This window comes from Trifolium pratense, linkage group LG5 (genome assembly GCF_020283565.1).
Source record: "Trifolium pratense cultivar HEN17-A07 linkage group LG5, ARS_RC_1.1, whole genome shotgun sequence".
Lineage (NCBI taxonomy): Eukaryota > Viridiplantae > Streptophyta > Magnoliopsida > Fabales > Fabaceae > Trifolium > Trifolium pratense.
In genome coordinates, this window is record NC_060063.1 from 35,761,892 (window position 1) to 35,906,070 (window position 144,179).

General features: G+C 33.8%; 9 protein-coding genes, 4 long non-coding RNA genes, 1 other non-coding gene and 2 pseudogenes across 15 annotated transcripts in view; 6 read left to right on the forward strand and 10 right to left on the reverse strand.

Annotated features, from left to right (window-relative positions):
• The first annotated feature begins 9,634 nt into the window (after positions 1 to 9,634).
• Positions 9,635 to 10,211, forward strand: LOC123886524. The gene is made up of 3 exons (XM_045935836.1): positions 9,635 to 9,850; positions 9,925 to 9,994; positions 10,074 to 10,211. Exons 1-3 carry the CDS (start codon positions 9,735 to 9,737, stop codon positions 10,209 to 10,211), a joined length of 324 nt encoding a protein of 107 aa, XP_045791792.1. The 5' UTR covers positions 9,635 to 9,734.
• Positions 10,212 to 20,384: 10,173 nt separating this feature from the next.
• Positions 20,385 to 21,637, forward strand: LOC123886525 (protein FAR1-RELATED SEQUENCE 5-like). Its single transcript, XM_045935837.1, has 3 exons — positions 20,385 to 20,510; positions 20,664 to 21,539; positions 21,604 to 21,637. The coding sequence occupies exons 1-3, from the start codon at positions 20,452 to 20,454 to the stop codon at positions 21,635 to 21,637; spliced, it is 969 nt and encodes a 322-aa protein (XP_045791793.1). The 5' UTR covers positions 20,385 to 20,451.
• Positions 21,638 to 21,646: 9 nt separating this feature from the next.
• On the forward strand, positions 21,647 to 23,606 carry LOC123885317 (protein FAR-RED IMPAIRED RESPONSE 1-like). The gene is made up of 4 exons (XM_045934592.1): positions 21,647 to 22,806; positions 22,901 to 22,987; positions 23,082 to 23,174; positions 23,264 to 23,606. Exons 1-2 carry the CDS (start codon positions 21,676 to 21,678, stop codon positions 22,952 to 22,954), a joined length of 1,185 nt encoding a protein of 394 aa, XP_045790548.1. The 5' UTR covers positions 21,647 to 21,675; the 3' UTR covers positions 22,955 to 22,987; positions 23,082 to 23,174; positions 23,264 to 23,606.
• A 6,991-nt stretch (positions 23,607 to 30,597) lies between these two features.
• LOC123887004 lies at positions 30,598 to 50,046 on the reverse strand. Its single transcript, XR_006801312.1, has 6 exons — positions 49,940 to 50,046; positions 32,603 to 32,714; positions 31,836 to 31,896; positions 31,695 to 31,769; positions 31,037 to 31,215; positions 30,598 to 30,665 (listed from the first exon to the last, which is right to left on the reverse strand). It is a non-coding gene; the product is annotated as an uncharacterized LOC123887004 (long non-coding RNA).
• LOC123886526 lies at positions 50,046 to 55,536 on the reverse strand (annotated as a pseudogene).
• Positions 53,896 to 53,967, forward strand: TRNAW-CCA. Its single transcript has one exon. It is a non-coding gene; the product is annotated as a tRNA-Trp (tRNA).
• Positions 55,537 to 60,913: 5,377 nt separating the features above from the next.
• Positions 60,914 to 67,718, forward strand: LOC123887129. Of its 2 annotated transcripts, none has more exons than XM_045936421.1 (11): positions 60,914 to 61,266; positions 64,571 to 64,668; positions 64,772 to 64,858; positions 64,957 to 65,113; positions 65,251 to 65,460; positions 65,908 to 66,026; positions 66,117 to 66,314; positions 66,443 to 66,533; positions 66,624 to 66,789; positions 67,122 to 67,229; positions 67,330 to 67,718. In XM_045936421.1, the coding sequence occupies exons 1-11, from the start codon at positions 61,228 to 61,230 to the stop codon at positions 67,437 to 67,439; spliced, it is 1,383 nt and encodes a 460-aa protein (XP_045792377.1). In that variant the 5' UTR covers positions 60,914 to 61,227; the 3' UTR covers positions 67,440 to 67,718. The 2 variants fall into 2 exon arrangements, with proteins under 2 accessions (XP_045792377.1, XP_045792376.1); XM_045936420.1 differs by lacking the exon at positions 60,914 to 61,266 and adding an exon at positions 62,930 to 63,495.
• Positions 67,719 to 68,819: 1,101 nt separating this feature from the next.
• Positions 68,820 to 78,246, forward strand: LOC123886528. Its single transcript, XM_045935839.1, has 10 exons — positions 68,820 to 68,839; positions 69,094 to 69,382; positions 75,524 to 75,621; positions 75,725 to 75,811; positions 75,909 to 76,065; positions 76,238 to 76,723; positions 76,994 to 77,136; positions 77,257 to 77,419; positions 77,577 to 77,667; positions 78,160 to 78,246. The coding sequence occupies exons 1-8, from the start codon at positions 68,820 to 68,822 to the stop codon at positions 77,399 to 77,401; spliced, it is 1,425 nt and encodes a 474-aa protein (XP_045791795.1). The 3' UTR covers positions 77,402 to 77,419; positions 77,577 to 77,667; positions 78,160 to 78,246.
• Positions 78,247 to 85,356: 7,110 nt separating this feature from the next.
• Positions 85,357 to 87,722, reverse strand: LOC123885691. Its single transcript, XR_006801223.1, has 3 exons — positions 87,243 to 87,722; positions 86,937 to 87,056; positions 85,357 to 85,776 (listed from the first exon to the last, which is right to left on the reverse strand). It is a non-coding gene; the product is annotated as an uncharacterized LOC123885691 (long non-coding RNA).
• Positions 87,723 to 97,987: 10,265 nt separating this feature from the next.
• On the reverse strand, positions 97,988 to 99,967 carry LOC123887476. Its single transcript, XM_045936790.1, has one exon. It carries the CDS (start codon positions 99,740 to 99,742, stop codon positions 98,561 to 98,563), a length of 1,182 nt encoding a protein of 393 aa, XP_045792746.1. The 5' UTR covers positions 99,743 to 99,967; the 3' UTR covers positions 97,988 to 98,560.
• A 4,491-nt stretch (positions 99,968 to 104,458) lies between these two features.
• LOC123887140 lies at positions 104,459 to 105,111 on the reverse strand. The gene is made up of 3 exons (XR_006801368.1): positions 105,015 to 105,111; positions 104,653 to 104,742; positions 104,459 to 104,548 (listed from the first exon to the last, which is right to left on the reverse strand). It is a non-coding gene; the product is annotated as an uncharacterized LOC123887140 (long non-coding RNA).
• Positions 105,112 to 105,633: 522 nt separating this feature from the next.
• LOC123886529 lies at positions 105,634 to 111,332 on the reverse strand (annotated as a pseudogene).
• A 19,932-nt stretch (positions 111,333 to 131,264) lies between these two features.
• Positions 131,265 to 132,641, reverse strand: LOC123886530. Its single transcript, XM_045935840.1, has 3 exons — positions 132,050 to 132,641; positions 131,599 to 131,955; positions 131,265 to 131,507 (listed from the first exon to the last, which is right to left on the reverse strand). Exons 1-3 carry the CDS (start codon positions 132,137 to 132,139, stop codon positions 131,265 to 131,267), a joined length of 690 nt encoding a protein of 229 aa, XP_045791796.1. The 5' UTR covers positions 132,140 to 132,641.
• Positions 132,642 to 132,793: 152 nt separating this feature from the next.
• Positions 132,794 to 135,585, reverse strand: LOC123886531 (replication factor A protein 1-like). The gene is made up of 10 exons (XM_045935841.1): positions 135,150 to 135,585; positions 134,963 to 135,062; positions 134,734 to 134,855; positions 134,517 to 134,622; positions 134,267 to 134,402; positions 134,017 to 134,171; positions 133,804 to 133,924; positions 133,514 to 133,720; positions 133,342 to 133,419; positions 132,794 to 133,174 (listed from the first exon to the last, which is right to left on the reverse strand). Exons 1-10 carry the CDS (start codon positions 135,583 to 135,585, stop codon positions 132,794 to 132,796), a joined length of 1,842 nt encoding a protein of 613 aa, XP_045791797.1.
• LOC123883804 lies at positions 133,142 to 133,634 on the reverse strand. Its single transcript, XR_006800463.1, has 3 exons — positions 133,514 to 133,634; positions 133,342 to 133,419; positions 133,142 to 133,174 (listed from the first exon to the last, which is right to left on the reverse strand). It is a non-coding gene; the product is annotated as an uncharacterized LOC123883804 (long non-coding RNA).
• Positions 135,586 to 144,116: 8,531 nt separating the features above from the next.
• LOC123883801 overlaps positions 144,117 to 144,179 on the reverse strand; it is a 1,656-nt gene continuing 1,593 nt past the window's right edge. Inside the window, exon 1 of the mRNA XM_045932737.1 lies at positions 144,117 to 144,179. This exon is cut by the window's right edge and continues 1,593 nt beyond it. The gene's annotated coding sequence lies outside the window, so the exon portion shown is untranslated.

Here is a 144,179-nt window from a genome sequence, read left to right on the forward strand (position 1 = left end):
TAGAACTCCTCAACAAAATGGGGTTGTAGAAAGGAAGAATAGAACTCTGCAAGAAATGGCCAGAACCATGATGCATGAAACAAATGTAGCAAAGTTTTTATGGGCAGAAGCTGTAAACACAGCATGTTATGTTCAAAATAGAATCTATATCAGATCTAAGTTGAACAAAACTGCTTATGAATTGTTCAAAGGAAGAAAACCTGATATTTCTTATTTCCATCAGTTTGGATGTACATGTTACATCTTAAATAACAAAGTCCATCTAAAGAAATTTGATGCTAGAGGTTATAAGGGTATCTTTATAGGATATTCTGAACGCTCAAAAGCATACAGACTGTATATTTCTGAAACACACACTGTGGAAGAAAGTATGCATGTCAAATTTGATGACAAAGAGCCTGACCAAGTGTCAGAGCTTGTGGAAGGTTTGTCTAGATTTCAGGTATCAGAGGATCAATATTCAGATATTCCAAACTACTCAGAACATCCATTCTCTGAAGTACCTCTGAGCACAATAGTTCCTACAGACTCTGAACAACCAAGAACTGAAGCATCTGCTGAACCTGATGTTGATGAGTCTGAAGATGATGAGCCCCCAAGAAATACCTTCAAATACAAATCATCACATCCAGAGGAACTGATCTTAGGCAACAAGGATAGTCCAAGGAAGACAAGATCTCAACTGAGAAATGAGGAATCTTTAGTTGGTCTTATCTCAATGATGGAACCATCAAAGATTGATGAAGCTCTGAAAGATGATGCTTGGATTGTAGCAATGCAAGAAGAGCTGAATCAATTTCAAAGGAATGATGTGTGGACTCTAGTGCCTAAGCCTTCACACAAGAACATTATTGGAACAAAATGGGTATTCAGAAACAAGCTGAATGAACAAGGTGAAGTGGTAAGAAACAAGGCTAGATTGGTTGCACAAGGTTATAGTCAACAAGAGGGGATTGACTATACGGAAACCTTTGCACCAGTTGCTAGACTTGAAGCAATCAGGTTACTTCTATCTTATGCTGTTAATCATGGAATAACCTTATATCAGATGGATGTTAAAAGTGCCTTCTTAAATGGTTTCATTTCTGAAGAAGTGTATGTTAAGCAACCTCCTGGTTTTGAAGATGTCTCAAACCCAGAACATGTTTTTAAATTGAAGAAATCACTGTATGGTCTGAAACAAGCTCCAAGAGCTTGGTATGATAGACTCAGTAATTTCCTTCTTGAAAAAGGTTTTGAAAAAGGAAAGGTTGACTGCACACTCTTTAGAAAAACAACCAAAGAAGATATTTTAATCATTCAAATTTATGTTGATGATATTATTTTTGGTTCAACTAATGCTGCTTTGTGCAAGAATTTTTCTAAGATAATGCAGGATGAATTTGAAATGAGCATGATGGGAGAGTTGAAGTTCTTTCTTGGAATTCAAATCAATCAGAAGAAGGAAGGAACTTATGTTCATCAATCAAAATACACCAAAGAACTTCTGAAGAAATTCAATCTAGAAGACTGCAAAATAATGAATACTCCTATGCATCCAACTACCAACATGGGCAAGTCAGATGATGAAGGAAAGGTAGATCAAAAGGTCTACAGAGGTATGATTGGTTCCTTACTCTATCTGACAGCCTCTAGACCAGATATTTTATTCAGTGTTTGCTTATGTGCAAGATTCCAGTCAGATCCTAGAGAATCTCATCTTACAGCTGTAAAGAGAATCTTTAGGTATCTGAAAGGAACAACTAATCTTGGACTTCTCTATAAGAAATCCAATGATTATGTGCTAAATGGATTCTGTGATGCTGACTATGCTGGAGATAAAATTGAAAGAAAATCCACAAGTGGCAATTGTCAATTTGTTGGTGAAAACCTTATCTCCTGGGCTAGTAAGAGACAAACTACTATAGCTTTGTCTACAGCAGAAGCAGAATACATTTCAGCAGCTAAGTGTTGCACACAACTACTCTGGTTAAAATATCAGTTAGAAGATTACCAGGTAAGCAGTAACAATATTCCTTTATATTGTGATAATACTGCAGCCATTCATTTATCTAAAAATCCTATTCTACACTCTAGAGCCAAACATATTGAAATTAAACACCATTTTATCAGAGATTATGTTCAGAGAGGCATTATAGATATTAAGTTTGTTGATACTGAAAATCAATGGGCTGACATATTTACTAAAGCCTTATCTGTTGAAAGATTTGATTTTATAAAGAAACATCTGAACATGTTTTCAATCTCTGAATGAAAATTTTTTCTGGCAATTAAAGTGTAAGAGGTTATGTATATCAGAACTTATGATTCAGAACATCTGAAACACAAGCTCTGAAGTACTTAACTCTGATAGAGAATTTTAAATAACTCAGAGGCTCTGAACTATTTAAGTGGGAAACGTTTAGTATTCACTGCTGAACAGTTGTCCATTAAAATAGCAGTTACCGAGTAAATTTCTGCACGTGGTCTACGTGTGTCAGGTAGTGGGTGGTTAATGATGATTTTTGGTATTCAACTTTCTGTCAATTAGCGTGACTTCCCAAATTTGCTATTTTCGTGTTAACTGTGTGCATTTAAATAAAACTTACACAATACACTTGCACACTATTCACTTTCACAACCTACACTTTCATATTCTTTCTAAACCTCCAACAAACTTTCTTTCTCTCTCGTTAGTTTTCCAAACCTTACCCTAATCTCCAACAATGGCTGGTGCTTCGTCTTCTTCGTCAAAAAGGATTCCACCGTTTATTTTCAAAAATCTTCAGATCGTTGGGAACGAGATGGAGTTTCCAGAATCTGAACTTACTTTTCTTTCAGAGAAGATGGTTGATTTCGATGGTCTACAAGCTAATGGGTTTGATGTTAAAAAGTACTTTATCACTCAGGGATGGGATAAGTACTTCGACATGCTTAATGGTCCCATTTATCCAGATTTGTTGAAGAAATTTTGGATGAAAGCAAAGGTATTTGATAAGCATGAAGCTAAGAAGGAAGAGCTTGCAGCAATAGAAAGGAATCCTAGTCTGAAGGGTAAAACTAGGAAGGAAATGGGTTTGCTGGATTATACAGGTGTACAAATTAGGTCAAATATCTGTGGGATGAACATGGCACTCTCGCCTATCCATTTCAATGCTCTTCTTGGTCTACCTAACTCTGGGATAGAGTTAGATGTGTTTGAAAAGGATACAAGATACAGGGATGATCTTCTGCATCTCATTTGCACAGATTTCTCCTTAAAAGGGAAAGTAAAGGGTTTGACTGATGAATGTAGAGTTCTTTTCAAGATCATCCTAGCAGCTATCAGTCCAAGGGTTGGTGGGACTGATACAATCTCCTGGACTCATCGTCATCTGCTGTATTTCCTTCTGACTGGAAAGAAGGTTAATCTTGGAGATTACTTTTTTGAACGTATTTGTGAAGCCATTTTTGCAAGTAAATCTCAGAGGAAAACTACTATAGTTTATCCTAGGCTGTTGTCAGACCTTCTGCATCAAGGTCATGTTGTTCAGAACTTGAGGAAATTCCACCCTGAATTGGTTGAGAAGAGGTTCTATCCAGAAATTCTGAACGCTAACTTTCTGTCCAAGATGCGTTTGATTGCATCTAAGCCTGTTGCTCCCCCACAAGAGTTCACTGTTAGGCTTGAGGATCGTCTGTATGTCGCAGGCTACCCAGTTATATCTGAAGCTGATGCTGAGCATGTAATTCAGGATTACTTGGAAGTGCTCAGACAAGAAGGTTTTGTTGTTGATAGGAGTATGGTTCCTCCTGCTCCTGTCAATCTGTATAACCCTAAGAGGAAACCAAAGAGAAAGGCTGAAGCTCAAGCTGATCTTCCTAAGCCAGATCTTCTGGTTCAGAAGAAGATTAAGGTAGAAAAAGCTTTGGTTGAGCAAAGGACTAAGAGGAAGCATGAAGAATCTGCTACCAAGGCTGCTGAAGGAGCTTCAAAAGAGCCTATTGTTATTGAGGAAGATAGTTCAGACAGTTCATCTGAAGGATCTACGTCAGAAGATGAGACTGAATCTGATGAGGAGACTCTTGCTGCTCGTTTGAGGAAAAGACCTGCTCCTATTTCCAAAGATAAAGGTAAGTCTACTCAGTTCATCTTTAATGAAAATGAGATTGGATTAGGTTACACCAATCCTCTCATAACTGTTTTACCAACCTCTGATATTCCAACCTCTGATAACCCCCTATCTGAACTAGAAAAACATCTTAGTCCAGACCCTCTTAACAATCAAACTTTCACCCAGAAGTCTTCATCACCTCCTAAACCTAAATCACCTCAACCTCAACCTCAATTTGAAATTTCACCATCTGAACCTCAACCAGATATTCCTGTTACTGAACCAATCTCTCCCACAAAACAACCTTCTCCACAAAAATCTCCTAACCCAACGTCTGAACAAATTGCTCTTGAACCATTCCCTGAACCTAAATCTCCTGAACCAACAGCTGAACATAAAACTCCTGAACCATCTCCGGAACATATTTACCCTGAATCAACTTCTGACATTTCATCATCTGAACCAACCCCTGAACACCATCCTAACCCGAGTGCTGAACATGCTTCTCCTGAGCGTATTCACACTTGTGCTCCCAAGCCTTCAGAGGCAGAAGTTGTGGTTATTAACAACCCTGCTACTGAAACACCTACTCTCTCTACCATTCCCAATCCTTCACCCTCATCATCCAACCCTTTTAGTAATCTATCCACTCAATTTCATGAAGATTTGCTTAGATTATCTACAATAAAGGACAGGTTCTTAGTTTGTCCGTCTGATGTGGACCTAGAAGTTTCAAGCATTAAGGCAAGGATTTGCAATGCTTTGGATGTTGCTGCTGCAAAGATTAAGGCTGTTGTTAGTAGAAGGGATCTGGATGGTATAAGCTTCATGAGGAACAGTTTGGCTAGGGCTGAGTTGAAAAGGTTAACGCCGTTCAATCATGAAGAGCATGAGCGTGCTAAGCTTGCTGCTATAGCTGGTGCTGTGAGGCGTCTGTCTGCATTCAAGGATTGCTGGGTTGATTCTACTCTTTTGCAAAGTCTTGAGGATCAACGGATTGAGTATGAACGACTTGCTGAAGCTGCTGCCAGGCTTGCTGAAGAAACTTCTGAGTTAAACCAAGAGGATGCTACAGATGATGTGCTTGCTTCTCAGGATCAAGAGGATGTGCTGATGATAGACTATCCAGAGGAAGGTGAACCCTCTGATAAAGGAAAGGCACCTTTGGTTGAAAAGCAAGCGCCTGTGATTGAAGATCAAGCTCCTGTTATGGCGGATCAGTTGCAAATATTTCAAGAAGCCCTGAGGGAACAGCAAGAAGGTTTAGAACGTCAAAGAGCTGCTCAAGAAACATTGGAAACCAAGGTGGATGGTTTAGTTTCCAATGTGGGATCCTTGAATGATAAATTCGACCAACTCTTAGCCTTTCTTAAGAAACCCTAGGATTCTATGCACATGTTTTATGCTTTCTTTTTATTCTCTGTTTATCCTCTGAACAATTTTCTTTTTAAGCTATTTGTTATGTGGTTTGGTTTATGTTTTGTTTGTTTTGCTTGTGCTAATTTTTTGATAAATAAGAACATAAGAACACAAGATGCTTTTAAACGAAAATTTTTTATTAATGCTCTAACCATGTTGAGTACATTGGTAAAAAGAAAAAGAAAAAGACAACCTAATCCTAATCAGATGGATAAAACTCAGAAGAAATCTCTGATTTCTCCTCAGCATCCTCTGATGAAATTTCTATGGGATCTGGGTTTTGTTCTTGTTCTTCTTCTTCTTGTTCCTCCTCTGGAACATAGCTAGCCAAGAACTCAACATAGTCAGCATCATCTTCATTCTCTTCAGCTTCAGAATCTGATGAGATGATTATTATCTCAGCATCTTGTGGTATCTTGTTGTCTTCTTTATCCTTCTCTTCGTCTTCGCGTTTCTCCTCGTTTTTCTTTCTCTTAAACTCTGCGATGCGTAAACTAAATCTTTTCATTATTCCTACCTTCTCTTGCTTCACTTGCTTATTCTTGTTTTTACGAAGAAGGAATGTTAACTCTTTTCCCTTTTTATAAAACCTTGAGCGCGTTGGTTTTCGTTTTTGACATTAATTCACCTTTGTAACAACCTCTCTTCTTTCTTTGACTGTCTTGGTTTTATCAAATTTTTTTTTCCTTTTTGATAATGACAAAAGGGGGAGTAGTTACGCATTAATTGATAAGTTCCAAAACTGAAACCACGCCTTTTATCTCGCTTTTATCTGTTATGTTAAAAGTTGTTACGTTTAAGTTGTTTTACGTATTTCAAGGTGGAGACTAAGTTAGTTGAAACTAAAATAAATTTCATAAGTAAGGATAAGTTAAGAGTGCAATTTTAACTTAGCCTTATGAGACTTAGGGGGAGAGCTTGCAAACCTCTCACTCTGAAGAAAGATATGAAACTTATTTTATTTCAAAATTATCTTAATCTTATACTAAATTAATATATCATGGATAAAACATAAAGTTCAGACTTTATGGAGTATCAATCTTAGGGGGAGCTTGCAAACCTCATAAACCTAAGAGAAACATGATAAGTTAATTTAACAACATTTGTCAATTAATACTGATGTTTGTCATCATCAAAAAGGGGGAGATTGTTGGAACAAAATTGATTTAAAAATGTTTGCCCCTAAATCTATAAAGGTTTTGATGATAACAAAGTATTAATTAACAATTGGAAGGACTAAAAATTTATTTTAAGTGTGCAGATATAAGCATCATATAAGCTCTGAGTGAAGTTCAGAGGATGTGAATTCAGAAGTTCACAAGCGCTCAGAAGATGTTAGACTTCAGAAGTTACAACATTCAGAGGATGAAGACTTCAGAACTTCTTGTCTGTCTACAAGCTTCATCAACCTCTGAAGATCTCTTTGAAAGCTGTAAAGATTCCCTTTGCTAGTCAACTCTTCTACCAATGGAGAAAAGGACCTTTCAAGCCTGATCAGTTCAGCTACCTCTGTTTTGTCTGTCCTAACCTGAGAACGTGGGTCTTCAGTTTTGTTAGCTGAATAAGGAAAGTCTTCTCTGCAGTAGTCAAAGTAACTGAAACTCTTTCTTAGTTTTGGATACAACCAAACTGCATCAAGACAGACTGCTTGAAGACAAAAGGTTATCAACTCCAACGGCTCCTTTTGCAACGACTCTTTTCTAGTGGTATATATACTAGAAGGATCAGCTGCAACTTATAGACAATTATCAAGAATTGAACGTGCGCTGAACAAACTCTGAACTCTGTGATATACAAGCTCTGAACCTTTCTCAAGTGTTTTTGCACTTTAGCCAAATACTCTGTAATATTTGTATTTGCTCTCTTTAGGTTCATCTAAGAGCACTTGTATATTTTTATATACTTTACTATTTACTTGAGGAAACTTAAGCTTGTGTGCTTAAGTGTGTAACTTAAGCTTGTGTGCTTAAGTGTGAAGTCTCTTGCTTGTGTGCTTGAGCATTGTTGAGAAGTCTCTTGCTTGTGTGCTTGAGCAGGTGTAATCTTGTGTGATTATAGTGAACTCCCTTGGAAGTGCAAGGGGACTGGACTACTCTCGTTTTGTGAGAGGAACCAGTATAAACTGCTTGTGTGTTTTTCTCTCTCTCTCTCTTGTTATTATTTGTGTTATTTATCCGCTGCGAACGTAGCTGAGTTAAGAACTTGAAAAAGTTTTAACTTAGCTAAAACACAATTCAACCCCCCCCTTCTTGTGTTTTCACACCTTCATGAACAAACTCTGAATTCTGTGTATACAAGCTCTGAACCTCTTATCAAGTGTTTTTGCACTTTAGTCAAATACTCTGTACTCTTTGTATTTGCTCTCTTTAGGTTCTTCTAAGAGCATCTGTATATTTTCATATACTTTACTATTACTTGAGGAAACTTAAGCTTGTGTGCTTAAGTGTGAAGTCTTAAGCTTGTGTGCTTGAGCATTGTTGAGAAGTCTCTTGCTTGTGTGCTTGAGCAGGTGTAATCTTGTGTGATTATAGTGAAATCCCTTGGAAGTGCAAGGGGACTGGACTACTCTCGTTTTGTGAGAGGAACCAGTATAAATTGCTTGTGTGATCTCTCTCTCTCTCTTAACTTGTTTATTGTGTTATTTATCCGCTGCCGTTGTAGTTAAGTTAAGAACTTGAAAAAGTTTTAAACTTGACTAAAACACAATTCAACCCCCCCTTCTTGTGTTTTCACACCTTCAAACCATACTCCAAACCGCGGCGCAGAACAACGCAAAGGAAGTCTCAGGAACAGGAAAAAAGAAAAGGAAGGCTAAGGAGGTAATGAAACCAGAAGAAGAGGCAGGGAACAATGGAAGCAAACTGTTCGGAGCGCCAGCTAATTGCAAAAAAAACAGAGGGCCCGTAAAGGCAACATGCACGCGAACTGGGTTTAACATAAACCCGTCAAAAAAGCATGGCAATGTCATCTCTTTCGGGAAAACCCATGTGCCCCCAGTAAGTCAACAACTTGTAGCTGAAACTATTGTGCTCATAGTAAGTCAACAATGCGTAACTAATTGTGCCAATGTTTTTTATACAGTGGTTGGGTAATACATTTAAGCTGACCAACGACATGTACCTGACCGAGGAAGAGACCCAAATAGCAACCTACATGTTCCACCGAAGAAAAAGCCAACACATTAGCGAGTGAGTGATGTTTTTGAACGACCGAATGGAAATATTCATTTTGAATTTAATTTAAATGGGATCGAATTATTGTTTCATATTCATTAGTAACATAACATACGTTTGCTATACAGGAATGATGTTTTTATCAGTCCCGAGAATGGGTACTGTCAAGCAACCACGCAAAAGATGAACTGTTTGATCCCCAAGCAACTGGTTGATGACGAGGTAATATTATTAACTAAATGTCATTACCGAGAATATTATTATTATTATTATTATTATTATTATTATTTGTTCAGATTCTAACCGAGAATATTATGCTGCAGATCATCAGTCTGGCAGCGTGCATGATGACGCACACGGCCAGACAATCAATGTCAAATGCAAATTGCTGGTATCTCCCAACAATGTTTTCGGTATACTACTAACATTCTCAGTAACACTTATAAATTAGATTTTAAAAGCAAAATATAGCTTTTGTTTTGCTTTTCAGGTTAGTTTATCGGTGCTGTCCACTTTATATTGCCTGGATGTTTCCTGGTATTTCTATTGTGGTCTTTCTATACTCGTACATTAATGCCCTTTTTAATAATTTTTTTGCTGATTTTAAAAAATAACTGTAATGCGTCACAGCAATATATTCTGTCCTGGGAGCGCTCCCACACAACAGTGGCCAAGAAGCACTTTAAGGCATTCATGGGAAAGGCCGACAAACTGTCAAAGGTAATACACTAACACACAAACTTACAAAGAGCATTTGTATGGGATAATACCCATCAATTCATCGTTGTTTTTTATAATATGTTTTGTATTTATTATAAAGGTTTTCATACCTTTCCACGACTTAACGTGTGGCCCACACTGGATGCTGTTAGTCATTGATTTTGAGAAGGAGAAATTGACCTACCTTGACTCTTTCCCCATGACAAAGTCTTCCCACAACATAACGCGGAGCATAAAAACTCTGGTGAAATTCGGTCACTTGTCTCCAACTGTATATTAGTACTATGATAATATACGAATTATACAAATTAATAGTGTTATAAGAAATTATTTTGGCCAGGCGCTGTTTATGGAGGGAATGCTGCAAAGTGGCATATTTTACGACAATCCGAGCACACCTAGGCCACTGGTGTCGCATTTTCACATGTCTTTCCCCAGTGCCGCTGGTTCACAGGGCATTAACTCGTAAGCAGTTATATAAACTACATTTTTATAAAAGTACATCCATTCAAGACTCTAAATACGAAGATATATTGTAGGAATGACTGTGCAGTCTTCGTCATCCTTTGGATGACATCTGCAAAGGAGGAGGAAGGATACAAAGTGGAGGTACGAAACATTACACAGTAGATTCTGAATTTAGAGTTTTGTATATTGTAGAGTTTTAAGTTTTTATCGGTTTGTATAGGTGGACAATGGATCCAGACTGCAGATTGCGATTGATTTGGTGTTGGCGCCGTATAATAAACACAAGCCAATCGTAATGCAGAATGCTGAAGATTTCAATGCGCGCAAGAAAAGATCATCATTGCGTAAAGGGGTGTAATTTGTATGATTTGTACAATGTATGATTTGGACAATGGTCGGATTATGTATTATGGGACAACTTGAAAGGTTATGTTTTTTGGTATGTATTATGGTACAATTTATGGTACTGATTTTGCAGTGGGTTAGCTGTGGGTTTTGTATGATTTGGACAATGGTCGGATTATGTATTATGGTACAATTTATGGTACTGATGTTGCAGTGGGTTAGCTGTGGGTTTTGGTACTGATGTTGCTGCTGTATTATTTATTATGGTACAATTTGAATCTCTATGTATTATGGTACAATTAGAATGTTCTAATTTTATGGTTACAATTTGAATGTTATATTTTGCTGGTTAGTTGTGGGTTCTGGTACTGATGTGTGGTGTCTAGTGTATACTTGCTTCTATGCGATATATATAAGCCTCTGGGAGCGACAGTTTTGCCTCTGAAGTCCCTATTCTCCATGTTCTATGGTAATGGAGTGGTGGGATCGTGCGTGTGGTTCTTTTTTTCCGCCAATATTTATAAATTTGAAAATGTATTATATTGTATCTTAATTGTGTAATTTTATAAAATTTTTGTTTTCATGAGCCCGGGTAGCAGGCAGATAATGTTGTCCCTTACTGGGCTTTATGCAAGTAGGGCCTTTACTTTATCCCCCGATAAGCAACGGTGAAATTGTTTTCAAAACAAAGTCAGGTTGAGCGCAATTATCAACTCCTAATCATTAAGCATCTGAAATTCAATTTGGAAAAGCTTCCTAATTATTTTCAGTCTTGCTTAATGTATTAGCACATCTTAGCATATATAAAAAATAAACAGGTGTACATGGCAGCATGTTTCTATGTATATTCGCGTGTATTAAAACTTATTCAACAACTATAATGATTAGAACTAGACCCTATAATTGCATTTTAGCTAAGACTTTAAAATGGCCTTATAAAATAATAACTACATGTACCTGGTATTTTGACGATTGCCCTACTCATTCTCTAAAGCTCTACGCTGGCACAACCTGTGAAAATAGAAATACACAAGCCATGATGGTAACTACCACACAGTATGCATAAGTATATAGAAGGAACCAAAAAACCAGGTAAAATGAATGACAGCAACTGCCGATTGAAAATAAAAAGAATAGTTTTAAGGGATTGCAAATAGAGGGAGTAATACACAAATCATGTCAAAGTGAACTTAATTAAAATATTAAATCCAATGTGAACTTAACCACCTTACATCAAAGTGAACATAACCAGGTAAAGTCAACAACACCCTTCAAAAACGGGCTGAATGAACGACAAAAACCAGGTAAAATGAACGACAGCAACTGCAGATTGAAAATAAAAAAGAACAGTTTTAAGGGATTGCAAACAGAGGGAGTAATACACAAATCATGTCAAAGTGAACTTAATTAAAATATTAAATCCAATGTGAACTTAACCACCTTACATCAAAGTGAATTAAGCTACCAGTGCCCACGACCCCAACATAATATTCTTGTACAAATTTAGTGCGGTTTTAAGGGATTGGCTTAACGACCTTAAAATTCATGTAACCTGTACGAGACACTTTGTTCTTTGGTTTTAGGTTGACTGACAGGGCATATTACATAAGATTGAAGGTGTGTTGGGATAAAAATAAGATTGAAATATTTAAAATAAATTAACATAAATCTTTAAAATAAATTAACATAAAAATAAGACTGAAGATTAATAATAAATTATTGTAAATTACATAAGGTGGCCAAAAGTCCTAAGCTTATCCCACGCTTCCTGTAATCGCAAGTACTTGTGGTGCATGATTTCTTCTAGTTTACTAATTTTAAGCTTGTAAACTTACAGGTCATCCATCTTCCCTTCAAAACGGCCTAAGATGCAACTTCGGTCTTGAAGTCTTACCAAAGCATCTGCAATAGCCCCTTGGACTTCTGCCATCCGTTTCTTAAGAGGATGCAATTGATTCATCACATCCCGTATATCATTGTCCAAATTCCTCTCCTCTATTTCTTTTCCAAAGAGAGGACAACTTTTCCAAAATTTGTTCAGATTTTTATCAAGTGACCGCTCCTCTTCGCGGTAAACTTTGTACGTGGAACTCCACACTTTGACATTCTCCCAGGCAGTCTTTGTTTTGTCGATCAAAATAAGCCACTCGTTTTGGATTTCATCATTTTCAGACCAAACAGGAAGGAACAAAGGTTTATCGGAAGCAAGCAGAGAATAAAACATCTCTGCCATGTGCAAGAAAGATTTTTGATCTGTTGATAGATCAGTAATCTCTTTAATTTCACTAATTAAAGAGCGGAAGCGATCGGTCATACCTGGGGTTTCTAAAAGAAACAAGAAATCCTCTTCAACTAGCAAACTTTTCATGGACAAGGAGAAGAATGAGAAGAAGGAGAAGAATGAGAAGAAGAACCCATGATATTAAAATGAGAGTAAGGTAGGATATAGTAGAATAAAAGAAAGAAAGATTTTTTCGCGTAAACAAGAATGAGTGAAATTAGCCTAAATGTATGTGGGTTTTATATACGCATGAAATGAATTTGAAAGTTTGTCAACAATAACTTCTCACTGACCAGTATTTCCTTCCCACTAATTTTTTTTCACTTCCCAGTTCCCACTAGTATTTACTTCCCTTAAACCTCTCAAGTTCCCACTAACTGGTTTTTAATTTACACTAACCTCTCAAGTGCACCGTTTATTGTCTTGGTGCATATTTATTCCCCACTCAACCATATTAATCGGATTTGAACAACAATCGACCACAAATTATTCAGGAAAATTATATGTAGAAAATTTCGTTTTTAAACACGCGACTTTTTAAATAATTCGTTTTTAATCTATTCATAGTGTAATCTTTCATTTGAACTCACCAAATATCTCCACTATTACGATAAAGTAAAACGGCACAAGTGCGGAAAATCAAACCCAAACTAACAAATTATATAGAGATATTGCAGAAATTACTCTTATAGATAGATCCGTAACAGTGAAACAAATAAAACAAACCTGTAATAGCGAGAGATCCGTAACCGAGGAACCGAGCTCGAAAATGCTGGGGTTGAAGAAGAAGCAGATCCACGAAGCTGGGTTTGAATTTGAAGAAGAAGAACTAACAGATTCACGAAGTTGGGTTTGAATTTGAAGAACTTTTGATTGTGTCGTGAAGGAGATGAGCAAAGTCGAAACAGATCCACGAAGCAAGCTCCTATTTTTTTTTGTAAATAAATTAGAGGGAAGGTGATAATTGAAGGGGAGGTGATTAATTAGAGGGAAGGTTAATCAGAAGTTGCAAAGTAAGTAAGGGGGCGTTTTGGTAAACTCCACCCAAGGCTCATTGGTGGGGTCGAAAGGCATAAAAGCAACACATCCACATGGCAATTTGTCATTTGTGCGTACCGGTGCAGCAAAAAACCCATCCTGCACCGGAGAATTTGCCAAAATATTAATAGTCAAAGTTATACATCGGTATGCGTGAAACAATAAACTGTGCACTCATTATGGGACGGAAGGAGTACAAAATACTAGTAACCTTCTAAATTTAGTCCTTATTTAATTTTTGTTAACTTTTTAGTCCTTGAAAAATTATCTGCACTGAATTTTGATCCTTCCTATCAAGGCAGTGTGTATTTTTTTGCATGTATGTTTAAAATATAATAAAAAAATGCTTAAAAAAAAACGAGCTCAAAATTTGATTTTTAGGTCATAATTTTTGTTACTTTTATCTTTTAAAATATTCATATTTAATTCGTCTCATGTTAAAAAATTCTAAATTTTAATAAATAAATTTTATATGATAATTTAAACATGGCTATAAAAAATCATTCAAAATTTTAAGAGTTTAATGCTAATTAAACAAATTTAGTGTTAGTATGGACTAAAACTATGTGCAATAAATAAAAATTAGTTGAACGATTAGATTAGTCCAATTAAGAGAGGTTCAACGATTTGATTGAATTTTTTTGAATTCTTTAATCGTAGTCGGCATAATTAGTGGGGCAAGACAATCATTTCCTAGAAACTAAGTTTCGTAAGTCGCAATTAGTCCAACCAGGTGAGATTGAATCGTCAGATTGTTGAAGTTTGATTTTCTAAGTGATTATTAGTCCAATTAGATAAGGATGACTGATTTGAAAATATGAATTCCTTATACATATAACATAGTTATGAAAGTTAGGTGAAGCCGATTTTATTGTCAAGTAAGCCTAATTCATAATTAGAAATTTCAACCTAATGCAATGTCCTGCCAACTGAGCTAAACTCACGGGACGGTGAGACCGAAAATTCTTTCATAGAAACTATGTTTTCTAGGACATAGTCAGTTTAACTCGATGAAATTGAATCGTCTGATTGTCAAATTTTTAAGTGATTGCTGGTCCAATTAGATGAAGTAATGTTCTTAGTTAATTATTTTTATATGATCCATTAAGTGCTGCTTTAGTTTTTAAATATTTATCAATACATTACTCCTATTTTTCATCTATAACAATAATAAAGGGAAAACATCTCTTTTTGTGTAGCCTTTTTTTGAAAATCTCAAAATACCCTTATCAATTTTTTTTTATCCACACTCTTCTTTACTAACTTCCAAAACCAACTCTCTTCTAACTTCCAAAACCAACTACTCTTCATTTCTTCTTCATCTTCATATTCATTCCTCTTTTCTTTTCTCAATTTTTTTTAAACTTAAATATTTGTCAATCATTTTATATCACTTGAATATAACATTTCAACATCGAATAATGTGTGTCACTTTCATTAATTCATAACTCTATTCTTCTAATTGTTTGTACATATTTCATTTTTATTCATTTTCTCAATGGTTTTTTTTTCTTCTAATATAACAATATATAAAGGGAAAACATTGTTTTGGTGTAGTCTATTTTTTTTCTTCCGCATATAATTTAGTAATTTGTGTATGGAATAACCACTTAAAAGGAAGGGGTAATTGTTCCCTTCACCAAAACTACAAAACTAACTTCCACGAAGTATAAAAATCATATGAAAGGGAAGATCATAGAACTGCTGCGACAATGGTATTTAAGGCCATATGGGGTTGGTTTTCATTTATAACGTAATTAATAATGCACAATGTTTTTTTTTTACAAAATAATACACAATGTTAATATTGATATTTTGGGTATTTCTGTCTATTATAGTTCATTTTGTTTTTTACCACACAATTTACAAGTAGAAAATTATGTGTATTTAATCATATGAAATGAAACTAATTGTGGTATGTAGTTGTTTATAGTTTTCATTTAATATCAAATTGCTATTTTTTTATTTTTCTTTATTGTGTGACTTTTAATTTTGGGTGTTTGATTATTGATGAATTTGTGTTACTTTTATGCTACTGTAACTTCAAAAATACATGTAAGAGGCATCATGTTCATGAGGCAATAAATAAGATAAAGACTTGGACGAGAGAGACATGAGAAAAGGAAAAGGACATTGTTAGATGGTGGTATCCTTGACCACCGTTAAAAAGCAGCGACATAGTGGAGTGACCTCGGGCAGCGGCAACATCCGCATTAACACTAGCAACATTCTGCAGTCATGGTGGTACAGACTTCCTTTTCTATTTGCTTCCTTTTATGTTATGCTCATTTCTTCAATCGTTATTTTGCTACTTAATTCTATTTTTTATGAATATTTAATCATAATTCTTTGTTTTGCTTTTTCTTCAAATGTAAGATTGGTTCATAACTTATCAAAACAGTAAGTTTTTGTTTGGCATTCACAAAAGCACGAAACTATTAAAGGAGGATTCACGCAAGGCCTAAAGATAAAGTGAAGATTTATTTTTCATCCGCTTAGTTTATTCTTTTTCTTATTAGTTTTTCGGTTTTCATTATTGGGGTATACATATATTGAAATTTCTAAAAAAATTTGAACACAATTGAATTTTCAGTTATAAAACTTTATATATTGGTAATGTGATTCCAAATTTTAATCAAGAATAGGGGAGAAATATTGATGCTTTTGTTGCGTTTTATATTTCAGGAATGGTGGAATATAAGAAAATATTTGGGTGTTGATATGGCTTGAATGAAAAGCTTTATATTGACGAGTGGGTCAACAATTTCTAATATGGGCAAGGAAGGACGGACACCAAATAAAGATTCTTATAATTTATACTCCTATATACCTTTCTTTCTTCTTTTTTTTCTTTGAACGAATTGTTCTTAGTAGTGTATAGAATATCCTTCTTTTTTTTTATATAAAGTTCTAAGGAATGAATCTATAATCTAATTTTTATTTTCATAAGACAATACTACTCTCAAGTTAGCAGAATAAAAAGTGTGGATGGACGGGCACATGATATTCTGTCTGCATTTTCTATTATATCTCAATTAATAGTGCAAGATAGTCCATCTAAAAAGATGTCCGCATTTTCACTTAATGATTTTTACATATAATTCACCGTTTCTATGTGATTTAATTTGTTGTTTTATAAAACCCAACTATTCAAAAAAAGAAATAGATGTATAAAAAATTTAAAATAACTTTAACATAAGTTAGAAGAATAGAAAATACAGACCACACAAACGGGCACGGAACGTACCCGTTTGGCCACTAGTATTAAATAAAGTAAAGTAGAATAGAATTATATTTTATCTACTTCTAATACAATTTTTATTTTTTTTTGAGAAACTAATATAATAAAATTGATACGTAGTTTTAATAAAACAAATTTATTAAATTAACAAGTTTTACAAGAAAGAACTCAATAGTTTTACTTATATTTTATAACAAAATTTTAAATATTTTATTCTTATTCTAAATAATTAATTTTTTTGCATTAGATGAGATATGTTTTGATATTTTAATCGATCATTTTATAAAAATAATTGAAATGTAAGGACCAAGGGGTACAAATTTGTTCTGGTGAACACTCAAAGGGGGTTGTACTTTTGATATTGGATTAAATAAATTACATAGCTTAGACTCAAAATAGGTCCATATGCCTGTTTTTTGTAAAAAAAAATGGAATCTCCTTTTACAATGAATGATGGATGCTATTTATAGAGTCTCCTTCCTTCTTCTCCAAACTCCATTACCCTGTTTTTCGGCCACCTCCTTCTTCCTCCGTGAATAGCGCTGCTAGGGGTGGTTATTCTCCTCCTTACCATCCATTCCGATGGATCATGGGGGGTGGTTGTTATCCTCTTCCTCAAGAGTCATTGGAGTGGGAGATCATGGAGGAGATATTTTTCCTCGTTTGGCGCCATGACTTTTAGCTATTGGCGCCTTCACGATTTGTCCCGCCTTACCTTATTAAAAATTGTGGGCTTGATCATTATTGGGCCACTTCTTATTGGGCCTATGCCAAATTTTCCTATCCACACCCGGTCCAAAATTGTTTCCTTATTACACGAGCTTAATTTAGTTCTTCCCAGTTCACACCATAAGAAATTACTCTCTTTTCTAAGATCAAATCTTTCTTAAAAATTTGATTGAACTTTTAAAGATAATTAAGTCGTGGGACATAAGATTATAGTCTCAATTGCTTTACTTTTTACACGGGCTTAATTTAGTTCTCCACACCGTAACAAATTACACTCTTCTATTAGATGAAATCTTTTTTGATATTGTAATTAAGCTTTTTACAAAAATAATTAAGATGTGAGGCATAAGGATATGGTCTCATTTGTTTAACTTTTTACACGAACTTTATTTAGTTCTTCACACCGTAAGAAATTACTCTTTTTTATCGGATCAAATCTTAATTGAGATTTTAATTGAACTTTTTACAAAAAATAAATAAGATGTTAGACTTAAAAATATGGTCTCAATTGTTTTACTTTTTACACGAACTTTATTTATTCTCACCGTAAGAGATCACCATCTTCCGATTGACCAAATCTCTTTTAAAATTTTAATTGGACATTTTACACTGGCTTGATTTTATTGAAACTTTTTTACATTCATTTTACAATGAACTTAAAAAGCAAAACTTCTCTTATATATAGACTAGAGGGAGTAAGATACAAAGTTTAAAGTTAGATGATCTTGCCGTAAAAAAAAAAAGGTTAGATGATCTTGCTGAGTTCTTCACCCATAAGAGATTACCCATTAACAAACCCCTCTTTATAAATTAATTGAATTTTTCATCCAAAAAAAAAAATACAAATATGTGTATATTAAAATCTAAAATTATTATTTCTAACAAATAAAGTTTAAAATTATTATATTTTTATGAATGCAAGCTAAACTTCAATTTTCACTTCTAAAATTTTAATTACTTCCAAAATAGAATTAGGTGTTTATAAGACGAGCATTTTTAAAATTTATAAAAAAAAAAATGAGACGGCAAGGATATCCATACTAGTAAAAAAATAATTCACTGTGTTTTTATGCTTAACTATTTTTTATTTAATTTTTTTCTTTTGCATAAAAAAATAAAAATTTACGAACTCTAAAGATCTTCATCTTCTCCTCTTTCCATCTCATGTTCAACCTGTTAAAATCTGGGTTTTCAGAAAAATCTGTCTTTATTTTATTTTCCCATTTCTCTTCAAAATATTAATAAAAGGGTCTTGCTAACGAGTGCCCCCGGGGCACTCTTTAAGCATTATATTTAAAGAAACTTTTTATTCAAAAAGTTAAACACTACAATTTCCAATGCGTTGACTTTACGCATTCCGATAAAAATTCTATAAAAAGTTTACTATTTATGGGCTTAAAGAGTGCCCCGGGGGCACTATTTAGCATTTGCCTTAATAAAAAAATGTTATCTTCAAACACCATTACACCAACCACACCAGATTGTAGGGAATGGATTTGTTGGGTTTTTGTATATTGGCTACATTTTGCAAAAACATATTTTAGCCAAGTGTTGAGACAAGTGTGCTGACCCCAAGTGTTGTGACAAATGTTGTGACACTTTGGAACAACACCTGACTCTGTTCTGCGCGCGCCAGCTGGATGTTTTTATTTTCTACTCAATCTTTTGAAGATCTGTTTGAAGAATTATGTCAAGGTTTCTTACAGAAGAAGGCGCACGTGTTTAATGTGTTTCATGAGGCAGCTAAACCCTAGTTTTATTTTCCAAAAGAATTATATTTTTGGAAAATATATTTTTGCGGTTTCAAAAATATAACTATTATTTTCAAAAATATATCACTGCTGCCGCAATTCTAGAAGCCCTAATTTTGTCTTGAAGCCCAAGTCATTCTACTACTATAAATACGAAGGCAAGCATATGGTTTCAAGCATCTAAAATCGTGTTTTTACAAAGCGTGTGTTTTAGGGATTTTAGAGTGTTAATTGTGAGCCTTTCTTGTGTCTCATTGATACAAGCTTAGGACCTGAGTGTTATTGAGTTGTAAGTGTGAACTTCTCCTAAGCTTTGAAGTACGGAGATTGTTCTATTGTGTTGTGTGGTTTACTCGCAAGCTTTTAAGCAAGAGTGAATCCTAGTTTCTTAGGAGTGTGTCTCCACCTGTTGTGTTTGTGAAATTGAATAGCAGCGCTGTCTGTGTTGCTAAGGTGGGAATTGGGACGGGGTCTCATATCTAGGAGTTCCTAGGTAGAAGGGTCATTGGGTAGTGATTAAGTGAGAAGTTGTAAACGGGTGAGTTTAGCTTCGAAGTAATACTGCTGATAGTGGACTTCATTCCTGGATTGGTATCCCCCAGAGTAGGCTTTAGGCTGAACTGGGTTAACAACTCTTGTGTGTTATTTACTTTACTGTTTGTATTGTTTTATGTTATTTGCTCTGTTTATAGACAAGTGTTGGCGCACCAGTAACAACATATGTCTACAACAGACAAGTGTTGCTACACCTTGAGCAACACCTGTCCACTGTGTGCCAGGAATTTCAGGATTGTCTCCCGTGGAGGCAAAACTGGAGAGAATAATGTGACTTAATCACAGCCATTCATTTCTTAAAGTGAAAAATCCATGGATAAAATTAAAACACAAAAATAACTTGTCGTTTTGGCTCTTTCCTTTCCCTCTTTTCTTTCCCTCCCTTTTCACTTTTCACGTTGAAACCCTTTATCTTCTTCAATAACAACAATCAACTCGGTGACACCATCTTCCTCCTGTGCTGACTATTTGACATCATCATTACAAGCTAGTTGGTTGACCTCGCCGTTGGCTCCGTTTATCGTTATCGTGTCCTCTAGTTTATTGGATAACGTCGTTGTTGTCGTCTTCGCCGTTGCCGTCGTCTCCGACACGATTGGTTAATGTTAGTCTCTCTGTTACGACATCCATTCATTGTCTCTGTTATTCCATTTCTAGGATGAATATTGAGTCGTCTATCCATCGTCCATGGTTGGAAGAACAATTTCAAGCTAACAGGTAAAAACTTGTTTATGTATAATGAACTTGGTTACATTAGTTTGGTGATAGTAGACTTGGTAATAGTACTGAAATTATTCTAGTTACTTAGTTAATAATGAACTTGTTTTATAGTATTGATTTTAATTAGTTCTTTCCATTTCAATTAATTAGGTTGCCAATGGATTCTGTGGTTCCACAAGAAACCATGTCTATGGATAACGAACTTGAGTGGCAACCTCAATTAGGTAAACTATTCAATACTTGGGAAGAGGCATGGGAATTTTGGAAGGATTATGGGGGAAAAATTGGATTTAATGTTCGAAGGCAATATTTTAATCCAGACAAACATGGAATGGTTTTGTCTGCAAGATATGTGTGTAGTAAAGAAGGTGTTCGTAAGCCAGATAAAAGAGATCGCTTAACAAGTAATCGTCGATTTCAAACAAGAACTGGATGCCCTGTTAAGATGGGAATTAAATACTTGAAAGATATTGCCAAGTATAAAATTCATGATTTTTTTGATAAGCATAATCATGAGTTGCACCTTCCTGAGACGACTCACATGCTTGCATCTCAACGTAATTTATCTAAAATTCAAGCTCATGAGATAGACTTGGAAGATGATGCAGGAATCAAGCAAAGGGCTTTATTTGAGCTAATGAGCAGGCAAGTTGGTGGCAGAGAGAACCTTGGTTACACACGTGTGGATCAAAAGAATTATCTTCGCATCAAACGATTGAAAAACATGGCATACGGGGAGGCTGGCAGTTTATTACAACACTTTCAACAAAAGTGTATAGAAAATCCATCATTTTACCATGGAATCCAATTAGACATTGATGAACAAATAACAAATATTTTTTGGGCTGATGCGAGAATGATAATGGATTATGAATACTTTGGTGATGTAGTCACTCTTGACACTACATATAGTACTAACAATGCATATAGACCATTGGCTATATTTGCAGGATTTAATCACTTTAGAGGAGTGGTCATTTTTGGTGCTGCGCTTCTTTATGATGAAACTGCAGAATCATTTGAATGGTTGTTTAGGGAGTTTTTGAAGGCTCGTAAAAGTAAGAAGCCTCAAACTGTTTTCACGGATCAGGACCACGCAATGGCTAAAGCTTTACGTGAGGTAATGCCTGAAACATACCATGGTTTATGTACTTGGCATTTGATGCAAAATGTCTTAAAACATCTTGGTCATTTGATGAAGAATGGTTCTAATTTGTTGAGAGACATTAAGTTTTGTATGTACAAATATCTAGAAGCAGCTGATTTTGAAAGAGCATGGGATAAAATGGTTGATGATTATAAACTTGATGTAATTGACTGGACATCAAGTTTGTATAAAATAAAAGAGAAGTGGGCTAAATGCTACATGAAAAATGCTATGAGTATTGGCATGCGAAGCACACAACTCAGTGAAAGCTTCAATGCAGACTTGAAAACTTGTTTGAACCTAGACTTGGACATCATCCAGTTTTTCAAACACTTTGATAGAGTGGTCAATGATAAAAGATATAATGAGTTGCAATGTGAATTTGAATCTAGGCAAAAATTACCAAGGTTGAAAATGGAGTATTCACCTTTATTGCAACAAGCTGCACACACATATACATTACAATTGTTTGATCTTTTTCAAAAAGAATATGACAAATACTCTGCAGCTTATATAAAAGAAAGAAAAGAAGGTGAAATTACTCTGGAATTCTTGATTGGTATGTGTAATGAGGATGAAGAGTTTAAGGTTTTGTTTGGTCCTTCCGCTGGCACAATTTCATGTAGTTGTAGAAAGTTTGAGACTTTTGGCATTTTGTGTTGTCATGCAATCAAGGTTCTTGACGTGAATGATATCAAGTCAATACTTAATCAATATATTTTGAAAAGGTGGACAAGGGAAGCAAAGATTGGATGTGTGAAAGATACACATGGAAGAAATGTCCAGGAAGATGTTAACCTTGATAGTGCACAATGGTATAGAGAGGTTTGTCCTAAGTTAGTGAGAATAGCTACAAGTGCATCTGATTGTAAGGAAGCACGTATCTTTGTGGAAAACGCTATAAGGGAGTTGAGTAAGCAAGTTTACGATATTTGTGGCAAGAATTTGGAATTGGTAAACGACGAGGCTGATGCTAGTCCTACTTTATGTGTCCCAAATACCAATCAGCAAAATCTACAAGGCAAAGGCTTAAAAAGAAGGACTGGTGTGAAAATTTTTAGAAAGCGTCCAAAGAGTCGTATTGAAAGGCAATCAAAGAAGAAAAGAGGGGGTCAAATGTCCAATACTTCACAAAATAGGGGGAAGGTAAATTTATTTGCAACATGTATGCTTTTAATGTGTTATACTTATATTTAGCAATTTGTGATTTAATTTCTCAAGTTAAATTGTTTTGACATAGGAAAACGTTGATTCAAATGGCATGTTTGGTGTGTCAAGTTCACAACCCCTTTAGTTTGTTTCAAATATTCATGCTTATGGAGGGAATGTAAGTGTATTTGCAACAAGTATGTTTTTAATATGTTATACTTTTATTAAGCAATTGGTGACTTAATTTCTCAAGTTAAATTGTTTTGACATAGGAAAAAGTTGTTTCAAACGGCATGTTTGGTGTGTCAAGTTCACAACCCCTTCAATTTGTTTCAAACTCTCATGGTTTTACTACATTATTAATGGTAAGTTTTCCTTTTTCATTGTTGTACTTTAACATTATATCATTTTTAGAATAATTTTAATCGTTGTTTATATTTTGTCAATGATACAGGAACCACAAAATGATTCTTATCTTCTTCATCCATTAAGTGTTGACTTTCACCAAGTTTCAAATCACATGTCAGAATGGCTTCCTCAACCACATCGAGAGAGTTGATCACAACCCCTACATAATTTGAGTTTTTGAAGCAGAGTATTGTGTATTTGGGTCTGCTTGCATGATTCACTAGTGTATTTGGCTTTTTGTTAGTGGATTGGTCTGTGATTTGTCTATATTTTGTACATCACTAGTGTGTATTTAGTGGAACTTGTCAAACTTTTGTCTATCTTGAAGTTGTACCAACACTTTTATTTTGAATGTTTCATATGCAAGAAGTGTTGACAAGCAGATAAATGTAGAGTTTCCATTGATCAAAACTTCAAAGTACAAGATCTTAAAGATCAAATGTTACAACAAAGAACTATAATTTTACATTGATGTACAAACAATCTATTACAAGTTGATAACCATCCCTCTTTTACAAATGTTACTCTTTCACACCATTGCTTTTTTACAATCTCTATTTTGCAATTGTCACTGAATTTGAAAATAAACTGATGATAATAAGAATCTTCAAGTGGGAGAAGAAAGAGGGAAAAATAGAGAAGGGGTTGTCACACTACTCCACGTCACTTCCCCGTCGGTGACGATGTTCTGCTTGCGGCAGCACACTACTCCACCACTTGACTTCCCCACCCACCACGTTCTGTGTCGGCCACGACCAGGACAGCGGCTGCTGTTGCTTCAAACGCAACTAACCCCACACCGTCGCGAATCACGTTCTCACACAGGCCGCCATGAATTGCGTTCATCCACTGGTCGTTTCATAATTAACAAGAGAGGTGTAGAAATTTGAGTTTTGGAGTTGCAGATTTTGTGATAGGTTGAAATGGGTTTGTAATTTTGTAATTTTTTGACTAGAAATTTGAGTTTTGGAGTTGCAGAGAACTAAGGTTGAAATGAGTTTTGAAGGGGAGAAGTCAGAAAAGGACAAGTTGTTTGTGTGTTTTAATTTTATCCATGGATTTTTCACTTTAAGAAATGAATGGCTGTGATTAAGTCACATTATTCTCTCCAGTTTTGTCTCCGGTTTAAATATTTTATTCTTATTCTAAATAATTAATTTTTTTGCATTAGATGAGATATGTTTTGATATTTTAATCGATCATTTTATAAAAATAATTGAAATGTAAGGACCAAGGGGTACAAATTTGTTCTGGTGAACACTCAAAGGGGGTTGTACTTTTGATATTGGATTAAATAAATTACATAGCTTAGACTCAAAATAGGTCCATATGCCTGTTTTTTGTAGAAAAAAATGGAATCTCCTTTTACAATGAATGATGGATGCTATTTATAGAGTCTCCTTCCTTCTTCTCCAAGCTCCATTACCCTGTTTTTCGGCCACCTCCTTCTTCCTCCGTGAATAGCGCTGCTAGGGGTGGTTATTCTCCTCCTTACCATCCATTCCGATGGATCATGGGGGGTGGTTGTTATCCTCTTCCTCAAGAGTCATTGGAGTGGGAGATCATGGAGGAGATATTTTTCCTCGTTTGGCGCCATGACTTTTAGCTATTGGCGCCTTCACGATTTGTCCCGCCTTACCTTATTAAAAATTGTGGGCTTGATCATTATTGGGCCACTTCTTATTGGGCCTATGCCAAATTTTCCTATCCACACCCGGTCCAAAATTGTTTCCTTATTACACGAGCTTAATTTAGTTCTTCCCAGTTCACACCATAAGAAATTACTCTCTTTTCTAAGATCAAATCTTTCTTAAAAATTTGATTGAACTTTTAAAGATAATTAAGTCGTGGGACATAAGATTATAGTCTCAATTGCTTTACTTTTTACACGGGCTTAATTTAGTTCTCCACACCGTAACAAATTACACTCTTCTATTAGATGAAATCTTTTTTGATATTGTAATTAAGCTTTTTACAAAAATAATTAAGATGTGAGGCCTAAGGATATGGTCTCATTTGTTTAACTTTTTACACGAACTTTATTTAGTTCTTCACACCGTAAGAAATTACTCTTTTTTATCGGATCAAATCTTAATTGAGATTTTAATTGAACTTTTTACAAAAAATAATTAAGATGTTAGACTTAAAAATATGGTCTCAATTGTTTTACTTTTTACACGAACTTTATTTATTTTCACCGTAAGAGATCACCATCTTCCGATTGACCAAATCTCTTTTAAAATTTTAATTGGACATTTTACACTGGCTTGATTTTATTGAAACTTTAATTGAAACTTTTTTACATTCATTTTACAATGAACTTAAAAAGCAAAACTTCTCTTATATGTAGACTAGAGGGAGTAAGATACAAGGTTTAAAGTTAGATGATCTTGCTGAGTTCTTCACCCATAAGAGATTACCCATTAACAAACCCCTCTTGATAAATTAATTGAATTTTTCATCCCAAAAAAAAAACATATATGTGTTTATTAAAATCTAAAATTATTATTTCTAACAAATAAAGTTTAAAATTATTATATTTTTATGAATGCAAGCTAAACTTCAATTTTCACTTCTAAAATTTTAATTATTTCCAAAATAGAATTAGGTGTTTATAAGACAAGCATTTTTAAAATTTATTAAAAAAAAAAAAAGAGACGGCAAGGATGTCCATACTAGTAAAAAAAATAATTCACTGTGTTTTTATGCTTAACTATTTTTTATTTAATTATTTTTTCTTTTGCATAAAAAAAATAAAAATTTAAGAACTCTAAAGATCTTCATCTTCTCCTCTTTCCATCTCATGTTCAACCTGTTAAAATCTGGGTTTTCAGAAAAATCTGTCTTTATTTTATTTTCCCATTTCTCTTCAAAAAATTAATAAAAAAATGTTATCTTCAAACACCATTACACCAACCACACAAAAGTTGTTTTTATCATTTCTCACTACATTGTACAATACCTAGGGAAAAACTTCTGTTGGAAATTAGTTTCCATATTTCAAACAACCGCCTCAAAAATTGAAACCTAAATGATCAAATAGAATTACGAACGAAAATGATGAATTAGTAATCTGTCCCTTTTTTTTTTTTATTGGATCTATAACCTATATCGTCTTTTTTACTAAATCAATAACCTATATCGTTGGTAAATTCGATCTGATAGAAAGTTTTTTTACCCTTTTCTTCAAGATGCAAGAGATCCATGTATTTAGAAGAGTTAGATCATAAGTGTTAGTGATGACAAGAGAAAAACTTTGCATACTGTAATTTTGAGTAAAGAGAGGTGTCTTGTAGACAAAGTTTATGAAGTCTTTTTTTGCAACAGATTTATTACTCTTCGATGAGTAAAACAACCTATCATCTAAGTTCACCTTTGGGATCAATGTCCAGCTTTGTATCCATCTTTTGGATAACACACTTGTACGAACAAGAACAACGTCTTTCGTCGGGACAAAAGAGAGAATGTGACCTATAATTGTATCAGGTAGCTTGCTTATTATATCATCATCTTTGTCATTTTGCTTCTTATGAGTTGAACCAAGAGACTCCATGTGTATAACAGTTTCCCTAGAACTAGTGTTCTGCATTTTCAAGCAAGACCAATATCAATATCAATATTAATATGCATAGCATAGAATGTTAATGCATAACAATTTTCCTATAAATTTATTTTTCTATATTTTCAAACAATGCAAAGGGCTATTGCTTGGTATCATGCACAAGTGAAGCATGTGAGTAATTTCAACTTTTGAATTTATCTATTTATAGTGTGAACCTTCTCTATCGGAGCTTTACCGTCAGAACCGGTAATCATAAATCCTCCACCAAACACAGAAATCACATGTTTCAGTTGAAGAGGAATCATAATCGATTGTCTTTGAATTTTGAGTCAAACAAACTCAACCTCACAAAATCGATTTGTAACTCACTTATAAACATATCTACAGAAACCTAATAACAAAAAGGTGAAGATTCAAATCATCTCTGAGACAAAACAATATAATCATGTATAGCATCTATTTCTTAAATGAATAAAAAAAAAAAAAAGTATGATACTCAAACCTTTGTGAAAGAAGATGAGGCAAGTTGATTTTTTTTGTTTCAGCTTTCTGATAATCTTCTTCTCCGTTACCATTTCTTCATTGATTATCTTCAACTCAAGTAATGTTTTCGTTCAGCTTTAGTATTTTGGCAAAGCTTAAAGAGTTGATATGACATTGATGTGAGGTAGCATGGAGACTTGCCCTGGCCTATGAGTCTACTATAGTAGGATAAATAAGACCGTCAACAATGGTCGTGGGATTAAACCATAATTTTTTCACTTTTCAATACTCTACATTATTTTCTCTATTTTTCACTAAAAAATTAAATTATTGTTCGACTTTTACTCCTATAATGATTTCTTTTATTTTGTTAGGTTTATAATGAGCCGTGGATCGAACCCAGTACCTATAGCGTACCCCAAACCCATCACCACTTGACCAAACCTAGTGACTTTACTCCTAAGGGCACATGATAAGTAACTCAATATAGAATAATCCATCTTAAAATTACAAGCACATTATATTTTTTCAACTTTTAAAAGTTAAATTATTGTGTTTTTTAATGGAATAATTCTTCTAAGTTCATTAGCATGTGCCCTTAGAACACACATTAACAAGATCATTTACTTTAAACCAAACATTCTCTCTTACAACTCACTTTCATATACCCCACATTTTTTATTCTTTATTTATACTGCTTTCGTCCCTTTATGTTAGCACATCTGACTGATTTCACGTTTATTAAGAAAAGTTGGTAGTGTTTTATATGTAAAGATTACTAGATTGTCCTTTTATGTTTTAAAAGTAATTTTTTTTGTTTGCCTTTATGTACATTATGATTGAGTGTACAAATGGTTAAAAGTCCGAATTTTGGTTGCTCAAGGCTAAAGCAGCACGTTACTACCGTCGTACTTTCTTCGTCCCAAAATAAATGACATAATTTTAACTTAGGATATTATACATATGATATACTTTGACCTTATTTTTATATTAATCTACACATGTAAATATAAGCATATGAGATGTTGTTTGATTTGTCTCGACGAGTATTTTTAAAATATACAATTTTTATAATTTTTAATAATAAATAAATAAAGATATTAACGAACAAAGTCGTACATTAGCAAACGTGTAGCTGGTCAAACATGTCATTTTTTTGGGAGAGAGGGAGTATTGTCTTTCATTGCAATCCTACAAAATCAAAAAGTAGTACCACAAAACTCTATGTTCAACTATTAATATTCTCAAATTTTTCCCACCAAATACTACTGTACTAGCGCCACTTTTTTTTCTTCTTAAATGAACAAATAAAAAGACGTTCAAGTTCACCCACAAAACAACCATATGAATCCACCACTCATTGATTTGGATGTAAATATTCATTTATCTTGTCCAAATGAAATTCCAGATCTCAACTTAACTTTCAATGTTAAAGATAACATACCTTCAAATAGTGAAATTCATGAAGAACAACAACCATTTGATTTTTATCCAATTGATTCAGAAACAAATGATGACTTTGAACAAGAATTTGAGCAACCAGACCAACATGTAGAATTTGTTGAATCTAAAAGAGGGTTGAACTCTAATGGTATGTCATATAGATTATGAATATATATATATATATATATATATATATATATATATATATATATATAGAGAGAGAGAGAGTCAAGATCCGTTGACACCAACTAGTTTGACACCAAATGTTACACCTCTCAATAACGTTTTAACCGATATAAATTTTATAAAATCCACCGTTGGATTGAAAGTTTACATCATATAGATCATTTGTGTAAAATTTCAGACAAATCCAAAATCATTTGATATGCTATTGAGACACATAAAGATTAACGGCATTTAAAAAAATACAAAAACCGTTAATTTTGATGTATCTCAATAACATATCAAATGATTTTGGATTTATTTGAAATTTTACACAAATGATCTATATGATGTAAACTTTCAATCCAACGGTGGATTTTATAAAATTTATATCGATTAAAACGTTATTGAGAGGTGTAACATTTGGTGTCAAACTAGTTGTATATATATATATATATATATATATATATATATATATATATATATTTATATATTTTGACCATAATATTTATTTTCATTTACACTACAAGAAAATCTGCGTTTAGCTACGAAGCCACTTGTAGCTAATTCGTAGCTAATCGCTAGTAAAACAGTGTTTGCTACGCATTTGTTGTGAATTAGCTGCCGTATAGGTCCTAGCATGGATTGGGCGGCAAATCATCTAGAAAAATATTTCCTAGCTAATTTGCAACTAATATATAGGAAATCATAGCTAATTCCCAATTAATACATAGTTAAATATTGTTGAAAAGGTTATGTTTCCTAGCGATTTCGCAGCCAAATTCAAGCATTTTAGAAAAAATCTATAATTATAAAAGGCTAATTACTATGAATCCATTCCTAAAACCAAGCTAATTGTTAATTAATTATCATCCATCAAAAAAGCTAAGTTAAATGTGCATCATATACTCTCATTACATCTTATTACTGGCAAATGAATCAAATATGCATGTTATACTTAAAGATATTGATGATACTTTAAATCCAATATAAACTATACATTTTAATATTAAAACCATAAATATGTAGAAGTGAAATTGATTAGTGTTAATAAACATATGAACAGAACTAATGTAATGCATAATTTGAACATGAAATTGATTAGCAAAGTAAATATATTGATCTATTTAATGCCTCGAGTTATCAAGAATTCAGAACTCATTAAAAAGAAAAGTTGAATTTACCCAAAACAAATTCATGTGCTTCAAGGGAAAGCCGAGACTGATCACTCTTCATCAACTACAAAACAAATTCAGAGAAAATTTTTTAATGTGTTCCTGATAACACTATAAATGAATACTGAAAATTCCCATGAGCAACAGATTAGTAGATTCCCATGAGCTAAGTTAGTGAAATTATTGATCCAGACAACACTATATAGAATAATGATGAATAAGACACATTCAATCAATATTTTTTTTCCAAGTGCAATACTAAGTTTGTGGCTTAGTTTTTTTTCCAACTTTAATTCATCAGAATTAAAGAATAATGATGAGTTAAGAAGCCTTTCTAATCAAATCTAATTATGGTAGTTTGTAAAGAACTATTCACATAAAACACATTCAAGTTGACTAAGACAAACACATAAATGATGATGGACCAAACAGAAATAATATTGGAAAGATAACTACACCAATATCCTAATGGTCCATCAAACGATTTGGATGTTCTTAAAGGTCATTCAATACAATTTTGCAAGATGTTAAAAGCATTACCAGAACATGTCACTAGTCAATAAGTTAGCACGAGTAATTTGACAACCACCATAATTAGTACCTTTTCTTGCATCAGGGCTAATCTGCATGCACAAAATAGCACAAACAATACTTATGATGGGTGGTAAAGAAATATTTACAGAGACTTATTAACTAAATCTGATTGGTATTAAAAACTTATTAACTTCAACTTATAAACCTTTCCCCAGCAACCTTGAATCATTTAATGAACATCACTACTAAAACTGACTAATTTTTACAGAGATTATGTGAATCAGTGAACAAATGAACCTATAAGGCTAATAGGTATGCCTGTAGCTTATATAGTGTTTTATTTCATGAAACTATATATTAAAATGAAACCATACCCACCAAAACTGCAACCTTATGAAAAACAGTACGCTATACCAGAGAAAACCAAAACATCAGACAAGATAAGGATTCACTTTCATACCTGGTCTGAACTGGAATAAAAAAATGAAAGCAGTCATCTAGCAAGGCATGTAGCAACACAGTGCAGGCATGTTGTGTGATACTGTGGACTTCACACTTTCACAACACCGTGCATGTAGCAATGTACCTGTGAGCAGGTAGATTGACATCCCATGCCAGAGTTATTGTGCAGACAAGTACCTAAAAACACCATAATGGATACTTAATGAAACAAGAGGCAAATTCTGAAAGTCTAGATTGAAAACTAGTGAGATAAGCTCTACCTTCAAAAGTCCATCAGAGAATACTTAAGCATTGATTATTATTTGTAGTTAATATATATTTGGTATTGCTATGAGCATTTAACTCAATACGATATAGAGAACATACTTTTCATTTTACATACTTAGTATCAACACATTTAACCAAGTGTCATAATATGATTCAGTAACTTGACCAAGTTTTGCACAAGATAAAGTGGAAACATTCTTCTTGATAAGAAGATATATAAGTAAACAACAAAATCATCATTTGAAATTTATAATTAAAAGATATGCTTCACTATAAAATGGGACATTAAAATCTCTATCAAGAAACTTCATAGATAATTATCATAGCATGCAGAACAATATTGTGAATGTCAGCGAGACCAATGACCAAAAGCAACACTCTCTTCTTACCCGAAAATCTACCTCTGGCCAAGCTTTATGAAGATCCCAGGCTGACATCATAGGACAGCAAACATCGTATCTTCCCTATAAAGTAAAGAATGAAGATCATACGACATTGAAAGGAATATGATGCAGCAAAAAGTGATTTACCTGCACGATTGTGGTGTTGATATGCCATGCCTTATTCTTTAAGTTCTGCTTCCAGTTCGTCCTGAAAACGAGAATAAATTCAGAATGCCGCATGGACAAGTATTAGCAACTATTTAGCACCAACATGCAACAAGATACAGACAGAAGTGGTTATTTCAATCACTTCGATTTTCTTAAACTATTATCGGTGTTTACATGTATGTTAGTAAGTGTCAATGCTTCATAGATTAGTACTCTACAACACTACACAATCAAAAAGTAACATATTCCCCACCCAATTCCTCAAACATAACCAATAAATTCCATGTTGGTTTCAGCCATGAATGAGGAACATGATACCTGAAATTATTAGCCTACAAATTCCCTGTTGGTTTCAGTCCAAGTGTGAAACAAAGAAGAGTGTTTTATTTTAGTAATGAACTCATTCTTAGAAGGCACACTAAACTTAATTTGGTTAATGATAGTGGACACACAAACATGAAATGAAAGAAGCATCTACTATATGTCAATCATCCCTACATTTATTCTTCAATGAAAATATATTCTCACATAAATGATCATTCTTATAATTTATCATAACTGGTTAAGTCTATATCAATTGTGGTAGCAGCAACAGTGAATAACCAAAAGCAATAACTTACAAAGGAAATCATAGGACAAATGCAAATAAAAATCAATAAGTTACAAGGCAGTAAAAATTCTATATCACCGGTCAACAAAAAATATTTCTCAACATTATTGAGCAAAAGGAACTAGCAGAATCACACCTTATTTCCACCATCACTGAAGTTGCTTCAAGCAAAAGCTGCAATGGAGGATCAACGTTATACACTCTGCATAAGGGACATTTTCCAAAACATCGACACTATCAATCCGAACCTGTAGAATTAAGGAACATAAGTATTAAATGTACATTTCAAAGACACAAAGCATCAAACCTATTTCATAGATGAAGTGGAATCACATTACCGAGATTAGATAAACATGTGATATTTTAGTGAAATAACCAACACAATACATGTTGAGAAATGAATATTGCCTAACAGAGTGAAATGCCACTCCATAAATGGTTATGCAATAAAGCTATTGCAGGGCAAGTAACAAATCTCAAGTAGTGACATAATTACTAGTAACAAATAAAATGACTAATCTTTACAAAAGATACATAGCTAATAACAAAAATTTACTATACAACCACAAACTAATTAAATGTCACTCTCCATGTCCTTGGATATTTGTTATCATCAAAGATGCATTAAAAAAGAATCAAATCATTTCTATTTTGCTAGCTAGTTCTTAATCATGTGAGACTCACTCTTAACTAAATGTATTACAAATAACACCTAAACTATTTTCTATTCCTTTTTCCCAAACAAAATAGATTTAAATTTTCAACCAAATACCAAAACATTACTAATACTACTATGAGGTTAACAATATTATTCAATCTACACATACGCACATACAAGCATCTTTGATCATCATCAATGACATTATTACTACTTGAAATTCTGGTACACAGTAGACAAGTGTTGTCCACGATGTGCAGACACTTGTCGCAACACTTGTCTTAGCAGTAAGAACAATAAAACAGAGCATTAAAAACATATACTGAAAAGCATAAACGACACACATAATTGTTAACCCAGTTCAGCCTAACAGCCTAATCTGGGGGATACCAATCCAGGAGGAAATTCACTATCAGCAGTATTAATTCAGAGCTAAACTCCCCCGTTTACAACTCCTCACTTAATCCCTACCCAATGACACTTCTACCTAGGAACTCCTAGATATAAGACCCCGTCTCACTCCCCTCAACCTTACAACCAGTAAGGATTTCAATAACAACATAATGGAGACACTCTCCTTGACAAAGATGAAGTCGACACACTTCAATAACATCACCACCTAGCCAACGACTAAGTTCACAATTTGGAGTTGCTTAGAAGCTTCCTCCAAATACAATACTCAACTCATTACCTACAGGTTTCTGAGTGAGGACATAGTGACCATCTCACAACCCGAGTGGTTCACTTTACACCAACTCTCCTAGAGAGTGGCTTAAAGACACGAAACCCTTAAAAGACTACATCTTTGATATTCTATTTTTGCTTCAAGTTTCGGTGAATAAAATAGGGTTAGCAGCACCCTTTAAATAGCAAAGCCTCGTGGGCTTTTCACAATGATCCAGCTCCAAGAAATCTTCTAGATGCAAAATATATATTTTTACCAAATCTTTCTTTGCATCAAATATTCCTCCCATAAATATATTTGTTGTAAATATATTTTAAAATTAAATCTTCTAATCTTCTTGAAGCACAAAGATTTATTTGAAATAAATCTTTTATATTTTCTGCAGCAATCTTCACAAGATATATTTTTGAAACAAATATTATATTTTCTAAAAGTTATTTTATTCCTTTAGAAAATAGGACTAGGGTTCAGCTGCCTTCTGAAACACATTGATCACGTGCGTCTTGTTGAGTAAGAAACCACGAAACAATTCTTCAATCAAATCTTCGAAAGATTGAGTAGAAAATAAAAACGCTAGCTGGCGCGAACAATCAGACATACAAGTGTTGTTACATCTGTCGCAACACTTGGCGTAAGCACATTTGTCTCAACACTTGGCTAAAAGATGTTTTTGCAAAATGTAGCCAACATACAAAAACCCAACAATCTCCCCCTTTGGCAAATTTTGGCTAAAACAATATTAGACCAGTATATTGAGAGATACAGTATTACCTTTCCTTCGAGTCAACATGATCACACAACTAGGAAAGAAAGTAACACATAGTAAGACTACTTCCAAGAGAGGTAAGTAGCATCAGAGGCATGCAATAGCAGGAATAAACACATATAGCCTCACAGAGCAGATAGAGAGAAATAAACTCTCACAGTGGATTCAAAGATAGGAGAAATAAACTCCTACAATCAGAGTACATCCATTCAACCAGGGAAAAATAAATTCCCACAAACATAGAACTAGGAAAAATAAATTCCCAGCCACCAGAGAATAAAGCCAAGATGTCTCAGCATCTGGCATCACACTTGTCACTTATTCATACTACCACTCCCCCTGAATTTGTGCATGACAGAGCACAAACATACAATGTAATCAACCATAGGAACTACAACATCCTTGTAATAGCAGAAGCATTCAATCAGAGTGATCAACGCTTAATGGTTGTTGTAGACACACATGTGTGCATTCATAAATAAGCATGTACAAGTTACCCATATTTCTATGAATGTAACTAACTAAGTCACCCATATTGCTATGAATGTGACCCAAATCACCCATATTTCTATGACTGTGATCCTAAGCATAAAAGTCATCCATATTTCTATGATTATGACTAAGCACGATGAATCATCCATATTTCTATGACTATGATTATGATCATGCCCTATGCTACAAATTTAAATGCTTTTTGGAATTCTTGCAACACATCACACAGAGCTGAAGGTAACATTTACTCCACTCAGACATAGGCCTAGAAGATTAACACATCGCAGAAAGAACCGCAACAACATACACACCAGATGTCAGCACATCTGTCCACACATCACGCAGATAGATCTTACATATCACAGATCACTACTCCCCCTTTTTAGCCACAAATTCTGACAAATAAAGTCAGTGTGCATTAAACAACAGAACAGAGGCATAGAGGTACCATAGCAGTATCAGAAGTGCAAGTTACATAACAGAGAGAACTAAACTCTCACAAAAGAACCACATAGGGAGAAATGAACTCCCACATACTGAGAAAAATAAATTCTCACACATCAGATCAGGATGTCTAGACATCAGGCATGACATCACACATCAAGAACATAGCACTCCCACAACCATCAAGCACGTTATCAGAGCATAAGCTATCAGAACACATTATCAGGCTAGCTACGCACTACTACTCCTCCTGGATAGCATTACTCCCCCTCAACACATGCATATATATAACTCACACTCCCCCTCAATACGAGCATAGAAGCATAAGAACAACAACTTCACCAAATGTGAGAACACCGGTCCACACATTTGTCCACACACACACTACTCCCCCTTTTTGGTCATAATTTTGACAAACATCATACATATCAGAACATAGGGTAGCAGACAAACGCTTCAGAGTGCACACAATACATACCATAATGCACACAAAGGTGCTAGAAATCCAGGGCCTAGCCCACACAATATACGGAGAACATGCAAGCCTTTATCCACAATACCATAACCAAACTCCAACAGTATAACATGAAGATCATAAGTCATAAGGCATAAACTTATACCATCTTCATCACATCAACCTCCATAGTTAACACTCATAAAATAGACATTTTCCCCTTGTTTCCACAACATGACAAGAGCATGAGAAACCATTGTTCTTGGAAACAACATGTACCAACCGGCAGAGAAAACAATGTTAGGAACATGTGGTCCGACAAAAGAAATCTATAGTCAGAAGTCAAAGACACTCCCTTTTTGGCTTTGGAGTGCTTCTGATCTTTCAATCTCAAAGAGTTGTCTCATAATACTCTTAGAGATTACACCCATAAAGGTTATTGGTAGCTTCACCATAAACGTTGTAGCTTGCTTCATAGTTAAAAATATACTTACCAAAAATCCAGCTTCTCATAGCATTATCTCTTTTAAAACACAAGTTTCTATTTCTAGACATTTTCTTCAAAATGAATAAAACATTCTCTAAGAGGACAGAAGAGATGTCAACTTTCTTCTTGTCAAGTGACATGATGCCCAAAACATCATCCTCAATATTTGGCTCATAGTCAACCACATTCTGGCATTTGGGTGACAGATGTTGTACACAATGTTGGAACACTTGAGATAACACGATGTTGAGACAGATGTTACAACATCTCGTACCAGAACAGACAAGTTATTCAACACAGATGAGTATTATTCAATTTCAATCTCAAGAGACATATACCAAAAGCATCTTCAACAATAGATATATTGTCATCACATAAGAACATCAAACTAGAGATTTCAGAAACAGGTCTGAAACAGTCACTTACCATAGTAGTAATCACCTTTGATCATCACATATCTGAGCATTATCACATTTGATCATAGCACATCTGAACACATATAATACTTCTCAGCAAAATGCACATCCAAACAATCGTACCTTGCTAGTTCTCTTTTAGTCACACTTTGAGCAACAACTTTGGTCAAATGGAAGATCATCAAGATCAGTTTCTTCTACCACATTCAAAACCTCAATACTCCAAACCACCATTAGTTGATCCTCATTAGATTGAGGACTCTCAGAACCATATCAGCATCAGTTTGGGGGATTGCAGAACAGGTTTCAACAACACTAACGGGTTGGTCCAGGATGTTTCAACATCCGATATGACATTAGACGTATGTGAGGTTCCTTTAGGGGACTCAACCACAACTTTAGTGAGGGATGACAAAGTGTCAGAACCAACAATCTTGGAAGATGACACATGCACATTTTCAACAACAGTGTCATCAACAATAGCAACATTCATACTAGATTGAAAGTTTCAGAGGTACATCCGACAGATGTTCCAACACTACCCACAACATTTGAACTGACAAAACCTTTAACATGAGTAACAACATTTGATTCGACATTAGGGGTTTTGATAGGTTCAAGATACAAACATGTCATAGTATGAGATTTATTGACAACAACAAAAGGATCACCATTCCTACCATCACTTTTGAGATTCATCTTTTCGTCTTTGTTCTCTATTAGCCAAGATGTAGCATTTACTCCCAAAGACTTAGAAATAATTAACATTTGGTTTTCTCCCCTTCCAATGCTCAGAGAGGGTAGATGAGAACTCATGACTAATTCCTTCAGAGGAGCAGAAGTTAGAGAATTTAGCATTTTCAAATTCCTTCCAATGGTCACTTCTGATCCTGACAATTACACCCTCATTCTCTCTTTGGAGGCGTTGACAAAGGTCTTTGAACACATTAAAATAAAATTTACCCAAGTAAATCTGGAGGAATCATAAACAACTACAAAGACATACTTCTTTCGACCAAGGTTGTCAACTTGCATAGGTTCATCAAATCAGCAATCATCTCTTTTCTTGTCATGAAGCCAGAATTTTCTTGCCAGATGTTGCAACATTATGTGGGACATTTGTCCCTTCAACTAGTCTATAGTGCAATGTGAGAGGAGATTCCCTCTTACAGACAACATCAGAGTTGATCAAAATATTTGGATGCTGATCAAGAATAATACTACAAAGCACAGTGGGAAATGTTGTTGGCATCTTCACAGCCAAAGACTTAGCATTCTTAGTAGTTTAAAAAAATATAAGAGTCAAAATCACATTTGGTCTTGATACCAACAATGTAGATAAAGTTACTCAAACCTGTAGCTCTGTCAGATAACTCTACCTCAGCTTCAGGTTCTTCACTGCTGCCCAAAAACTTATTAATCACAGCAGGTGAAAATTCAACACATCAAAAAAGTCTTCATGAATTCTTTGCTCAAAGGATCATCACAGTGTTCAGTTTCATGGCTTCAAGAGCTGTACTAGACTCAATCAAGTTAGTTATCATTTGTTGCCTAGTGAGAGCACCAACCTTTTGCTGGACAGATGTACCTACACCAGCATCTACATGTGTCCCAGATAGTAAATTCTTATCACTAACCGTCAGCTCACTTGATCTTCTGGTCTCTGTTCCCACAACATAGATGAACCTAGCCAATTCTTTGGCTACATTACTAGAATGAGTGGTAGGAACCCGATTAACAACAACAATCTTATTCAGAACTGCATATAAAGGATATAATTGAGATGCAGAAAGTTTCATTTGACAAGGCCATTGCTTCAGCCTATTCCCAGTGATTGTTCTACAAATTTCATTATCTGTGACTTCCAGCTCAGCTACTTCCTCATTACTTCTTCAAAAATTTGTTGATTATAGAGGGTGATAAGTGAACACACCTTCCTCTCACAAAAACCTGCCTATACTCAGGGTTTTTAGGGTCATCACAATTGTCGGCAACATTCACTACAAATTCCCTTACTAGCTTATCAAAACAGTCACCTAGATCAGACACTTTTCTCATCAAACCTTTCACACTTCTTCAAGATGTGCCACCAGATGTAGCTACATTTGTCTCCCTTTCAAAGTCTGAATCACTAGAATGAGGTTCTTTTCTCTTTAAGCTCTTCTTCTTGACCTCAGAAGTTGGAATCACCTTGCTCCTGGTTCTAGGGGGACCAGTCACAATTTTCTTCCTAACCATTTTAGCAGACTTCTCTGGCTCAGAGTGATGGACAGGTGTACTAACAGTTGTCACACCTTTACCTGTCCTACTTCTAGTCCTTTTACCAACACCAGTATCAGACACTTATGTCACAAGTTTGTCACCTGTAACATTTTCATGCATGAAGACAACATCAGAATCACTCACTCCCTTACCTTTAGATAGAGACTTACTGCATTCATCTGATTCAGAGTAATCCACAAGATTATTACTAGATTTTGCTACCACAGGAGTTCCTTCTTTTTCAGTAGCATCATTATGAACAGTGTCACTTGTGACAATTTCAGGTACCCCAGATGTACCTACACTTGGTACAACATTTGTCTCCAGTGCCATAGATGTGTCAACATCTGACACAACATCAGTCTCAAGGACAGTTCCCTTGAGAGAATCAGCAACACATTCACTTGTGGTCTTAGTAGAAGCACCAACATCATAATTAACAACAGCAGGGGGCCACAAGAGAATCAACCATCAGTAGTTGATCAACTTTCAATACCAAAGAGCAATAATCCTTTGCTCCCAAAAATAATAACTTCTCCTTGCTAGAAACAACTGAAATGCCTATCCTAGGTGATTTGGATGACACTCCAAAGTACAGATAACAATTCAACCATTGGATATAGGTTGAAGCAACGCCAATGTTCATAATCCCATGAAGCTCTTTTCACTACAACAGAACAAGAGTTCTATGCTCTCACAGACTTGATAATATCAAGTTAGAGTAAACAACCTTCATCCTGTTTAAGAGAAATACCACCAGATATATTGAGAAAAATAAATTCTCATTATAAAGATGTCAAAACATTACGCCTGACATGTCTTCAAGGTCTCCTAGCTTCAGATTAAGGACTCCTCATTAATAACTTCTCAGAGCACTTTAGAGAATTATACATTCTCCACTTCAATAGCTGCACAACTTGTGGTTGGTATACGCAAGTTACTCTCCTCCAAACAGAATCTGTTTCATGGCCATAAACAAGATTCCATAAATCTGGCTCCTTTGATCAGAAGGATTCTCCAGATGTCAGAGAAAATGTCCTTGACATTTAAGCTTGACCTCCACATAAAGAATTTGAATGAGATACCTTTATCAAGCTTACACAGGAAAAACAAAACACACATCTGCACTACCACTTACTTGGATCAGATATAAACTCACCCAAGAAGTCAACCATAAGTTTCTAGTGACAAAATAAATCCAACAAGATTCTGCATACTGCTGGTTAGATGTAGCAACATCTGGAAGGACATCAGTCCCCTTCTCAAGGAACACACCAAGAGATCCTTTATCAAAGCCACTGGAGGTTGGCTTTTAGGGTTAGAAGCAAAAATAAATTGCTCACAACTTCCTTCAGATCTCTCTTCAACAAACTCATATATGAGTGCCTTTATGAGTGGACTTGAGATCACCCTCAAGTATCGTTGGCATCTCCAACAAGTTAGTTGAACCTCTTCAGAGGAGAACAGAGTGTTGCACACTCAAAACCACCAGGAGTTTTCCATCATATATATATATGCAGCGGAATTCAAAGCAAAAAAAAAAAAACTCCTCAACAAACTTCAGGCACACCATAATGACCTTTGCAAAAATTCCACACTCCAGGTGCAACAGGTTAACATAAATCAAACCATACAGAAGCTCAAACATCAAAGCTATACACCGTTCCATGAATAGTCTATCCTCCACTTCTAGGGACCATTCAAACAAATATGAACTTCTTCAAGTCCAAACAACTTTTCAGTATTCCTTACTTGTTCATAACCAGAAAGTATCTTCCCTAGGATCTCACCCAGATACAGAACAGGATGCCTGCTCTGATACCAATTGAAATTCTGGTACACAGTAGACAAGTGTTGTCCACGATGTGCAGACACTTGTCGCAACACTTGTCTTAGCAGTAAGAACAATAAAACAGAGCATTAAAAACATATACTGAAAAGCATAAACGACACACATAATTGTTAACCCAGTTCAGCCTAACAGCCTAATCTGGGGGATACCAATCCAGGAGGAAATTCACTATCAGCAGTATTAATTCAGAGCTAAACTCCCCCGTTTACAACTCCTCACTTAATCCCTACCCAATGACACTTCTACCTAGGAACTCCTAGATATAAGACCCCGTCTCACTCCCCTCAACCTTACAACCAGTAAGGATTTCAATAACAACATAATGGAGACACTCTCCTTGACAAAGATGAAGTCGACACACTTCAATAACATCACCACCTAGCCAACGACTAAGTTCACAATTTGGAGTTGCTTAGAAGCTTCCTCCAAATACAATACTCAACTCATTACCTACAGGTTTCTGAGTGAGGACATAGTGACCATCTCACAACCCGAGTGGTTCACTTTACACCAACTCTCCTAGAGAGTGGCTTAAAGACACGAAACCCTTAAAAGACTACATCTTTGATATTCTATTTTTGCTTCAAGTTTCGGTGAATAAAATAGGGTTAGCAGCACCCTTTAAATAGCAAAGCCTCGTGGGCTTTTCACAATGATCCAGCTCCAAGAAATCTTCTAGATGCAAAATATATATTTTTACCAAATCTTTCTTTGCATCAAATATTCCTCCCATAAATATATTTGTTGTAAATATATTTTAAAATTAAATCTTCTAATCTTCTTGAAGCACAAAGATTTATTTGAAATAAATCTTTTATATTTTCTGCAGCAATCTTCACAAGATATATTTTTGAAACAAATATTATATTTTCTAAAAGTTATTTTATTCCTTTAGAAAATAGAACTAGGGTTCAGCTGCCTTCTGAAACACATTGATCATGTGCGTCTTGTTGAGTAAGAAACCACGAAACAATTCTTCAATCAAATCTTCGAAAGATTGAGTAGAAAATAAAAACGCTAGCTGGCGCGAACAATCAGACATACAAGTGTTGTTACATCTGTCGCAACACTTGGCGTAAGCACATTTGTCTCAACACTTGGCTAAAAGATGTTTTTGCAAAATGTAGCCAACATACAAAAACCCAACAATCTCCCCCTTTGGCAAATTTTGGCTAAAACAATATTAGACCAGTATATTGAGAGATACAGTATTACCTTTCCTTCGAGTCAACATGATCACACAACTAGGAAAGAAAGTAACACATAGTAAGACTACTTCCAAGAGAGGTAAGTAGCATCAGAGGCATGCAATAGCAGGAATAAACACATATAGCCTCACAGAGCAGATAGAGAGAAATAAACTCTCACAGTGGATTCAAAGATAGGAGAAATAAACTCCTACAATCAGAGTACATCCATTCAACCAGGGAAAAATAAATTCCCACAAACATAGAACTAGGAAAAATAAATTCCCAGCCACCAGAGAATAAAGCCAAGATGTCTCAGCATCTGGCATCACACTTGTCACTTATTCATACTACCACTCCCCCTGAATTTGTGCATGACAGAGCACAAACATACAATGTAATCAACCATAGGAACTACAACATCCTTGTAATAGCAGAAGCATTCAATCAGAGTGATCAACGCTTAATGGTTGTTGTAGACACACATGTGTGCATTCATAAATAAGCATGTACAAGTTACCCATATTTCTATGAATGTAACTAACTAAGTCACCCATATTGCTATGAATGTGACCCAAATCACCCATATTTCTATGACTGTGATCCTAAGCATAAAAGTCATCCATATTTCTATGATTATGACTAAGCACGATGAATCATCCATATTTCTATGACTATGATTATGATCATGCCCTATGCTACAAATTTAAATGCTTTTTGGAATTCTTGCAACACATCACACAGAGCTGAAGGTAACATTTACTCCACTCAGACATAGGCCTAGAAGATTAACACATCGCAGAAAGAACCGCAACAACATACACACCAGATGTCAGCACATCTGTCCACACATCACGCAGATAGATCTTACATATCACAGATCACTACTCCCCCTTTTTAGCCACAAATTCTGACAAATAAAGTCAGTGTGCATTAAACAACAGAACAGAGGCATAGAGGTACCATAGCAGTATCAGAAGTGCAAGTTACATAACAGAGAGAACTAAACTCTCACAAAAGAACCACATAGGGAGAAATGAACTCCCACATACTGAGAAAAATAAATTCTCACACATCAGATCAGGATGTCTAGACATCAGGCATGACATCACACATCAAGAACATAGCACTCCCACAACCATCAAGCACGTTATCAGAGCATAAGCTATCAGAACACATTATCAGGCTAGCTACGCACTACTACTCCTCCTGGATAGCATTACTCCCCCTCAACACATGCATATATATAACTCACACTCCCCCTCAATACGAGCATAGAAGCATAAGAACAACAACTTCACCAAATGTGAGAACACCGGTCCACACATTTGTCCACACACACACTACTCCCCCTTTTTGGTCATAATTTTGACAAACATCATACATATCAGAACATAGGGTAGCAGACAAACGCTTCAGAGTGCACACAATACATACCATAATGCACACAAAGGTGCTAGAAATCCAGGGCCTAGCCCACACAATATACGGAGAACATGCAAGCCTTTATCCACAATACCATAACCAAACTCCAACAGTATAACATGAAGATCATAAGTCATAAGGCATAAACTTATATCATCTTCATCACATCAACCTCCATAGTTAACACTCATAAAATAGACATTTTCCCCTTGTTTCCACAACATGACAAGAGCATGAGAAACCATTGTTCTTGGAAACAACATGTACCAACCGGCAGAGAAAACAATGTTAGGAACATGTGGTCCGACAAAAGAAATCTATAGTCAGAAGTCAAAGACACTCCCTTTTTGGCTTTGGAGTGCTTCTGATCTTTCAATCTCAAAGAGTTGTCTCATAATACTCTTAGAGATTACACCCATAAAGGTTATTGGTAGCTTCACCATAAACGTTGTAGCTTGCTTCATAGTTAAAAATATACTTACCAAAAATCCAGCTTCTCATAGCATTATCTCTTTTAAAACACAAGTTTCTATTTCTAGACATTTTCTTCAAAATGAATAAAACATTCTCTAAGAGGACAGAAGAGATGTCAACTTTCTTCTTGTCAAGTGACATGATGCCCAAAACATCATCCTCAATATTTGGCTCATAGTCAACCACATTCTGGCATTTGGGTGACAGATGTTGTACACAATGTTGGAACACTTGAGATAACACGATGTTGAGACAGATGTTACAACATCTCGTACCAGAACAGACAAGTTATTCAACACAGATGAGTATTATTCAATTTCAATCTCAAGAGACATATACCAAAAGCATCTTCAACAATAGATATATTGTCATCACATAAGAACATCAAACTAGAGATTTCAGAAACAGGTCTGAAACAGTCACTTACCATAGTAGTAATCACCTTTGATCATCACATATCTGAGCATTATCACATTTGATCATAGCACATCTGAACACATATAATACTTCTCAGCAAAATGCACATCCAAACAATCGTACCTTGCTAGTTCTCTTTTAGTCACACTTTGAGCAACAACTTTGGTCAAATGGAAGATCATCAAGATCAGTTTCTTCTACCACATTCAAAACCTCAATACTCCAAACCACCATTAGTTGATCCTCATTAGATTGAGGACTCTCAGAACCATATCAGCATCAGTTTGGGGGATTGCAGAACAGGTTTCAACAACACTAACGGGTTGGTCCAGGATGTTTCAACATCCGATATGACATTAGACGTATGTGAGGTTCCTTTAGGGGACTCAACCACAACTTTAGTGAGGGATGACAAAGTGTCAGAACCAACAATCTTGGAAGATGACACATGCACATTTTCAACAACAGTGTCATCAACAATAGCAACATTCATACTAGATTGAAAGTTTCAGAGGTACATCTGACAGATGTTCCAACACTACCCACAACATTTGAACTGACAAAACCTTTAACATGAGTAACAACATTTGATTCGACATTAGGGGTTTTGATAGGTTCAAGATACAAACATGTCATAGTATGAGATTTATTGACAACAACAAAAGGATCACCATTCCTACCATCACTTTTGAGATTCATCTTTTCGTCTTTGTTCTCTATTAGCCAAGATGTAGCATTTACTCCCAAAGACTTAGAAATAATTAACATTTGGTTTTCTCCCCTTCCAATGCTCAGAGAGGGTAGATGAGAACTCATGACTAATTCCTTCAGAGGAGCAGAAGTTAGAGAATTTAGCATTTTCAAATTCCTTCCAATGGTCACTTCTGATCCTGACAATTACACCCTCATTCTCTCTTTGGAGGCGTTGACAAAGGTCTTTGAACACATTAAAATAAAATTTACCCAAGTAAATCTGGAGGAATCATAAACAACTACAAAGACATACTTCTTTCGACCAAGGTTGTCAACTTGCATAGGTTCATCAAATCAGCAATCATCTCTTTTCTTGTCATGAAGCCAGAATTTTCTTGCCAGATGTTGCAACATTATGTGGGACATTTGTCCCTTCAACTAGTCTATAGTGCAATGTGAGAGGAGATTCCCTCTTACAGACAACATCAGAGTTGATCAAAATATTTGGATGCTGATCAAGAATAATACTACAAAGCACAGTGGGAAATGTTGTTGGCATCTTCACAGCCAAAGACTTAGCATTCTTAGTAGTTTAAAAAAATATAAGAGTCAAAATCACATTTGGTCTTGATACCAACAATGTAGATAAAGTTACTCAAACCTGTAGCTCTGTCAGATAACTCTACCTCAGCTTCAGGTTCTTCACTGCTGCCCAAAAACTTATTAATCACAGCAGGTGAAAATTCAACACATCAAAAAAGTCTTCATGAATTCTTTGCTCAAAGGATCATCACAGTCTTCAGTTTCATGGCTTCAAGAGCTGTACTAGACTCAATCAAGTTAGTTATCATTTGTTGCCTAGTGAGAGCACCAACCTTTTGCTGGACAGATGTACCTACACCAGCATCTACATGTGTCCCAGATAGTAAATTCTTATCACTAACCGTCAGCTCACTTGATCTTCTGGTCTCTGTTCCCACAACATAGATGAACCTAGCCAATTCTTTGGCTACATTACTAGAATGAGTGGTAGGAACCCGATTAACAACAACAATCTTATTCAGAACTGCATATAAAGGATATAATTGAGATGCAGAAAGTTTCATTTGACAAGGCCATTGCTTCAGCCTATTCCCAGTGATTGTTCTACAAATTTCATTATCTGTGACTTCCAGCTCAGCTACTTCCTCATTACTTCTTCAAAAATTTGTTGATTATAGAGGGTGATAAGTGAACACACCTTCCTCTCACAAAAACCTGCCTATACTCAGGGTTTTTAGGGTCATCACAATTGTCGGCAACATTCACTACAAATTCCCTTACTAGCTTATCAAAACAGTCACCTAGATCAGACACTTTTCTCATCAAACCTTTCACACTTCTTCAAGATGTGCCACCAGATGTAGCTACATTTGTCTCCCTTTCAAAGTCTGAATCACTAGAATGAGGTTCTTTTCTCTTTAAGCTCTTCTTCTTGACCTCAGAAGTTGGAATCACCTTGCTCCTGGTTCTAGGGGGACCAGTCACAATTTTCTTCCTAACCATTTTAGCAGACTTCTCTGGCTCAGAGTGATGGACAGGTGTACTAACAGTTGTCACACCTTTACCTGTCCTACTTCTAGTCCTTTTACCAACACCAGTATCAGACACTTATGTCACAAGTTTGTCACCTGTAACATTTTCATGCATGAAGACAACATCAGAATCACTCACTCCCTTACCTTTAGATAGAGACTTACTGCATTCATCTGATTCAGAGTAATCCACAAGATTATTACTAGATTTTGCTACCACAGGAGTTCCTTCTTTTTCAGTAGCATCATTATGAACAGTGTCACTTGTGACAATTTCAGGTACCCCAGATGTACCTACACTTGGTACAACATTTGTCTCCAGTGCCATAGATGTGTCAACATCTGACACAACATCAGTCTCAAGGACAGTTCCCTTGAGAGAATCAGCAACACATTCACTTGTGGTCTTAGTAGAAGCACCAACATCATAATTAACAACAGCAGGGGGCCACAAGAGAATCAACCATCAGTAGTTGATCAACTTTCAATACCAAAGAGCAATAATCCTTTGCTCCCAAAAATAATAACTTCTCCTTGCTAGAAACAACTGAAATGCCTATCCTAGGTGATTTGGATGACACTCCAAAGTACAGATAACAATTCAACCATTGGATATAGGTTGAAGCAACGCCAATGTTCATAATCCCATGAAGCTCTTTTCACTACAACAGAACAAGAGTTCTATGCTCTCACAGACTTGATAATATCAAGTTAGAGTAAACAACCTTCATCCTGTTTAAGAGAAATACCACCAGATATATTGAGAAAAATAAATTCTCATTATAAAGATGTCAAAACATTACGCCTGACATGTCTTCAAGGTCTCCTAGCTTCAGATTAAGGACTCCTCATTAATAACTTCTCAGAGCACTTTAGAGAATTATACATTCTCCACTTCAATAGCTGCACAACTTGTGGTTGGTATACGCAAGTTACTCTCCTCCAAACAGAATCTGTTTCATGGCCATAAACAAGATTCCATAAATCTGGCTCCTTTGATCAGAAGGATTCTCCAGATGTCAGAGAAAATGTCCTTGACATTTAAGCTTGACCTCCACATAAAGAATTTGAATGAGATACCTTTATCAAGCTTACACAGGAAAAGCAAAACACACATCTGCACTACCACTTACTTGGATCAGATATAAACTCACCCAAGAAGTCAACCATAAGTTTCTAGTGACAAAATAAATCCAACAAGATTCTGCATACTGCTGGTCAGATGTAGCAACATCTGGGAGGACATCAGTCCCCTTCTCAAGGAACACACCAAGAGATCCTTTATCAAAGCCACTGGAGGTTGGCTTTTAGGGTTAGAAGCAAAAATAAATTGCTCACAACTTCCTTCAGATCTCTCTTCAACAAACTCATATATGAGTGCCTTTATGAGTGGACTTGAGATCACCCTCAAGTATCGTTGGCATCTCCAACAAGTTAGTTGAACCTCTTCAGAGGAGAACAGAGTGTTGCACACTCAAAACCACCAGGAGTTTTCCATCATATATATATATGCAGCGGAATTCAAAGCAAAAAAAAAAAACTCCTCAACAAACTTCAGGCACACCATAATGACCTTTGCAAAAATTCCACACTCCAGGTGCAACAGGTTAACATAAATCAAACCATACAGAAGCTCAAACATCAAAGCTATACACCGTTCCATGAATAGTCCATCCTCCACTTCTAGGGACCATTCAAACAAATATGAACTTCTTCAAGTCCAAACAACTTTTCAGTATTCCTTACTTGTTCATAACCAGAAAGTATCTTCCCTAGGATCTCACCCAGATACAGAACAGGATGCCTGCTCTGATACCAATTGAAATTCTGGTACACAGTAGACAAGTGTTGTCCACGATGTGCAGACACTTGTCGCAACACTTGTCTTAGCAGTAAGAACAATAAAACAGAGCATTAAAAACATATACTGAAAAGCATAAACGACACACATAATTGTTAACCCAGTTCAGCCTAACAGCCTAATCTGGGGGATACCAATCCAGGAGGAAATTCACTATCAGCAGTATTAATTCAGAGCTAAACTCCCCCGTTTACAACTCCTCACTTAATCCCTACCCAATGACACTTCTACCTAGGAACTCCTAGATATAAGACCCCGTCTCACTCCCCTCAACCTTACAACCAGTAAGGATTTCAATAACAACATAATGGAGACACTCTCCTTGACAAAGATGAAGTCGACACACTTCAATAACATCACCACCTAGCCAACGACTAAGTTCACAATTTGGAGTTGCTTAGAAGCTTCCTCCAAATACAATACTCAACTCATTACCTACAGGTTTCTGAGTGAGGACATAGTGACCATCTCACAACCCGAGTGGTTCACTTTACACCAACTCTCCTAGAGAGTGGCTTAAAGACACGAAACCCTTAAAAGACTACATCTTTGATATTCTATTTTTGCTTCAAGTTTCGGTGAATAAAATAGGGTTAGCAGCACCCTTTAAATAGCAAAGCCTCGTGGGCTTTTCACAATGATCCAGCTCCAAGAAATCTTCTAGATGCAAAATATATATTTTTACCAAATCTTTCTTTGCATCAAATATTCCTCCCATAAATATATTTGTTGTAAATATATTTTAAAATTAAATCTTCTAATCTTCTTGAAGCACAAAGATTTATTTGAAATAAATCTTTTATATTTTCTGCAGCAATCTTCACAAGATATATTTTTGAAACAAATATTATATTTTCTAAAAGTTATTTTATTCCTTTAGAAAATAGAACTAGGGTTCAGCTGCCTTCTGAAACACATTGATCACGTGCGTCTTGTTGAGTAAGAAACCACGAAACAATTCTTCAATCAAATCTTCGAAAGATTGAGTAGAAAATAAAAACGCTAGCTGGCGCGAACAATCAGACATACAAGTGTTGTTACATCTGTCGCAACACTTGGCGTAAGCACATTTGTCTCAACACTTGGCTAAAAGATGTTTTTGCAAAATGTAGCCAACATACAAAAATCCAACACTACTCAATATACATCTATGCACATACAAGCATCAGATCACAATGTATCATTCTAAACTTTTTATCTCATAATATATATCACATTCCATTTACTTACACACACAAGCATCAAATCAAAATCAAAATCAAAATTCAAAACAAGAAATTGAGTTGATAAATCACAAAAGAGAAAAAAGTAGAAGAAATCGATTACCAGAACAGAGAAAATAGGAGTGAGAAGTAACTTAATAGTCTCTAGGTTTTGAGGAAGCGATTCAGATAAAGCAAGTGATTCTGAGTGAATTAGAATGCTAGTTTCAGCTAGCTTAGTTGTCAAATTTCTTGCTTAACTATTATAGGAAATAATTAAGCCATACAATATGCAACATGGCATTGCTTACTACTAGGAACTAGCATTCAAGCAATGTGTTTCTTGAAAATCAGTAATATTAAGATGTACTACTAAAGTATAGAATGACAAGAACCAATTTTTAGACATTATGTTCCTAAAAACACAGGGCCAAGAAAAGGTATGTATTACCGGTGACAAAAAGTAGTAGAAACTTCATGGTTCATGAAAATGAAAAAGTTATAAGAATTACTCACATTTCTTTTGCTTCTTGGCAAGTATAACTTGATGCTACAGCTAGAAGCTGTCCCAAATGGTTGTAAGATAAGGATGCAACACTATTTGAGTACCTGGGAAACTGAAATTGAGAAAAAATGCAGCAAAGTGCTGAGCTTAATATAAACATCATAACAACTAGACACAAGTGCTAAACTTGGTAGGCGAGTACCTCAAGTAGTCTTTTCCTACTACGAGCATCCCATATGGTAGCATATCCTTCATCATCACCAGTGACAAATGCACCAGGCACACTAAACAGAAATTATACAAATCAATTCTCAAGCTTTACAATTTATAGCAATTGAAAATGACAACTAAACGATTAGAAGGCACATACACTGGACTGAACGCAATGTCGTTCACAGATGCCAAATGATGCTGACCATCCTTTAATTTTGGATGACACCGGAATGCATATCTGTCAGAGGTTGACATAGCAAATTTATTAGAACTTGTGGCTGTTGTTAACGAAAATTTGCAAACTCCCAACATAAAACATTTTGATTCATCTTATATAAAAAAAATAAAATAAAAAAAAAAAAAAACATTTTGATTCAAGTCAAACAATAAACTATATGTAAGCACATGCAATGTGTGGTAGGATAAATAATTTTTTTTAGTTTTGAGAGGATACTTGAACTATAATACATTGAAACTTATAACAAAGAATGAATAAAGTAAATATAAAAAGTATTTGACTATTACTTGTAAGAGAAAATCAATCTACGGCAAAAAAGAAAGAAAAATATATATATTGATAGATTTGCACCTATGATAAATTAATAATCAATGTAACTGACAAGGTAAACCAGAATGATGCCTACTACTTAGAATTGAGAAGACAACATGGTCTATACTCTATAGGCCGCATAAAACAAACAAAAAACCCTTTATCATGTCTTTAATCCATAACAAAGAACTATTAACAAAACCATGTTTTATATGTCCAATAGGCCGCATCTGTTGTGCATTTGAAAATCATCAACAGCATGAATATACATCATGCAGCTGTTAAACAAAATTGTAGATAGAGTTTTAATCAACAGCATGAATATACATCTTATGGTTGATGAACAGGAAACCTGCAATGCAACCCGTCCATCCACTGATCCAGCCGCAAATCCTGCAAGAACACCAGACTTAGAAGCTGCCAGAAAGTAACTAAATGATAAGACTATGAAAAAGTTCTCCAAGTGGTTTAGAAAGAAGAAAATAAATTAGTTAACTAGTCAATGTAACTGTATGTTGAGTTTCAACTATCCCAAAAGCTTAAGCTGTTAGGTAAAGCCACGTGAGTGATCTATATTAAATTTCTAATAATATGCCTCCTCTTGCAAGAGCCTTTTATATTTGAACAATGGACAGTAAAATTCAGTTTGTTTTTTGTTAGAAGAATAGGAGCAGTAGCGAACAAACTCTAGACCTCGTGAAACTTAGACATCCAATTTATTGCCCAATATTAGGCTTAAGATAGGTTCTTTAGAATTGACAGTTCACTGGACCTTACTCAACCCCAAAAACTAGATCAATGAGGGGGGCTGCCAAATCTTAATATATGTGAAATCTTAATAGTAACATAAAATAGATTTGATAGCTATAGTACATACCTTCTGCATAAGGTAATGACTGACGCATCTTAATTGTGCACCATTGCAAGGCTCCATTGACAGATTTGGTTTGTCAAATTTGCGTAAATCATAAACCTGGGCAGATGCTCCAATGCCTATGGTAACCTTAAACCCATTGAGAGACATGGAGTCGATCTCTGCATCTAGAGTCATCGACAATGAAAAAGATTTCTTCGTGCGAATGTCCCATGACAATAACTTCTTGTCAAATCCAGAAGTAACTAACAGACCTACAACAATCAAGGTCATAATACAACTCTACCATCTTTTCTATAATGTGAACTACACCCAACATTATCTCTAATGACTACATTCCCAATCCTATCCCACCTTGTGCGTCCAATCATATTCCAACAATTGAAAAACAATAAAAGTAAAAATTTACAACAGAAACAAATAGAAACAGGTTAGGTAAGTATCTTACATGTTTCGTCGGAATATCCAATGCACGTTGCCATGTCATCGTGACTGCCCATTGGATCAATAACTCCAGAATGCATGTCATACCTATAAAATTTTAGCTCAACAAAACTCAAAAACAAGCTAAAGAAAATACAGAAAAAAACATCATGTTCATATGAAAAAGACAAGTAAGACATGTTTTGAAGGCCACCACATAATGACAACATGGACATTATCAATGCTAGGTGTCTGGACACTACAACTCAACAACATGGAGTATGACACATGGTATGCTAAATAATCCAATCAAAAGATAGTTTACACAGTTGAGATTCACAATACTTCATATCCCATTGCTCTCACTATTTAAACTACTATGTAGTATTTAGAATCCAATCTTTGTTAAAAAATGAACCTTGTACCATAACAAAACTAGTTTTTTTTTTTTTTTTCCTTTAATTTTCAGTAAACAATTTTAATTAACATCAAAATAACAGATTTTCATTATAATTTTAAAAATTAAAATAAAAAGAAACAATACTTTGATGCTTTCATTATATTTTAGTTTAAATGCACTTTTAATCCCACTATTTCACATAAAAAAGATTTATGTCCACCCATTTAAAAAATTCCAGGTTTTTGCTCCTCCAACTTAACACAATGTTGCAATTTTGGTCCAACCCAGATTTTTGGTATTCCTCTTCAGATTCAAAATTGGGGATTTCGAATTAGTCTCTAAATGGGTTGTGGACAGCCTCCCTATGAAAACAGGAACACTCTTCGGATTAGGCATGTCCAGTGTCGAATACACTTCGGTATTCGACACCGACACATACCAACACACATGATTACATTGAATTGTGTCATCTATAGACGTATGAGTGATATTGCTACATGTATTTGTGTTATTATTGCTAGTTAAATTACATAGATTTGCCCCCTTTCAACAAAAATAAAAATAAATAAATAAATAAATAATAATAATAATAATAATAATAATATCATAATAAATAAACAATAAGAGAAAGAGAATAAAACCTTCTGATGAATCCATCGGAAGCAGCCGCATAAGCAACGGAATCATCATCTGTGAAGCAACAATCAAGAAGAGCAGCTTCTGAAGGAACTTCAACTCTAAGAACCGAAGCATCGACATCATACAAACGAAGATTCTGAAAAAACCTCGAAACAAAATTGATCCATTCAGTAAATTGAAAAAAAAAAAAAAAAACTCCAATTAACAAGAAAAACGAAACAAAAACTAAACTTACAGAATGCCAAGATGAAATCAGAAGATTGTTAGAGTTAGGCGAAAATTGAATTATGGAAATTGCATCTCCAATTGGAATCTCCAACGGTAATTGTGAGTTATATTATTGGTGTTCATTTTTCTATGCACAACGACGACGACACTGTGTCTCGTCTTTTTATTATCTTTCGTTTTGATGGAAAATGGAAGTTTTTTTCTTATTGAGTATAACTTCGTTTTGTGCAAGATGGATATCAGCAAGTGGATCCGTGGCGCAATGGTAGCGCGTCTGACTCCAGATCAGAAGGTTGCGTGTTCGATTCACGTCGGGTTCAATTCCCTCAACATCCACATTTTTTCTTATTATTTCGTTGGGTTTTAAATTTATTTTATTTGCCTATTAAATTTTTTTTTATCTTAATTAATCCAAATTAGTGCTTCTAAATACTCCAGTATCAAACATGTTCATGAATCCCTTACCAAAAAAACATGTTCATGAATCCCTTACCAAAAAAACATGTTCATGAATCATGATGATTATCATCTGAAATGTACAGTATTAAATAAATGCTAATATTTTATAATTTTAATTTTATTTTCCTTTTGAAATTTAAAAAAGAGTTTAATTTATATGCATTGTCAATTTAATTTTTTTTTTACACATACATCTAATGATGTGTTGCCACGTCATTTAATGAATATGACACATCATGTGATTTTAAACACCATACATAAATGTGTGTGATGCTTGCTAATATTATAGGTGTAACATAGGGGTGTTTAAAGTACATTTTGGAACGGTAATACTCGAACCACTTGATGTCAGAACTGATCCCCGAACCAAATTAAACTGATTGTATAAACCCAAAAAAAAAAAACCGTACAGTTTAGAACGGTTTTGAAGCTTTATCTCATAAAAAAATATATGTTTTGCTTTGATTTTGGGTGATCTACTAAAAAAATCGAACCGGTTTAATTTATCAACATTGTAAAAAAAAAAATACATTACAATTTGGATCTTTTTAATATGAATAGTATAAAGACAATGTAAAGTCAAAATTTGATCTATAATATAACATAGTTTTACTCAAAAATTAACAATTTACTAAAAACTTAATAAAAGTGATTGATAATATTTGAAATATATGATATTGTAAAACAATTGATAAAATTTAAAGAGAATTTTTTTTTTAAGTAGTATAGTGATTAGAAATTTTACGTTCGACCTTTGAGATTATGAATATTTTGAAAGGTCTCTAACTTTGTTTTATCATCAAATTGATCCTTATCAAATTTAATCACCGACTCTTAGAAGGAAGAATATAAAGTCTCAAGTCTCAACCACAAATTCTTACGTTCAAAAAAAAAAAAAAACCATAGATTCTTCTTACGTTCAAACCACTAGGTTTAACATAAGGGGGGTTGCTAGATATCTTGAGTTCCATCATGGCTTCAATTGTGAACCAAAAGAAAATATCAAAATTATCCGATTAATTAAAATTTTTGGTTTAGAACTATGTTGGTTACAGTAACTCTTAAAATACAGTAACCCTAAAAGTCACTGATTCTCTCACTCCAACACTACCGCCACGCCGGTGCTTCCCCTTCTTCCTGTTCCGTCAACCCGTCACTGCTAGTGCCAGCTTGTTAGCTTGATTTTGTTAGCTTTTTGAAGAAGGGATACTTGGTTGGTCCCTCGTTACTAATTCTTCATCAATTTGTATTTCATGCTGCTCTCAACTGTTTTTTCCTTTAATTCCTTCAATGATGATTATCTATAATAAAAGGAGCATATGCAAATGTACCTGAACATTTTTGAAATTTGAAAAATATTGCAATAGATGCTGTTTGAAATTTTCTTCGATTAGCTGGCCGACATACTTGGCAGTGTTTTTAGAGTCCATATTTAAATGGTGGTTTCTCTTCACCCCTACATTGCACTCACATAGGCTAAAATACACTATCGGAAGATATCTTCGCGTGAGCTAGGGGGATTCAGAGCAATGTAGGGGGCAGGAGAAGAGGAATTACCTATTTAAACCGTGGTTTTAGCTTGTCCGGAAAATCCTGTAACTTGGTTGGCCAGGTAGCCCGTTTTGACAGGTCTAGAAGAGCAATTACCTATCTAGATCGTGTTTTGGGCTGGTTTGAATTGGCCAGGTAGCCCGTTTTGACACGAGTGAATGATGATTTTACTATTGTGTTGTGTGATTTGTCAAGTCAAAAGAAACCAGTGTTACTTTCTGAAAAGAGAATTTCAATTTGAACCGAAATATAATATCCTGTCGAAGTCCATGGTTAATACTTAATGTTTCAGTTGAATCAGAGTATAATCTTACTTTATTTCTAAACTTTACTTTCTTTATATGATTTTTAATTCATTAACTTCAATCAGAGTATAACCCTCAGTCAAAGACTAGGGTTAACGGTGCTTCAGTTGAATTAGAATATAACCTTAAAAAACAATTATTAATGTCACAAAGATGATTTTAAATTTTTAACATACTACACATGTCCCTAAATACATAACCTTCTTAAGATATTTCTTTGTCTTTTTTATAAGACATTTTTAAAATTTCTAAGAGCATTATTTATTTATTTTCTCAAACAAAACCCTAATTATAGTGCATATTTTTTCTATAATATTTAATAAAAACTCTAATAATATATTCAATTACAATTAAACAGAATATGTATGTATCAAGTGCATAATTTAACAAGAAATGTTTACAGCCAAGTTGGAAAGTGTTGGTGATTAATAACAATAAGTTCTTTGTTCAAATCATGCATGTGCCATAGTTTTCATTTTTATTTTTCGCTATACTTTTATCAACGCTTTTTAAAAAATTATAATTCACAAAACGCTTCCAATATGAATCAAACTCACGACTACTTTGCAAGGGTAACACGCACCAACCGCTACGACAACAGAACTTGTTGTTGTTATCTTCGCATCATGTAATAATATTTATAAAGATAGCGTTAATATATTAAATAAAGCATCGTCTTCAACCTTCAGCCGGGTCACTCCGACCCGGTTTCAGACCCGCGGTACCAGTCTCGATTCCAGTAAACGCAGAACCTCCAAATTAAAACTTCAATTAGATTTTGAATCTAGAATCGATTTTGTATGACAAATCTTTTTTTGGTTACACACTTAGATGACAAATTTAAACATAAATATTTTTTACTTTTCACAATTGGAGAAGAAAAACGTTTCTGGGATTGTCAAACTCGAAACTAAATAGTTTTGAGTTCACTTGCGTTTTGGGCTACAAGTCTGAGATTTGCTTTTGCAATTATCCACACATCAAAGGAATGAGTTTAAATCGCGTTTGAGCATCAAACTCGCGTTTGGAGAAAAATCTCAAATCTAGAATAGTGGTAGTAATTTCCAAAAAATTTAATGTTAAGGTTGTTGTTGTTCAATTAAAATGGAGGATCTGGATGGTAAATGATGAATACATGAAGAATGGAGAACACAAATAATGAGAAAATTTGTACTTTAAAAAGACAAATTAAAAGTTGGATATTAGTTATATGATTTAAATCTAAATAAAATAAGTTTTAATTATTAAAATAATTTTAACTAAAAGAAGGGGTGATGTGCAATAAGTAAAACTTTCATTAAAAAGACTTACCATAGACCTTCATTACACTGTAGAGTTGATGTGACATCACTTAAAATTCTATTGGGCAATTAAATTGACCTCATTAGTGAAACAAATTTTATGGTCTCACGCTAGAAGCACCCCTATTTTAATCCGGTTGAAAAATTTCATCTTCTCTCCCCTCCACGTCATTCAACCCAAATATTAAACCCCACCATTGTTGATAGTCAACCATTGTTTTGGGGTTTAAACCCCACCATTGTATATAGTCTTATTGAGTAAACTTTACATGGGTCCCACTATTTTGAAATGATCTCACATAAGAGCATCTTTAGTGGGAGTAAACTAAGTGGGTAAACTAAGTTACTTTTTGTGGGCCCAGAGTGATGTGTAGGATTTAAGAGATTTATAGTTGATTTGAGTAGTTTTTACTTTAATGGTGGTTGGTTATAAAGAACCAAACATTGACCCCACATGTTTATATTTTTTTATTTGTAATTAGTTTTGATTCAAAATTAACATTAATTTAATAGGCATAAAATATTTAAAAAAATGACAAAATAAATATTAAAATAAGGATTCCATTGGTTGGGATCCATTTGATAAATGAAATATGATTGGAAATTGAAAGCAAAAAAAAAAATTAGAAGGTAAAATTGTGTGTAAAAAAATGTAAGTTACTACTATGATATTTATAGGAAGGTAAAAATATTTTTGCTAAAAAAAAAAAAGATAAAAGTGTTTATGGCCGTTACTTTTATTCAGAGAATATGGCCGTTGCTTTTCATGTCATATGCTGATTTTCTACTACTACAAGGGAACCCCTACTACAATATTCAAAAGGTGATAGTAATAAAGTATTGAAATAATTATTTGAATAGATATGTGGTCATGTGCAATTTTGCTTTGAATAAAATAATAATTATTTGCCTTTTGTTGCCGTTGGCTATTTAGAGCATGTACAGAAAAGTTAGTTCACTTGCTGTTGGGACAAAGTTCACATTGGTGTGTGAATTGAAAATAAAATTGAGTCTCATATCGGGTACTAGAACCAACTAGTGTGTTGTAGCATACTAGTGTGTATTTTGAGAAAATAAATTTATTAAGTCTCACAATTATTTATTTGATTTATTGTGATTTATTTTCCATTAATTTGTAACGGTTAAGTTGATGGGAGAATAACTCTATTTTATGGCTACAATAAGACTACCTACCATAGTTTTCTATGTTCTCTTTTAGTGGATACCAATATATCATTGAAGAAGGAGTAGATTCCTTGAAATATATAGAAAATGAGATACAAGCATGGCTACGAAATATATGGTGTATTGGTTGCTGCCAAGTATAGAGATATAATTTAATCTATTTTTAAATTGGGTTGCTAATTGCTAACAAGAAAAAAAAACCAGTTGCTAAGCCACCATTATAATTAGCTTAGCATTTTCATACACTCAATTGTATTGATTTCCCTTGCTAAAACCATTTGGTAGATTCAGAGGATTAAACATCCAATTCGTTGACGAGGCATCTAGTGCCATTATGTCTTAAGAACATGATCAGGTAACACAACTTTGTTATTATAAGAATTATGCTTATATGACTATTATTATTAGATATGTTAGCCATTGATAAATGATCATGTTCATTACTTTGAAGCTAAATTCTTAATCTGTTTAATTGGTTAGGAATATGTATAGTATATACTTAGATTGGTGATAGCTTGAAGTAATTAATTTATATTGTTATTTGTTGTGATAATTCATTATATAAGTCTAACTTGGCGGTGGGTCGATGAATCATATATAGAGGAAATTGAATAACTTGATATTATATAAGTTGAATATAATTTTCTATTTGTTTATAGTTCATAATCTGTCCTCTATATGACTTTGGATTAATGAAAATATAGTTTATATTGTTTCTTTATTTTCTTTATTAGAAAGATTTGCATTCGTAATTGTTTTATAGAAAAACAATATTTATTCTATGTATTATATATGATACTAATAATATTATTATTAGTGTTAATTGATTTGAGAGTGATCAAAGTATCACTAGTTCCTTCAAATAAAGAATGGTCTTAGTACCATTATCCCTTTGATTTGAGAATGGTTTTAGTACCATATTGGAATGACCTTAGTGTCATTATATTGATTGATATTGTAGTATCATCAATACATGTGGTATTGTAGTACCACATGTAGTATCGTAGTACCGTTGATTCATAGATTGATGTCGCAGCATCAATTTGAGTGGTATTGTAGTACCACTGAATCACCGATGAATCATAGATTGATGTCGTAGCATCAATTCGAGTGGTATTGTAGTACCATTCAAGAAGGTGTATTCTTTGACCGATTTCTACCGTGCTGTAGCATATCGGTATACAGTTGTAACTGGGCTGTTTTATCCTGGGGACGGCGTGGTTGATAGTCTGCTTGCACAATTTTGGGCAGTGCCACGAAACGTCTTAAAGAGAGCGACCTAGTCCGCGACTCAACCCAGTAATCTCTTCGGTGGCTAAAAATTATTTTTAAAAGGTTTTTTAAATCCGAAAACAACACTTGCTATGCCATGTCATACATCTTTATTGCAAGTTCCTTGTTATTTACGTTGGCTATAAGCAATGTTGGTGTTAGTTCACCAGCGCTAAACATGCTCTAAAGGGGTGAGATTGATGTGAATTTTTGGAATCGTCAAATGGGCCAAGGACGCCAATATCACTTGGGCTACGCTAGTCCATGGAATACCGGGCCATGTCGCATAGTAAATAATGGTCCAATAAGCCCTAAGGGATTGGTATAATAAAATAATCTGACGAAAATATCCACCAATATTTTTCCACCAAATGAAAAGTTTTTTACTCGTATATCCTTCAAAGTACAATCAACGACTTTAAAACAATGTTTATGCATCATACTACTTCATCCTATATGATTAGCCTTTCACAACGAATTAAATCAGCTAATGGTTATGATGATTGTATCTCACATGTCGAGAACCCATAAACATTTATAGGGATTGCAAACCTTGAGTATGCAGTTTTTCCTCCAAAAAAATTAGTAATACAACTATCCCACTTGACACTAAAAAAAATTTCATTTCTATAATAAAAATAAAATTGAATTTCTACAATAAAAAATAAACTTTAAATATATATAGAGAAAAGACATAACAAATATTTATATGTCCTAAATATAAATTTCTATTAGAAAAAATAGAAAGTTAACCTATGTCTTAATGACATACGTTAATATACAAAATAAATCTTATTTTTTTCAATATAAAAAATTTCTTTTAAAATCAAATTTTTTTTTTCAATATAAAAAAATTCTTTTAAATTTGTAAACAAAAAAATTCTTTTAAATTTAATTTAATTTTTTTTTGTTTTTGAAGGAGCTTAATTTAAAGTTAAAAAAAAGGTCATTAAATAGTTGCATATATACAAAAATAAATCTTATTTTTTTCAATATAAAAAATTTATTTTAAAATCAAAATCTTTATTTTTTTTCAATATAAAAAAATCTTTTAAATTTGTAAACAAAAAAAAAACTTTTAAATTTAAAGTTTTTTTTTATTTTTTTTGTTTTTGTTTTGAAGGAGCTTAATTTAAAGTTAAAAAATAAGGTCATTAAATAGTTGCATATATACGTCTAAGCCTAATTTAGAATTTAGAATTGGAAAAGAAAAAGAAAATTCATTTCACTTCCTATTTGGCTCTCTGTACACCGAATCCGATCTATACTCTCCTTCATCTCAAATGCATTCTCTTCTCCATTCCAATTGTAACAGCCTTACATGCAAAATCATGTGGTTTTTTGAGTTTCAATGGGTAATTAATCAGAAGACTCAATGTAGAAGTTAGAAGAAGAAGTTGTGGGCTAAAGACTCATGATTAAATTAGGGTTTTTAATAGGGAACCAAAATGGAGAAGATGGAATCAGGTAGAAATCAAGAGGAGATTTGATTCAGAGAAAATGATGCATGAAAGTTATCATTCCATCAAACCCCAAAGAGGTGCAGGTTCGTTACTGCTATTTTTGTGTAATTTTTAGGGTTTTAATGTTAGTAGAGGCACAATAGAGTAGTAATCTAAGTTTTCTTTACTTAGGATTAATTCTTATAATTATAGAACTATAGGAAAGTGATTAAAATATTAATCATAGTTGAAGAGTAATTAGATTGCAACTAGAATAATGCTCATAGACAATTTTCCCCATTGAGCATTAGTTCCCTTAGTTTGGAAACTTAACAAGATAATTTTTTTTTTTTGAAAACTTGGTATCCGGCCTTAGGCCCGACTAATCCAAGGAGACCAATCCCACCGCCCACTTGCGGGGGCCCATTTAAAGCCAGAGTTTTTTTGGCTCTGTATGGACTTAGCCCACCGAAATTGGCACCAGGGCGAATCGAACCTGAGACCTTGAGAGGAGCATACTCCAAGGATCCAAGCCAACACCACTGGACCAACCCCAAGTGGGTTCTTAACAAGATAATCTTAGTTCAAAACATTAGAACTAATTGAAAAGAGAATCAATTTTATTAATAGAAAATTGTTAATTAATTAGAGAATTGGAAATAATGCTCATAGATACCCTTTTTCCCCCAATGAGCATAGTTTCCTTTTAATTTATAACTAAAGGAAAGATAAGAATGAACCTTTGTGGTTAGAGAATAATGACATATTATTGTGAATATAAATATGTTGAGATCAATAATTTATCGATCTAGAAAGTATTAGAATTGGTATAGGCATAAGTATGAAAAGTTTACAAGTGCAAAGAAATAAGAATGGTGAGTAGATGTCCGCGATGATATTTCCATCCGGATAGGCAAGGCTTCTGAGAACGCTCACGCTCAGTTGACTTGTAGAGTAAAGTTGACAAGATAATAATACTTGTGTGTTCAACTTTTATTTATTACCGTTGAATAGAAACTGAACTAATTATCTTATTCTATTTTATCTGATGATAGGCAGTTAGAAAATCCGGGTATTCGTGTTAGAAGGGTTGAGGGTAGTTTGAGATTTTATCTCAACCCACACTCTATTTTTTTCTTCAGATAAGACAGGCACATCATTGACAGAAGCTTTGGCACGGAGAAAAACTTTTAGATATAGTTATCTTTATAATTGTAAACTATCTTGTATATATAGAGATGTTTGAGTTGTAATTATAGTTTAGATTATTTCATGTAATCCAGTACTAGATATAACATTCTGTAATAAAGGATTATTCTTTTTAATTTTTTTTTTATCAGTGTCCATTTTTAACATTCGAGCACGACTTCCAGATAGTTGGGGCTGACTCTGTTCAGTTTTGTCTCATTTTTTTAGCGGATTAGGTGGGATGGACAAACTAGTGGTGGCAGACTCGAAATCTCAACCCACCTCACAAATAAAAACTAGATTAAACCGTTTCAATCCGTTTTACAAACCCTAATCAGAGTCCACTATGGAACTAATTCTATGTAATTAATATTACAAAGAAACATCTATATTTTCATTATAATTAAAATTATATATTTACCATATAATCCAAAAAATAAAATTAAATATAATTAATATTACAAATAAAAAATCTATATTTTCATTCTAATAAAAAATCTATATTTACCATATAATCCAAAAAATAAAATCATTAAAAGTAAACAAAATTCCTTTTATTCCAAACCAAAAAGACAACTTTTCATTTTCAAATTATATAAAAATTTCAATTTTGTTGACAAATATCCAAATTAATTTTCAAAATATTCACCCTTCCCTCCTCCTCATCATAGAAGGAGGGAAACCGAAATTTTGAAACCCATTTTTTAGACTTATAGACTATGAAGCACGGACACTGACACGTTGACACCGATAATAATTTGAAAAAATGACACAATTCAATGTAATTATAAGTGTCGGTGTCGTGTCGGTGTTTGACACCGACGCCTATCCGACACCGAGACACGCCTAATCCAAGGAGTGTTTATGAATAATCATTCTTTTTTCCTTAAAAAAAACCCATTCTTTTCGTATTCTCGACATATCATTTTTCACTTAACTTCAAAACCCATTTTGTTATTCTCTTCTCTCTGAAAACCCTAAAATCTCTTCTCTTCTCAACAATGGAAATTGGTTCTTCTTCGGTGCAATTGAATGTGAACGAGGTTGATGTCAACGGACAGAAATTGAATCGGAAAAACAAATGTGGAGCCCGTGCTGTTAGAAACAGAATCTATGATCCTGAAAATGGCACAAGTTGTCACCAGGTTGATTTTTTAAGCTTCTATGATTTTTTCGTTTTTTTTTTCCTTCTGATTTTTTGATTTGATATTGATTCAGCTTCTGGGGTTTCTGATGATAACATGTTATTGATTCAGCTTCTAGGGTTTCTGATGATTGCATGTTAATGTACATAAATTATATTTGTTTATTTATTTATTTATATATTCAATAAAGCTTATTCTTTGAGGTTATATGACACGACATTGACATATGTGGTTGCATTTGATTATTCTATTTTCTCAAATTATTGTCAATATTGAGTTCGATGCCTGTGTTTGTTTCAGTGCTTGATAGGTTTAGATTGTGGAGTAATTTCTGAAGTATTGATCATTGAACCGAGGAAATAAAATTGTGAGTGTAGGAACCAGACGGTCAAATTACTGTCAGTGTCTAATGTGTTAGTGTTGTGTTTGATGTTTGTGTCGGAGCTTCATAGGTTTAGATTGTGGAATAATTTCTAATGAACTGCCATTGTTTGATAATGTGGTAGTAGATAATGCGTTGAATTGAGGAAGTAAAATTGTGAGTTTGTAGTAAGATTGATCTTCTGATTTTCTTGTGAATTGGATTAATTGGGTTTAATGCGGTTTAATTAATGAGCTAAAATTGGTTGAAGTGTTGTGAGCATAAACAAGTGTTGTAATTTGTTTGCATTGAGTATGCTGTTAGCTCAACTCTAAGTAGTTCATAATTTGTTTGCATAAACAAAGTGTTGTAATTTGTTTACATCAAGTGTTGTTAGCTCAATTTCTTTATAGGTTTACTTTTTCTGTGTGTTTCTTGTTATCTGATTTTTTGTTCATGTTGTTTTTTTAATTCTGAGATGTGGTAATTTTGAAGAGAAGACAATATGAACATGGGCATATGACTAGTTATGTGAATTATATAAAAAATGAGAAGTCTTTTTCAAAAAAATGAGAAGTTTGTTGATAGGCTGTAGGATGGCAATGTTTTGAGGTTTAATTTGACTAGCTACAATATGTCTATGACTTTGATTCCAATTTTAATAATGTCATATTGATGCTAACGTGTTTGTTTGCTTGGTTTTCCACATTGAAGTGCCGACAAAAAAGAAATGTTTTTTGTGCTGCTTGTAAGAATCCAGTAGCTGGGAAGCCTTGCCTCCTTAAGTTCTGCCACAGCTGCCTCAAGAATAGGTTTGGTTCACCTTTTTATTTTTAATTTACTTTTATTTTCAGAATTATTCCATTTTATTTAAGAGTACAAGGGTTAGAATAATTTATTGTGTGTTGAATTCAGATATGGAGAAATAGCACAAGAGGTAGATCTGTTGAGTGACTGGATGTGTCCTAAATGCCGTGGCATTTGTAACTGCAGTATCTGCATGTAAGTTGCGATTTGAATATGTGTTTTTTTGAGTTTTGTATTGTGGTTTTCATTTTTTACCATTTTGTGTTGGTTCTGAAAAAAGAGTGACTTTGTAGGAAACAAAGGGGTCAACAACCCACTGGTCGACTAGTTCGTAAATCCAAGGCCCGCAGTTTTACCTCTGTTTCTGAAATGCTATGTAAGGAGTCTTCTGAAGGCTTGGAACTGAACAATGCAGCTGATTTGCCGATTAAGGAACATACTTCAGAAAAGGTGCGTGGGTTGATTTTCTCCCCATTTTAGTTAACTTTGTTTAATGGTTAACACATTGCCTCTTCTTCTCTGCAATTCGGGACTAATGATGGAAGAAGCGAAAATGTGTTGACTTTTATATTTGTTTTGTACTACAGGAGCTTGTAGCGGGCCTATCAGGGGAACCTGATGGAATTAATGCTTTAAAGGATGAACATGTGAAATCCAAAAAAGTGAAGCGGGAAATTAAGGAAGAAATTCCTTTTCCCACTTGCACGGAGTTGACAACAATACTGGACATCGAGTTCACACAAGAAGATGTCGGGAATGTTTTGCAGTTTCTAGAATTCTGTAGAATATTTGAAAAGGTATGCCTTCATTATGAATATTAGAATATTATGAAATCTTTGTTTGAATTGCAATTTACTGCTGCATCTAATAGTTGACAAACTGAATATTTCAATTGTTACAAAATCTTTTAATGCTGTTGATGGTCACAAACCATAGCTTGTTTATTCAGTCAACAATTAATGTATGTTTTCTTTTAGGTTTCGTTTTGGTTTAGTGTAGGTCTAACTTAACTTCTTGATGTTGGAGTCTAAGATCAAATTAATAAATGTCATGATATAAAATTGGGACTACTCTTCATTTTATTAACATCATGTAATCTAAAAATCAATGTTATAGATTTATTTTGCAATTTGTCAATTCAGTTATTTATACCTTTAAATGAAATTAAACTCTGTAGACAATAATGGTGTTACTATAGGTGAAATAGTTTTGGTTTACCAAGTTTTCTCACATTTGTTAATTAGGCTCTTGATATCAAGAAAGAAGAACCCGGAGCTATTTTAAGGGCTTTGCGAAGTGGACAAAACACCTTAGTGGTTGAGTTCCAAACGAAGCTATTAAATTTGATAGATTCAGAACTTGAGTAAGTTTATCCCAAGCTGTTAAATTAAGGGTGCGAGGGATTTATTTTTTATAGTAATAAACGTTCTTGTTTTGGATCATTTTGGTGTAGGTCTTCACCCAAAACTGCAAGTGATGGAAAAAATTCATGGCTGAAGGTTCTGGAGGAGTTAACTATTGCATCTGATCTTGTGCTAAAAGACTTTCCGGTTGATTGGCTTAAAAAAGGCAATAGTGGATATTGCGATTTGGACATGTCGAACAAGCTCAGCCTTCTGAACTTTATCTGCGATGAAGCTCTGGGCACACCGTAAGTATTTCAAGTTTAAACAGAAAATTGTTTTGCTTATCTTTATAACTTTTGAATTTGTTTTTTATTCCTGTGCCTTCTCAATAATAATCTTTTAAGTGGTTGGGTGCTTGGATTGATATGTTCAGGAAGCTAAGGAAGTATATGGATGAACAAAATGAAATATTTGCTGAAGAAAAGAAAGCAGCAAAAACAAAGGTTGCTGAAGCTAAGGAAAAGGTAAAATGGTTTGTTTTTTGTTTCTAGATATGTCCTACTGCAAACAAATTGTCACATGGTGTTCATATTGTGGCGTTCATGTATCTATAGGAAAGAAGTCTTAAACAGAAGTTAAAAGATGAGATAGCAAAACCTGTGATATCAAATGAGGATAGCCTCTCAAATTCAGCACATGCTGCTCTACTTGCAAAGATTAAGAGTGAAGCAGCTGAAGCTCGCGCGGAGTTGATTGGGGCAAAGGGCACAATGCCTAAACGTATGTTTTGACATTTGATATTTTCAATTGCTCTAACTTTAAGTCAACTTCATCATTCATGCATAAATTTCTTCGATCTGAATATCTGATTAGTATTTAGGTGGTTGTGTTAAGTTGAAAAGATTTGAAAAGATTTCTGTAACAGTAAAAAAACAGCACAGGAAAATGAAAAAAAACTTGAATTTTGGTTTTTCTATGATTGAATTATAGACTGAGCATTTGCTTTCTTATCATCCAAACTGGACTTAATTTGGTACATGCACACTCAGTTAGAAATATAGAAACTATGTGAATATAGTGGTTGACATTTTTCTTTTCTTTGAACATTGTAGGGAACCAATGTTGTGAGACATTGAGAATTGAGCGTGAGTACTTAAATAACAATGGCAAGGCATTATGGAAACTAAGAAGCTATAATGATGATGTTTTCTTGTTACAAGGTAATTTTTGAAACAAATTCATTTAATTTTTGTGAATGATACCATAAAAGATTGAGGCTATTACATGTTTACTAATTTACTAATACATATCATAATACAGATGTGAAGATCAATGATGAAGATGCTTCTGAAGTTGACGAAAAATGGTTTGTGTATGCGCCAGAGCAGAAGGAAGAGGTTAACAAGTATATTTCTTCTAGGAGAGTTTGATTACCAATTACATGATAGGGTTATTTAAAGCTTGTAAATGTAAGAAGGGTTCCAATCTTTTGGTGATGGAGACAAGGGTCCTTAGTTTTCAATGTAATTAGTTTCAATTTGTAGCTGTGGTTTCTATTATTTTACTGTAATTTTTGAAATAATTAGGATGTTGATTGACCAAATATGGAGGTGTAATGTTTTTCAATCAACATTGGTTGCCATTAAAATTTTATTATATTGCTGGTTTCTCTTTGCACGATGATTCCATTTTGGCTAGCCAAAATATAATTTTAGTCTTTGATGTTTGATCTTTGAGACTTTGACATAGAATGTATTTTGATCCTTCATCTTTGCAAAGTTACACATTCATCTTATTTTCCCAGTTGAAACCTCCACATAATTTTTAATTTATTTTTTAAAAAATTATAATGAAGATTGTAGTGTTAATAAAATTGAAGCCTCTCAATTACTCATGAATAACTTCATTTAATTCCCGTAAAATCAAAATCACTCGATTCCAATTTTCAATTCTTTCAATTATTCATGAATAACTTCATTTAATTCCACTAAAATCAAAATCACTCAATTCCAATTTTCAATTCTTTTCATGAGTAATTGAGAGTCTGCATTTTTCGTAAAAAAAAAAAAACTCTCAATTACTCATGAATAACTTCATTTAATTCCCGTAAAATCAAAATTACTCATGAGTAATTGAGAGAATTTTTTTTTGTCAAATAACCTAGTGGCTAGAAAATTCACCTTAAAAGTGAATAAGTGAAGTGTCTCGAGTTCGAACCCGGGCTCCCGCACATATAGTGCAACGTCCTTACCAACTGAGCTAAACTCACATGAACTAATTGAAAGAATTTTTATAAATAAAATATCTATACCTACTACATCCTAGCCCGAAACCCCTTAAGAAGATGGTCAATGTTATACTTAACTCCTATAAATGAAAAAAAAATCGCTTGAGTGGGAAGAATCCACTTAATGTGCCCCACAGATTTTTCGATGTAGATTAATCATTGGTAACAACTATGAAAACTTCATACTATGGGTCCATTTGAATTTTTTTTTTGAACTTATGTAAACTAGTGGCCTTTGTGCCCGTCTGTGTGGTCCAATTTTGTTATTATGTTAAGTTGTGTAAAAGATAATATTATAGATTTTTTATATATATCTTTTTATGAATTTTGTTGAATAAATATAGAGAAGATGTGTAAACTAAAAGAATGGAACAAATGAATAAAAATGCAAGTGTGTAGTTGATTTTGGAAATTAAAAAGAGTAGTTTGTTTTGTAAGTTATTAAAGAAAAGTGCGAATGAAAAATAAAATAAAAAACCGTTAAGGGTATTTTTGGATTTTTTAAAAAAGGCTACACAAAAAAATGTTTTGTCTTTATATACGGTATAAATAAATAAGTTTTTATGTATTATTCTAAGTTTATTAAGGTTGTTTATGAAAAAATAGTTTATAAAAATACATTTTTTATTAGTAAAAACTTATAAATTAACATAAAATATTTGTTTTTATAAGTTGTTTTGTATAAACTAAAAAAAATAAACTAATCCAAACAGAGCTTGTAAGTTGTAACTCATATTTTTTTTCTTCTAAAAGACACAACATTTTATTTCTAAATTTCAAAAAAGCTCATAAAAAAGGCGTTCCAAATTAGCAAATTCGAAATTTAAGCCGAAATCTGAAAATCAAATTCTCAAACGTTCATCTTCCCGCCAACACCGTAAAAGGAGGGTTTATATTCTCTCTCTTCATTTCCAATCCAAAGTCAAATTCTCTCTCTTTTTTCTTTTACAATCTTCTTCACTACAGCTCAATCAGAGCAATGTTGTTGATGCCACTGGAAACCAAGTTAGTCGTAACAACTCACGTGGAATTCGTGTTATTGGAAACAGAATCTATGATTCTGAAAATGGTAAATCTTGTCATCAGGTTCGTTTTCTAACCTTCTATGATAGTACTAGTAGTTCATAATTTCCCTATTTTGCTTGATTCTGCTCCTAGGGTTTCTGATTGTACACATTTTGTATATTTATTTGTTTACTTAACTTAATATATTTTATATTCAATTAATCATATTTTTTTTTAGTTCAGATCTATGTAGCACTAAAACCTCAATATTCCATTTTACCAGATTATTGCACGGGTCGATGATGCGATAGTCTAATGTTCGGTATTTGGATTTTAATGCAGTTTTACACTATAGTAGATTGAGTTCATTGATTTGAGATCAGATTGCGTAGATTTTAAACTCAGTTTTAAACATAAAATGATATTGGCCTCTAATTTAAAATTGAATGGTCCAGAACTTTTACAGTGTCCTGCAAAACAGCAGGAAATCTAGTTTGTTCTGATTAATGATTATGCAGTAATTTCTAATGAACTGTCATTGTTTTGTGTTGGTGCTTGATAGGTTTAGATTGTTGAGTAATTTCTAATTAGCTGTAATTGTTGTTAGAACTATGAACAATGAATGGATGAATGTAAATGAACAAATTGTGAGAAAGAATGAGAGAAAGGGGTTAACTTCATTAATGATCAATTGATTATATCTTTACAATGGTGTAGTATGGTTTTTATACACAAAACCAATGAGTTAGCATTAACCAACTATGGTTACTTATTAACATAGCAGTTAACTCAACTAACTAACCTACACACTAACTAATTCTGTTTTACTTGTAAAGCAAGTAACAGCTTTTGCAACAACCAAACTAACTCAATTTTAACTAACTTTGAATTATTCTCAACACACCCCTTTAATTCAAAGTCTCAAGGCTTTGAACATTCATCATTCTTCTTAAATCCTTGAATCTATCAATCTTCAATGGCTTAGTGAGCACATCTGCCATTTGCTTTTCTGTGTTGCAATAAGTCATTTTGATCTTCCCCTTTGTAACTTGATCTCTCAAAAAATGAAACTTTGTTTCTATATGTTTGCTTCTTCCATGAGCTATAGGGTTTTTGGCCAGATTAATGGCTGATTTGTTGTCAACCATTAGCTCTACTTCCTGTTCAATATCAATCTTCATTTCCTGCAGTAATGCTAGCAACCAAATTCCTTGGCAAGCAGCATTGCAGGCAGAAATTTATTCTGCTTCACATGTGGATAAGGCAACTACACTTTGCTTTTTTGAACTCCATGAGATTGGACAATTGAACAATGTGAAGATGTATCCCATTGTGCTTCTTCTTTCAACTTTATCACCTGACCAGTCAGAGTCACAATAACCAACAAGCTTCTTTTGGTCCTCATCTGTTTTGGTGTACAAAACACCATAGTCAATTGTGCCCTGTAGGTATCTTAGGATTCTCTTCACTGCTTGCATATGTGACAGTTTAGGTGATTGCATAAATCTGCTGACAATCCGTACACTATGACATATATCTGGCCTTGAATTGCAAGCATATCTAAGGCTTCCTACCATCTGTTTATAGTGAGTACTATTCACAGATTTGCCTTCATCATCAGCATTCAAATTTGATGCAGTTTCCATTGGAGTGTTAGCTGGATTACAATCCATCATGTTGAATCTCTTTAGTATATCTGAAGCATACTTCCTCTGATGTATCAGCATACCACTACTTGTCTTAGTGAATTCCAGCCCAAGAAAATATTTCAAACCTCCTAAATTGGTCATGTCAAATTCTGAGCTTAGCAGACTTGTCAGCTTCTTAACTTCATCTTTACTGCTGCCAGTTATTAGTAAGTCATCAACATATAGGCACACTATGCAAAGTCTATTCTGTGATGTACCTTTGACATAGATTCCATGTTCAACAGTGCATTTTGAGTATCCATTTTTGCTGAGAAACTCATCTATTCTCATGTTCCAAGCTCTTGGTGCTTGTTTTAGGCCATACAATGCTTTGTTCAGCTTCAACACATGATCTTCCTTTCCTTTAACTATGAAACCCTGAGGTTGTTCAATATATACTTCCTCCTCAAGTTTGCCATTTAGAAATGCAGACTTGACATCCAATTGAACAAAATCCCAGTCAAAATGATTTGCAATAGCAACAACTAGTCTCACAGTTTCAATCCTTGCCACAGGTGCAAAGATTTCAGTAAAGTCAATACCTTGTTTCTGTAGGAATCCTTTGGCAACCAATCGTGCTTTGTACTTTGCTATAGTGCCATCAGGTAGGTATTTCAATTTGTATATCCATTTGACTGCTATAGGCCTCTTGTTTGCAGGCAGATGGACCAAGTTCCATGTGTTGTTCTTTTCAATTGAGGCTATTTCTTCCTCCATTGCTCCCCTCCATTCTTCATATTTTGCTGCTTGTTGATATGTCAAGGGCTCAATGTCTACATATAATGCAAAATGCACTATATCACCATCTGGTGTGATCATGTCATCTGGGATTGTTTCATACCCTTGCAGATTTCTCTTTGGAATACCTCCTCTTTCTGATCTTCTTAGTACAACTGGCTCATTTGCCGTTGTTGGAGGTGTTAGCATAGTGTTTTCTTCAGTTGCTTCTTCATCAAGTAACTGAAATGGAACATACTTTTTATCTTGTGCTGTATTTCCATTCCAATCCCAGCTCTTATCTTCTTCAAAAGTGACATCTCTACTGCTGGTTACCTTCTTTGTGATTGGATTGTAGAGTTTATAGGCACCTGCAGTGTGATATCCTATCATGATCATCATTTCACTTTTATCATCAAGTTTCTTCTGCTTTTGATCTGGTATGTGTCTGTGACAAAGACATCCAAATACCCTAAGATGCTTCACTGATGGTGTGTGACCTGACCAAATTGCTTCTGGTACCTTATCCATTTGCTTTGTAGGACATCTGTTCAAAACATAGCAGGCTGTGACTACAGCTTCACCCCAAAAGCTGTGAGGTAGATTCTTTTCTCTTAACATACATCTGGTCATGTTCATGATAGTTCTATTCCTCCTTTCAGCCATTCCATTGTGTTGAGGAGTGTATGGAGCTATTATTTCATGCTGAATTCCATTTTCTGAACAAAATGTCTTGAATTCATTTGAGGTGTATTCACCACCACCATCGCTTCTTAGAATTTTAATCTTCTTTTCTGATTGCTTTTCAACTAACATTTTGAATGCCTTAAAATTCTGAAGCACTTCATCTTTGCTCTTCATTAAGTGAATCCACATCATTCTGCTGAATTCATCAATGAATGATACAAAGTACTTGTTTCCTCCTAAAGATAGTGTGTCAAATGGACCACATACATCTGTATATACTACATTAAGTACCTGCTTAGCTCTCATTGCAATATCCTTGACAAAGGACTTTCTTGCTTGCTTGCCTATCAAGCAATGCTGACATATATCTCTAGGGATCTTAATTGCAGGTAATCCATTGACCAGTTCATTGTTTTGCAGATAACTCAAGCTTTTAAAGTTGAGATGACCATACCTCAGATGCCATAACCAAGCTTGGTCATTGATCTTTATTGTAGCCAGACATTGGGATTGATTTGCAGTCAAGGTGACTTGGAATGTTCTATTCTGAGATAGAGGAGCTCTCAGAATAGTGTTGTTCTGAGAATCATACACTTCCATGATGTTATTCTCCATATGCATAATGAATCCCTTCTCTAGTAACTGTCCCAAACTTAGTAAATTTGTTTTCATGTCTGGTACATATAGAACACCAATGATGATGGCTTGATTTCCTTTCTTGCCTTTGATCAACACATCAGCTACTCCTTCAACTGGAATTGTTCTATTGTCTGCAAACCTTATTTTAGTTTTTGATGAACTGTTGAAGTTGATTAGCCAGTCTCTATGACTTGTCATGTGATTGCTGCAACCTGTGTCAAGATACCAATGTTCTTGATCATCTTCAATATCTGTAATGGTAGCCATGTACAGTGTTGGATCAACCTCTGAGTCACTATCTTCCTGAGCAATATGTGCTTCAGCCTTATTCTTACCTCCATACCTTGGAACCTTCTTGCCTCTGCAATCTTTTGCAAAGTGACCAAACTTCTGGCAATTATAGCACTGTATGTTCTTCAAATTGAACTTCCCTTTCTTATCTTGATTTGATGCAGTGCCTTGAGATGAAGATTCAGCTTGATCATTGTTTTTCTTTGAGTTATCTTGGGAATTATTATTCTTCTTGGACTTATCTTTCCCCTTCCATTTGCCATTGCCTTTCTTTTCTGCATGAGCTTGCAATGCTTGATCAGTGGCCCTATCTTTTGTTCTTTCCATGATTCTTTGTTCATGAGACTCCAGTGTACATTGTAATTCATCCAATGTCAATGTTGACAAATCTTTGGTTTCCATTATTGCAACAGTGATATAATCAAACTTAGGAGATAAAGTTCTCATAACCTTACCAACAATGGTTTGATTGTCACAAGTATCACCACAACTCCTCATCTGATTGGTGATGTTTGTGATCTTGTTAAAGTAATCTGCAATGCTTTCATTGTTTTCCATCTGCAGCAGTTCAAATTTTCTTTTCCAAGTTTGTAATCTAACCTGCTTCAGCTTCTCATTCCCTGAGTGTGCTTTCTCAAGAATGTCCCAACATTCCTTAGCTGATGTTGCATTCTCAATCTTCTGGAAATTCACCAAATCAACACATTGATGAATGAAGAACATTGCCTTGAAATCTTTCTTCTTCAATGCACGATGTGCATTCCTCTGATTGTCTGTTGCATCTGCTGCTAATTCAGTGATAGCAGTTTCAACCACATCTTGTACTTCTTGAAACCCAAATATCAATTTCAGTTGCTTATTCCATCGATCCCAATTGCTTGCATCAAGAATTGGCAATTTCCCACCAAAACTGTTGCTGAGTGTTTCTAGTTGGCTTGTCATCTTCTTCCTGAGTTAATTGATCAAATTGCAGTGAATCTTGATCAATTCTTTAATGCCACGAACCTTGAGGCTCTAGATACCAGTTTGTTAGAACTATGAACAATGAATGGATGAATGTAAATGAACAAATTGTGAGAAAGAATGAGAGAAAGGGGTTAACTTCATTAATGATCAATTGATTATATCTTTACAATGGTGTAGTATGGTTTTTATACACAAAACCAATGAGTTAGCATTAACCAACTATGGTTACTTATTAACATAGCAGTTAACTCAACTAACTAACCTACACACTAACTAATTCTGTTTTACTTGTAAAGCAAGTAACAGCTTTTGCAACAACCAAACTAACTCAATTTTAACTAACTTTGAATTATTCTCAACAATTGTGTAATCTGGTAATTGTAGATAATGTATTGAACAATATTCTTTGGATTCAGTTACATTTAATTATTCCATTTTCTCGAATTATTACCGGTGTAATGTGTTTGTGTTGCGATTTCCAATGAGCTGTCGCTGTTTTATGTGGTAGTAGATAATATATTGAAGTTAGGAAGTAAGATTACAAGCAAACAAAGATGTTTGTGTGTGTGTGTGACTTGTGAGTGAGTGTAGGAAGGAAGCAAAAATTTTCAACAACAGTGTTCGTGCGCTTGATGTCGCTTCTACTTGGCATGGCACCCTCAAGAAGTGGGACATGAATTGTTTTTTGTGAATTTTATTACTGAAAAGATTGATCTTCTGTTTTTCTATGAATCTGATTATGGAGTTTAATTATTGGGCTAAAATTGGTGTTTGATTTATTGTGTTGTCATTATAAAAGGCTGTCGGAATTAGTTTGCATTGAGTATATTGTTAGCTAACGACCCATATACGATTGCATACCTTTTTTTAAACCCAAATTTAATGTGAAGAATCAAATCATTTCTTTGATGGGTTGTAGGGTGACGATGTTTGAAGGTTTATTCTTTGTGTGGATTTCTTGTTTTTTGATGTTTTGTTATGTGTTTGTTTGTTATTCTGAGATATGATGATTTTTGGAGAGAGCATAATTTGACCATAGGTATAGGAATTATTATGGAACATTGGGAATTATATGAAAAATGAGAACTTGGTTGATGGGTTGTTGTAACTGCAGGATGATAATGTTTTGAGGTTTAATTTGACTAGCTAGAAACTGTATATGTCTTTAATTTCCAGTTTTAATAAAGTTCATTTGATGCTAACATGTTTGTTTGCTTTGTTTTCCACATTGAAGTGCCGGCAAAAAACAAGAGTTTTTTCTGCTGGTTGTAAGAATCCAAGAAATGGGAAGCCTTGTCTCATTAGGTTCTGCCATAAATGCCTCTTGAATAGGTCTGGTTCACCATTTTGTATTTTCAGAATTATTCTATTTTGTTAAGGATACGAAGGTAGATTAATTTATGGTGTGATTTTTATTTTTGTGTGTCGAATTTAGATATGGGGAAAAGGCTGAAGAGGTAGATCTATTGAATGATTGGAATTGTCCAAAGTGCAAAGGCATCTGCAACTGTAGTTTATGCATGTAAGTTGTGATTTGAAAATGTGTTTTGAATTTGGTGTTGTGATTTTCATTCTGTACCATTTTTTGTGTTTGTTCTGAAAGAAGAGTGACCTTGTAGGAAAAAAAGAGGTCAACAACCTACTGGTATACTAGTTCATACAGCAAAGGCCTCTGGTTTTAACTCCGTGTCAGAAATGCTTAGCAAGAAGACTTCTGAAGGTTTGGAATTGAACAATTCTGCTGTCTTGCCTATTAAGGAAGCTACTTTGGAAAAGGTTTGTCGATTGATTTCTTTCCGTTTTTTCTGTAGTTGACACATAAGTTAATTTGTTTGATGGTTAATAAGTTTCCTCTTCATGTATGCAATTCAAATTATATGACAGATGCAAAAATGTGTTGATTTTCGTAGTTTTTATGGTTGATTTTCATATTTGATATATACTACAGGAGCTTGTTGTGCATCTATCAGAGGAACCTGGGGAGGAAAACTCATTAAGTGGAAAAAAAGTTTTAAAGGTGGAAAATGAGAAAACCAAGAAAATGAAGCGGGGACAGTTAAAGGAAATATCTAATGGCAACAGTGTGGATGATGCTTGCCAAAACAACAAATTGAAAAAGCCTAAACTTTGTAATGGTGTTTTAGATTGCGAAGTGAAAAGAAAAAGAAATGCAAATGCTGAAATGGAACCAAAAGTAGAAGAGAATCATGGCATGATTCGTGGTCAAATCGATGGCCCTGTTGTGATGGGTGGTGGTGACAATGCTAGTGCCAAGTCTCAAACAAATCCAATAGTTTTGCATGCACAAAAAATTAAGGAAGAGGTTCCTTTGCCCATTGGCATAGTGATGATAAATATATTAGACATTGAGTTTGCACCAGAAGATGTTGGGAATGCGTTGCAGTTTTTAGAATTCTGCAGAGTGTTTGGAAAGGTATGCGTTATTATGAATATTAGAATACAGTTTGTTGTTCATGCAATCTAAACATTAATATCAACTACTTACCAATAACAGACCTATCAGAACTACTTACCATTTTATTAATATCATGCAATCTAAACATCAACCCTTAGATTTACTTTGCAATATGTCATTATTTACTCATTCCTTTAAATTGAATTAAATTTTCTAGACATAATGTTTTTACATCCGTTCAAAGTTGCTTTATCAAGTTTTCTCACATTTGTTCCCATGTATAATTAGGCTCTTGATGTGAAGAAAGGAGAAGCTGGAGCTATTTTAAGAGCATTGATACGTAAGCAAAGTTTGCGACGTGGACAAAATAATTCAGTGGTTGAGTTCCAAATCAAGCTGTTGACTTTGATAGTATCTGAGTCAGAAACTGAGTGAGTCTGTTTATCCCATTTGACTTTTTTATTTATTTCACTTTTTTTAAGGGCGAGAGTATTTATTTTGTATAGTATGCTTATAATAAGCTTTTGCTATTTTTGATCACTTTGGTGTAGTTCTTCATCCTTAACTGCTAGCGATGGAAAAGATTCATGGTTGACACTTTTGAAGGACTTAATTACTGAATCTGATCTTGGACTAAAAGAATTTCCGTTGGATTGGCTTGATAAAAAAGCTTATCATTCTAAATTTTATCTGTGATGAAGCTCTAGGCACAATGTAAGTATTTCAAGTTTAAACAGGAAATTATTCTTAGAATTTTCCTGTTACTTCATTGTTTGCTTATCTTTGTTTTTTTTTTCTTCGCTTGTGTTCTCAATAATAAATAGTCTTTATCTTGTTTAAAGTGGTTGGCTAATTGCTTTTATATGCTCAGGAATCTAAGGAGTTATATTGATGATCAAAATGCAAAAATTGCTGAAGAAAAGAAAGCAGCAAAATCTAAGGTTGCTGAAGCTAAGGAAAAGGTAAGATGTCACAAGGTGCTTTCTTTTTTGTTTCTGAAATGGTGCAATTGCAAACTGATGCATGTTGTTCATATTGTGTACATGTTATCTACATGAAAGAAGTCTTAAGCAACAGTTGCAGGATGAGATGGCAAAAGCTGTTATATCAAATGGGGCTAGCCTCTCAATTTCAGAATGTGATGCTCTTGTTTCAAAAATTAAAAGTGAAGCAGCTAAAGCTCATTCTGAGTTGCTTGAGGCAAAAGGCACAATTCCTAAACGTATGTTGTGATGTTTATGAGTTTTTCATATGCTCTGACTTTAAATCAATTTCATGCATAAATGTCTTCAATATGATAGTAGTATTTAGGTGGTTGTATGTACTTGAAAACAATACCTAAATACCTAATTAGGGAAATATAGGAAATAGGTGATATGGTTACTCTTTGTTTTGTAAGAATTCAATGTTCTGCTATTGCAATGGTTGACCTTTATTTTCTTTTAACATTGTAGGGAACCAATGTTGTGATGCAGTGAGAATTGAGCCTGAGTACTTCGACAACAGTGGTAAGGCATTCTGGCAATTAAGGAGCTGTAATGATGAATATGCTTTCTTGTTACAAGGTAATTCCTAAAACGAATTAGCTTAACTTTTGTGAATGATACTATTGAGATTCAGGCTCCAGCATGTTTACTAATTCATATCATCATTCAGATGTGACAATCCATGATGAAGGTGTCGTTGAACTTGAAGTTAATGAAAAATGGTTTGTTTATGAAGCTGAGCAGAAAGACGAGGTTAATAAGTACATTTCGTCTAGGAGAGATTGGTTTCCAATGCTTGTTTCAGTATAATTGTTTTAGAGATTGGTTGCCAATTACATGCCAGCTTGCTAGGGATATTTAAGGCTTGTGAAATGTAATGAAGGATCCTAATTACCTCAGCGGTGAATGTAGTTAGTAACTTTATCATCCCAGATGATGTAGGTATGTCTCTTGCATGATGATCCTATTTTGGTGAAGATATAACTTTAGCCCTTGATCTTTTACATAATTTACTTTGATCTTTTATCTTTTCAAAGTTAATACATGGAACATTTTACATAGTAGTTTGTTTACTTAATGAATTTTGCAGAAATGAACTTATAATATATATTTTTTTGTTAAATTGCTTATAATTATTTTCCATTGAGAAAAGGACAAGAACAGAACATATAACATAACTGACCATTGAATTGCATAGCAAGAAAATAAAAATGTAGCACAAATATATACACAATATATTCTACTTACTTGCAAATTGCAATTGTTCTAAACTTTTCTTTTTCAAATAATAATTAATGGACTTCAAAATTTCTGAAGAAAGAGAGTATAAGAAGAAAGAGATTACCCTCTCTCTCAGAAGCCTATATTATTTTATTATTTTATTTTTTCAATTTTTAGCCTCTTATATTTAACAAACATTAAAATTAATGAGAAATATGCTATTATCCCTTCTTTGGCTTTCTCTTTCTTTACTCTTTTTTCTTCCTTATCCATGAAAAGCAACCACTTTTCTTGCTGCAAAGTTGTTCATCTTTCTTCTTATATTCAGGCAAAGTCTATGGTGCACAAGTGACTTAAGTTGTGCACTATGCACAAGTCACCGAAAACACTATAACGAATACGGATTTTTCAAAATTCACCTTTGATAGAAAATTTATATCATATAGATTATTCATAAATTTTTTTAAAAAAAATTAAAAATCATTTGATATGTTATTAAAACCCGTCAAAATTAACGGTTTATGGATTTTTATTCAATACTGTTAATCTTGATAGGTCTCGATAACATATCAAATTATTTTCAAAAAAATTTAAAAAATTTATGGATGATCCAAACAATATAAACTTTCTATCCAATAATGAATTTTGTAAAATTCGTATTCATTATAAAAATATCGAACACTTGTGCACCATACCGTTAAGTGGTGCATGTTAGACAAAGCCCTTGTATTCATGCATCACTACTCTCACTGTTTCTTCTCTCGTCTTCCATGTTTCCACCTGCACATGCATTAATTTGTACCTCACATCAATGATATGTTTCTGAGGGAATATTCCTTCGTAATTGGCTGGATTAAATTAAGTTCTTATGTTTCTCTGTTTCTTTTATTTTGATATCTGTCCCGTACCTTTTAATTTTGTTACTATGTGGTGATTCTATTTTCATTCTACCCTTTTGAATTAGCATAAGCCATTCTTTGAATTTCTGGACTTATGTTTAGTAATTGGGTGAATTAGAACAGATTTATGCTTTCTTTAATTCCTTCCTTTTGAATTCTGGTTTGTGATTCTGATTGGTGATTTTGTACTTCGGAGTGCAATTTCGTTTTGTCTTGATCTGTTATAATTTGTGATTTTACATCCTGCAACTTTGCTTTGAAATATTGGTTTATGCATTTATGTTTTGAGTGTGTATATTTTGGATTGAAAAGTGGAAAGAAAATCAGAACTTCTAATCAGTGATTAAAACCATGAATTAGGTGATCTTCAATCACAAAATTAATACCTAATTGAATAGTAATCATAGGAAATTAATATTGGATTAATTTGGGACTGTTTTGGGTTGTTTGGAACTTAAGAATCAAGCCTTAACGGAGTTTTTAGGAGATTGCCAACACAGCTTGCTGCTGTTCTGCCCAACAGTGATTTGGGGTAGTTCACTAGGCTTTTCGGACGCGGTTTTGACGTTGGTTAGCTTCTGGTCATTACTTTAGTTTCGTAGAATTAATTTGAGCAATTAACAACCTGAGAGTTAGGATTGGTGAGGGTTTTTGAGTGACTTGTTCATTAGGAAAGTTGGTATTTTGATAAAATAATAATGGTCTAATTGTTAGTGTTTGTCAAAGAGATTGTATTTAGTTTTATCTTGTACCATTAGTTGCACATCAAAGAGATTGTATTTAGTGTTTGTCAAAACAAAAGTAAAACAAACAAGAACAATAATAAGCCGTGAATATATATACTGCAACTTGGCAGCAATGACATCAAAGTCAAATGTCATATAAATGGCATTGAATTCACTAACCGAGAATTCTCAGCAGTTGCCATTGATCGTTAATGGCATTGGATTTTCACACTTTCACAACTGGGAATAAAAGAGAGGAGAATATGAGGCTTATAACCTTTTAGTTTTTGAAACTTTGGATTTGAGAATTATGAGCTTGAGAATTTTGATTTGAGAATTGTTGTCATGTTGATTTGTTGTTGTCGTGTTGACTTTGATAATTTGAGAATTTGTCATTGGTGTAATGCATTCTCCATGTGTTAAGTCCTTTGTTGTCGTGCAGAGGAGTGTTTTTAGGAATATAATTCTGACCTACGACATTGGTACCACATGTGTATTAGGGAGTTTTGGGAATTTTGTGACATAAAGTATATATGTGATTTGATTTGATTTTTAAGTTTAGTTACTTTGCTATTTGTACTTGTTATCCTGTTTTATGTGATTCTTTTAACTAGCATTTACCGATCATTACGTAATTATTTATTTAGTTACTTTGCTTGCATTCATCTCACTTATTGAATATTAGTGCTTACCCTATTACGTTTTATTTGTTGGCTTGGCCCTACGATGTGCAATCGTAGATTTTCAGGTAGAGGGTGAATCTTAGGATTTGTGGTGGAATCCTTTACTCGTACTTGAGGTTGGCATGTAGACGTCTCTTCTGATACTAGTAACATGGGGAAATTCATCTAGTTTTAATTTCAGCTTCTTTTATTTCATAAATATTTTATGGGAACTTTGATGTATTTCTTTTTTATTTTTATTTAATTTCAAACAGTACTTTAGTCCCTCTTTAAAAATAATTCAGACAATTATTATGAGTTTTCAGTTTAATCGGAGTTTATATTTCAGACAATTTATTTCATTTCGGTTGTGAGCTTTTAAGTAAATAGGAATTATGTTTTAGTTTTTAGTAAGTGACACTCTCTTTTGAAAACAATCATTTTTAATAATAACTGTTTAGCATGACAAAAGAGAGTGTCACTTACTAAAAACTAAAACATAGACTAGTTTGGTTGCTCATACTTTATCTAGGGCGGTTAATTCGTAGACTAGTTTCTATAGATTTGATTTTTTTTTTTTATATTGAACTTTTTTGTAATTAATGAAATGCTTTAAGTTTGTTTGGTTCTAAAAGAAAGAGAAAAAAAATGACATTCTATTTTTAGTTTGTTGAGATATTTATGCAACATAAAAAAATAATGAATATAATATATTGAAAATTCGAAAAATATCAAAGAAAAATAAATTTATTGAAATAAGTTATGATAAAATTTAATTAGTTTGTTGAGATTTTTTATTTGTTAGATGAATAGTTTGTCGAAAGAGATACTCCCTCCGGTCCTTTTTATAAGAAACACTTTGAAATTTTTATTTGGTCCTTTTTATAAGAAACACTTTGACACAATTCCATTTGTACCCTTATTAAATACAATCAAATAATTCATTATAATGCTAGTGCATTAATTAGAGAAGTCTATTTTCCATGCTAGTCAAATGTTAGTTTTGGAATATAACATAAAATGTTAGAATCATTAATGAGAAAATTTACCTTCCTTGGTCTGTGTGATTTTGTCAAAGTGTTTCTTATAATAAGGACCGGAGGGAGTATATGTTAAATTGAAAGAAGAAAATCTATTTAAAAATTTGAGAGAGATATAGTTCGTTGAAAAATAAATTTTTTATTTTTAAGTTTTACTTGATACCAATTGGCTATACTATTGATTGATTAAGATTAAGATAAAATGTGTTTAGAAAAACAAGATTAACTCTATATTCCAATATTTACGGATATATTTTGTTTTCTAATTAAGTATTTATCATGAGCAATATCCTCCCAATATCTTTTCACCGACTTTTCCTAGCTTAACTCTATTCAATCTCACTCACTATATAATCTTCTGATCCTTGCCCTTTCCTCTTTTGTTATTATACTACACTTGTTATTATTTTTCTTTAGGTTAATATTGCTTTTTTGGTCTAAGTTATGGGGATTAGTGGTAATCATCACCACCATTTGAGTTTTCACATTCCTCGGGTACTCAATTTTCATCACCACAATGAAAAGAATAAGAACATTCTTCCAAAAGGGTATTTGGCTGTGTTGGTTGGTCAAAACGAAGAGCAACAAAGGTTCGTGATCCCACTATTTTACGTCAACCATCCATTATTCATACAATTGTTGAAAACAACTGAAGAAGAAGAAGAATATGAATTCAAGCAGAATGGACTCTTCACCATTCCTTGCAAAATCGACAAGTTTCACGAGGTTCAACGACTGATTGATATGGAGAAATCTCATCATCACCGTCACCATGCTTGGTGTTTTAAAGTTTGATGAGCATATTATTATTACTAGATTAATTGAGCATATTATTATGTATATAACATGACACTTTTATGTGTTTTTTTCTTAGTTTTCTCCAATGATGTTGATATGATTTAGTAACAAAAATGTTGGATCTTGATTTTTAGATTATTTTTGGGTATAATTATTTGATATCAATGGAAATTTTTTAAAAGAGAATCATATTGTGATGTCAATAATTTTTTTTAATACGGCAAAAACATTATTATAAATATCTTGAATCTTGAGTATAAGAATACTCAAACTCTCAGAAGGAATGGCAAGAGACATTACTACAGAATTAATCATGCAAAAAGGTTGTATTTCTTTTTTGTCAAGTAGTCTAATGACTAGAATTCCCTATCAACTGATTTATAATGTGATGTTCCTATCAACTGAACTAAACTCACAGAGACAATTATATTTGCTTTTCGACCAATAGCTCTAAAAGATGCATATTTTCTAGTAGTAGTTTTATTAAATAAATCTTGCTTATAAGCCAAGTTATTTGTGCTTTCTTTTCTTTTTTTTGAACAAAATGGGGAAATATTATAAATAATGGGAAATGGTGCATGTAGTTCTCTACACAGAAACTATTTACCTAGTCGATCGAAAGGGTTATCAATACACCACTCATAAAACAAACATGATGAACTAATTTATTTAGCCAATAATCACTTCCAAGAAACAAATTTAATGCTATCAACAATCTCGTCATACGTCACTACCTTGCCCAAATCACCGCATGCGAAACCATATTTTTATCCTTTGTTCCTATTCGTGCCCAAAGCACATAAGCTCTCAAATATAGAAAAAACGGAATGAGGTAGAACCAAGGTTATCAAAACCGGACCGGACCGGCCGGTCGGAGCGTGAACCAGTCATGAAAACGGTTCGGTTATGAGCAAAAATCGGATAGGAAACCAACCGGTAAAAAAACGCGTGAACCGATTTTGAACCGGCGAACCGGCCGGCACGGTCCAAGCGGTTCTGCAGACTTTTTCCTTTTTTTTAAAACAAGGCAAAACGACGTCGTTTTAACGTTTTTTTTTTTAATAAAACAAAATTTGAAACAACACAACACGTCGTAGGAATAGGAAAGATTTGTTTTTCATCGTAGGAATTGATTTTTTTTTAAGGTAGTCTAATGACTAGAATTCCCCATCAACTGAACAAAACTCACAGAGACAATTATATTTGCTTTTCGACCAATAGCTCTAAAAGATGCATATTTTCTAGTAGTAGTTTTATTAAATAAATCTTGCTTATAAGCCAAGTTATTTGTGCTTTCTTTTCTTTTTTTGAACTGCAAAATGGGGATATATTATAAATAATGGGAAATGGTACATGAAACTATTTACCTAGACGATCGAAAGGGTTATCAATATATACATCATTCATAAAACAAACATGATGAACTAATTTATTTAGCCAATAATCCACTACAAGAAAATCTCAATTTAACAACGAAATTAAAAGATATTTATTGGCGGTTTTGACCCTCAATAAATTACTGGCGGCCTAAACCCTCAATAACTAAAAAAAATCGCCAGAAAAGAAAAAAGCAGTAATATTAAATTTAGTGGCGGCCTAAACCGCCAATAAATAGTCCATAATTAAGGGGAAGGGAACCATTCCACTTAATGGCGGCTAAAACCCCCAATTAATTGTCTGTAAAAAAGATTTATAAAGAAATTTAGTAATGGCCGCCAATAATTATCGTTTCTCTTGGTCTCTTTCTCAGTTTTAAATCTCACCAGTTTCACAATACTGCTTAATTTGCTTATTTTACTTAGAAAACAAAAGCTTAACTATTTAGTGCTTCCAGATCTATTGTTCCACTTCCTTGAACTTTTTTGGCTCACTACAACATTTACGCTTTTAGACAACAGTTCAAAATTGTAGCCTAAACCATGAAAATTGTTGCCTAAAAGTATAGGGAACAGTTTCCACCCGTTTTATAAGCGAGCGTTACCTATTATCTATGGTTACAGTTTTTTCGCGTTTTGGGCACACTTTTAGAAACCGTCGCCAAAGCTATCGGAAATAGGGAACAGTTGTTCAGCAAACTTTAGGCAACAGTTTTTACCCGTTGCCGATTCTATTTACACTTCAGAACTGTTACCAAAAGATTAAAGCAAAGGGAACAATTTTCAAGTGTCCCTGTTACATATAGGCAACATATTTTTTTTTATTTAAATTTTTTTTTTTGGGTACAAACGCAACATATTTTTAAATATGCATTAATATAGACAATAATTTTAAAAATATTTTGACCAAATTTAATATTCAATTTATACATTTGAAATAAAAATGAGGCAAAAATACATGAAATCCTTTATTCAAATATTTGTATAGTATTACATAAATGCATAGTGGAGTACCTCCACTCTATGGTATGGGTACTAAAAAGTAGCAAACATGTACTGCTACTATAAAACACCTGAAGACTTATTCAAATAAAAAACTATAAAACACCTAAAGTCATGGTTAATGCTCCCATGACTTTTTAATACAAACTAAGACAATATTTTCTCAAAACTATAAATACAACTAAAATTGAGCAAACTGTAAAATAGTAAATTTCCTTTCAATACCCCCACAATCTTGGCTACTTAATCATACGAAGAATCACCTACAACATGCCTTATGTTACTTTCTTTAAACGATCATTATCAATTCCAACCTTTCTTTGATCGTAATTCCTTTTCATCGTATTTCTCCAATGCAAAACCTGCTACACCAACTTAATTAATCAATAGCTGAACAAAAACATAATGAGGACCCAAAACTACATCAATCAAAGATAGCATACTACCACAAACATACTTATAAACTATTTTTGAACGTTTCAAACCCAATTAAATTGAGTTCTCCAATAATTGATGCATTTGCTCTTATTCTTAACTATACAAGAACAACAAACGATCATATTCACAAGAACAACAAACTAGTATATGTTAAAATATAATTGCCAATCTACCATTTTTTCTTTAAACTATAAATTTTATTGATCGCTAAAACCAAGGTTGTATAGCATTGTAAGGGGGAAGGGAGCACATCGCTAAAACCAATCCCATTATACCTACCAACATCCACACAAGGCCACAAAGGGCGCACACCAGAGAGAAACATAAGCTAATGGCATCCACACAAAATACAAAATAGCATAAAACCAAATTAAACCAAGGGGAACTTGAACAACACAAAATAGCAGAGCATCCAAGAATACTGTCATAGACATCCAATTACTCGACAAACCAACCCGGATAGCAACACCAAAACACACAACAGATCACAGCAGCACCTAATTGAAACTGGATAGCAAAACCACATCCAAAGAAAGTAGCAATCTGCTGCGACTGAAGCAATAAAAAACTTGTTTCGCAAAGAAAGAATCCCACCGCTACTGCCTTCCGAAGCTAGAAAGGCAGTTCTCATCTCCCCACAAGCTAAAACACGGATAGCAGCACCATAACATTAAGAATTAGGAATAATATAAGTATATGATAACCAACTAAAACTATTTCTTTCTTTTGAGAGTGTTGTGTCTGCTCTGTCTGAATTCTCATAGGTAACATATAACATATGCAATCTTAGTGCTCTTTTTGTTATTTCTCAAGAAGGTCGTGAGGCAGATATATTGTTGGAACTCATGGCAGGGAAATAACAATATCAACAAAGGAATAAAATATTGAGGCATAGTTTAATTTAATTTAACATTAAAAGAAATACTTTACCACTACTTACATGATACATAGAAGTTCGAATTCATAGAGAATAAACATAGCTTAGCCTAAACAAAGTATTATAAGTAGATATTTCATCAAGCACCTTCTTTGAAAAAACAAACAAAAGGAATGTACATTATTTAACCACGAGAACTAAGCTTACTTTGGTGTTGCAAAATGACTTGAGATTGACAAAATATAGTTTGCTAGAACTCTAGAAGATGTTTTCCCTTATCTAAGTGGATTCACACATGACTTGATTTCAAAAACCCCACCAAAATACCTGCATAACAGTGAGTTAAAACATTAAAATGCTTCTTCCTAACATTAAATTGAGCCACAAAAATTCAGCTAGAATCTCATAGCCAAACAATCGATATCTCATAACCAAATTAACCTAAAAAATTCAGCCACAACAAAAACAAACAAACCCAGAAAAACAAACTAGAAGAAAAAAGAACAGACAAACCTAGAACCACAAACCAGAAAAAATCCTTCAACAAATTCAGATCTACAATCTGTTAATTCCTTCTCAGTGTTCATGCTTAAGCTAAAGCTTACATGATCAACCATGAAACCCTTATCGTAGCCACCAACGCCGCTAGATAATCTCTGAAACTATAACGCCACTAAGAAGGTCGGGGAGATAGGGTCTTTCGGATTGAAGCCATTAATTTTGGTCAAAGAAAAAACACGAGGAAGAGGAATAGATCGAAAACCCTAAAAAGCTAGGGATTGAATGGTGAAAGGGAATATAGATCTGAAACCCTAAAAATCTAGGGATTGAACAGTGAGAGGTAATTTAGAGAGCTACAGATTGAGGTAGATTTTCGATTTTGCGGTGGTGTTTGAAGAGTAGGAGACGAAGGAGAAGGAAGGCACACGGTGGAGTTTTGTGTTTAGATTGGACTAGTGTTTTTTTTTTGAGGGAATTGGACTAGTGTTTTGTACCGAAGTAAAATTATTATTATTATTTTTATAATTAGAGAAATTGTTAGGTGAGTCCTCACCTAATCATTAATCATTAAGCACAACCAATCACATATTAAGCTTTCTTTTTACATACTAAGCTTTCTTTTTATTTTTTTTCACGCTCATTATTTTTTTTCCTTCTTTACATACTAAGCTTTCTTTTTATTTTTTTTTTATTTACTTGAAAATAATTAAATATTTTTTTTACTAAAATTAAATATTTTTATGGCACTATATTAATAAGATAATTCAACCGTTAATTTTACTAAGTTTGTTTATCAATTATTCACTATTTTTTTATCCAACAAATTCATAATAGTTTGGAGTTTTGAACGGTCCATAAGTTTTTTAAAAGTACAAAAATAATAATGAATAAAAATAAGGTATATTCTTTATTAGTACCGAATTTGTATTATTATTTATTGGACACCGCTATTCCATACGGAAAATTCTTTAAAATATAAATTATGTAAATATAAGTTATAGTATCAAAATATGATAAGACATTATACTTAACATGACAATGTATTAATCATTGAAGTGTTCACATAAAAATAATTGAAACATGGAAATTAGAAACAAAAAGAGAGAGCTTAGAAGAAAAAAAAAAGAGCAATTAGAAAGAAAAAAAATTAATAAAGTGCACAACACATGTTTTTTTATATAACTTTTTTTTTCTTTCCTTATTTATAAAGATTTGATTTTAGTTGTTTGTCTATTAATTATTTGTAATTATTTAATATATTAATTAGTTGTAATTATGTGATTGATTTTGTGTTTAATCATTAGTGCTTAGGTGATGGCTCACCTAAGAATTTCTCTTATAATAACATAGTCAAATATTTATCTTTCAAAAAATAAACTTAAATAAAAAACTTTGTAATGTTGAATATTAAAAGTAACAGTGCATAAATGTAGCCTTTTCTCACAAATAATGTAACAGCTAAAAATTGTTCCCACAAATATCTAGGGGCACAGTTGTTAACTATTGCAAAAGAAATATCATAATAACAGTCCGTAATTGTTCCCTTTTCAGTTTAAGGGAACAATTATTTAGCGTTTCCTATAAAGAACTGGCAACAGTCATAATGTGTTGACTAAGCCACTTTTAGGTAACAATTTTTACATGTTGCATAAAACATTGTTGCCAAAGACAACAATTGTTGTAGTGGCTACAAGATGTAAAATCCCACCCTTGAACTTTCTCATTCTCTTTCCAGATCTATTTCTCATTCTCTTCAACAATTCAATTTCAATTTTCATTGCCCCAGTTTCACATGTGAAAAAAATTAGCTTTTTTTTTTACGGTATGTTTGTGAAGAAATGAGTGTGAACGTGAAAATCAGATCTATGTTGCTTCTTCACCATCCTAATTCAAAATTCATGAACACCATTTCTCATATCTATTTCTAATCCTATGTCAAAAAAGATTTGGCTCTGATTCAAAAAGAAAACAAGGGTCACTTAATGTGAAATTGAGTTATGTTCTTGATTAAAAAACAAACCTTTCCATACAATAAGGAGATTTTCTTGAAAACTTAGGGTGGTGAGAAAATCTCAGATAACTTTGTAAGGTTTTTGGGTGGATAATTGCTCTTGTTCATTAGAGTTTTTTATCCCATAAAGTCCAAAAGTAAAATCACAATAATAATGAAAAAAAACCAATGAAGTAAATTAATAATAAAAAAATTAGTCATAACAGTCTATTGTATTGTACCGACTATAATATTAATAGGTGTTCATTTGTCTTTTCTTTTCAGCTATTTACTGGCTGTTTCTAGGCACCTGTAAGGCTGTAATTAAAAAGTTGCATCGTTCACAATTTAGTGGCGGTCTTGGCCGCCAATAAGTTTTGAATTTATGGTGGCTTTGGCCGCCAATAAATTTCGTCATTCTAGTTTGTGGTGGTTCTGGCCGCCAGTAAATTTACCAACGAGTAATTTTCTGGCATACTTGGTCGCCAGTAAATAAATACTTTTTGGCGGTTTTGAGCACTTTGTGAGGGTTTTTGGCCCCTAATAAATGTTGTTTTTCTTGTAGTGATCACTTCCAAGGAACAAATTTATTGCTATCAACAATCTCGTCATACGTCACTACCTTACCCAAAACAATCCAATCATTCCTTAGACTGTCACAATGTCCAAATCACCGCATGTCAAACCATATTTTTATCCTTTGTTCCTATTCGTGCCCAAAGCACATAAGCTCTCAAATAGAGAAAAAACGGAATGAGTTAGAACCAAGGTTATCAAAACCGGACCGGACCGGCCGGTCTGACCGGTCAGAGTGTGAACCGGTCATGAAAACGGTTCGGTTATGAGCAAAAACCGGATAGGAAACCAACCGGAAAAAAACACGTGAACCGGTTTTGAACCGGGTTGAACCGGCCGACACAATCCAAGCGGTTCTGAAGAGTTTTTCCTTTTTTTAAAAAAACAAGGCAAAACGACGTCGTTTTAACGTTTTTTTTTATAAAAAAAAATCTGAAACAAAACAACACGTCGTAGGAATAAGAAAGATTTGTTTTTCATCTTAGGAATTGATTTTTTTGAAGGCAGTATGTTGTCAATTGATGTTATAGTGCTATTTTGCGTTATTGAATTTAGTTTATTATATAATTTCTAATTTTATTTTATTTTGACTTGTGATATTTTATCTTTTTAATGTGTGAAATTGTGAAATATTGAGCAATTATTCATATATTTTTATTTATATATTAATTAAAATATATATTTAATTAAAAACTGTTCGACCCCGGTTGAACCTGGTCCGACCAATTGAACCTTGAACCAGTGAGCTCACCGGTTCGATGACCGGTCCAGTTCTGACAACCTTGGGTAGAACCATATCAACCCCAAACCCTATTGATGCTTTCTTACTATAGTATTGTTTTATGGAAAATGCTAACTAGTGCCCCCGGGGCACTAGTTAAGGATACTAATTATAGTAAAATTACATTGAAACTTGTGTAGTCAATGTTTGTAAAGTATAAAAAGTGTCATTTTCCAATGCAAAAATTGCTTTTTTTGTATCCTTAACTAGTGCCCCGGGGGCACTAGTTAGCATAACCCTTTAAAGAATTGTGCAATCGCACATGGTCCATTGACTTTTATTCGATATTTAAGTTTGTTATTATATTAAGGTAGAAAATATATTTAGAATTGAATATTTGAAAAATTGTTATATAATATTGTTAAAATATAAGTGAAATTATTGCGTTCTTTCTTGTAAACTTATTTATTCAATTTTTATGTTTCAGTGAAAAATAATGGTCCCGTGTATATTTTTAATAAAACATTAAAAAAATTAGGGTAAATAGGGTTTTACCCCCTGCAAAATAGTCGAGTTTTGCATTACCCCCTGCAATAATTTTTTTTGTGATTACCCCCCTGTAATATGAAGATTCCCTCAATTACCCCCCTAAGTTGCCAACTAGATATGAAATCTTTATTTTCGATGATGTGGCACGCATATGTGGATTTTATTTTTATTTTAATTTATTTTTATTGTTATAATGATTCCAAATCATTTTTATTTTAAAAAAAAAAATTAAAAAAATCTGCAACAACATTGAAATGAGTTCATCGAAAATTCATCTTCTTCCATCTTCTTCTTCATCATCTTCATCACAATTGTCATTAGTTCATCACATAAACCCAGAAAAATCCATTGAAATGCAGTTCCCAGAAAAACTCTCACTCACAACAATATCACCTTAAAACTTAAACCCAAAAATTAAAACTTGAACATAGAAAAACTCATTCCTTAAAACACATCCAAACAGATCAAAATAGAGAGAGAGAGAGAGAGAGAGAGAGATAGATAGAGAGCAGTTTTTGCAATTCAATCAAACACGGGTGCTTCTAACTCAATTATCGATCTCTAAGAAAGCAGCTTTTCCAATTATCGATCCACCTCCGCCCCTCCACCGTCTGCAAAAATGAAATCAAGAAGCGAACTCATACAACTTTGTTCCGCCGCTATGCACCGGGTAGCCAAAACCGTCGATGAAGTCGCCGCATATGACGAACTAAGCATCACAAAGTTCAACGGAATCGCTATTCTTTAAGAGTAGGCAGAAGAAGAAAGAAGAGGTTTTGGGCATGGTGTGATTTTCCAGATGTATGATTTTGAGAGCAAAAGTTTCATTTGGATTTGAGTTTGAATTTTGAGTAATGGAGCACAAGGCTACTGTTCGTACATAGTTTAGGTTGTTAATTTGTTATTGAAGAAGAAACATAAGAATTAAGAAAAGATGGGGTAAAGGGTGTGAGAGAGATAAGAGTTAAAGATGAAGATGTTGTTATTTGTTCTTCCTAATCTTTCTTTTTTTGTTGTTGCAGATTTTTTTTATATATAAAAATAATTTGAAATCATTATAACAATAAAAATAAATTAAAATAAAATCCACATATGCGTGCCACATCATCGAAAATAAAGATTCCACATCTAGTTGGCAACTTAGGGGGGTAATTGAGGGAATCTTCATATTACAGGGGGTAATCACAAAAAAAAATATTGCAGGGGGGTAATGCAAAACTCGGCTATTTTGCAGGGGGTAAAACCCTATTTACCCAAAAAATTATTAGGAACTAGTGGCTAGACAGGGCGCGTTCCACACCTGTCTGTATCTATTATGCAAACTTATGTAAAAAAAAAAAGTCTTATGTTCTTGTGAGTTTGTTAATAAAATATTTTTTGTGTTAAAAAAAAGACATGTCTTATATGAGTTTGTTAATAAAAGATTTTCGTTGCTAAAAAAAAGTCAAGGGTATTGTTGATATTATGAAAAGTCTACACAAAAAAACTTTATATCCTCTTTATATACAGGTATAGACTATGCAAACTTATGTAAAAAAAAATGACTTATGTTTTGGTGAGATTGTGTTATCTCGAATTTTTGACCTTATGAATTTAATAACATGCAACATGACACTTTTATGTATTTTTTTTTTTCTTAGTCTTCTCCGATGATGTTGATATGATTTAGTAACAAAAATGTTGGATCTTTATTTTTAGATTATGTTTGGGTATAATTATTTGATATCATTGGAAATTTTTTGAAAGAGAATCATATTATGATGTCAATAATTTTTTTTAATACGGCAAAAACATTATTATAAATATCTTGACTCTTGAGTATAAGACATACTCAAACTCTCAAAAGGAAAGGCAAAGAAAGACCAATTACCACGAGGCTATGGCACAAAACAGAGTTCAATTTTTAGCCTATATGCATAATGCACTTTCATGATATAGAACCTTTACATCGTCCACAAGAACATTAATATCCCTTGAGACATTGTTAAAAATCTTATTGTTTCGGGCATTCCAAAATAACCACAAAGTCGTGTGATAAATCAACAACAAATTAACCCTTCCTTCCTTTAGCGTTTCTTTCCTCCTCAAAAAAATTACAAGAACAAGATAAATAAAATCGGCGCATATTCTTTTCTCTATTTATTTTTTTTTTGTCAAGTAAATTTAGTGGTTAGAAATTTCACCAATCATCTTAAGGTGGATAAATGGGATAACCAAGGTTCAAACCCCGCCCTACATATGAAATGCAATGTCTCTATCAACTGAGTTAAACTTAAGGAATTATTTTTCTCTATTCTAAAAAGGGAGAAACAGATGTCGGAAAATTATAAGAAAATGATGTATCAGTATCCAAAAACAACATATTTTGAGAAATATTTTAGTTTTTTTCTTTTGGCCTTCACCACCGGTTTAATTTGGTACGGGATCAGTTCTGACATCAAGTGGTTTCAGCCCTTTCCCGATCGCAGTAGAAATTAACAACATATTTATCACAAATATAAAATCCACAATTGACAGATAATCTTTTGCAGTAAACAGAAATATAAAATCTCCATAATAAAATTAACAAATCATTAGTTGGTTCAGTGGTGATTAGCGCTAAACTTGATAGGAAGGATCATGGTTCGATCCCCCGCAACTGCGATCAGGAGGGGGCTGAAACCACTTATGTCTGACCTCCGAACCAGATTAAACTGATGGTGAAAAAAAAAAAAAAAAAATTCACAATAAAACTAGGAAGAAACAATTGGAGCCGTCAAATTGTACTCTCACCAAAAACATTTGTTATGCCCCTTCGATTTGTGGTAGAAACAACATCGTCACAAGAAAACCAAATACCGGTGAATTTAACTGGGGCGTAGTCAACAACGATTATGCACGAGATGAACATCCTAACCAGATGTGTTTCAAGGTGTGGATAGTATGACAAACGTGTCAGCAAAGCCAATCAATCGGGATGTTATGCTGAAAATTCCAACGTTGTCCGTTGGAAATCATTTGGTTTTATAGATTTTTCATTTCTTTTGTGCTTAAATTACTGTTGTCGGATTATTCGATGCACAAGATTAGTGCAGCAGAGGAAGCTGCAAACAACATGGCTGCATACTGAGGATCCAGATCAATTCAAATGCATAAAATTCAATCTCAGATTGGCTGACATAGCCTTACATCTTAGTCTCTACATCAATCTCATATAGAGCTTGACATTTTTTTTCTTTTAAATAGAGAGGACTAAGATTTTCATATAATACTACATAGCAAGCATAACATCATTTAAACACATAAATTTCAAACAAAACTTAAAAAAGCATATCTGCTAAGCATCATCAAATCTTGCATTAACTCATAGAGAAAAATGAAAAAGAAATATCGACATTGTCAAACCAGGGTAAAAGTTAAATGAAGTTTTTAAGAAGAGAATGAGAGTTCTCACCTCTATGTGTGCGTTTGATTCGTAAAACAGCAAGAACTGAACATAACAGAATAAAATAATACAGGACAGGACAAAACTGTACCGGAAAGATATAGGGCAATAATATTTTTATATTCGAAAATAAAATGGATATTTTTGTATTTTTTATAGTTGTACCGTGGACAAAAAGTTATCTTCTGGTTTAGTGAGGGACAAAAAATCTTGTTTTTGTCCTGCCTCTTGCCGCCTAATTCGTCCAGTCTCATAACCAGTTTCAAATCAAACAGGGTACAACAAAAGTTGTCAGTCCAGTCCCCTATTTTTTTAGCAAATCAAACGCAAAATGACTCAAGAAGACAACCAAATTTTATATCAGTAATGGTAAAAAGTCCATACTACAGGTTAAATTCCCATTAGTGTAGCAAATTTAAATCCCTTTTTTTCTTTTATTCTTTTGCATGTTTGATGGGTTGTTGGGTACTTTAGGAGGTTCTCATGATAGTTGTTGTCTGTGTCTTTGTTTTTGAGGGATATGTGGTGTGTAGAGCTTTAAGTTGTTTGAACCTTTGTAGTGTATGATTTAAACATAGTTTTAATTGTGGATTTTTTATTCATTTTTTATTTAACAACAAATAAGGAAAAAAAATTCAAAAGAAAGTCAGGTTCAAAACACCCATCAAATTCTAATTCCTCATGCACTTGATGAATGTAGAAACATAAAATTGGATCCATCTATGAAAAAAAAAAATTGGGATTTGATTTTGAAATGCTTCCTAAATATCAAGAATGAGATGCAAAATAGCATGAAAGATTAATGGTTAATTGATTCTTTAGTTATATAGAGAGATTTAAAATGAAAAAATCTTTCGATATTTCCCAAAGATATCAGGTGTATAGAATATTTCTTTTGATAATTTGAGGGTATTTATCCACCAACCAATAAGAACAAGTCACATAAATAAATATACATGTGATATCCACAATTAACTTTTAACCAAATTTTATTTAATCATATTAATATGACTTGTTTTCTTGGCTAAATACGCTCAAATTATCAAAAGACAGTGTAGAAAAAATCATATATATTTAAGGCTACAAATTAAAATTACACATATCATGCCCCCATTATTCAAGATTTCTGGCTCCGTCACTGAGTCCAATCCCCTATTTTTTTTGCAGATCAAACGTAAAATGACTCAAGAAGACAACCAAATTTTATATCAGTAATGGTAAAAAAGTCCATACTACAGGTTAAATTCCCATTACATGCATACCGAAATTACTCTACAAGGTTATAATATCCAAAAGAAATTAAGGTAATATATCTCTCAAAATGTACCTAAAAACAAGCCGTTCAAGCATATGCACTGTTTAACACAATGTACTCACATAAAATACTGAACATGGGTAAAATGCCAAGAACAGTTTATAAAGAAAAATCACTGATAATTAAACCTGACTCGACTATATTCATATCAATTGGCCAACAGGGAAAATAAAAAGCAAGATAACAATATGTAAAAAACTTAACTGCTATGTAAGACCTACACTGACTCGTTGCATAATCTAAGTATCCAACTGCTAAGTATTTTATATAATTGTGATGCACTAATCCAAAACTATAAGTCCAACTTCAATATTAATGTATTAGAGATCTTCATAAGTGTGCAGCCAACATTATGGCTGTATTTGTCCATGATTATACTACGACTTTAAACCTATAGAAATCTCGACCTTTCAACCCTTGATGACTCCAAGCTAGTGATAACCCCCTTTAACTAAGTATTGCAGTTAGTTCAATATGGTTCTTAACTAAGTATTGTAGTTGGCCCCCCGTTTCCAGATCTGTAACGCGGAGTATGAACCGTTTTCGATCAGGCTTGGCTCGGGTCATCTGGGTTTGTATTCTTTGGTTCGGATTTGGTTCACATCCACCACCTCCGGCGCGACGGTGGTTGTCTATCGGCTCTCTTACGGTGTTTGTTCTGTTTGGTTCAATTCCAGCAATTTGCAGTGGTCTGGTTTTTGGCTCGAAAGGGTCGTTTATGCCTGTTGTGTTTTGTCATAGGGTTCTGGTACGTTAATTTGTCCATGTTGACAGTCAGTTCATTCGCCATTTCATACCTCAACTAATGTCACACATCATTTTTTTGCTATTTGGTTTTGCACCCATACGCGGGTTCGCTGGGTAGTACTCGATGTGTCTGTGTTTGTTGTGGTTTTTACCCATTAGGATTAGTTCTAAAACCACTTGTAGTTGGAATTAATTGTAATATCTTTAATTACTACATTTTCATGTGGCTAACTGGGTCAGGTTGATGTCCCCCATTTGTTGTTAAACAGTGCCCCTGGGGCACTGTTTAAGGAAGAATAAATTAAATGGGTCCCACTTTTTTAACCTTGGTAGAAGTAAAATAATTAAATAAAAAAATATTATATAGCAATTTTTTTTTTGCGAAAAGTAAACAGTAAACACAGCTTTGTTGAGCCTTTGTAGAAAAATCGTTTCTTTTCTGTTGACAAAAGAGATCGGACGCCGGCAAGTAGATCAGAGCAGTTTGAATGTGTGGTCGGCGACATGCACAAACAATGGATTAGCCAGATCCATTGTCACTCGGAGCTTATCTGTGAAAAAATGAACTAATCACCGGAAAACCGGAGAATCGCCGCACCGGAGAGTCATGACTGAGAAAATGGAGAAATAAATGGCTATTAACAAGCTTGATGAGTTGCTGGAAAATCCTTGCTTCGTTCATAGTTGTTGCCTTGTAAGTTGGTATGAAAGGTGGAAAGAGAAAAACAGTACCAGTAAAAAGAAAGAGATGAGCGTTACATATTCTTTTAATATATTTTAATTAACATTTATCTGCATCTCTCTTCAATCAAGGCAAAATAAGTGGGACCCATTCACTTTAGTGTTTCTTAAACAGTGCCTTTAGCATTTGCCTTTATTTTATGATTAATCTATTTGGGATAGGGCAGAGGGTTTCCTCTACTCTCCTTTTGCTTAAAAAAAAAAAAAAAACTATATGAGATTTAATCTAATTTTCCTTGTATTATGGATAGGTTGTTGTTGTTGGTACTTGATTCTAATTTCTAACAAACCAATTAAAAAGCACAAATGGAACAACCAAACTGCAGCGAACCACAACACAGTAGACTTGGCATGAAAAATTACAAACCTGAGTTCGTAACAGTACAGCAAAAGCAATGCAACAGAAACATAATTATGCAGAATCGTACAAACCAGAATATTGCGCACACAGCTGTAGCGAACAAATCAGACTCGCAGACATCCAGAAACGCAACATGCATAATGTGCTTATGCAGAAACAGAACATGCAGAATTTACTACTTAATAGTACTAAAGGCCAAAAATTAGTAACATGTCCAGAGATTAAATTCCGGTTACACGCATCCAGAAATTGCTCTATCAGGTTATACATGCCCAAGTCACATGTCAATATCAAAAAGTTGTTAAGGAAAACAAAATACATCACACCAGAAGAGAAAAGCGAAAAAGAAAATACTTTGACATTATTAATATACTAAAGAAAATAATACTACTAACTGCTAAGGATTAAAAATAGTTGTAGAACTTGTAGTCCACAAATCAACAAACATAACTGCAGCTTCAATATTGATGTATTACATGACATGTCTTCGAAATTTCACGGCTACCATTTCCCAGCTACCGTAATTATGGTTGTATTGTCCATAATTATTTGGACTTCCAGTAATTTCAAAGAAATCATATTTACAACTAAAACTATAACCACTTTAAATCCAATAACATATTCAGGTATAGGTGAATATATGCAATAGACTATTGGACTAAACAATCATGGAAGGAGAAATGACATTACAGAAAGAAGTATTGCATGCTAAAAATGCATGAAAATTCAACTTATACATGTAGTACAGGCAAACTAGTTGAGGTTAAGACTGATAAACAATAGGATTTTGAAGAAATGCCAATCAAAACAAAACCAACATATGTCAAAGTAAGAAAAGCTAAACAAATTTCAAAGACAATATGGAACAAGAATAACATATTAAGTCTAAAAGACCTAAATATCTAATCATGACATGCATGTCTTGTCCGCAGTATATGCATGATTGAGTTTTTCCTCATACAAATTTAATAAATAAGAGGACTCGTTCTTAAAACGTTTTTTAAGCATATCACGAAACAACTTCTCGGGCAGTACAAATGGATGCGTTAAGCTTCCATTCTTATGAAACAAACCTTTATTGAGAAGAAATTGCACAACAGCAGCCCTCGGAATGATCCTTTTTTCCAAACTTAGTGACAAAATATATGGTACTTTGGCAATGGCCATAGCATCCCAACCCATCTGATTGACCCAAAAGCTCATCACTAAATTTATTTTGTCAATGGATGTTAACATACAATAAGGTTTCTTTCTAAATGCTTCAACAGCATCTTCATCAGACCAACCCCATTTCTTCAAGGCATCAACTTTCTCCTTCCACAAGGTTTTGGTTACAGTTGCTTTAGCAGTCAATGCTACGGAAAAAATTACTTTCGAAGGATTAAACCCCAAAACCTTTACTTCATCCACAAATTTCAGCAAGTCACGGAACAGGAATACCCGACTCCGGATCTGAAGCAATCTTGCAATGTTTGAGTTGGCCACTCCATTTTCAAGCAGCATTGTGATGTTACGTGACACACCTTGGTCACAAAGTAAAATTGGATTGCCAATTACACAATCAATAGTTTTCTTGTCTGATTGCAAGAATCCATAAAGCAATTCATAGTTTGGGATAATAAAATTCTTCAAGCTTGGAGACAAGATTTTGGGATTTTTACTGACAAGGTTAACAATATCAGATTTAGAAGCACCTTTGGAAAGAAAAAATTGAAACTTTGGCAACACCCTTTTGGAGGGATTGCATGAAAGCAACCCTGGTGACTTCTGAATGGTATCACGTAATTGGGAATCTGAGAAACCATAGTTTCTAAAGAAGTTGAGAACTAAATCAGGGTTTTGGGAAGTTTTGAAACAAACTTTGTAAGTGGAGCAGAGTTTGGAAGCAAATTGTGGTGAGAATTCAAAATTGCGGATGAGGTAGGAGACAGGAAATGGGGTTGAATCGGAAGTGTTTGTGCAGTAACGAAGAGAAAATTGCGATGGGTAACGGTGGAAAAGAGGGTTAGGGTTTGGGGATTGTAATGTTAATCCCTTGAGATAATAATAGATTAGGGTTTTGTGGCGCCATGAATTCGATTTGAACATATTGAAAGCAATAGCGAAAATGGTTTCAAAATCGAAATGTGAAAGAGAAGAATAAAACTATTTATGTTACCTTAAATCTATTCATGTCGGTGGTGGACGGCGAATCACGGCGGCGGTGCGACGGAAGTGCAATTTCCGATGTTTTGGCGGTGCGAATCACGGCTTATAAATATACCAATGAACTCAATTGAAACCTGGAAGAAAAAGGAGTCATTCTTCCTTTGTTTTGGCCGAACAAGACATATGTATATATATTTTCACTCTCATTTTAAATATAAGTAATAAAAAAAATAGATTCATTCTTGAACAAAAAAAAAATTCATTAATAATTGATTAATTTAGTCTATATTATCAACAAAATTCGTTGATTATTTAATAAATATAAATTGTTATTTTTTTCCTTATATTTAAAATTAGGATAATATTGTTTCTTTTTTTGGTAAGTCTATTTTTTATTTTGGGCTAAATAAATTTTTAGTCCCTATAAGTAAAATCGGCAATACCAAGCCTATAGGTGTTCGTGGTTCGGTTTGGAGAAAATAAATCATTCAATCTAAAATTATATTTAACCGCGGTTCAGTTCGGGTTTGGCTGACATATTAAAAAAATTGATCATTTCAATCCAATTTTATGCGGTTTAATTTTGATCTCTTTTTGGATGTATATCCAAACAAAATTATATATTGTAAATTTTTTAATTAAATATTAATATTATAAAACACTATAAAATAATAGTTTGAGTTTTTTAAAGAAATAAATAATGGATTTGGTGGAATATATATGCGATTTTGTTCGATTTGGATCGGTTTTGAAAAATCAATCCAAAATTCAATTCGATCTAGCGATTTTCATAAAATGACATCCAAATGCATCCAAAATTATTCGGTTTTGTTTATCAGTTTATGGTTTTTATTTGAATTGGTTTGAATTTGAACACCCCTAACATCCGAGTCAACCCAAATATAATTCAGACCTTAATTGGACAATTTTTTTTTGGATAAAGCGTAATTTGAAAATTAACTCGTTAAATTTGATTCATGGATCAAGTGAGCTGCAAATTATATTCGTTAAGTAATTTAGTTAAATTTGAGCTAAATATATTAGAAATTGGAAGTTCAAGAGTATTTTAAGGATATTCTCAATTCTAATGAAAAAAAAATTTTATTTTTTTATATTTATCAGTATATTTATGTAAGTCTGAACTTTGTATATGTGTTTATCTTTTAAAATATTTTATACTCAAATTAATTTTTTTTTTAATTCAATATACTATATCTTTTAAAAAATTAAAAGTTGTGATGACAAGAATTTATATGATGTTTTTAGTATTATTTTAGATTAGTTTTTAATAGCTTTAGTAGTAATTGAAGATCAAATGCAAGCAAAAACCTGGAGATGTGAAGTTACTTGACCAAGAAGTAAGAAAAAGTGGAAAATGCACAAAAAAATGAGCAAAAAAGGAAGAAATTCACCTTATATAGTACCCACGACGCAACACGATGAATCTGTTTTATTTTCGAAGAAATTTGATAAATGCCAGCTATCGTGACACGATCTGCCTACGATGTGAAATTCCTGAAACCATCATAGCTACGATAGATACGATGGAGCACGAGAAAAAACCCAAGTCTGCTAAGAAAACTATAAATAGAGCCCTCATCCTTCACAATTATTCATTCCAAAATATTCAGAGTTATTCAAGAGTTAAGAGAACTCTAAGGAGGAGGCGAAGAAGGCAAAGAAGGCAAATGAGCTCTCAAGGCATAAGGTTAACCTTTATGCTTATTCTTTCTTATTGTTCTTGTTATGGTATTTAGTAGCTAAATACTTCTAGTTTAAGTCGAGTAGCTGAACTCTCTTATGAATGTTTGAGTTCATGATATTTTGTCGAGATAACCTTTGTCAAACTAAGATATGTTACTTTGTGTTCGTAAGAAATCCAAATAAATTACAATATCCATCATCTTAGAGCCTTTAATTGCTTTTGTCTACACGTCAAACCAATTTTTCTATTGGCGTATAGTATTTCTTTATAGAGCGACGTTTTCGTTAATTTGATACTCATATTGACTTCTGATCTAACTAAGTTCGGTATCCGAGTCAATTTATGTCATAGATTGAATTCCAATTAATTTGATTATAGTTAGGCATCTGGTTGAATTAATATACATCGAATTACGACCTATAATCAATTTTGTCTACAGATCAACTCAAGTTTCATGTTGTTTATGTTTTTTTAGGGTCTTGCTAAACAGTGCCACCGAGGCACTCTTTAAGCATTCAATTTAAAGAAATAATTTTGATCTGACCTATTTCCTGATTTTATTTTTTGTTTGATTTGAAACATGAAATTAATTATGTATTTTTTTACAAAGGAGATTAATGTATTTAAAGATAATATAATTCTAAAACAAATTATATTAATTTAAATTAATTAAATATTAAGTAATATTTGATTTATTTCTAAATACAATACAAAGATTAATAAATATATTTTTGTGAATATCTATTACTATCTGAGACATAAAATTGTCGGATCTGAATTATTGTGATATTATAGGTGTAAAATGTTTTACCATGTATTTAATGTAATGGTAAATCGGTCCAGATAAAAGGCGTATTGATAAATAAAAAATATTGAAAATTGCAAAAAATCAAATATTTTTGAACGTGTTTAGATGTCATTTTTTCAAAATTGCTGGATCGATTTGAATTTTGGATTAAGTTTTTAAAAATTGTTGGTTATTAATTTTTTTAATGCTACTTATTAGTTCAATTTAATTTCTTTTTCTATTTCATATGTTTCAAATATAATTGATAATTATTATTATATTTTGATAAATTAAGAGCATCGAAGCATCAAAGTAAGGACACTATCCTTCCCCGTCCTCCACCTATATCTCATATTATTAATAAAAAAATTAAATAAAATACAATATTATACAAAAACTGGGGGCATAGACCTAACCAAGCACGTCCACACAAAAGCGCATAGGAAAAAAATATACCAACTTCTAGTTAATCCTAAAACACAAAATAGAAGTCCTAGAAAATCGAGGCGAATGAAGCAGCCGTAAACACGGAAACGGTCAACGTCCTGACTACTCCCTACAACAAGCAGCAAACTATGATTGTTTTTCAAGCAATGCAGTCTGAATCAATCAATGATACATGTATTGAAATATCAAACTTTGGCGAAACAAATTTGTTGAATCCAAAGCAACCCATAACCATTCGAAAGCCAAATCGAGGGATGGTCGATCAAAGGAACTGAGCACCACAAACACGATAATCGCCAAAATAACCATCGAACCCTTAGTGCGCCGAACGACACTACTGCCAACACGGCGTATCCATGCACCTAGCCCTTTCGAACATTATGAGGCCGAGGAAGGTCTTGATGAATCTAGATCGTGGGTGGTTTTGTAACAACCCGAATCTAATTAAAAAAAAATTCTAGTATAATTAGAGGTTCTAATTAGAAGATTTAATATATGAAGTTTAAGGATTTATTGGAGAATTTATAGTAAAGAGAATGACACACTTATGAACTAGTACAAATGAAGGGGTAAATGAGTAATTGGAAAAATAAGGGACAAAGAGGTGAATTGGGCTTTGGGTTATTTAAGTGAAATTGGAAAGAGAAGAAACATTTTTTTTAGCAAACCCTTCCCCTCCAAGCTTCAAACTCCAAAATTTCTTAGTCAGAAGGTTGTGGCTTGCATGTATGATTTTTCCTTCTCAAATCATCTATATAGAACATTAAAGGCTTAACTATACATTTGGTCCCTTACGTTTATTTTAGATTTCAATTTGGTCCCTTACGTTTATTTTAGGTTTCAAATTGGTCCTTTCCGTCAAGTTTGTCACATGTGGCAGTCAATTTGCATACGTGGACTGACACGTGGCACTTGGACACGCTGACACGTGTACTGTTCAAACGGTGTTAGTGACAAAACTAACGGAAAGGACTAACTTGAAACTTAAAATAAACGTAAGGGACCAAATTGATACTTTTTAAACGTAAGGGACCAAATTGAAACCTAAAATAAACGTAAGGGACCAAATGTGTAGTTAAGCCAACATTAAACAACAACAATTACAATTTCTCTCCCCCCAATTCTTTACTCTGTCCAAAAATTAAACCCTTAGAACTCAATCCTCAATTCTTCAAATTTAGTTCTTGCATGTGTGATACTAGATTTCCGACCCGTGCAACGCACGGGCAAGCATTTGTTATATATTTTAATCAAACATTGAGCTAAAAATAATAGAATAATAGAATAATACCATGATAAAACATTGATTAGTACCATGATAAATAATTAGGCATAATATTAAGATATCAAACATTGACCTAAAAATAATAGAATAATACGAAATAGTATAATAACAATGACATAGGTTAATCAATAATACAACACATGATTTTTAAAGTAACTTGAAACTCATACTAATCAAACTATAATAAAACAACACATGGTTCAAACCATAATAAAACATCACATTGTTCTTAAAACATAAGCTAAACTGAACAAATGATAAATAGAGTTACTCATGTTGGTCGATGATTCGAACCTTCAAAATTTCTGGTGGATCTAAAAGAGTAATCCTAAGCCTGGAACCAATGTTGATATTAGCTTGTTTGACAAATGCAATCCACCCTTGAGTTATATACTTCTCATTCATATTTCTTGGTGATGTATTAATCATGCAATTCACAAAAATGTTTGAGTTATCCAAAATCAGAAGAATCTGTCGTTGCTGAGGTAGCAAATAGTTAGACACGATTGTTCGGGGGAAATGCTGTCCAGTTGAATAATATATACGTGAATTAGTATACTGATAAAAAAGTATGTGAGGGTAAGTTAAATATAAGTTCAAAACAAAATATGAATTGTCTATATTACCAAAACTGCTCTGCCCTGAACATGGTTAGCAGTGGTAACCATCTCCCAAAATCTTGGTGGTTCAACATTTTCTCCATGAATCACATTCATCTAACAATACAATATTTGTAAGATATAATGAGAAGACTAATACACCATGTAGATATATAAATTGGTAAAGTATACCCTAAAACCACTATAAAAATGCAGTATACAAATATCTGCATATTTTGCAGAATTTGCTTTGAATCTGTGCATTTGATTTCATGAAAATAACTCTGTTAATGTAATGTTTGGTCACAATGAATCATAATTCGATGCATGTCAATTAGTGAGAGTATTGTTCGAAGTAAAGATGGAAACTGGGATGATAAGCAACATACCTTTGTAAGAGTAGAAGCAAAGCCTTGTAATCTGATGGTTTTGGTTGGCGGCTGATGTTTCAAAATGCTTCCCAATCTTTCCTTGTTAAAACCCTAGCCGTGTTGTTATTTTGGAATGAGAAGCATGAGTTGTGATATGAGTTGGATATAGGCTTTGTCATGGGTCATGATTGATTTAGGCCCAAATCTTTATCTTTGTTAATGGTCCATCATTGGGCTTGTAAATTATACTATAGTAGATAAAACCTTAACTACACAATTGAACCAAATTTGGGAAAAGTAAGCATATGGTTCATATAAATAACATTATAAAAGATGCAACATACAAATTTAATTGAACAAATTTATATTAATTTATTTGATATAGAAGATATTAAACAAATTGAGTAATTTTTACCTATATAAATAAATAATTATGGCAGGAACCAGTAGTTCCATCAAAAAACATGCATCATCAAAATATAGCCAATTCAATCTTTTTTAAACCTGGACCAATATACAAACATTAAATATTATCATTATTTGGCAAAAAATAATAAACCAGCAATACAATAATAATTTGTTAACAATGAAATGAAAAAAAATATTTAACTTACCATGTGTTGTCTATTGATTATGTTTAAACCTTCAAATGATGTAAAATTTCTGGAAATACGACATTGTTGGTTGTCGTGCAAGTCTCACCATCCTCATCTAATATAAGAAACTTTAGGCCTTTCTTTGTTGTCACTCTTGAAACTGCTACGTACAATTGACCGTGTGTAAAAACCGGTCTAGGTAAATAAACCGCAACCTTCGAAAGAGATTGTCCTTGGCTTTTGTTGATGGTCATTGCAAAACACAAGGATATGGGAAATTGACGGCGACAAAATTTGAAAGGAAGCCCAGAATCCGAAGGAATTAGGTCCATCCTTGGAATATAGACAACTTCGCCGTCCATTTTTTCATTGATAACAACGGCTGTTATAATGTTTTTTCCCAATTCCTTGACCTGTAATCTTGTACCATTACAAAGTCCCCTAGCTTGATCAATATTGCGCAGCAGCATGACAGGGACACCCACTTTTAATGTTAACTGATGATGAGGTATACCAGAACATTGGATATCATTTAAAAATTCAGACGTAAACCAGTCACCCTGAACCTCCTGATCCTCATCAGATTTACATGGTTGATCACAACTTAAATAATCTTGCGATTCACCTGGAATCATAGATAGCACAAAATCATTGACCTCTTTAACGATCTCCAATGTTGGAGCAAGAATTGCCTCATCTTTAAAGAAATTATTTTTCCCAATATCGTTAACAATATTTGGGTAAACAAAATCAACTAAATCCATCAAAGGTTTGTCAGCTTGAACAACACACAATTCTTCTGGAACTTGAATTTCAGCCTCTCCATTTTCATCCCCATTCAATAGGCCATCTCCAATTTTCAAAATCCATTCAGCAAATTCTTTGAGGTCACTTTCTGAGTTGTCAGTAAAATCACCTTTCAACCTCATGTTTTTGGTCAGTTTCAAAACTTTGCAATGCTTCCATAATTTTGATGAGCTAATTGTTGCCCGAACAACTTCACTTCTTGATCCTTTCCTTATTACAGGTAGTATTTGTCTAAAGTCTCCACCTAAGACAACAACCTTTCCACCAAATGGTTTACATCGCAAATTTTTGTCAACCTTACCCATCAAATCCTTCATTGTACGATCAAATGCTTCAAAGCAGTATCTATTCATCATCGGAGCTTCATCCCAAATGAATAGACTTGCTGCTCTTAAGAGTTCTGCTCTGTGACAATGTTGTTTAATATTGCAAGTAGATTTCTCATTTATTTCCAATGGGATGCAAAAAGTTGAGTGAGCTGTTTTTCCGTTAGGAAGCAATAAAGAAGCTATTCCGCTTGAAGCAACATTGATTACAATCTTCCCTTCAGATCTTAGTGCGGCTGAAAGTGTTTTCCACAAGAAAGTCTTGCCTGTACCACCGTAACCATACAAAAAGAAGAATTGGCCATGTCCAGATAAGACCGATGTCAATATTTCTTGATAGACACCATGCTGCTCATCAGTTAACTTTTTAACCAAAGTTGCATGCATAGCAGCTAATTCAACTCTATCATAGCTGAGTTCATCTGCTATGAGTTTATTATGAAATGTATTGACATCTTCAACTATAGGGACAACCATAGACGGGTAATCACCTAATGTTCTTCCATTTTCATTCAACAGTTTTCCAATCTCAATGAGACAAAGATTTTTCAACTGATCATCAGATAATTGTAAATCTACAATAAAATTTTCATTCTAATAAGTACGTAGTTGTTTTAAAATTTTAGATATAATATATAAAATATTATAAGATTTATAAGGTCAAATAAATTACCTGGAAGATTGAGTTCCCTTCTTTTTTTGTACAGAATACCATCACACAACATTTTCCATGTACATCACCAAACATCAAATGGATTAGTCATTGTATTCATGTTCAGTAATCTAACAAACAAACTCCTCATCTGACCACCTGACGCTGTTTCATAAGCTTCCTTAATTGCATCTTTGAACTCTTGGTCATTTTTTAAAAGCCTTAATTCACTACACGCCTCTTGAAATGTATTTAATACTTTGCCATTAACTGTTCTAATACTTTCAAAACTTGTGCATCCCTTTTGTTTTGTCAACAACACCCTCAAGTAGTATAACTGACTGGCTCCAACAGGCACATATGTTAATCTTCCAATGCTAAAACCTTTTTGCCTTGGTTGCCAACGATGTTCCTGAGATAGATAAACAAATTTTGTAGGAAATTGGGAATATGTTAAATCCCGACCTTCTTCATACTCCAAATTTGCTTTAAACCAAGCAGTAAACATTGTGTCAACCATTTCCCGGTAACGGACAACATTATGGAGTGAACTATTATCATCAAATCTGACCAATTGTTGATTTTCCAAGTGAATAGTCAATCTAATAACAGCTGGAAAATGTTGATGAATGTCAAATGCAAATGTCCTCCATACAGCCTCTGCCGGAGATAAATATCGGCAGTCATAAAATCGTTTGATTTCATCAACAGGCTGATTTGACTTGTCGCCATCGGAGATCTCAACATTAGAACGGTCAGGACCTTTATTCACATATTTGAATAAGTACTTGATGGCATTAGATTTATTGCAATATTCAACATTAATATGAGCTTGATACCTCATCAAGAGAAAAGGATTGTAAGGAACAACATAGGCGTTGTCCAAGCTGGCTGCAGTCTTCTTGACAACAACTCCAGTATTACGTCTCCTGTAAGATGGGTAACCTTCATCATCAATGGTTGTGGTGGACTTGTACTTTTTTGGAAAGAACTTTGAGCAACGGTAAGAAACCATGCAAGGAGAATTGACATTTGCTTCACCACATGGGCCGTGCATCATAAACGATGATACCACACCGTAGAGTTTTGGATATAATTTAGGGTGAGGAAGCTCAGCAGATATGACCTTGTCAATGTCACGACCAGTCTTTATCTTGTTTTGTTCATCTAACCATAATAAAATATGTGCATGTGGAAGTCCTCTTTTTTGAAACTCCACAGTATACATACCTATTATAATGCAAGTATATCAATATACGATAATTTTATGAGTTATTAAATAAGCTTCAAGAAAATATAGGACAGATGAAATGAAGAAAAACAAATGAAAATTAATACTTGCCTGCTATAACCTTGCCAAATATTTGATCTTTTTTGAAGTCTGCCATCATTTGATCCAGTTTCATTTTAAATACTCTACAAATAATGTCTGGTCGGTCGGAAGGTTGAAGCCCTCTTCTATCAATGAAATTTCGGATTTCAGGCCAATTTGCATTACATGTAACAGTTATGAACAAATCAGGATAACCAAATCTCTTGCAGATTCCCATTGCATCTTGACAATTGTTAAACATGTAGCGTGGACCTCCAGTAAAAGAATCAGGCAAAATAATGCGTTTTCCGACCGTTGATGCATCCACATCTCCTCTATCGACAGCTTCTTGTAGACCACTCAGAACATCACAACGAATTTTGTCTTGGTTTTCTCTTATGAATGACAACCGCTGGGCTTCAATCATAGTGTAACAATCTACCACGAATTGCTGAAACAATCTCTTTGAAAAAATAATGTTTCCAAATTCGTTATTTCTTTCTTGAATTCGAAAAGCCATGAATTCTCTAATTTTAACTCTGTCTTCCTTCTCATCACTTGGTACTTCTGTTGTCTTTCTATGTGGAATATCTGGTTCCCAACCATTTTCCCCCCAAGGAAACAACAATGGGTATTGCAGAGGCAAGAATAACACATGAGTTTCATGAATTCTAGTCAAGCCATACTTGCTATCATTGACAATAACATCTCTCCCAATTTCTGATTCATCGAAGTCACCGACTATCAGACCAGCCACCTCATCAACTGTAGGTATATTATGCATTCTTGAATCTGCTGATCGTTTTCGATATAACCTTAAGGACAATGCATGAGTATCACAGGATTGAATAGCATCTCTTACCTTTCTAAAAGACTTAGCAAGTGGATTGCAATAATCTATCATTTCCTTCAAGTCTTTAACTAAAGATATATCAATGGGTTCTTTCTTGTTGTTCTCCGACCTGGAAAAAAAAGAAATATCAATTATCTGTAATATATGTAAGTATAATAATATTTGAACTAAACTTCATAAACTACTGACCTAAAGCATGCAACTCGGTTCATCACTTCATTCTGAGTATCATGGATGTATAATTGTGCGAACTTAGGAGTAGTTCCTTGTTCTGGCAATAAAGATCCAATTCTATGATAATTCTGGCCACTTAATATGAACTGAGGAGGTCCACCACCATTGTTAATGTGCTGATTTATTTGACCACCCAATGAAGTGAATGCAAACATACTGTTGTAAGCTCTATAGTTATCCTTAAAGTTCTTACTACGTCGATCACGGCCATTGATCAAAGCTAACAATAGATCAGGAGGTTTTTTAAGAAGAGGAAGTTGAACTTTTCCTTTTCCACAGCAAATTGAGAATCCTATATCAGGACCAGCCCTTGATTTTTCCGCTCGTTCCTCAAACCATAATTCAGCATGACACCACTTGCATGTAAATTCAGGCATGCCAAAGTTAATAAATCCTACATGTAATTTATTGTCAATTGTGTTAATAAACGCTACTTGAGAAATATATTAACTAATTCATTATTTCGATATATGAGTGAATTCAACAAATACCTTCAATTTCAGAATTTGCATACAAAGTGGATCTACATTTATCAATGTCATTTTCCACATTAGAAGAACCTGGTTTGTCATGTAGCAATTAGTTTTTTCAATACAATGTACATCTAACACAATAGACAATTAAAACAGTGTTTAAAGTTAATACCATTGGTTTCATCCTCAAAATCTATTCTTTGAACACCAATGTATTTATTATGCATTCGAAACCTTTTTGAAGTATGGTTATTTGATCTTGATAATGTAGGATCAATAACTTTGGAATGAGCTGATTTTCTTCCTGTATATAACAAATGGGATAAAATAAGATTAAACATCAAAACAATTATAAAAAAATAAAAAACCAGATAATATAAAGTGTTGAGCAACAATTCATATTAACCTTGTTGTGTATTTGTAGACGATTTAGAACTGGACTCATTTGAAGAGTTAACTACACATGAGAGTGGAGAAAAATATTTAGGATTTGGAATTCTAATTCTTTTTGCTGGAATGTCATGGTTCACATCACTTTCGATGTTTGTAGTCAATACGCTATCTGCGCCAAATCAAAAGTATACTATCATATTATCCTACCATTAATCAACATGTTAAAAACATCTAAAATGAAATTTTAAATACCTTGAGTCAAAGGTGATAAAGGAGTCCTATTTGCCTTTCTCTTAAACACTTCTCCGGACGCTATATAGTTGGATTTCGATTTGGTATCCATTGGACTGACATTTTCTGTTATTGAAAAAATACCTCCAAGTATTAAAAAGTATATGTAACTGAAATAACAAATAAAATATATAACCTAATGTCATAAATTTCTTCAGGTTCGTGATTATGGTGTTACCTGAAACATAGGGTGTAAATTTGCAAGAGCTTTCACATCCATTTGGTTCAACATTTTCTGTCATTAAGAACATTCATTTTAGTCATGAAGACTTAGAAAAATCAAAAAGATCAGAAGATTAGGAAGTACAAACCTGAAGATGATCCATTATTTTTGCTTGACGAATTACGTAACCTTTGTTTTCTATTAAATCTGGCTATTTTGGCTTGAGAAATATCCATTGATTGAATTACAACTTTTTTTTAAAAACCATGAGAATAAATCAAGTGAGCAGCTTCATGATAACAAATGTTTGGAAATAATACTTCCTCATAGATTATTTTGTTGAAAGATCATAATAAACCAATGGATATCATGTACCTTTGGAAAATAGCAGTTTCCAATACTTTGAAAAAAAATTTGTGAGACCAATGTAACTAACGAAGTGGGAAAAAATTGATAGTCAACTTATGAGCTAGTCTATTTTGATTACCTTGTTTGTTCATCTAATAAGGTATTGGTGTAAGAAATATGAATAAAAAAGGCAAATGAAATATAGTGTTGTCTCTATCATAAACCTAGAATATCCAACTTTCAATGGGAAAGCTTACTTTGTAGCATAAGTAACACATGCTATTGTCTTTGTCAAGACAATATGGTTAGACGAAAAAAGGAAAATATAAACCATAATAAGACAATTTGTTCATGTGCTTTGATCAGACAACTTTTGATTTTGCTTTTTAGCCATTACATCCAATGGTTCATGATCAAATTGTTGTCTACTTCTACTTGTTTTATTACATATGTATTATATGTGATGGATGATATTATCTTAATGTAAAACCTATCCAAGTTAAGTTGTAGTGCATTTCTTTTGGACAAAATTGCGATTAATTTTCGTATAAGTATATATATTAAAGTAATGGTTAGGAAAATAACATGATATATTTTTTGGCAAAAAAATACTGCCGATTACTATATTAACATCATTTTGAGAATGATAAAAAATATATTAAAATGAACATATAATATAATTTGAGGTAGAACATTTATGAAAATATAAAATATTAGTATTTGTTATTGTATGTTGTTAGAAAAAAAATACTCAATAATAAAAGAAATACATGGATACAAAGTAGTGTAGGTATAAGACGTTTGTGGAATGTTCCAATTGGAAATGTATGCACACCATCCATCCATATATAATTGTAATATTAGTGCATATATATAGCAATGGATGGTATTGCAATGACTATTATTTTCCAAACAACCAAACTAAGCAAATGACATTAACCACTAAATATAAGTTAATTGATACTTATAATGTAAGGGTGGGAACATAGTTAGAGTACATCACATGGTAGGAATTCATAAGTTGTTCAAAATACATTACAAATTAAAAACCTTAAACCAAAGCAACACATCAATTGTCATTGAGAAGTCTGAACATACAGTCCCCATGATTACGGAACGGCCTAATAAAAATTTGCAAAAGATCATTATATATTAACCTAAGGTGAAGCTGCACGGATAATCATCACGTTCATGTATTCCGGCTGGTTCTGAATTGAGCACTTCAAAACATCTCCAGGACTCAACTTGAACTCATCCTTGAATTGATACCAACCTTCGCCAAGATATCTTTCATTTTCATAGCGACTTGAAGTGATGATTTTGCAGTTAATCACTCTTCCTGTGCTGGCATCCCTCATAAAAATGTTGTTTTGTTTTGCCGGCAGAACATGTTTTGATGTTTTGTTGGGAAAATGCTACAAAAAAATTAAATACAGAAAAAGTTAAATAAAATTAGTAAAATATAAATTCTTTAAAAACATTGCTAATTATAAATTGAACTTACCATAACTTGCTTGGTATATGCCATAGCCTCTGTGATCTTAATATCAAAGTGAGAGTGTTGAAGCGAATCGTCCTCATCAGCATACATTGTATTATGATTGCTAACACCGAAGAATTGTAACATATCATCATCCTGATCTTCATTATCTTCCTCATCCAGCACAGATTCATCATCATCTTCATCATCGTCATCGTCCTCATCGTCATCGTCCTCATCATCATCGTCATCCTCATGATCATCATCGCCATCCTCATGATGATCATCATCCTCATCTGAGGATAAAATGATTACTGGTGTCTTATCACCAACAGAATTAACAACAGGAGTAGTTTTGCCACCTCTTTTTTGGATCATAACAAACTGATTGTCCTTAAACTGAAAATCCAGAAAAACATTTGTAGGTTTCTTAAATCCAAATATGTTGGAAACTTTGAAGCCACCTGTCAAATACCATACTCCTTTCCTACATCTAAGTAAGGCATCTGCTTGTCGATGCTTACTGTTTCTTATTGACACAGGCCTTGAGAAATCGATGATGGTTTCAAAGTTCTTTACAAAAGTAGGACAAATGTCAATTCGATCCTACATACGATACGATATAATATTAACAAAAAAATTAACAATGACATACAATAAGAGTAGTTTGGAGTCTAAAATTAAAATGTATTGTAATAACAGATTTTGCCATATAATAAATACCTCGTCCGGGGAAATAACGGTCTGGAAACGACTCTCTGGATTAAATGACCAGTCATTAGGGCTGTTTTGATAAAAATAGGATGAAGATATACATCAATATTTAATTTAGAACTAATGAATTATTTTTATTAGCAATATAAAAAAGAACAAAAGAAAAAAGTTACCTATTAGCATTGCTTGACGGAGAAGCTTTCAAAACTGAAGAACCGCCTTCAACTATTGGAGGCAACATGTAAAATTTGTTATCTTGTCCTTCGAAGTATAGGGTGACTATGGTTGGTTCCTTAAAGCCATTCCTCTTGGCAACTACTCTACCATCACTAATATAACACCGATGATTTTTACTCTTGAAAACAACCGTAGTGCATCCTTTATTTTTACATTTAATCCATCCATAGTATTTGAAGTTAATATTGGATGCATACTTCTTAGCAAAATCAGGACACATATAAATTTCCTCCTAATTTCAAATTAAAGTTTACCGAGCATTAGCATATGATGTCAAGGTTTTAAATAAATGAATTGAAATTAATTAAAGCAAGTCAACAAAGCATAATTGAAATATTTACCTTATCAGGGTGTACTTCAGCTTTAAACCAACATGGAATTTTTGACTTGTTTCTAATAAAATAATCATAATTCAACCAACAAAAAAAAAGTAACTTGATTAATGTCTTTTGTGCTAATATCTAGACTTCAAATAAGTATTTAAAATTAGTACTTGAGTTAAAAAATTTTGAACCTGCATAATATATAGGGTGATGCTATATATGATTCATAATGTATTCAAGAAACATATCATGAATCACAATTAGTGTACAATTTTTTTATTTTTAAAGTACTAATAACACTAAAATAAATCACCGCATGAGTTTAAGTAAGCTCCTATCTGATTGTCCACCTTTATTTTGTTATGTTGTGCAAAAGACATAGTTGTATACCGAAAACATACTTTGTCAGCAAATAGATAATATCCTACCACATTTATCCACTTTTATTGTTTATTTTTATGGTAAATCATGTGTATTGTTATCCTTACCTTTTTCCCATTGAATTAAGAGAGTGGCTGGAGCAATTTGGTGTGTCAAATGAGTAGAAAATGTCATTCGCGAATTTTTCGTGGAAATTATTTTCGTCAGATTAAGCATTTCAGTAATATATATACCTCAAGTTTAAACTGTTGATAATTTAAAAGAGAAATAATTGAAAATGTTGAATTTTATCTAATTTGGCAAACATTGAGAAATAAAACTTTAACCCTAACCCTTGTATATATTGAAAACGACATTTCAATAGATAACAAAACAATCCTAATACTGACAAACAACTATTAAATTATTTCCCTAAAGTAAATTATATTATCCAAATTTGATTCAGACATCAAAGCTACATGTAATGGTCCCATATGTTGGCGGAAAGTACGCAAAAAACAACTGATAAAGACAGTACCTGACCGCAGATGAAGAAGCCATAATGAACGGTTAGGATTTGAAGAGATGAGGGAGACGAATTGCCTGATTAGGCGACGACTTTGACGGATTCTTCAACACATAGCGCGATATCAGTTGCAAAAGGAAAATAGTGTGCGGCTAGGGTTTTTCAATTGTGATTGCTTGACAATTCTTCAAGCTTATCACGTATCAAAACATGGGCCAAGCACCGGGTTGTTTTGGTCCAAAAGCCCAATGGATGAATTGCATGAGTTCATTTTATATTCGCACCCCCCAAAATTATATCTAAACAAATTCAATATATTTGAATGTTTTATATCTCATCCGGTCCGTAATATAAAAAGGTGTTAATTTTGTTTTTAAATTAAAATTTTGATGTATCTACATCATAATGTAGTCTAAATAAATTAAGACATCAATGTAGCTAAAAAGTGCACTTCATATTATATTAAGGATCAGAGAGAGTATAAAATTATAATAAAAATCATCTGAGGAACAACATACATGACACATATAAATCTTGTTATAATATAAAAAAAATTAAAATTTATTTGTCAACATTTCAATGAATAAAGTGAAACGACGTTGAATTTGCTTATTCTACCGTTTGCAGTGTTTATGAGATTAAGACAGTAAGGAAATAAAAAAATTTTGATATCAAATTTTGAAGGAGGTCTATTGTAGCATTGGTCTACATAAAATCATACAGTCCCCGTGCATTTTTGAGAGATACGAAATTTGAAAAAAAAAATTTATGGGAAAAGATATATCATATTACACAGTTAAATTATGAAATTGTAAATTCAATTAAAAATTTAATGTAATCTTGAATGGATAGACAAAATGGATGCACAAAAAAATATAGCGTATGATAAACTGTACATAAAATCATACAGTCCCCGTGCATTTTTGAGAGATACGAAATTTGAAAAAAAAAAAATTATGGGAAAAGATATATCATATTACACAGTTAAATTATGAAATTGTAAATTCAATTAAAAATTTAATGTAATCTTGAATGGATAGACAAAATGGATGCACAAAAAAATAGAGCGTATGATAAACTGTACATAAAATCATACAGTCCCCGTGCATTTTTGAGAGATACGAAATTTGAAAAAAAAATTTATGGGAAAAGATATATCATATTACACGGTTAAATTATGAAATTGTAAATTCAATTAAAAATTTAATGTAATCTTGAATGAATAGACAAAATGGATGCACAAAAAAAAAGAGCGTATGATAAACTCTACATAAAATCATACAGTCCCCGTGCATTTTTCAGAGATACGAAATTTGAATATTTTTTTTATGGGAAAAGATATATCATATTACACGGTTAAATTATGAAATTGTAAATTCAATTAAAAAATTAATGTAATCATTAATGAATAGACAAAATGGATGCACAAAACATAGACCGTATGATAAAGTCTACATAAAATCATACAGTCCCCGTGCATTTTTGAGAGATACGAAATTTGAGATTTTTTTTAATGGGAAAAGATATATCATATTACACGGTTAAATTATGAAATTGTAAATTCAATTAAAAAATTAATGTAATCTTTAATGGATAGACAAAATGGATGCACAAAACATAGACCGTATGATAAAGTCTACATAAAATCATACAGTCCCCGTGCATTTTTGAGAGATACGAAATTTGAGATTTTTTTTTAATGGGAAAAGATATATCATATTACACGGTTAAATTATGAAATTGTAAATTCAATTAAAAAATTAATGTAATCTTCAATGGATAGACAAAATGGATGCACAAAAAAATAGAGCGTATGATAAACTCTACATAAAATCATACAGTCCCCGTGCATTTTTGAGAGATACGAAATTTGAAAAAAAAATTTATGGGAAAAGATATATCATATTACACGGTTAAATTATGAAATTGTAAATATTATTAAGTTTTGATATTCACCTATTTATGCGTATAATATTTAATTCGTAATTAGTCCAATTAAGCATGGACTATTACTCAATTTTGCTGTGACATTAAATTCATCTACTAATATTATTGGTAAATAGAAAAATAAACATATCTTATAAGCGAAGACTAATTCATCAAAACAATACATTATACAAAAAACATAAAATACGCATAAACATAAAATAGAGTTGCTTATTATATAACAACTGTTTTTAGGCAAACTCACTACAGGTGGAGTAGTGTGAAGGTGTGAAAACACAAGAAGGGGGGGGGTTGAATTGTGTTTTAGCCAAGTTAAAACTTTTTCAAGTTCTTAACTCAACTACGTTAGCAGCGGATAAATAACACAAACAAAAGCAAGATAGAGAGAGAGAGAGATCACACAAGCAATTTATACTGGTTCCTCTCACAAAACGAGAGTAGTCCAGTCCCCTTGCACTTCCAAGGGATTTCACTATAATCACACAAGATTACACCTGCTCAAGCACACAAGCAAGAGACTTCTCAACAATGCTCAAGCACACAAGCTTAAGACTTCACACTTAAGCACACAAGCTTAAGTTTCCTCAAGTAATAGTAAAGTATATAAAAATATACAAGTGCTCTTAAATGAACCTAAAGAGAGCAAATACAATTAGTACAGAGTATTTGACTAAAGTGCAAAAACACTTGATGAGAGGTTCAGAGCTTGTATACACAAAGTTCAGAGTTTGTTCAGCGCACGTTCAATCCTTGATAATTGTATATTTATTGCAGCTTATCCTTCTAGTATATATATCACCAGAAAAGAGTCGTTGCAAAAAGAACCGTTGGAGTTGATAATCTTTTGTCTTCAAGCAGTCTGTCTTGATGCAGTTTGGTTGTATCCAAAACTAAGAAAGAGTTTCAGGTACTTTGACTACAGCAGAGAAGACTTTCCTTATTCAGCTAACAAAACTGAAGACCCACGTTCTCAAGTTAGAACAGACAAACAGAGGGTAGCTGAACTGATCAGGCTTGAAAGGTCCTTTTCTTCATTGGTAGAAGAGTTGACTTGCAAAGGGAATCTTCACAGATATCAAAATGATCTTCAGAGGTTGATGACGCTTTAGTCACTCAAGAAGTTCTGAAGACTTCATCCTCTGAAGGTTGTAACTTCTGAAGTCCAACATCTTCTGAGCGCTTGTGAACTTCTGAATTCACATCCTCTGAACTTCACTCAGAGCTTATATGATGCTTATATCTGCGCACTTAAAATAAATTTTTAGTCCTTCCAATTGTTAATTAATACTTTGTTATCATCAAAACCTTTATAGATTTAGGGGCAAACATTTTTAAATCAATTTTGTTCCAACAATCTCCCCCTTTTTGATGATGACAAACATCAGTATTAATTGACAATTGTTGTTAAATTAACTTATCATGTTTCTCTTAGGTTTATGAGGTTTGCAAGCTCCCCCTAAGATTGATACTTCATAAAGTCTGAACTTTATGTTTTATCCATGATATTTTAATTTAGTATAAGATTAAGATAATTTGAAATAAAATAAATTTCATATCTTTCTTCAGAGTGAGAGGTTTGCAAGCTCTCCCCCTAAGTCTCATAAGGCTAGGTTAAAATTGCACTCTTAACTTATCCTTACTTATGAAATTTATTTCAGTTTCAACTAACTTAGTCTCCACCTTGAAATACGTAAAACAACTTAAAAAGTAACAACTTTTAACTTAACGGATAAAAGCGAGATAAAAGTGTGGTTTCAGTTTTGAACTTATCACTTATCAATTAATGCGTAACTACTCCCCCTTTTGTCATTATCAAAAAGTAAAACAAAGTTATATAACCAAGACAGTCAAAGAAAAAGAGTGGTTGTTACAAAGGTGAATTAATTTCAAAAACGAAAACCAACGCGCTCAAAGGTTTATAAAAAGGTGAACGAGTTAACATGCCTGCTTCACGTAAAAACAAGAATAAACAAGTGAAGCAAGAGAGATTGGGAATAATGAAAAAATTTAGTTTACGCATCGCAGAGTTTAAGAGAAAGAAAGAAGACGAAAAACGCAAAGAAGATGAGAAGAATAAAGAAGACAACAAGAAACCACAAGACGCTGAGATAATAATCATCTCATCAGATTCTGAAGCTGAAGAGAATGAAGATGATGCTGACTATGTTGAGTTTCTGGCTAGCTATGTTCCAGAAGAGGAACAAGAAGAAGAAGAACAAGAGCAAAACCCGGATCCCATAGAAATTTCATCAGATGATGCTGAGGAGAAATCAGAGATTTCTTCTGAGTTTTATCCATCTGATTAGGATTAGGTTGTCTTTTTCTTTTTCTTTTTACCAATGTACTCAACATTGTTAGATCATTAATAAAAATTTTCGTTTTAAAAAGCATCTTGTGTTCTTATGTTCTTATTTATCAAGAAAATATAAATACCAAGTGAACATGAAAGAAGTAATCAAGCAAAACATAAATAAAACAACTTGAAATAGATAAACCAGAAAAAGTGTTCAGAAGATAAACAAGAAAATAAAAAGAAAGCTTAAAACAAGTGCATAGAATCCTAGGGTTTCTTAAGAAAGGCTAAGAGCTGGTCGAATTTGTCATTCAGAGATCCCACGTTGGAAACCAGACCATCCACTTTGGATTCCAAGTTGAGGTGAGTTGTCCTTTGCCTTTCCAAACCTTCTTGCTGCTCCCTCAGAGCTTCTTGAAAGATCTGCAACTGATCAGCCACAACAGGAGCTTGATCTTGAACCAAAGGCGCTTGTTCTTCAACCAAAGGTGCCTTGCCTTTATCAGAGGGTTCACCTTCCTCTGGGTAATCAATCATCAGGACATCATCCTGGTTCAGCACATTCAGTACATCCTCTTCTGTGGCATCCTCATTATGTAGCTCATTTGCCAACTCGGCAACTCTAGCAGCAGCTTCTTCCAGACGTTCATTCTCAATCCGTTGATCCTCAAGACGTTGCAAAATAGTAGAATCAACCCAGCAATCCTTGAATGCAGACAGACGCCTCACAGCAGCAGATATAGCGGCAAGCTTAGCACGCTCATGTTCTTCATGATTGAACGGCGTTAACCTCTTTAACTCAGCCCTAGCCAAACTTTCCCTCATGAAGCTTATCACATCCAGATCCCTCTTACCAACAACAGCCTTAATTTCTTCAGCAGCATCATCCAAAGCATTGCAAATCCTTGCCTTAATGCTTGACACTTCTAGGTCCACATCAGAAGGACAAACTAAGAACCTGTCCTTTATCTTAGATAATCTACGTAAGTCATCATGAAACTGAGTGGATAGATTACAAAAAGGGTTAGATGATGAGGGTGAAGGATTGGGAATGGTAGAGAGATTAGGTGTTTCAGTAGCAGGGTTGTCAATAATCACAACTTCTGCATCTGAAGGCTTGGGAGCACAAGTGTGAATACGCTCAGGAGAAGCATGTTCAGCACTTGGGTTAGGATGGGGTTCAGGGGTTGGTTCAGATGATGAGATGTCAGAAGTTGATTCAGGGTAAATATGTTCAGGAGATGGTTCAGGAGATTTATGTTCAGGGGTTGGTTCAGGAGCAGTTTGTTCAGGGGTTGGGTTAGGAGAGGGTTGTTTCATAGGAGAGGTTGGTTCAGCATTTGGAATATCTGGTTGAGGTTCAGATGGTGGAATGTCAGGTGATAGTTGTTGTGGTTGAGGTAGAGGTGATTTTGGTTTAGGAGATGAGCTAGATTTGTGGGTTTCATGAGAAAGAGGTTGATTATTGAGAGGGTCTGGACTAAGATGTTTCTCTAGTTCAGACAAAGGGTTGTCAGAGGTTGGTAAAACAGTTCTGAGAGGTTTGGTGTAACCTATTCCAATCTCATTTTCATTAAAGACATACTTAGTAGACTTACCTTTACCTTTAGGAGTAGGAGCAGGTCTTTTCCTCAAACGTGCAGCCAGAGTCTCTTCATCAGATTCAGTCTCATCTTCTGACTCAGATTCTTCAGATGAACTGTCTACCTCAACAACAGCAGGCTCTTTTGAAGCTTCTTCAGTAGCCTTGGTAGTAGATTCTTCATGTTTTCTTTTAGTCCTTTGCTCAGCCATAGATTGTTCAACTTTAACTTTCTTTTGAGCCAAAAGATCTGGCTTAGGTAGATCATCTTGAGCTTCAGCCTTTCTCTTTTGCTTCCTAGAAGGGTTATACTGGTTTGCAGGAGCCTTTGGAACCATACTCCTATCAACAATAAAACCTTCTTTTATGAGCACTTCTAAGTAGTCCTGAATTACATGCTCAGCATCAGCTTCAGATATAACTGGGTAGCCTTCTATGTACAGACGATCTTCAAGCCTAACAGAGAACTCTTGTGGAGAAGCAACAGGCTTAGATGCAATCAGACGCATCTTGGACAGAAAACTAGCATTCAGAATCTCTGGATAAAACTTCTTCTGAACCAGTTCTGGGTGGAACTTCTGCAAGTTCTGAACCACGTGACCTTGATATAGAAGATCTGACAACAACCTGGGATAAACTATAGTAGTTTTCCTCTGAGACTTACTTGCAAAAATTGCTTCACAAATCCGTTCAAAAAAGTAATCTCCAAGATTAACTCTCTTCCTTGTCAGAAGGAAATATAACAAATGACGATGCGTCCAGGAGATTGTATCAGTCCCTCCAACTCTTGGACTGATAGAAGCAAGGATTATCTTGAACAAAACTCTGCACTCGTCGGTCAATCCTTTGACTTTCCCTTTCAGCTTGAAGTCAGTGCAGATGAGATGCAGAAGATCATCTCTATATCTGGTATCCTTTTCAAAAGCATCCAACTCTATCCCAGAGTTAGGTAGACCAAGGAGAGCATTGAAATGAATTGGTGAGAAAGCCATATTCATCCCACAGATGTTAGACCTAATCTAAACACCTGTAAATTCCAGCAAGCCCATTTCCTTCCTAGTTTTACCCTTCAGACTAGGATTCCTCTCAATAGCAGCAATCTCTTCCTTCTTTGCTTCATGTTTATCAAACACTCTTGCTTTCATCCAAAATTTCTTAAGCAAGTCTGGGTAGATAGGACCGTTAAGCATGTCGAAGTACTTATCCCATCTTTGTGATGTAAAGTACTGCTTAACTTCAAAACCGTTTGCAGAAAGACTATCAAAGTCCACAATCTTCTCAGACAGAAAGCAGAGTTCAGATTCTGGAAATTCCATCTCGTTCCCAACAATCTGAAGATTCTTGAACATAAACGGTGGAATCTTTGTTGAAGAAGATGACGAAGGTCCGACCATTGTTGGAGATTAGGGTAGGGTTTGGAAAACTAATGAGAGAGAAAGAAAGTGTGTTGGAGGTTTAGAGAGAATATGAAAGTGTAGGTTGTGAAAGTGAATAGTGTGCAAGTGTATTGTGTAAGTTTATTTAAATGAGTACAGTTAACATGAAAATAGCAAATTTGGGAAGTTACGCTAATTGACAGAAAGTTGAATACCAAAAATCATCATTAACCACCCACTACCTGACACACGTAGACCACGTGCAGAAATTTACTCGGTAACTGCTATTTTAATGGACAACTGTTCAGCAGTGAGTACTAAACGTTTCCCACTTAAATAGTTCAGAGCCTCTGAGTTATTTAAAATTCTCTATCAGAGTTAGGTACTTCAGAGCTTGTGTTTCAGATGATCTGAATCATAAGTTCTGATATACATAACTTCTTACACTTTAAAGGCCCAAAAAAAAAAAAAAAAAAAAAAATTCATTCAGAGATTGAAAACATGTTCAGATGTTTCTTTATAAAATCAAATCTTTCAACAGGTAAGGCTTTAGTAAATATGTCAGCCCATTGATTTTCAGTATCAACAAACTTAATATCTATAATGCCTCTCTGAACATAATCTCTGATAAAATGGTGTTTAATTTCAATATGTTTGGCTCTAGAGTGTAGGATAGGATTTTTAGATAAATGAATGGCTGCAGTATTGTCACAATATAAAGGAATATTGTTACTGCTTACCTGATAATCTTCTAACTGATATTTTAACCAGAGTAGTTGTGTACAACACTTAGCTGCTGAAATGTATTCTGCTTCTGCTGTAGACAAAGCTATAGTAGTTTGTCTCTTACTAGCCCAGGAGATAAGGTTTTCACCAACAAATTGACAATTGCCACTTGTGGATTTTCTTTCAATTTTATCTCCAGCATAGTCAGCATCACAGAATCCATTTAGCACATAATCATTGGATTTCTTATAGAGAAGTCCAAGATTAGTTGTTCCTTTCAGATACCTAAAGATTCTCTTTACAGCAGTAAGATGAGACTCTCTAGGATCTGACTGGAATCTTGCACATAAGCATACACTGAATAAAATATCTGGTCTAGAGGCTGTCAGATAGAGTAAGGAACCAATCATACCTCTGTAGACCTTTTGATCTACTTTTCCTTCATCATCTGACTTGCTCATGTTGGTAGTTGAGTGCATGGGAGTGTTCATTATCTTGCAGTCATCTAGATTGAACTTCTTCAGAAGTTCCTTGGTATATTTTGATTGATGAACATAAGTTCCTTCCTTCTTCTGATTGATTTGAATTCCAAGAAAGAATTTCAATTCTCCCATCATGCTCATTTCAAATTCATCCTGCATTATCTTAGAAAAGTTCTTGCACAAGGAAGCATTAGTTGAACCAAAAATAATATCATCAACATAAATTTGAATGATTAAAATGTCTTCTTTGGTTGTTTTTCTAAAGAGTGTGCAGTCAACCTTTCCTTTTTCAAAACCCTTTTCAAGAAGGAAATTACTGAGTCTATCATACCAAGCTCTTGGAGCTTGTTTCAGACCATACAGTGATTTCTTCAATTTAAAAACATGTTCTGGGTTTGAGACATCTTCAAAACCAGGAGGTTGCTTAACATACACTTCTTCAGAAATAAAACCATTTAAGAAGGCACTTTTAACATCCATCTGATACAAGGTTATTCCATGATTAACAGCATAAGATAGAAGTAACCTGATTGCTTCAAGTCTAGCAACTGGTGCAAAGGTTTCAGTATAGTCAATCCCCTCTTGTTGACTATAACCTTGTGCAACCAATCTAGCCTTGTTTCTTACCACTTCACCTTGTTCATTCAGCTTGTTTCTGAATACCCATTTTGTTCCAATAATGTTCTTGTGTGAAGGCTTAGGCACTAGAGTCCACACATCATTCCTTTGAAATTGATTCAGCTCTTCTTGCATTGCTACAATCCAAGCATCATCTTTCAGAGCTTCATCAATCTTTGAAGGTTCCATCATTGAGATAAGACCAACTAATGATTCCTCATTTCTCAGTTGAGATCTTGTCTTCCTTGGACTATCCTTGTTGCCTAATATCAGTTCCTCTGGATGTGATGATTTGTATTTGAAAGTATTTCTTGGGGGCTCATCATCTTCAGACTCATCAACATCAGGTTCAGCAGTTGCTTCAGTTCTTTGTTGTTCAAAGTCTGTAGGAACTGTTGTATTCAGAGGTTCTTCAGAGAATGGATGTTCTGAGTAGTTTGGAATATCTGAATATTGATCCTCTGATACCTGAAATCTAGACAAACCTTCCACAAGCTCTGACACTTGGTCAGACTCTTTGTCATCAAATTTGACATGCATAGTTTCTTCCACAGTATGTGTTTCAGAAATATACAGTCTGTATGCTTTTGAGCGTTCAGAGTATCCTATAAAAATACCCTTATAACCTCTAGCATCAAATTTCTTTAGATGGACTTTGTTATTTAAGATGTAACACGTACATCCAAACTGATGAAAATAAGAAATATCAGGTTTTCTTCCTTTGAACAATTCATAAGCAGTTTTGTTCAACTTAGATCTGATATAGATTCTATTTTGAACATAACATGCTGTGTTTACAGCTTCTGCCCATAAAAACTTTGCTACATTTGTTTCATGCATCATGGTTCTGGCCATTTCTTGCAGAGTTCTATTCTTCCTTTCAACAACCCCATTTTGTTGAGGAGTTCTAGGAGAAGAGAATTCATGCAGGATGCCATATTTTTCACAAAAGTTTTCAAAAGGTTCGTTTTCAAATTCTCCACCATGATCACTTCTAACTTTTAAAATAGTGTAGCCTTTTTCATTTTGAATTTGTTTGCAGAAGATGCTAAACTCATCATAAGCTTCATCTTTTGTTCTTAGGAATTTTACCCAAGTCCATCTACTGTAATCATCAACAATTACTAATCCATACTTCTTTCCATTGATAGAGGCAGTGTGAACTGGCCCAAAAAGATCAATGTGAAGAAGTTCCAATGGTCTTGAGGTAGAGACAATGTTCTTAGGTTTAAAAGATGATTTTGTAATCTTTCCTTTTTGACATGAACCACAAAGTGTGTTTGAGTGATATTTGATTTTAGGTAAACCTCTGACAAGGTCAAGCTTGCTAAGCTTAGAGATCAATCTCCAGTTAGCATGGCCTAACCTCTTATGCCAGACCCATTTTTCTTCACTCAAAGTCAAAAGACACATCACTTTTTGTTCATTCAAATCAGAAAGATTAATTTTATAAACATTGTTCTTTCTAAGACCTTTGAATATCATGGAGTTATCAGATTGTTTAGACACAGTACATGATTCCTTATTAAAGACAACTACATAACCATTGTCGCAAAATTGACTTATGCTCAATAGGTTATGTTTGAGTCCATCAACTAACCAAACATCATGAATAGATAGGGAAGAATTACCTACTGTACCTGTACCTATTATCTTTCCTTTTTGATTACCTCCAAAGCCAACAGATCCTCCTTCTTTCATAGTCAGCTTAGAAAATAGTTGTTTGTCACCAGTCATATGCCTTGAACATCCACTATCCAAATACCATGAGTGATTCATGATACTTCTTTGAGTGGTAGGCTGTATGAGAAACAACTTTAATCATTGCGATAGAACTCTTCATCAAGGTTAATGATAAAGTCATCCCAGTATTCTTCCTCTTCATTTTCCAAGTTCTGATTGTTAACTTGAGAACTTGTCAACCATTGGTCTAGGACATAAGCCCTTCTTCCTTTGCATAAGACTTGTTTCCACACTCTAGGTAGGACATATCCTTTCCTAGTTGGTAAATCTGAATGGTACATAATTTCAGCTTTTGGTACCCATCTTCTGGGTCCACGCTTGTTAGTCCACAAATGCTTACTATGTTGTCTAGTGTTAGAGAAAGATCTTGGTTTGGAATAATAACCTTTTTGAAATCTTTTCTTTGTTTGAAATCTGTTATTTTTCCAAGATTTGGATTGTTTATGATTCCAGGGTTTGTATTTATCATCAATCCTATGTTCTGATTGATTATATCTACTGACTCTAGAATCATAAATAACCTGAGTCTTGTACTTCATCTGAGATTTGGAGTTTGAATTTTTTCTTTTAAAAACATCTGATCTCTTAGATTGACTAGCTTCAGGTACTGAAGTTCCTTTGGATCCAGAATTTGAAGTCTCAGATGTTGGAGCTTTCAGAACATCTGAACTAATGTTATCAGGTTCTGAACAACTTCTATCTTCTGAACTTTTCTTTCCAGATCCTGAGGAACTAGGTTCCTCTGAGCTGTCAGCTTCTAAATCACTCAGATCATCAATGTCATTTTCACAAATGCCAGGATTCTTTCCCTCTTCACTTGGTGGAACAACATAATAAACCCAAGATTTTCCAACCTTTTTGGCAAAGGTCTTCAGCTTTGAATATGTTCTACCATATTCATAGCCAAGTCCTTCTCCTCTATGTCTCAAAACATTATAAATTCTATTAGCAGCTTTGCTCTTCCCAAGGTTGAGATGCACAAACTGTTGAAGAGCTATTTCCTGCTCATCAATAGGTTTGTGACAAACAGCACAACCTTTTTCAAAGTCATTTACTCTATTCAGAGTTTCTTGATATAGACCTTGAAAATGTTCTGCTTGTTCAGTCAGAGTGTTAAGCTTTTCTTGTAAAACTTTTTGTTTACTTAACACTCTGAGATGTTTCTCAATGACCTTGTTAAGTGCAGTTATTAGTTGAGATTTAGAGCAGTCAGAAAATACCTCATCAGTTACTTCTGAATCTGATTCTGATTCATCGTCTGAGTCTATATCTGAGTCAGTTGAAGCCATCAGGGCTAGATTTGCCTCTTCTTCTTCCTCAACTTCTTCCTCAGATGATAGCTCTTCAAAGGTAGCCATCAGACTCTTTCTCAATTTACTCTTGAATTGTTGCTTCTTTGAGCTGTATCTTTTGCTTTTGTCTTTAGCAGACATTTCTGGACAGTCAGCAATAAAGTGTCCTGGCTTCTTACAGTTGAAGCAGTTCTTCTGATCATCCTTTTTGCTGACAAAATTTCTGGAGCTGTTACCTCTGAAATTTCTTTTGTTAAATCTGTTCCATTGCTGAAACTTGGTGAATAAGGCAAACTCATCCTCATTCATCTCATCCTCTTGACCATCAGCAGAAGATTCTTCTTCAATATCAAGAAGCTGAGTCTTAAGAGCCTTAGAAGTAGTCCTAGTTGACTGTAAAGCCACTGACTTGGACTTCTTCTTAGTTTCTGAGTCAGCATCTAGAACCATCTCATGGCTTCTGAGATTGCTTATCAGAGCTTCAAGACTCAGAGTTTTGAGATTTTGAGCTTCCTCTATTGCAGTGACCTTGGGTCTCCAAGCAATAGGAAGACTTCTCAGAATCTTCTGAACATGGTCATAGGTGGAATAACTTCTCTTAAGAGCTTTAAGACCAGATACAAGGATTTGAAACCTTGTAAACATAGTCTCAATGTTCTCATCTTGTTGCATAGTGAATAGTTCATATTGCCTTATCAGAAGACTAGCTTTAGCCTCTTGAACCTTTTCATTACCATCATAGGTAGCACACATAGAATCAAAGATAGATTTAGCAGTAGACTTGTCCTCTATTCTGACATAATCTTCATGTCTAATAGCACCAACAACAATGTCCTTTACTCTATGATGCTTAGTGTAGGTTTTTAAGTTAGCTGGTGTGAGTAACTTTCTATGCTCAATGGACAACCTTCCATGTTCATTTAAGTTTTCAAAAGTTACTCCCAGCTCAACCAAATCCCACAACTCATGATCAATAGCAGTAATATTGCTATACAGTCTTTCCTTCCACCACTCAAATAATGATGCATCACCATTGAATATAGGGGCTTTTCTATTGCCACTATGTTCATGTGATTCATTACTTAAGTAGTCATAACCAAAGGCATTTCTGGGACCACCACCAGCACCACTGGCCTCACCGGTTCTAGTGCTACTATCGTCTTCTCCAGACATAGTGTTCTCACAAGATCTTTACTGTCTCACTGTTAAGTGAAAGTAACAGACCAGAGCTCTGATACCAATTGAAGGTGTGAAAACACAAGAAGGGGGGGTTGAATTGTGTTTTAGCCAAGTTAAAACTTTTTCAAGTTCTTAACTCAACTACGTTAGCAGCGGATAAATAACACAAACAAAAGCAAGATAGAGAGAGAGAGAGATCACACAAGCAATTTATACTGGTTCCTCTCACAAAACGAGAGTAGTCCAGTCCCCTTGCACTTCCAAGGGATTTCACTATAATCACACAAGATTACACCTGCTCAAGCACACAAGCAAGAGACTTCTCAACAATGCTCAAGCACACAAGCTTAAGACTTCACACTTAAGCACACAAGCTTAAGTTTCCTCAAGTAATAGTAAAGTATATAAAAATATACAAGTGCTCTTAAATGAACCTAAAGAGAGCAAATACAATTAGTACAGAGTATTTGACTAAAGTGCAAAAACACTTGATGAGAGGTTCAGAGCTTGTATACACAAAGTTCAGAGTTTGTTCAGCGCACGTTCAATCCTTGATAATTGTATATTTATTGCAGCTTATCCTTCTAGTATATATATCACCAGAAAAGAGTCGTTGCAAAAAGAACCGTTGGAGTTGATAATCTTTTGTCTTCAAGCAGTCTGTCTTGATGCAGTTTGGTTGTATCCAAAACTAAGAAAGAGTTTCAGGTACTTTGACTACAGCAGAGAAGACTTTCCTTATTCAGCTAACAAAACTGAAGACCCACGTTCTCAAGTTAGAACAGACAAACAGAGGGTAGCTGAACTGATCAGGCTTGAAAGGTCCTTTTCTTCATTGGTAGAAGAGTTGACTTGCAAAGGGAATCTTCACAGATATCAAAATGATCTTCAGAGGTTGATGACGCTTTAGTCACTCAAGAAGTTCTGAAGACTTCATCCTCTGAAGGTTGTAACTTCTGAAGTCCAACATCTTCTGAGCGCTTGTGAACTTCTGAATTCACATCCTCTGAACTTCACTCAGAGCTTATATGATGCTTATATCTGCGCACTTAAAATAAATTTTTAGTCCTTCCAATTGTTAATTAATACTTTGTTATCTGTAAGACCCGTAATTTCGCAGTTTATTTTGTGTAAGGAAAATAAATATTGGATAAAAGTTTTAGGGTTTTTGTTTAAGTCGTTTGTACGTATCGTTGTAATAACGGCATTTTTGCTGAGTTTAAGTCTGTTTTGTACTCGTGCGCTGAAAAGGCACAGACTTTTGGGCTGTAATCCTCTTTTATGTATGAGAAGGTTTATGCAAATTCAGAATGACGAGTTTTGGATTATTCTCGCTTTTGGAAAAACGAGTAGAAATTTTACCCGCTGACGTAAAATTTTACGGTTTCTGAATTCAGTAGAATTTTGGGTGGAAGTTTTATATATCTGCGCGAGTTAGGATATGTCCTGAGAATAATATCCGAGAGTGTTAGGAAGTGCCTTAGACACCTCTAGACCTTTGTTGATAGGTTTAGTTTCGTTAAGATATTTTGGGAGAAACTTATGCTTTGTCCGCTCACTATTTTAGGAAGCGAGAAAGCGTAGAATAGTGCGAGAACGTATTTGTTTGGAAGCTTGCCGAGGTAAGGGCACCTTTTTCTTAAATCCTGTCGATAATATGTGTTGTATGCTTGTTGTTGTTTATGCACTGGCCGTGAGTGCTTGGTATGATTCGTGTGATGTATTCTCGATATGAGATCGTGATGAATACTTGTTTTGTTGTTTTACATATTATGTGAATATGTATGTTGGCGTGTTGTTGTGGAATATTACATGTTATGTGAATATGTAACTGTTTGCAGGAGCATATGTGAACGTGTATGTCAGTGACGACTGCACGGGGTAAGTCAGTGAAGACTGCCCTATGTATGTGGAAAGAAAATAATATGCTCATGCATTCATAGTCGTGTAAGTCAGTGACGACTGCACGGGGTGTGTCAGATGGGACCACCTAATCCTACGGGATTTATTGAGTCGGTGTTTGTCAGTGACGACTGCACCCTTTTAGTAGGAGTGACCCTACGACTCGCTGCGGTGAGGTTAAATTCCGGAATTCATGCATGTGACTTAACCAGTGACGGTTATTTCACAGTGGTAACCAGTGACGGTTATCACGTTCATTCATTAGAGGTTTTGCATTAGGCTATGTGTGCACTTTATTTATTATTCTTGGTGTTGAGAATATGTTTGACGTTTACTCGCTTTCCGTTTTGGTACTTGGCAATTGGTATGTGTATTTGGTATTTTTATACTTGTTTCCAGTTGGTGACCCTTGCTTTGTATGTGATACATGAACGGGTTATCCCCCACCTTAGATGACGGAGAGCCTAGCGAGACTGTGGGTCATGTGGATGGCGAGGACTTCGTGGACTATCCCGGAGTGTAGAGAGTAGCGCTTGTTAGGCTACATTTTTGGTTAGGCTTAGGGCCTAGTTTGTATTTTGGATGACTGTATGTCTTATACATTAATACTCAGACATGTTTAGTGCCTTTTGGCCTTGTGATATATTCGGTTCATAACTCGTGTCTTTTGGTTGATGAACTTAATGTATCCGCCGTATGTAAATTATTCAGGTACACACTTTGCTTCGCGGAAGCCCTGTAGTATAATATTTTGATATTATATTTATATTCCATTGAATGATGAATTGTCGAGATAGCTAAGGGCGTTCACGCGCGCCATTTTTATTTAGCGTGTTGTTTTAAAAAAAAAATTAAAATAATACCCCTTTTTATGCTTTGAAAAACGGGGTGTTACATTATCATCAAAACCTTTATAGATTTAGGGGCAAACATTTTTAAATCAATTTTGTTCCAACATAGTGTCATTATCATAGGATAAGATAAACCATTGACAAACTGTTATAAGATATGTTGATTGTTGGATTACCTAACAACTCTATCTACATCAACATCAACTCTGTTGCTATTTTTGATATCAAAAAAAGTAAACTTGAGAAGATCTCCAGCTGAGAAGTAATTATCCATGTTGAATTTATGCCATTGTATAGATACTCCAATTCTCGAATTCCATTTCCCCCTTGCCTTTGAATAATTTCGACCAAATGAGGTTCAGCGACCGGACCTTCAAGCACCAGATAATTATGAAAAGAAGTGATATAGTCACCTAACCACTTGTTGAAAACCTGTCAAATATGGTTGAAGGTAAACAACACGCATAAGTATTAATGTGTAACAGTATAAATAAAGAAGTTTAATAACAGGAAAATACCTAACTAATTTGTCTCTTGATCCAATTGAGTTATTTGATAAAAGAATCTCAAATGTTAATGGTTCACTGAGTTTAGTAGACAGGGAGTGAAATGAAGGAAATTCATTAGTTGGAATTGGTCCTGTCAAAGGAAGCAGCAGTTGGAACATACTATCACCGTAATACACCATATTAATCTCATGATATTGGAACTGCAACTCAAAGTGTTCACGAAGTTCTGTCCATCCATCTGTTATTAGAGGTTTTCGAAGAGATTGATTCCAAGATAGCAAATGTAAGTGGTTGCCCGCATAAACTTTCCATTGTTGATGCAACTCATCGGAGTACTTATGAACAAACACAGGATCAATCTCACCAAATGGCTGCAACAATGAAAGATTAAAGTTCTGATAATTTCGTATAAATGTGCTTAGATAATGAAAGAAAAATAAAAAACTAAGAAAACATAGAACTTACATCATCTTTGACATGTATTGTGGTGAAAATGCATTTTTGCAACCTGCCACCAAGACTTGTAGTGCTATCTGCATAAGAACTTGCAGCCATGTATGATCTGCTAAAGTCAGTGCAAAACAATGTAGGATATATTGAAATGAAATCAATTTGATATATAGATGAGTGTGTTAGTCCACTTACACTATGAGTAGTTGAAGGTTGGTCCAGCCAATTTAATGTTGGAAGTTGTTTCTAATGAATGTGCTACAAAACTACTTACCCATGCAATAACTATCCAATAGTTACTTGCAGTAAAAAACAATAATATAAATATAATACTGCATAGGTAAATTAAAACAAATATATATTAAAATTAAGATAAAGTAGCATTATAGTTCAAACTGAAACCACCAAATGACTGCAGCACTTGGAACTGATTACAAATTCACTCCCCTAATTAAAAACCATACTTAAAGGCACCCTGCCATTAGGCCACTAAACAACAATACTTAAGCAAGATACTAATCTATCAAAATGCAACTTAAACATAGTCCTAATTAAAGGTCTACTGCCACTGGGCCATCAAAATTTATTACATAAATATTACTAATACAGCATTTTACTAATTCTGACACCTTCATATGAGGCTTAAATCTTCTCAATCTTCACCGCCCTTTTCAACAACTTGATAGGAGCATTTTCATCTTCAACATCTCGATCTTCATGTTGAGGGGACACTCTCTTAGGAACAATTTTCTTTCGCTGTCAAGATGGCCTAACAGAGGCTGAAGCTGTCTGGCTCAAATCATCAATAACAGCAGCAGATTGTTGAGACTTCGCAGCTCCAGCAGAGTTGATTCGATTCACAGATCCAACAGAGTTGATTGGCTTTGCATTATCATCAGGTTGAATTGGCTTCACACCATCAACAACGGTATTCGGGTTGACAACAGCAGCAGATGAAATATGTTTCACCTTAGAGGATGTATTTGGCTTAATACAAAGAGGAGTATTATCAAAATCATCGCCAAGATTAACAACAGCTGATGAAAATTTTATCATCAAATCTTGTGATACGTCAACAGTTGACCGCTCAACAATCAAACCTTTTGACTTGTCAGAATCTCCACTAAAGTTTTCAAACTCCTAATATAGACGCCATATGTTATCAACGTAATCAAAGGTAATCAATATCAAAATATAGAACTATAACATATTAATCCTAAGTAAGTAAATCAATTAAAATAATCTTAATTAATGTGATCAATGACTGGAACCATACGTATTGTATATTATTAACTACACTATTTTACCTCAGAAAGGACGTTTGACGACCCAACTACATAATCATCTTTCCCCTTTTCCAGCAAAGTACTCAAAGATCCACCCTCCTACAAAAGTGGAAATGAAAAAATTATTACATGTCTATTGTAGACGCATGAGAGAAATAAAAGTTTAAAATAGGATAACAGGATAAATGCATACATTTGTATTTTTAAGATACACAGCATCCTCATTATCCCACTTGTCCTTAAATTGCTTAATTATACCCTCATCGGTACAAATCTTTCTTACACAGAAAGATTGCTCAAACCTAGGATTCTGAAAAGGTTTAGCTTCAACTTTAAAAAGCCAAGTTTGATCAATCAGTGTCTCATCAATTTCAGGTGGAACAATTCTTTCACCAACATCCTACATAATAAAATTATGACGTTGATTAAATTATCCAAAAAGAAATTAATATTTAAACAATAATAATAAAAATTGAAACTAACATTTTCTCCATTTCGAACCATATCAGCACAAGACATATTGAATATGGAACTTGCTTCCTTGTCAAAGATCACAAAAATGGCAGAATCAGTATCATCCATGACTCTGACTTTGACACAAAACCTGTGTAATAATCGAACAGTAAGTATTATAAGATAAACATTAAATAATATAATTGAATCAAGCAAACAAATTCGCCATATTTATTTCCTTACCTAGGAACAACCTTTGAAACATGCCTGTTACACTTTTCACAATACCACATCTTTGAATCCGGCACAACAGCCTTGCCGCACAAACATGATGTATACCAATAACTATTGGGATTTAAAGTCCTCTTAACAGTTGCAGCAACAACATGTGATGATTCCTTTACAACAACAAATCAGAAGCAGAGGTTTATAAACAAACTAAATATAGTTAATAAACAACTTCATTGCATGTTAAGTTTGTCTAAATGCTTACAGTTGTAGCATCCTTGAGACCTTGCAAGGTAATCCTTGGAGTAATGTGCAGAAACTCATCAAGTGGTTGAACACTTGACTCTGTGCTAACTTGAGTAAAGGTCAATGGAGACGGATTCTCATCAGAACCATTGAGACTAATAAACAACATAAACAAAAACCCAAGTCACCACAGCCATTATAAATCATAAGATTATAAAAAATTAACAAAAAATCAAAGATAACAAAGCATTGCGAAGTTGAGGACACACCTTGCCCTTAAGGCTACACTTTCGTCACAAGTTGGGTTAAATATCAAAACAGAACAATTCATGCAATTCTGGATATGTATCTTGTCTACAATTTCCCAATCAATAACTTCAGATTTAAGAAGAAACAACATATATATATTTTTAGAAAACAAAAGTATTATTCTTATTAGTTACAAAATAAATAAGTGATATAAATAAAGTTAATGTTTATTATCACCTTGGAAGATCTTAGCCTTAGCAAGCTGAACAATAACCACAGCATTGGTTAGATCACCAGCTCCAACAAAGGTATTAAGTTCATCAACATATGGACCAAAAAGTGTACATTGAAGTTTATGCCTAATGAAAAAAAACCAAAATCCATTAAATAAAAACCTAATTAAATAAATGATATAGACACATTGCCTAAACAGTTTATGAAAGTGAATCCTAAGGTAACATCATACCCATCAGCTTCCAATGCAATGACATTCAGCTTCGTTGTACTACCATTCTGATTAGTGATCCCACGTTCTTGCCCAATCTCAGTCAAGAAACCAATAACATCTGACATCAAGTATTTAAAAAAGTGTAGTGTTAATAGCTTAATAAACACATCAAAACCTGAATTAAAATGTATAGAATGAAACTGACCAAGTAAAAAATCAGTGTCATAACAACCCCCCAAAATATCAGCAATCGGAACAAAGGTAAATGGAGACTTCAAAATATCACAGTTGGACAGCCTCTGAACCAATGAGCCAAACTGAAAGTTCAGTTTGTAAGGATGATGTGTTGTCCTATAAGCTCCAGTATTAGCTGCCACACCAAGATTTTCAAAAGAATAAACTTTTCCCTCGATTAACTCATGTTTAAATTTGTAAATCAGAGTTTTTTTAATAGTGGCATGAATCTTAGCACCATCTGAATCCATTAACACCATTTCAATAGAAAAAGGAACATTAACTCGATTAAAATCATTCACTTGCCAAAGTCTTATGACCTTAGCCTGAAAATTCCAAGTTGCCCTATCAGAGTTGATTTCATCAATGTTTGAAAACATATTACGATTATCAACAGTCAAAGCCATTTCAAAAAGAGGGAAGACAGTGCAGAATTTTAAGCAAGAATTTTTTTTTTTTTTGTAAAAGGGTTATCAAAAATAACTGAAAGTTTATAAAAGCAAATTATTGTAGATTAAAAAAATTTTAAAAAACAGATAGAGGCACATATGTTGGCTGCGGTGTGATTTCAACAATGAACAAACATCCATTTAAATAGCAAGAACACAGAAACCCTAAAAATATAAACAAATATTAAAATCCACAACATATTGAAGGCGGGGGATTTGAATTTCGTAATTACCTTAGGGTTGTGGCTTGAAATCAACACATTGGAGGGAAAATTGCTTTCCATAGAGATTTGAGTCGAAATCTGCAGTAGGGTTTTTTGATGAAGCACGGATATGGCAAGTTTTGAGCATCGGAGAAAGGGTAGATGAAAAGGGGACAAACTTGAGAGCCAAAATTGGTTTATGTTTGAATGAGGACCAAGGACAGCATGAGCTTGCATCGATTTGGATTTTACTTTTGTTTTTGATTAAATTTTTTCAATCTTGTTAACCAAAAGTGGGAAACAACACAGACGAGTGAATGCGACGTATCAGCTATACTCCTGCCAGCTATTTTTCTTCCGTTCGTTTTGGGCTGAAATGCAATGGGCCTTGCATTTTCGGCCCTTGTTTTCTGGCCCATTGATCATTTCTTCACACTTTTTTCCCTCCATCAACAATTTTGAAAACATTGCCTAAATTAGGATAATTTTTTGTCTAAACATGAAATCTAAGATCCTATGTGGACAACCTTAGAGGTTGACACCTGTTTTTTTTTCCTATAGATGATTTGCACTTGTGTAGTTGTAGAGATTTCAAACCACCATTAAAGGAACCCATGAGAAAACAAAAGCAAATTTTGGAACCTCTGTTTCTTTTCTCAACTGAACCAACCCTTCATCTCCCTCAATCTTCATAAATTCTTTCTTCCTTTCTTGTAGGCCTGAGCATCGGTCGGTTTCGGTCGGGTTCGGGCTGAAAATCACTAAATCGATAAAAACCGCAACCATTTAATTTGGACTCAATTCCGACCGTCTATATCTTCGGTTTGTTCGGGTTCGGGTCATACGGGTGACGGGTTGAACTGGTCGGTTATTACGGGTTATATCGAAACTTTGTTTACATCTAAAACTCATCCATTCTCCAAAAAATCCTAATTTTCGAATAGTTTAATACCTCATACAGAATGCAACAAAAGATATACGTAGAAATTAAAATAGATCTAGAATATATATATATATTAGAATATTTTTCCCACATTCTTCATCACCATATTATTAATTATAAGCTTTGTAAAATATAACATTTTTATCTTATATCAAAGATGGATAAAAATAACAAAGAGTATATGAGATTGAGAGGGAGAGAAGGAAAAAAATTAATTTGCATCTAATGGTTGTTCGGTCGGTTTCGGTTATGGAGAGATAAAATTTTAGAGACCCGCACCCGCCCGTATGCAACCGTTCATGCCTGATTTTTCGCAATTTGTTGACCCGAGACCCGACCCGCACCCGACCGAATGCTTCAATATGTTGTCGATTATATCGATTTCGAGTCGGGTCTCGGGTTCATGCTCACCCCTACTTTCTTGCGTATGGATAAATCCCTTAACCTTAAGCTTCTAGATCCTAATAATTCAAGATGTTGTCTAGAATCCGAATTTGAAGAACAAGCTTCAAGGAGGAACGGAAATTGAGCTATGAGCTTGAAGGAAATCTTCAAGATTGGAACTGAAATTACAACCAAGTGGGTTAGTGAAATTCCAAATCTATGAAATTCTTGTACAAATTCTGAGGTGGTAGCATTTGCAAACTGTGGGTGTGTTTGAGAGAATAAGCCGGAAGCCTTTGAGAATCATTGTTGGTTGAGAGTGTGAATTGGATGAAGTTTGATAAAATTTGTGTTTTGGACATGTCTTCATTAAAACAGTAACTGCTCCTTCTCTGTAATTCTGATTTAAATTCCACTTGTAGCTATGGAAAACTAACACAATTCCCTTCGATTTGAGTACCCACTTTTCGTAGATTTTAGCTTAATATTGAGGTCTGTAGACGAGATGGGAGTTAGGGTACTGTTGCTGCAATTGTGCAGAAATCTGGTTTCGGGTTCAGTGTATTTCCGCTGTAATTTTGCCTTTTCGCCAAGTCCCGGAACTGTCAATGACTTAAACCACTCTTGACCAATGGCTTGATTAAGTGTTGGACTGAGTATTGGAATAAAAAGAAGACCAGAAGCTGGCGTTGAGGAAGAGATTTCGGATAAAAGAAATCAAGGACACAAGTGGGTTCCTTTAGGTTTAGCACTACCAAATGTATTTAGTGTTTGGCAAATTTATGATTTAGTTACTGACTATAGTTTTAGATGTTAATGTAAAAGGAGTGCTAGGTACCCTTGTACTCCTAATGTTCATCAAACAATGCTTTGGAGAATATTGAATGTGCATAATAATGTTAGATCCCTTTCCCTTGATTATTATGCCATTAGTAGAATAACACTTCAACATATATAGAAATTGGTGTACAATGAGATATAAGATTAGAATGCCTAACTTTAATAACTATGTGTGATTGATATGTTACACGAGGGAAATATAAATAGCTTTTCCCGACGTTTAAAGTATAGAGATTAGATTTAGAAAGACTAGTGAGCCCCAATAAAGTAGTGACCTAAGAAGTATATGACTTGTAAGAAATTAGAAAGTTTATATAACTTAAGACGGTTGATCATATGTAATTAATTTATTGGCCTTGTGCTATATTTTAAGTATGAAATGTTTGAGTGGGCTTTGGACCACGTTTATGAATAAAATGTTTAAGTTATGATCTCAGTGATACCAGAGACTACCTGATATAGGAGTTGGATAATCTGGTTGGGTTCCCGGAGGGAATTCCACATGACGACAAGATGAGTCAAGGAGTCGTGTCCTATCCCTTGATAGGGAATTTGACTGACTAGGTAGACCTCCTGAGCTTAACTCACCTCAAGTTGTCTACATAAAAATGAACCTAGAGAATTATTGTGTGATACACTTTATTATATGCTATGTAATGATAAATGAATATGATAATGCTTATAAGATGATCAATTGACAACCAGGTTTCCCATATGACTACTGATACCCTAGGTGTAGTAGGAACTCACTGAGGCTTAGAGTCTCAACCCACTCCCTTTTTTTTCTTCAGATAAACAGGTTTATCAATACAGGGGTAAGAAGGAAGCTGATGATCGAGGCTTAGCTTGGATTATCTTGAGATATTAACATTAGTTTTCTTCCTTGTTTTGTATTACTCTGTTTAGATTCCTTTCCGCTGTGATGTATCAGTTTACTACGTTGTACTTATACGTTGTAAATGAAACAAGTTATTATGTAATTTTAATGTATCTAGATTTCAATTATGTATGTCTCGACTAAATATTCTAGATAAATTTAGTTGGGGTGTTACAAGTTTCCAACAAAACAACACACATAGATGAACTACTCAAAGTGAATTTAATTTTAATTACAAGGGTGGAACACAAACCAGCAAACAAAGCTTCTTGCCAGCTCTACCCAAATTGAACCACGAACACCCCCGAATATTAAAATGAAAATCCCTTTTACTATTGCCGGCTCTCCCAAAATACTCTCTAATTCTTATCGTAGGAAAAAAAATTACCTTTTAGATTCATTGAGTGAGTAACTAATGTATTTGGACTATATTGTAGACTAGATAGATATATTAGTCATTCAATGAATTTAATTTAATTTTATTGTTTATAATAAGGACTATAAGGAGTGTCTAAAATAATGAGGCATAATTATAAAATAATAAAAATATAACAATATGAGGCGTATTAGAGCATTCACAATGGAGCTCCCCAAATTTGAGTACTTAACTTGGTCTCACGTCACATCACTTATTTATTATTTTTTAATAATAGTACCTAATAAGTACTCAATCTCTCCAACTCAGCACCTCTTAAAAAGTTCTAAGTCGGTCCCACTAATAACTATATATCTCATCAATAATACTACATTTTATAAGTAGGTCCCACAAAAATATATTATAATGAGGAGAGAGAGGATATATATTTGAGAAGCAATACCTATTAGCTACTCAATTAATTTTGCTCCAATGATAATACCTAATAAGTATCTAATAGGTACTACCATTGAAGATGTTGTTATAATAAAGAACTAAAAATAATACGAAGAGGCAAGTGATGATATGTAGACAAATTCAATTTATACTTAATTTCTCGGTATCATTTTTTGGTGAATAATAAGATGAATGGATTGAACTTTGAAGCATATAGTATGCATTTTGATTCCCAGGTATGTGTGCTAGTGGATCGGAATAATTATCTGTTTAAAGCATACATTGATCTATTTTTCTGGAAATTATAGCTTACAATTAATGTATTTGTGGTTAATATGCAAATATTTAAAAATGAACAACTTAATGACATTCTAAACACTTATGACATTCAATGTATGACAAGTTATCTTGAAATTGGTTGATAAGAATTTGCCTTGGAGAAATGCTATTGTGTCTTCGTTTATGTTGCATGGGTACTTCATTTTGTACAGAGTACCGGTACCGGGTACGTACCAGGTACCGGTACACGTATGGTACTCCCCAGTACGCACCGACGTCGTACCTAGTTTTTTTTTTTTTTGCAATGGGTGCGCGTGTGGTACACCTGTGATACGCGCGTGGTACACCAATCCAAAAAAAACACAATTTTTTTCTTCTCCTTTTTTTCTTTTATTAGTAATTTTTATAGGAAGATTTAAGTTTTTATATGTTTATAATATAAAAGTAGTAACTACTACTAAAAAACAATAACAAAGTATCAACTATCTAGTTTTTATTCATAGCAATCTTCGTTTTCTCTCGAGAAAGAGAAATAGTAATACTTATAATGAAAGTGCAACAAAAATATGGGATATTCGTAGAGATGAATGAAATTTATTTAATATATAATTGATATTCTTGAAATTGCTAGTTTTTCTCGCGGTGAATCTAACTTGAGGTCGCTCTTTTTAGTGATGATGAAGAGGAAAATCATCAACTCTTTTTGAGCTAATTGCTTTTTAATTTCATATTTTGATGTTTCGAACAATTTAAATTACTTTTAGGAGAATGTTAACATGTTTTAAAGTGTGATGTGATATTTTTATGTTTAATTATTTGTTTTAATTATATAATTATATTATTTAATATATATAATTATATTTTAAAAAAATTATAAGGACATACCCGTACCTTAGTTTTTCAAAAAATGACGTACCTCGTACCGGTACTCATACCGGATACCGGTACCGTACCTGCACCCGGGCAACATATCTCTTCGTGAATTTTCTAATTCGTGTAATGATCTATTACTATACAATACATGTAATGGTATTTTTATGAATTGTAAGGATTAAGTGGGTACCACCTTATATTCCTTATTGTTATGAACTATTTCTAGAGAATAACTAGAATAGAGAAGAATGAGAGAAAGGGAGAAGAGAAAGGAATAGACTATTGTATTGTTCTATTCAAGGTGTGTGTTTTACATTGTGAGATAGTCATATATATAAGAGATTACATGAGCCAAGAATATGGGCCTAGACAAATGGACATCCACATTTATACTATTCATAACACTCCCCCTTGGATGTCCATCGATGATATGCCTCATTAAAACCTTACTATTAAAAATCCAGTGGGAAAAATCATAGTGAAGGAAAAAGAGTACAACATCTTTTGTGTGTGAACTGCCTAGTTAAAAACCTTACCAGGAAAACCCAGTGGGACAAAACCACGGTGAAGGAAAAAATAGTGCAGAATATATTTATATCTCCCCCTCATAAAGACAATTGTATATGAGACGAAGAAACTCAAATAATCTTATGTAGTTGTAGTAGTTGCTCAAAAGTTTTACTTGAAGTTGACTTTGTAGAAAGACCTGTCTTATCTTCTTGATCATATACTCTTCTCCAAATATGTAGTTTGTGCGACATTATCTTCATGTTGAATCGTTGCAAGAACCCTTTAGAAGAAAACTCACAAATTCTTGTATCTGATGAATCATATACTTCAACCAAATCACATTCTTGATTTATCTTCTATAGTGCTCATCTTTCCTCATCATTTTGTTTCATGAGATTGTTATTGTTGTTTGTTTCATAGATCTCCATGAGTAATTGTACTTCTTCATGTGAACATATAGTTTGTTTGTGATTTATACCTTTACGAGGATTAAACAAATTACCTGCATATCTAAAATAGCAAAGTATATACTTGATGATATATTGACAACAAATAATAGGTTAACAATGTATTTGTCCCCATTAGAACCAAAATGTGGTGCTTCAGGACCAATTAGTTCTTCACCATTTACTCGAACTCTAAAATGGCATTTGTTTACATCGACGATCTTACAAAAATTAGGGTACGTAATTGATCTTATAGAATCATTTTAGAACCTTTTGTATATAAGCTTCATGATTCACAAAATATTCTTCAAATACTTATTTTGTAATAAATGACAATATCTCAAGCTCTTTGGGAGTCTCTTGATGATACAATCTTAAACAAATTTATTGCCAAATATTTTCTTAAAATGAACAAATTGTCATTTTCATATTTCTCAAGGTGTGTGTTCTATGCATATCGTGCTGATAACGTGTTATGAACTATTTCTAGAGAATAACTAGAATAGAGAAGAATGAGAGAAAGGGAGAAGAGAAATGAATAGACTATTGTATTGTTCTGTTCAAGGTGTGTGTTTTACATTGTGAGATAGTCATATATATAAGAGATTACATGAGCCAAGAATATGGGCCTAGACAAATGGACATCCACATTTATACTATTCATAACACTTATAATTTAATTTTTGTTTTTTTTTTAAAAAATTACACGATTTTGATGAAAAAAATATGATTCAATATGGGGGTTCTGCTTGTTCAACATCATCAGAAGGAAACCTTTCAACCCTTGATGACTCCAAGCTAGTGATGACCCCCTTTAACTAAGTATTGCAGTTAGTTCAATATGGTTCTTAACTAAGTATTGCAATTGGCCCTCTGCACCACCCGTTTCCAGATCTGTAACGCAGAGTATGAACCGTTTTCCACCAGGCTTGGCTCGGGTCATCTGGGTTTCTATTCTTTGGTTCAGATTTGGTTCACATCCTCCACCTCCGGCGCGACGGTGGTTGTCTATCGACTATCTTACGGTGTTTGTTCTGTTTGGTTCAGTTCCAACAGTTTGCAGTGGTCTGGTTTTTGGCTCGAAAGGGTCGTTTATGCCTGTTGGGTTTTGTCATAGGGGATTCTGGTACGTGAATTTGTCCATGTTGACAGTCAGTACATTCGCCGTTTCATACCTCAACTAATGCTCACACATCATTTTTTTGTTATTTGGTTTCGCACCCGTAAACGGGTTCGCTGGAAAGTGCTCGATGTGTCTGTGTTTGTTGTGGTTTTTACCCATTAGGGTTGGTTCTAAAACCACTTGTAGTTGGAATTAATTGTAATATCTTTAATTACTACATTTTTATGTGGTTAACTGGGTCAGGTTGATGTCCCCCATTTGTTCTACTATCTTTTATTTTATGTTTAATCTATTTGGGATAGGGTAGAGGGTTTCCTCTACTCTCCTTTTGCTTAAAAAAAAACAAAACAGATTTAATCTAATTTTCCTTGTATTATGGATAGGTTGTTGTAGTTGGTACTTGATTCTAATTTCTAACAAACCAATTAAAAAGCACAAATGGAGCAACCAAACTGCGGCAAACCACAACACAGTAGACTTGGCATGAAAAATTACAAGCCTGAGTTCGTAACAGTACAGCAAAAGCAATGCAACAGAAACGTAATTATGCAGAATCGTACAAACCAGAATATTGCGCACACAGCTGTAGCGAACAAATCAGACTCGCAGACATCCAGAAACGCAACATGCATAATGTGCTTATGCAGAAACAGAACATGCAGAATTTACTACTTAATAGTACTAAAGGCCAAAAATTAGTAACATGTCCAGAGATTAAATTCCGGTTACACGCATCCAGAAATTGCTCTATCAGGTTATACATGCCCAAGTCACATTTCAATATCAAAAAGTTGTTAAAAGAAGACAAAATACATCACACCATAAGAGAAAATCGAAAAAGAAAATACTTTGACATTATTAATAGACTAAAGAAAATAATACTACTAACTGCTAAGGATTTAAAATAGTTGTAGACTTGTAGTCCACAAATCAACAAACATAACTGCAGCTTCAATATTGATGTATTACATGACATGTCTTCGAAATTTCACGGCTACCATTTCCCAGCTACCGTAATTATGGTTGTATTGTCCATAATTATTTGCAGCTTCAAAGAAATCATATTTACAACTAAAACTATAACCACTTTAAATCCAACAACATATTCAGGTATCGGTGAATATATGCAATAGACTATTGGACTAAACAATCATGGAAGGAGAAATGACATTACAGAAAGAAGTATTGCATGCTCAAAAATGCATGAAAATTCAACTTATACATGTAGTACAGGCAAACTAGTTGAGGTTAAGACTGATAAAC

Bases quoted from the DNA above. Each gene is read 5' to 3' on its own strand.
- LOC123886524 (XM_045935836.1), top strand. From the start codon at position 9,735: ATGGAGGGAATGCTGCAAAGTGGCATATTTTACGACAATCCGAGCACA. The intron at 9,851-9,924 runs GTAAGCAGTTAT...GATATATTGTAG, and splicing joins GGTTCACAGGGCATTAACTC to GAATGACTGTGCAGTCTTCG. The intron at 9,995-10,073 runs GTACGAAACATT...CGGTTTGTATAG, and splicing joins AGGAAGGATACAAAGTGGAG to GTGGACAATGGATCCAGACT.
- LOC123886525 (XM_045935837.1), top strand. From the start codon at position 20,452: ATGAATATTGAGTCGTCTATCCATCGTCCATGGTTGGAAGAACAATTT. The intron at 20,511-20,663 runs GTAAAAACTTGT...TCAATTAATTAG, and splicing joins GAACAATTTCAAGCTAACAG to GTTGCCAATGGATTCTGTGG. The intron at 21,540-21,603 runs GTTGTTTAGGGA...TTCACGGATCAG, and splicing joins ACTGCAGAATCATTTGAATG to GACCACGCAATGGCTAAAGC.
- LOC123885317 (XM_045934592.1), top strand. From the start codon at position 21,676: ATGCAAAATGTCTTAAAACATCTTGGTCATTTGATGAAGAATGGTTCT. The intron at 22,807-22,900 runs GTAAATTTATTT...GTTTTGACATAG, and splicing joins CTTCACAAAATAGGGGGAAG to GAAAACGTTGATTCAAATGG.
- LOC123887129 (XM_045936420.1), top strand. From the start codon at position 63,352: ATGGAAATTGGTTCTTCTTCGGTGCAATTGAATGTGAACGAGGTTGAT. The intron at 65,114-65,250 runs GTGCGTGGGTTG...TTTGTACTACAG, and splicing joins AGGAACATACTTCAGAAAAG to GAGCTTGTAGCGGGCCTATC. The intron at 65,461-65,907 runs GTATGCCTTCAT...TTTGTTAATTAG, and splicing joins TCTGTAGAATATTTGAAAAG to GCTCTTGATATCAAGAAAGA.
- LOC123886528 (XM_045935839.1), top strand. From the start codon at position 68,820: ATGTTTTGTCTTTATATACG. The intron at 68,840-69,093 runs GTATAAATAAAT...CTCATAAAAAAG, and splicing joins ATGTTTTGTCTTTATATACG to GCGTTCCAAATTAGCAAATT. The intron at 69,383-75,523 runs GTTCGTTTTCTA...TCCACATTGAAG, and splicing joins ATGGTAAATCTTGTCATCAG to TGCCGGCAAAAAACAAGAGT.
- LOC123887476 (XM_045936790.1), bottom strand. From the start codon at position 99,742: ATGTTCAAATCGAATTCATGGCGCCACAAAACCCTAATCTATTATTAT.
- LOC123886530 (XM_045935840.1), bottom strand. From the start codon at position 132,139: ATGGCTGCAAGTTCTTATGCAGATAGCACTACAAGTCTTGGTGGCAGG. The intron at 131,956-132,049 runs GTAAGTTCTATG...TCATTGTTGCAG, and splicing joins CAATACATGTCAAAGATGAT to CCATTTGGTGAGATTGATCC. The intron at 131,508-131,598 runs GTTAGGTATTTT...CATATTTGACAG, and splicing joins TTGGATCAAGAGACAAATTA to GTTTTCAACAAGTGGTTAGG.
- LOC123886531 (XM_045935841.1), bottom strand. From the start codon at position 135,585: ATGGCTTTGACTGTTGATAATCGTAATATGTTTTCAAACATTGATGAA. The intron at 134,172-134,266 runs GTAAGCATTTAG...GTTGTTGTAAAG, and splicing joins GTCTCAAGGATGCTACAACT to GAATCATCACATGTTGTTGC. The intron at 133,721-133,803 runs GTTAGTTTCAAT...TTTATTATGTAG, and splicing joins TGGTTCGAAATGGAGAAAAT to GATGTTGGTGAAAGAATTGT.